This window comes from Trichosurus vulpecula, chromosome 4 (genome assembly GCF_011100635.1).
Source record: "Trichosurus vulpecula isolate mTriVul1 chromosome 4, mTriVul1.pri, whole genome shotgun sequence".
In the NCBI taxonomy this organism is placed as follows: Eukaryota; Metazoa; Chordata; class Mammalia; order Diprotodontia; family Phalangeridae; genus Trichosurus; species Trichosurus vulpecula.
The window spans coordinates 32,416,967-32,557,905 of record NC_050576.1 but is presented as its reverse complement, the minus strand read 5'-3'; the positions used below and the strand labels follow the sequence as shown (position 1 = coordinate 32,557,905).

General features: G+C 44.1%; 2 protein-coding genes across 3 annotated transcripts; both read left to right on the top strand.

Moving 5' to 3' along the window:
* Nucleotides 1-33,816: 33,816 nt before the first annotated feature.
* Nucleotides 33,817-67,459, top strand: LOC118845836 (cytochrome P450 4A6-like). The gene is made up of 12 exons (XM_036753875.1): nucleotides 33,817-34,200; nucleotides 47,390-47,531; nucleotides 47,829-47,873; nucleotides 48,974-49,101; nucleotides 55,468-55,592; nucleotides 56,316-56,470; nucleotides 58,214-58,320; nucleotides 59,941-60,131; nucleotides 60,280-60,413; nucleotides 64,815-64,879; nucleotides 66,644-66,726; nucleotides 67,019-67,459. Exons 1-12 carry the CDS (start codon nucleotides 34,009-34,011, stop codon nucleotides 67,182-67,184), a joined length of 1,533 nt encoding a protein of 510 aa, XP_036609770.1. The 5' UTR covers nucleotides 33,817-34,008; the 3' UTR covers nucleotides 67,185-67,459.
* A 2,257-nt stretch (nucleotides 67,460-69,716) lies between these two features.
* Nucleotides 69,717-107,955, top strand: LOC118847820 (cytochrome P450 4A11-like). 2 transcript variants are annotated; one of them, XM_036756454.1, is made up of 12 exons: nucleotides 69,717-69,933; nucleotides 78,676-78,817; nucleotides 81,174-81,218; nucleotides 81,760-81,887; nucleotides 86,369-86,493; nucleotides 89,076-89,230; nucleotides 91,205-91,311; nucleotides 92,232-92,422; nucleotides 96,820-96,953; nucleotides 99,319-99,385; nucleotides 99,749-99,829; nucleotides 107,654-107,955. In XM_036756454.1, exons 1-12 carry the CDS (start codon nucleotides 69,742-69,744, stop codon nucleotides 107,820-107,822), a joined length of 1,536 nt encoding a protein of 511 aa, XP_036612349.1. In that variant the 5' UTR covers nucleotides 69,717-69,741; the 3' UTR covers nucleotides 107,823-107,955. The 2 variants fall into 2 exon arrangements, with proteins under 2 accessions (XP_036612349.1, XP_036612350.1); XM_036756455.1 differs by lacking the exons at nucleotides 99,319-99,385; nucleotides 99,749-99,829 and having other exon boundaries at nucleotides 107,654-107,776.
* The last annotated feature ends 32,984 nt before the right edge of the window (nucleotides 107,956-140,939 follow it).

Genomic DNA, 140,939 nt, shown 5'->3' with positions numbered 1-140,939 from the left:
TATAAGTCATTCTCCAATTGAGAAATGGTCAAAGAATACAAACAGGCAGTTTTCAGCAGAAGAAATTAAAGATATCTATAGTCATATGAAAAAATGCTCTGGATCACTATTGATTAGAGAAATGCAAATCAAAACAACTCTTAGGTACCACATCTCTCCTGTCAGATTGGCTAACATGACAAAACAGGAAAATGATAAATGCTGGAGATGATGTGGGAAAATTGAAACATTGTTACACTGTTGGTGGAGTTGCGAACTGATCCAGCCATTCTGGAGAGCAATTTGGAACTACGCCCAAAGGGCTATAAAAATGTGCATACCCTTTGACCCAGCAATACCACTTCTAGGGCTGTATCCCAGAGATCATACAAGTGGGAAAAGGATCTGTAAGAACAAAAATATTTATAGCAGCTCTTTTTGTGGTGGCAAAGAATTGGAATTGGAGAATGGCTAAACAAAGTGTGGTATATGAATGTAATGGAATACTATTGTGCTATAAGAAATGAGGAGCAGATGGACTTCATTATAACCTGGAATGACTTATATGAACTGATGCTGAGAGAGGGACCAGAACCAGGAGACCATATTATACACGAATACAGACACACAGTCTCTGTAAGCTCTAACTTTGATAGAATTGACTCCTCTCATCAATGCAAGGTTCAAAGACAGCTCCAAAAGACTCAAGATGGAAAAAGCTATGCATATCTAGAAAAAGAACCGTAAGCTCCTTGAAGGCAGGCGTTATCTTTTGCTTCCTGTATCCCCAGCACTTAGCACAGTGCTAGGCACATCAAAGGTACTTAATAAATGTTTATTGACTGATTTATTGACTGATAAAACTGAGCATGCTTGACTCAAATCCCTTAAATCTAGCTGGTCTATGCCTACTCTTATTTTTGGTTTGAGTCTCTGTAGAGACTCAAATTTAGATTTGAAGATCTTTCCCACCCATTAATAGGCCATGTGACCTGCTTACATCACAGGAAGCCTAAGTCACATGTGGTAGGAGGAGCTTCCTGATAGGAAAAGAAAGTTATGTCACAGGAAATGGAGAGAGAGAACGAGAGAGAGAGAGAGAGAGAGAGAGAGAGAGAGAGAGAGAGAGCGCGCACGAGTGAGAGCATGGGAGAGCAGTCATGGCTGCTCATGGCCGCCATCATGATAGTTAGAACTGAACAGGCTGACTTAGCGGTACTGTGAGTTTGTTTTGGGGAAGACCCCAACAGAGGGTCAGAGAGGTTTTGGGGTGGTGGGGCTCCATGTTGTGATCTTATGTATTGAATATTTTACTGCTCTGATAGATTGGATAAATGGCTTGTGGGATCCGGTTCTCTGGTGTCTTCTACCTTCTATGTGGACACCCTCCTATACTTTGCCGTACAGAACTTACATAGGCATTTTGACAATTATCGTCTACGTTGTTATTATTGCCTTGCTGATACAGACTCTTGGAGAGTAAATGACACACCCTGGAAGAAAGAGGCCTAAGCTGCCCTTCAATGCCGGCCTCCAGGCTCTCAAGCCAGGGCTTTGCCCACTACATCCGAAGCCCCTTCCCAGCACCTCCCTCCTCTCATGTCCCTCACTCAGGCTCAGTGCCATAACCCAGCCGTGGCAGGTCATGCAAGAACCAAGAATGATCCAAGATGATCCAGGAGCTGTTTGTACCTCGTCTTGTCAGGCAGCCTTTGAAAAGCATCCTGCCTTCTTCTCTGCCTCATTTCTATGAATGAATGAATAAAGCTTTGAAGCGATTACTGTGTGCCAATTAATGAAGTAAAAAGCATTTATTAAGTACCTACTATATGCCCAATCCTGATCTGGGGGAGGCAAAGATAAAAGTGAAACAACCTCTGCCCTCAAGGACCTGATTGGGGGCACACAGCCCACACCTACAGAGGGCAGAGTTAGAGCTGAATGTTCTCTGCCCTCGAGGACCTGATTGGGGGCACACAGCCCACACCTACAGAGGGCAGAGTTAGAGCTACATGTTCTCTGCCCTCTGCCACTGCAGAAATCTGGAACCTGGAATTGAGTGAGGAATGCCCTCTTTTGGATGTCAGTTAACAAGGACACACATTTTTGACCCACTCAAATGTAATTCTGACAACACGGTAGCCTCACTCCTGTTGTCCAACATTTACCTAAGAGGCTCTGTGTCTGGTAAGGTAACTCACCAAAAACGGACATATTAATCTGGGGCAATCTCAAACAACACCAGTTGGAGTCTCACCTATGATTATGAGTCATCAGAGAAAAAAATCCAAGTTATTTCTCCAGTGTGAAACCTACCATGTAGGTATTTAATCAAGACTTTTGAGATGAAATGGGGGTGGGGGAGTGAAGAAGAGGAGGAATTAAAGGAAGAAGAGACGCTCCAGGCCATTGTTATTGTCCAGCTGTTTTAGCCTCCTCTGACTCTTCATGACCTCGTTCGGGGTTTTCTCGGCAAAGACGCTGGAATGGTTTGGTATTTCTTTCTCCAGCTCATTTTACAGATCAGGAAACTGAGACAGACATGGTTAAATGACTTGCTCAGGGTCACACAGCTAATAAGCGTCTGAGGCCACATTTGAACTCAGGACAATGAGGTTTCCTGACTCCATGCCAAGATCCATCCACTGCACCACTAGGAGGATGAGTCAAAGGAGGAAGAGAAGGAGGGGTTGATGCAAGAGGAATTGGACAAAGAAGGGAAAAGAGAAAACTTTACGGCCTCACCTTGAGCTGGCTTCATTCTTGAACACCCTCAGTGCGATAGATAGAGAAGGAAACTTATTCCTTAAAAAGAAAAGAGACTTTATTTTCCTCACTAGAACTTGGGGATGGAGGCCAGAGTCAACCAAAGGGATTCTGGTGGGTCATGCTTTCAGAAGGTATTTGACTGTTAGTTGTACACTGGACCTAGAGACTGGAAAGAAAAACAAACCAAAGACTAGCTCACCTTTGGGGGGGGGCGGGGGACGAGAGGAGTGGCTGGGCCACATTTTAGCCTGAGGGCACTAGGACCCGTGGGGCCTGGGTTAATGCTGGGGCTGGCTAACTAGCCTTGGAGTAGCAAGAGGCAGAGAGACTGAGCAGCGGCTTAGCCTTTCCTAGTCTTAGAGGATCTCAGCCGCCAAACACAAACTCCATCCTGCACACCCAGGAGGCTGCAGAAGTTTACTCTATCAAAGTAGAGAACTCCCAGGCAGAGATCTGCAGGTCCCCAGGATGAGAGACAAAAAGACAACCTCCCGACCCAGAGAACATCATTCTTTATAATGTTATAAGCCCAAAGTCACCCGACTCACTGAAATCATGGGATGTCTGACTAAAATGGGTCCCAGAACTGACCAAGTTCAGTGTCCTTACTTTTTGGATAACAAAATGGACACCCGGTGCGGTCAGCCGGCTTTCTGAGCACCGCACAGCTTGTTATTACTAAGGCAGAGGCGTTCGTCTGTCTGTCCGTTCTCTTGTTGCTTCGGTGGGTCAGTAGGCAGCAAGAGCCGGGATGGCAGCGGCGCCTACAGTTACTCTGAACTGACTCAGAAGCTGCAGAGAAATTCTAGAAAGCTTCGGAGCCATAACCAGAGTGGGGAGAGGGTGGGTTTCCAGGTTACTTTCCCTTCCCGCCTGTTCTACCTATTTTTGTAAAGAATCCGGGTCCTGAAGGCGGCATGGCCTGAATCCCAAGCAAGAGCCCGGAATTTGTCCCAGACTGCGGCCAGGGGTAGGATGGGGGGCGGCCAGGGCACGGAACTCTGTGGCCGCCTGCTCTACTAGAGAGAACTGGAGATGTTTCTGGGAAGAAAGCAAAAGTTAAATTGGTCCTTTGATCCTCAGGCCAGAAGACCCAAGCTCTGGAGGCAGGAGTTGATTCCTGGAGCCTTCAAGTGGGGAAGGGACCCAAGTCCAACCTGAGCCCCAGGCCCTGCGTGGCTTCGGTTCTGGACTATGTCCTCTGGCCCCCACTGCCCTCCAGCCTACGGATTTTAAACTTGACCAGCCACTGGGCGAATCAGGCTCTGAGCTCAGCGGATCACAGCGAGGGCGGGGCGCTCCTACCAGAAATGGGGAGGGGGGCCGGGAAGGGCTGCCTGGTGTGGGCTCCAGGGTTCGAGAGCAGAGTTGGGGCCTCAAAGAGCCAGGCTAGGGGGCTGGACGATGCGGGAGGGCGAGCGCGCTGGGCACTTTCCCGGAGCCAGGAGATGTGCACAGCGGCCGAAATGGGTATTTCTGACAGGAGCAAAGAGGGATGGAAGAAGAGGTTCAGAAGTGGGGTCTGACTGAGCCTGGAGGTGGTGAGTGAAGCCATTCCTGGAAGCGCTCACCCCGCTAAACTCAGGATGGGGGGAAGAAGGATGAGTGCGGGGTGCTTGGTCCCGACTGGGTATTAGTTTCTAGGGAAGAGGCTCCCAAGCCATTTCACTTTTGTTCTACTTGGAAATGTTGGAACTACTGGAAGGACAGGTTGGGGTAAGAGTGAAGAGAAACTACGTCTGGGGAGGAATCCCACATGCTCAGGGGAAACTGGGTCTTCAGTAACTGTGTCCTGGGTAAGGCAGATCTTACAATGTAGTGGGGGGAGTGGTGGTGGTGGGGAGGATCTGTCAGAGAATCATCAGTCATCCCACTGACTGCTTTCCTGGACACCTGTGAGGTGACAGACAGCTCTGGGGGCAAATGGGGGAAATTCCCTAGTCTAGGGGTATGTAAGTAAGGTGGATTTTAGAGTGTGTAAAGTGAATTTTTGTTATTCTTTCTTAGAGTTCAGTTTCCCAGAATCCATAGCCATAACAACCTCTTGTTCCCAGGTATTAGATATGAGTTCTCACAATTATGATTCAAAACATTTCCACCATGTTCTTTGCACAGAGTTATATAATGGTAAATAATATAAATAATATAAACATTTGCGCTTAAATTGTAAACATCCACTGAGGCTGTGCAGTGAGACACAAGGATGAGGTGCTGTAAACTTGTGAGGCTATTGCTGGCAATATGCCTCCTTTGTCTGTTGGCTTATCAAGCAGGTGGGCCTGGGTCAGTGAATGGGGAACCCCTAGGAATCGAATGCTGTGTGTGCCTTGATTGGCCCCCCATCAAGGCTTGGAGGGAATCTGTGTTTGCCTCAATCAGCCCCTACTGAGGCTTGAGGGAATTTAAGCTGTCTTCAGACCTGACCAGCTCAAGAGTGAACCTGTGCTAGCAGCCCTCTTCTGTGCTGTGTTTATCTGTCTTACAGGGTGCTTGGGGGCTGGGGGACTTTGTCCTTGGATCCAGGACCTGGGGAAGATGAGCAGGAAGAAGCAGGGTGGCTGCCAGCAGTCTGCGGTCACTGCCACCATTCAAGGGCTGAGGGAGGGGCAGCCTTGGGGCTCACCCAGGACCCAGAGGGTGGAGCTCCTCCTAATGCCTAGGAGTTCTCTTCATGGTCAGTGTAATCCAAAAGATCCCCCACCCTATGGAGAGGATGGGTGGTGGCACAAGTAAGCAAGTAAGCACAGCCTGGGCCCTGCCCCCAGGAGCTTCCTATCTAGTTAGAGTCAATCACTCTAACATACAAATAGCTGTAATACAGCAAACAGAAGTATCCACAAAGCCCTTTGAGGCCTATGGATAGAATAGTCATTTCCAAATGAAGTGGTGTGGCAAACCATCTTGGAAGAGGTTTCATTTGTTGAGCAGAGTCTAATAGAATGAACAGGATTTTTACTGATTTAGTGATGGAAGGGCATTCTGGGCCTGGGGAATGGTGTGGACAAGGGTATAGAGGCAGGAAAGTATAGGATATGGACACAGAGGATGGAGATAGACTTTTTTATGGGACTGGGAAATATTCCCCATTTACTAACAATTTGGATGGAGGGAAGCTATGCAGGCTTGGGGACTTGTCTAAAGGGGAATTAAGACACTTTCCTGCCTCTGGGGGCAATTGTTTTCCTCAATGAAATGATCTCTGCCCCTTGCCCTCACTTAGTATGAGGGAGGGGTTAGCCCTTTTAGAAGAAAAGTCTTCCCATTCCTCTACCCATGATGCCCTGGAGATCATACTGGAAAGGATATTTTTTTTTATTACATCCCTCAGTGGCTAAAGCTAACAGATTAGTCCTGCTATCACCGTCTTCTTCCTGATGATAACCCCTAAATGCTTGCTGAACTACAGGACCCTGGCTGATACCTACGAATCTCATACAATCCACCCCACCTACTGATATTCCACTGGCCCCTTGATCACTAAGTCTTACCATCCAAGATATTAATGATTCTCCCATTCTTTGGGTGAATCTACTCAAAACATCTGATTTCTTGCTGTGAAAAATCTTCCAAAACTTCCCCATCATCATCTTGGGTTTCCATCCTCCTTCGACGTATGGGACGAACTTCTGTCTGAGTATTTAACAATCTCTCATTCTCTATGCGAGGGATATCCTGAACCCTAGTAGCATTTAGTGCCTCAGCCCCTGATGTTGTCCCATTTTCTCTCAACTCCCTTCCCCTGTCACCACGGTCAGACTCAACCTAGGCTGAGTTGAAATGCACTCTTGGCCTATTTGGCCTCCTGTTGCTCCTAGCCACATTAACAGAAAAATTCTCATCTGAGTCAGGAGACTCTTGAGTACCAACTTGTTCTCCTGCTCTGAGATTCCCCATCTTGCTGTGGTATAGGAGCACCCCCATTTCCTTCACAATCTCCTATTAGAATGTACGCTCCTTGAGGGCGAGCACTGTTTCTGCTTTTTCTTTGTGTCCTCAGGTTTGCTTGATCAACCTACTTATTGACCAAAGAACCAACAAACCAACAAGAAGGGGCAAAAGAAAGACGTTCTTTGGGTCAGTGACAAGAACGCTGGATTTGGCTCCAGAGAACCTGTTCTCCGGACAGAGACAAATCCTGTCTCTGACATTTGGTAACTGCATGACTTTGGGCATGGCATTTAACCTGTCAGGTTCTCAGTTTTCTCATCTGTAAAATGGGGGCATTGGACTAAATGTCCCGTGAGGCTAGCTAGATGATTTCTGAGGTCCGTTCCTGCCCAAATCCCATGACTCTCCATTAAGACCTCCCAAAGTGAGTGTTTGGTTTGTGATGTACATTTCCCCTTTGTAGAATTCTCCCTGTTCTCTTCATTTCTGGAATGTTACCTTACTTTGGTTAATGATACCCCATTCCTTAAAAAAACAAAACAAAAAAAAACAAAACCAAAAACATTAAGTTGTTAGGTTGTTGCCACATCACGGATTGGGACACTAGGTGGTGCCATAGAATGTGAGGCCTGGAGTCAGGAAGACTCATCTTCCTGAGTTCAAATCTGGCCCCAGACACTTAGAAACTGTGTCATCCTGGGCAAGTCACTGAACCCTGTTTGCCTCCGTTTCCTCATCTATAATATGAGCTGGAGAAGGAAATGGAAAACCACTCCAGTAGGATCATGAAGAGTAAGACACAATTGAAAATAACTTAACACATCACAGATGCATAAAAGTGATGCTGATGACTGCTTTCATGTATCTGTTTATCGTCCTGGGCCTTGGCTCTTGGTATGGACCATTGGTGTATTTAGAGTCTTGTGTTGGTTCTCCTTGGCATGCTACCAGTGAAATACTTGGACTTAGTAACCAGGTGGTGCAGTGGGTAGAGTGCTGGACTTGGAATCAGGAAGACCATAGTTTGACTCCTGCTTCAGACAGTTACTAGCTGTATGATGACCCTGGGCAAGTCCCTTAATCTTCCTCAACCTCAGTGTTCTCACCTATAAAATGGGGATAATAATAGTACCTACTTTACAGAACTGTTGTGATTATCAAAAGAGAATAATATCTATACAGCTAGCTGTATGACCCTGGGCAAGTCACATCTGTTAGAAACACGCTTGGCACAGAGAGTTAGGTATCAAGGGCAATTTATTAACATTGAGGAATCCAAAGGAGTTGGGCTTATGTCCCTGGCTATGGGTGGCCTTCACTCTTCTTTGGGAAGAGGACGCAGAGAATACAAGAGCGAGACCAGCTTTATTCTGTTAGACTGACACAGCATCAGCACAGTACCTCCCTGCAGAGGATGGTTTTGTCCATTCCCCTTCTGGGTTACAATCTTCCTTACACTCCCCTTACATGCCGCTCCTTGGTATGTTCCCCCCCCCTCCAACATATGTCCCATGTTCAAAAATGGCAGAAAACTCGTCCCTGTGAGTGTGTAAGGTAATATTGAGTTAGCCAATTAAGCATGCATGGTAACCATTTGACCCAGTTCTCTCTTTAACCCTGTTATCTGGCTGGTTTAGGCCAGTATTGCCTATATCCTGAATTTGTGGTCTTCAGAAAACCAACTGTTCTCTGATTGGCTGGGTCCACCTGCCTCAGTTTTTACTCCTTCTTGGTTCAAGCTGACACTTCATTAATTATTCTGTGGAAACTTAATTTTCACTGATCTCTCGCACATCATAGTTGATACAAATGTCCCGAAAGATTGTCTATGCTCATCACTGCTTTAAAATTACTGCAGTCATTGTACCAGATCCCACTTGATCACCATCTTCTTGTCTACAAATGCTATTTCAATATAATTGGTTTCTTTTATAATCTTATTTGATACATTTTAAAACACAGTTCTAAGATGTTCATAGGCTTTATTAGACATTTTCAAAGGAGTCTATGATGCCAAAAATAGCTAAGAACTCTGGCTTTAAAGGAATATTAGCTAGGGCTGAAAATAGTCATTTTACTTCCCAGTCATTATATGCACACAATAGAAAATAGGGAAATAGAAATCTTACAGTTGAAACTTTCTTGTTCTTGTTCCTCAGTTCGGGTTCATGTCAATGAACAGTATGATCTATATATGTTTTATAACTAAAAAAGGCAGCCTGGAGATTCAGGATGACTTAGGTACAACTCTTACCTCTGACATATATACTGCCTGGGTAACTCTGGGCAAGTCTAAACAGCTTAGTACCAAAAACAACTCTCTGAGATAATAAACTGCATCATGAAGGGTGATCTGCAATAGTCGGGGGAGTTTGCTCTTTGGGAGTCCCTTGGAGCAATGAAATCATGGGTATGATCCTACTCCCATCTCCAGCCAGAGAACTATTATTCTTTAATCTAGTTATTCTTTTAAAAATGGGTCAGTAGTGCTTGATAGACTGCCTGACTGTGATTTAATCAGTGGCTCATTTACCCAATTGCTTTGGCTCTTGGGTGGAAGCCAGGGCTGTGTTTAGAAACCATAGATAGGGCAGTTAAAATTTGCTCCCTCCCATGATCCTAGCCAGCTGTCTTTCAAATGCATGCTGTAGGCCACAAAGGGGAAATGGGTGACCATATCAATAGATCAGCACAAATTAGCTCTCTTCTGCTGGAAAGATTATTCAAAACTGGCCCAAATGAAAGCAGGCCAGTTGTATCCTAATCATGTATAAGGGAGAAAATGTTGTCATATGTACAGAATTTTTATTGAAATTAATGGGCCCTGCATGTATATGCATGCACATATGCAGGGCCAAAGGAGTCTCCACTCACTTGAATTTTATCTGTTTTCTGTGTATGTACAGAGCCATACCTAAGGCAGGGCAATCAGGCCTTTGTCCCAGGAGCCTGAAATTTAATGGGCACTGATGGTACTTACAGTTTGATGGAATCAGAGGATCAGGGAGCACATCTCAACTCTGCGATTTTGTACCTGTGGGAATCTGGATAAAGACGTTTCTTTAGCCTTAAGTCCCTCCTTGATAGGATGAAGGAAAAGGAAAGGAGCAATTGAAAAATCTTGGGGGGCAGCAGGGCGGGGGAGGGCTGTGGCCCAAGGGAGAAAGAGAAGACAAATGAAAGGAAGAAGAATTCAATGAAACCAAATGGTCTGGGTTCCCTGGCTGATTTCTATCAAGGACTAAATGAGGATAAGAGGATGGACCCTGGAGACAGCCTGAGTGGACAGTCATGATGGAATAAATGAACACAGTAAAGAAGAGGGTTGGGAATGACAAGAGGGAGAGGAAAAAAGCAGGCATGAAAGAGGACCTGAAGTCCCTTCATCCTGGCTGCCCTGCTTGCTTCCATCCAGGCATCCACAAATGCTTTCCTTTGGCATACCAATCCTTAAAAGCTCAGTGACCATCCCAGGGTCTGGCCTGCTCTTAGGAAGAGGGAAAACAACCATTGGGGATTCACAGTTCCATGTCCAGCCATTTTCTAGAAGGCATCCTTTACAACTGGCATGTGCATTGGTTTCCTGGGGACCAGAAGGCAGGGCCTCAGTTTACTCACCTCTGCAGTTCAGAAAGAGTCAGGGCGAGTGCCTGGATGACAGAGATGAGGAAGCCTAGCTTCCTGTGTCCCTCCAGAAGAGCTCTCCCCTGAAAACAGGAAACTTTGGTCCTTGACTATTGAAACAAAATCTCTAGGGCACGCAGAATGAAACTAACAGGGCCAAGAGAATGTGGGTGGGGATGAAAACTCCCTAACCTACAATCCAAGAGACTGAGGCAGAACTCTGAGCCATTGGCAGTTGCTTAAAGGGTCCATTGTACCCACTAAGGAAGTACACCTCAGATCTTCCTCAGGATCTGAGATGCCCCCTTCCTCCTCAGGCCCTACTGATAGAAGGCTTGACACCTGATTTGACAAGCTGAAGATCGATTCCTTGGATATTCCCAAGGCGCTGTATAAAATACAGAATTCCATCATCGACATATGAGGCATAAGCTCAAAGAAGCAAAAATAAGATGTCAGCAGGGTCATGGGTTGGTTGAAGCAAGGAAAATTTCCAAGATGGGGTAGTCACAAGATCAATTAGAACCCAGATCCCTATGTGACCTAGACAAAGATGGATTAACACATTAAGTCTTCTACCTATTATTAGGTGATTGACTAGATACGGATTACTAAATGATTGGATCCAAATCATTACTGACAATCAACACCCTTTTTGAAATCATAATGAAGTAATACAGAGAGGGGGCAGGGAAGGCGAGGAGGAGGCCTTGTCCCTCTCAGCTCCAGCAAGGGGTGGATTGTTAGGAAGGGCTAGCAGGGGTGTGTGTGGATTGTGTTTTCCAGACGGCTGTTGATTCCAAGGCACCTGCAAACCTTACCGTGGCATTGGGGGTCGTTCTTGTTCTGTAGCAGCTCCAGATGAAATGGTTCCAAACTAGGTGCTGGCGCCCTAAAGTAAGTAGGTGAAGTGTTAGAGGACAGCAGGGCAGCCAAGCCCCTCTGCAGCTCCTGCCACAGTCCCACGGCCAGGTAGCAGTGAGGGTGCGCTAGGAGGGCCTGACCTCACTTAGCTGGGCCTGCTTTGGAGCTGAGGAGCCAGGGCTGCCAAGTCTGGTTTAGGTTCTGTGGGCGTGGGTCCTCAGGGATGAGGGGAGGGGGTCCAGGGATCCTGTTCCTCGCTGAGAGCTGGAAGGGCTTGCCCCTCCACAGGCCTCTGCCTCTCGGAATACCCTGATGCCTGACCTGGGTTTGAGGTCGGGTAGAGGGGGTGAAGACTTGAGGAGTACATAGAAGTGGAGAGCCAAAATCTACTTGGCTCAGGAAAAGCCAAGGAGGGGGACGGGAGATGGGGGTTGAATTTGTTAGTCAGCTGTGGGGCCGGCTCAACCACCTCCAAAACAAGGGATTCCTTGTGGACTCCAGACGGGAGGTCCCGGACTGAAGAAGAAAAACCCGGGAGGGGCACCCTCCTAAGCCCCCCACTGCCCGCTTGCCTACCCGCCCTAAGAGTCAGGGACCTTCCCTTAGGAAGATCAGCTAGGAGATCAGCTCACCTTTCTTCCAGTCAGGGCAGCAAGCGGCTGACAATCCTACAACCCTTCAGGCTGTAGGGAATTAAGATCAATTAAATAGGGGGCAGGGGCAGGGCCCCGGAGGTGAGGCCCCAGGTGGTGTGCCCCCCCTACTCCTGAGACACGTGACCCCTCCCCACCACTCATCGCCTTCAGGTCACTTTCTGCCCTGAAGCCCCATTCCCCACCAGTCCCCTGCCCTGGTGCCACAGAGTTGCGGGTGGGCGATTGAGCTGAGAGTGGGGAAAGGGTCAGAAAAGAAGTGGTCTAGCCAAGGTCGTGGGCCAGCTTTGCCCTAAAACAATAAAGACCCTGAGGGAGAAACTTTCCTAGAAAATCTCTCAAGTGGATTGTAATTGGGTTGGAATACCGTTGTGGTGAAGCACATGATGAGCTGGTTCATTTAGAGAAGCGTGGAGAGACCTGGACAGATGAAAGCTGTTTTCCATCTTCAGAGAAACAGAAGTAGCAAAGAGCAGTCTCATAGAGATGTGCTCGAATGTACCGCTGTACATATGTGTAGGTTTAGAGACACCTACTTATGCTGAGGTGAGGGTGTGTATACATCTGAGCTCCGTTCTGGGCATTGGTGCTGTGGGAAGGGGGTGGGGGAGAAATAAAATCAAAAGCACACAGCAGTGAAAAAAAGAAAAGCTACAAGGTAGGAAAGAAAAGCCTGACAACTTAAATCATGTGTGCTATTTAATATCTAGTTTTGGCTGAAATGGAAATTTCGTGCTTTAAATTGAACACCGATTATGTTGTGCTGTGTACATGCTCAGATTGTCTTCTCTTACTTTATAATAAAGTTGAAAATAAATACAAAAAACCTAAAGAAAAAAAAGAGCCAACAAACAAAACCCAGTACCTTTTGTGTGGGGCGGGCACAGCACGACAACCAGAGACCGCAGGGCTGCTGGGGACCCCCAGACCCAGCGCCCTCTGTGGGGGGCACACACAGTACCCCACCCAAAGACCTGGGGGCTGCCGTGGACCCTCCCACTTGGCGCCAATATGTGGGGGGCCTGCACAGCACCCCACCCAGAGGCCCAGGGGCTGGATCTAGGAAAACTGCCTCAGCAGCTAGGTGCTGAATAACCTTCACTAGCAGAGACTTGAGGCAGGGTGACCGATCAGCAGGTTATTACAATAGTCCAGGTGGGAGGTGGCAGGTTCAGAAGAGAAAAGAGAATGTATATGAGAAATGGCATGGTGGCAAAGAATTGGAAATTAAGGGGATGCCCATCAACTGGGGAATGGCCGAGCAAGTTGTGGAATATAAATGTGATGGAATACTATAGCTCTGTAAGAAATGATGAGCAGGAGGATTTCAGAAAAACCTGGAAGGACTTACATGAACTGATGCTGAGTGAGGTGAGCAGAACCAGGAGAACATTGTACACAGGAACAGCAAAATCGTATGATGATTAACCATGTTAGACTTAGCTCTTCTTAGCAATATGATGGCCCAAGACAATTTGAAAAGACTCATTATGGAAAATGCTAGCCACATCCAAAGAAAGAACTATGGAGTCTGAAGGCAGATCAATGCCAGCAGCAGCACACGGATTAGGATGAAGTAATTGACCCAAAAGACACAGACATGGGGCTAGGCGAGTCGTATAGTCTGGCTATAGACTGATTCTAATGGGGACATCGACAATCTTTTATACAGGTTTATTGCTGAGTCATTTTGACTTCTCAGAAAACTACAATGATGTAATGGTTTAACATTGTAAAGTTTTTTATCTCCTTGTTCTTGGGAATGAGACACTAGTTTCCCTCAACGCTAACCATATTGAAACATTTCTGTTCTTTCCCGTGCCGGAAGCAGCTGTGAAGGCAGGTGTTCTCTGCCACATCTTCTTATCCCTAGATAGCTTTTGCCTTGCATAGACCTATCCTCAAATGACCTTGCCTTGCAGAGGTCTAAGAGGCCTAACCACTAACCAGGATATAGCTGGCTCTCCACAGATCAAAGCATACTGTTTTTACTTTTTGTTTTTTCTTTCTTGTGATTTCCCCCTCCCTTTTTTTATTTTGACTAATGTGGAAATATGTTTAACATGATTGTACATGTGTAACCTGTATCAGATTGCTAGCTGTCTGGGGAGGGGGGAGGAGAGGAAGTGATGGGGAAAATTTGGAACTCAAAATTTTATAAAAATGAATGTTGAAAACTATCTTTACATGTAATTGGAAAAAATAAACTACTACTAAGGGGAAAAAAGAAATGATGAGCAGGACGCTTTCAGATAAACTTGGAAAGGCTTACATGAACTGATGCGAAGTGAAGTGAACAGAACCAAGAGAAGAGTGTACACAGTAGCAACAATATTATAGGATGATCTACTGTGAATGATTTAGCTATTCTCAGTGATACAAAGATCCAAGACAATTTCAAAGGACCCATGGTGGAAAATGCTGTCCACCACCAGAGAAAGGACTGATGGAATCTGGATGCAGATCGAATCATACTATTTTCACTTTATTTTTTGTAGCTTTTTCTTTTTGTTCCATTTCTTATACAAAATGACTAATATGGAAATGTTTTACATCATCGCACACATATAACCTGTATCAAATTGCTTACTGTTTTAGGGAGGAGAAAGGAAGAAAATCTGGAACTCAAAATATTATGAAAAAATGTTAAAAATTATCTTGACATGTAATTGGAAAAAATAAAATACTATTTAAAAGAAAGAAAACAGGGATGGAGAAAGGAGGGAAAGAAATGGCATGAGTATGTAATATTAATTAAGTTGGGACTTTTTTTTTTTACTGTTTTAGAATGCTAAACCTATTAAGTGTCTTTGATTGAGTCTCACTAGGTGCAAAGTCCCAGGCCCAAAGCCCTAATTACTAGGTGCTAAGCAGATGTGGGCATGAAGCCCCCAGGGCTGTAAGGGGAGTTGCTAAGACCAGAGCCAATAGTATGCATCTAAGTTCTGGTTCCTCTGGATGATGACATGATGATGTCCAAAGATTGTATAAAAAGACAGAACTGAGCTATTTGCTTGAGGCTCTTACTCCTGGAGGAATGTTGGCATAGGACTCTGGGCAGCTGCTCTAAGAGGCTCCTGACTTGTCAACCCAGATATTGATGGTTTCTTGGTAACTATGAATTGTGATCTGGTCTGTTTATATTGTGCATATTTATAATTTGTTTGTATTTGCTCTGAAGTTCAAGCTGCTGGCTTTTCCTCCTGAACTAAGTGAGTTTATATGTATATGTTGGATTAAAGTAAGATTGTTAACCCCTTAATGTTACTTTCCTTAGTAAAGCAGATCAAAAGAACCTGTGCTGGCAGCGTTCTTCTTGTTGGACTTGTGTTGGGCTTTCACCCCCCGCAACAGCTGCTAGCTGAATTGCTGCAACAGAGGGTAGAAAGGACAAGGTTTGGCAGCAGATTGGATATTGGGGCTGGGTGTAAGAGAGGAGTAGAGACTGACATTTAAGGTTCAATCCACTCAAATCTTTAGGTTTTCTCTAGATGCAATGCTGTCTAGTAAAATCTCCATATTTGGGGTGTGAAGTTGGCTTGACTGTTTTGAACCCCTCTGATCTCTGTGGAAAATCAAGATAGGGGAGTGACTTGAGAGTCATTGCTCTTGAGAAAGCATGGAGTGGTAGAAGTGTAATCAGAAGACCTGAGTTCTAATCTAGTCTCTTTCCCTCTCAGAGCTGCAGTTTCTTTATCCGTAAAATGGAGGGTAGCAGTAATTCCTCTGAATATTTCCTAGAGTTAGTGTAAGGAGTGTTCCCTGTGTCCCTTGAGATGCCATCAGAAAGGCAAACTTTGGAGATGATCGTGATGTCCGGGCTCCTGGCCAGGCTGAACTTTTTCAGCCTCAGGGACCCTCAGAAGCCATCTTTATGGGGAGGCTTGTGGAGGCACTGACCACACAGGAGAATCTCAAAGTGCTGACCCAGTATGGAGTTATGACTATAGTTACTTCTGTATTAATTCAAAAGCAGAGCTTATCACCATTCATAGCCCTCTGCTGCCCCCTGCTGCCCATTTGGCAAACAGGGAGGTTTTTACCAGCTGCTGTCCAGGGCAGATCAGAGAATCAGAATAACAGGATAATTACAGCTGGAAAGCATGCTAATGATCACCTGGCATAAGGCAGAGAAGGAAATGGAGGCTCACTGAGGGCAAGCCAAGACCCACAGTAAGGAAACAGCTGTGCTTGTCCCTTTGCACCGTACTCTGCTGTGCTTGCTGCCCCTGGTCAGGGACCTCAGCTTCAGACACTCAGAGGACTCTGCCCTGAGGTCTAGAGCCCCAGAGAGGGCACTATAGGGGATGTTGACAAAAAAATAGGAACAGGCCTGCCACGGGGAGCTTCTGGTCTGAGGGGAGACACAGGTCTGTCCCTAGGGAGCCCCCAGTCTGACTAGACATGTTCTTGTCCTGGTGAACCTTTGGTCTGAGGGGAGACACAAGCCTGTCCTGGATAGTCCATGGTCTGAAGGGAAAACACAGGGATACTTGTTCTCAGGGAGCTTCTTATTGCCCTCAGACTCTATGGGGCAGACACCAGGAGACAGGAAGGGTGAAATGTAGACCTAGGAGCCCCTGACTTGAGGTGAGCTCAGGGGCCACTGGGATCCAACCTCCAAATCTCAGTTATCCTCTCAGCCCTACCCACTTTGAACCATTGCCTGAAAGGGAAAGAGAAAGATCTCAGTTCTGGAGGGAGGGAGGGTAGGAGAGGAGAGCCTAGCTTTAGAAGCAGCTCTCTCTGAAGTTGCACACAAGACTACATCCTTCCCTGCCCATCTCTGCCTAGCCACAACCCTGGAGTTTACCCAGGGTGAGGCAGCCAATGCTTTTCTCCAGGGTGCTAAATTTAGATGGTGTCAAGAGGACTTAGGATCATAGGAGCATAGACCTAGACCTGTAATAAAACAGACACCATAGAGTCCAACTCCCCCATTTTACAGATTGGGGAGCTGAGAACACAGAGAATTGGCTTGCTCAGGTTCACACAGCTAATAAGTGCTGGAGGAAGGATTTGAATCCAGGTCTTTCTAACTCTAAATCTAGTGTCTTATTCATTATGCTGGCCTTCAGTGGAGAGGAACGAAAGAACTTAGCCACTAGTGAGCAAAAACAAGTAGTTGAAAAAGGCAAGCAGTGGGGAGAGGTCCTCCCGCCACCCTTGCTCTCAAGCATGGCTTGTGGAGTTTATCCTGGGGGTGATGGCTCTGCCTGAGCCAATCCATTCTTCACACCCCAACCCCAAAGTCCACTTCCTTCAGGAAGCCTTCTGTGTCCTCTTCCTGCCAGTCACATATATTGTTTCCTCTCTTGCCTTTGAATTCCTAAAGTACTCCTCATCCAGATTTCTCCTAGAACCCAGTAGTACAGTTGTCTGTGCTGAGCTCTAGGTCCATCTGGCTTGAAGGGTCCAGGTTTTGGGGCTGGGCCAGGCTGTAGGAGCTGGTATGGAACAGCCAGCAGGAAGAAAGGCACAAGCTGAGACTCAGTATAGACTAGGCCAGAGGGAAAGAGCCAGGCATGGAGGCCTCATAGATGTTGTGAAGGTTCAACATCTTAACCTTTGGCCTACTTGACTCTGGGCTAGCCTCCTAGGGCACCCTTTCTTGGAAGAACTGTCAACTATTCTTCTCATCTTTCATCACTTTCTAAGCTTCTCTGGTCCTACAGATCTCTAGCCTCAGACAGGCACTCTTGAGCTGATGAAAATTGGTTGAAGGAGCTGGGGATGTATAACCTGGGGAAGAGAAGACTTGGGGAACATAGGCTTTTGTTCAAGCATTTGAAATATCGTCATGTGGAGGAGAGATCAGCCTTGCTCTGCTTGGAAAAGGAGGGCTGAATCAGGTGTCACGACAACTTTAAGTCCCACTTCTATCCATCAATCAGCCAACAAGTATTTATTTAATTTTTATTTCAGAGATTTCAAAATATTTATTTGTAACATTCATTGAAAATTTTTTGAGGTCCAAATTCTCTCCCTCCCTCCAGCCCCTCTCCCACCTATTAAGACAAGACTTATGATATCAATTATACACATGAAGTCATGTGAAACATATTTGCATATTAGCCATTCAACAGGTCTTTATTAAGCACCTGCTATGTTCTAAGCATTGTGGTAAGTGCTGGGATACAGACAGGTCAAAAAAGGTCCCTCCTCCCAAGGAGCTTGCATCTAGTGGAGAAGAGAGGACAGGCTAGCAGCTCTATGCAAACAGGTACAGATGGGGTGAATGGCAGAGAGCTCCTCATCCTATCCTCTGGGACTAAGCAGAGCAAAACTCACAGCTTTGTGCGGTTAGAAGGTCTCGTTCAGTTCAGATCCCAATTAAGCCTTACCTGTGTGTCCTTAGGTTAGCTGATTTTCTCTGGGCCTCAGTTTCCCACTATGTAAAATGTGATGCTTCAGATTTGGAGTCTCAGGACTTGGGGTGGGGGGCTCCCTCTTGTGGTAGGTCAATCTCATGGTAGGCCAAAGCCTGGGAAGGGGACACTTGTCCAGGGTCCTTGCTCAGGGTCGGACTGATCTATGCTTTATGAGACTGTGCAGTTCTTTGAAGACGGATGGAAAGGGTGGAAGAAAGGGACAGAGGAGAGGAGAGAAGGAGTCAGTCTGGGAGTCAGGGGCAGCACCTTGAAGTTACAGGCAATCACTACACAGGGGGCCCTCCAGCTGCAGGAGATACAGCTCTGCCACTCAAGTGGACCTATCAGGCAGCCATGGGAAGGACATACCTTGGAGGAGAAGCTTGACGGAGGAGACACGGTACGGTTTCTGGGCAGAAAGGAGACAGGAACCTGCCCTGGGGAGCTCTGATCTGAAAGGAGGAGACCCAAGGAAGGAAGAGCCTTCAGAGTTTCCCATTATTTAGTGTTAATCTTACCTTGAACAGACCCAGGCCTACCCTCCCTCTCCATGCTCCTTATTCAGAACTAACATTCCTGGAAAGGAGACGGCAATTATCCATTCCATGACTCTCCTCACCAGCCCTGTGACTTCTCTGTGAAAACCTCCTTCTCCACTGCTTTCCTATTGTCCCCCTCAGTTAGAATGTAAGCTCCTTGAGAGGAGGAGCTGTCTTTGCATTTGTATTTCTGTCCCTAGAACTTAGTACAGTGCTTGTCACATGGACAGAGTTTAATAAATACCTCCCCTGCCTCTTCTTTAGTAAATTTGTAACAACCCTCTCAAAAGGGGAGATAGATTCTACCTGAGACTATGGGTTGACACAAATGGTCTGAATCTGCATGAACTTCCAGGATTTTGGGTTTTGGCCATCTCTTCAGCTAAGACAATATCGCACATTGTTAGGATGGACTTGGGAGGCCTATGGAAAAGAGTAACGACATCAAGAGGGGGGAGGTGGTTTCTATTCTAGCAGCAGCTGAAGAGCAGACACAAAAAGCAGTTTTGTAACAGCAGCAACACCAAGGATAGAGGAGTCTCTCCTCCCAGGCCCACTGGGAGTTCTGACCACCGAGGGGCCAAGGACCTTTGGTCATGGCTGCTCCCCACTATAACTGGAGCACTGGTAAAAGCAGACACTTTTCAGGGAGTAAGAAGGACCTGACTGTCTTCATTCCTATCTCTTACTTTACTCTGATCCACATGACTGGTTCCCACTTCCCAACTCATTCATTTACTAGGTTCCAAGGAGTCTTTTTTGATTGATTTGGGTTTTCCTTTTCATAAACATTGGATTGGGGTTGTCTCAGGTCTGAGCAGTTCCTTGGGTCCCTTTGTTCTGAGAGTGCAGTGGGACATCTCTGGTAGTTTTAGTCACACAGAAAGCCTGGAGAATTTTTCCTTCTCTTTTCCAGACTTGGGACTCTAATACCTGGTTCATTTTTAGAGTATTTTTAACTTGGAGCCATTTAACTGGTATTTTCCCTAATGATGAACTTCCCAAAAGAGAAGCTCCAAGAGGGCCTTCAGGGCTTTTCAATTCTGGGGAGACTCAACCCTGGCCTGGAGAGTCCCTGGTCACTCCCTGGTCACAGGGGGACCCATAGCTTTGACTTCGTGAAGCTCCTGGCCTCCTTATGGCCAATCTGGATTCTTTCTGGTCTCCCATAGCACAATCTTTGAAGGAAGGGTGAGCACTTCTGGTCTTTGGTCTTGACAGGGAAATCTCAGGACTCCCTCCCCTCTTCCTCATGAGTCTGGGGGACATACATAGAAAGTCTGTGAATAGGCCTGGCAACTCCAAGATAACCTGGGAAGGAAGGGAACACAGAATCTAGTAGAGGACTTTAGAGCTGAGGGCAACTTTGCATTTTCTGTGGCAGACAGGGCAGAGGGTTGAAGCACGTGCTCTGTTTATAAACAACTAATGAATTTTTTCCTTTTTTTCCCTCTGACTTTGGGTCAGGACACTTGGATATCCCCCAGTGGGCTGTCCGCTGCTTTGCACAGTGCTTGGTGCATAGTAGATGCTTAATAAATTTTTATTAACTAATTGACTAGGCCATTGGACATTATGGAATTATGGGATATTGGACAAGTTCGTTCTCTGGTATCAGGTTGCCCACATAGGATGTATCCCTTGAGAGCAGGAATTTCATTTTTTTGTGTTTTTTATGTTTGTAACCCCAGTGTTTAGAACAGTGTGCCTGACATAGGAGATAATAAATACTGTAGTTGATTGATTGGCCACAAGCTCAGTAGGAGGCAACAATGTGCTAAAAGGGAGCCCTTCCTGTCTCTGGAATCCTGTTTTAAATCCCCTCCCATTTCTGACATTCCAGGTTCCATGCTTTAGGTCCCTTAATGCTCTCACATGTTCTGAGACCCCACTGTCTACAAAAGTGCTTTCAAGGCCCAATGTTCATGTTCTGTGTTCTCAGGCCCCCTTCGGCTGGGACATTCCCTCTTCTAAGACCCCTCTGGCTCTGAAATTCTCTATTCCAAGGTCCCTCCTAGCTCTGACATTTGGTGTTCTCTGTTCTAATGGCCCTCCCAGCTCTGATATTCTAGTTAAAATCCCACCTTCTACAAGAAACTTTTCCTGATGCCCATTCCTACGATTCAATGTCTCTCAGACATTGCCTCCGATTTATCCTGTGTATGTTTGTCTGTAGTTGTTTTTCTGCTGTCTCCTCCATTAGACTGGGAGCTCTTTAAGAGCAGAGACTGTCTTTTGCCTTTCTTTGTATCCCCAGAGCTTAGTATAATACTTGGTACATAGTATGTTCTTAAAAAATACTTATTGACTGACTTCTAAGGTCACATTCTGTGGCTGGGATTCTGATGTGGGAACATTTAATGAGTATCTGATGTTGGGCAGCAAAGAATCTAGATGGCACTGGTTCTCTTCTCCTCCATCAGGACAAACTGACCAATGTGAAGATAAGCTTTCCTTTTCAAGATTCAGCCTCCCTTTTAAGGTGTTTACCCTGGGCTAGGTTAGATGCTTTTGATATCTATTGGGTTTGGGGGGGGTCACTCATGGATGGGGAGCTACCCCTCTGAATGTGAGTTTTTGGTTTCTGTGTGTCTCTGGGCTAATTTGGTCCGTTCCTTTAATATTGATTGGCAAAATGAGGACCTTATGATTTTTCAAACCCTACATACCAGTTGGTACTGGCTTGGGGTTACTGGGTAGGCAGATGCAGAGGTCACAGAGCTGAGGTGTCACAGATTTCATCTGTTTCTCTGGAGTTGTTCATGGCTGAATTGCTTGGGCTGGGAGACAAAGAGGGAGGAAGATAACAATGCTTGGCAGGATAATGGCCTTTCTGTCACTGTTTTCTTCTGGCTGAGGTCAGAGGAATATTCAGCTCTACAGATTTCAGAAGAGAAATGACCCTCCCATGCTGGTAAATGAACCCTTCTGATTATTATGTTGAGCATAGATTAAGACTCTGGACCTGGCCAAGGTTTTCCAAAGGGAGATGGCTGGGTTGAGGGTGCCCTGCTTCATCTCACTTGTTTCCTAGGACTGGGCTATACATGAGCAAATTTGAATTCTTTACAGGTTCCTTTAACTAACATTTGCTGATGTCCCATTCTGAGTGCGGGAGTGGACTTTGCATGTAGAATTGATTGCTTTTAACACATTTGGAAATAAAACATAAATGGGTCTGAAGTTTTTTCATTGGCCTTACTCCATCTTTCTGGTGTGTGTGTGTGTGTGTGTGTGTGTGTGTGTGTGTGTGTGTGTATGTGTGTTGTGGGGTAGGAAGAGAAATAAACACAATACGACTGGAACCTATAACACATAGATGGCTGAATGAAGGTAGAGGAAATCACACAAATTTTGACTGAGTTCACTACAAATTTATGTTATACAGCCTCAAATGGGCCCTTGCCAATGCCTGGAAATCCTACTATACATCTCTCATCAACTCCTGGTCTTCACAGTGGCTCTTCCAAACTTTGTCATCCCCACTCAAATCTCCCATGGCTCTTCCTCCCTCCACTCTCTCAGATGAGAACTTTGCCTCATATTTTAAAGAAAATAGGCCATTCTCCATGAACTCCCCTCCTCTTCCTCGTCTTCCATCACTTAGATGCCTTCTGCCACTCTCTCCTCCTTCACTCCTGTCTCACATGATGAAGTGGCCTCACTCCTTAACCAGGTCAATCCTTCTCCCTGTTTAAATATCCGTTTCCATTCTGTCTCCTCCAACAGATTGCCCCCCTCTGTCATCCCCACTCTTTCACTTGTTTTCAATCTCCCTTGCTCCACTGGCTCATTTCCTACTACCTATAAACATGCCTATGTCTCCCCAGTACTGAAAAAACTCACTTGATCCTTCCATCCATGCTAATTATTATCCTATGTCTCTTCTGCCCATTGACTTGTTTTTCATGGTTTTCTCACATCACTCTCATTTCTCTTCCCAATTTTTCCTCTACTTCTCTAACTTGCTTTTCCAAATTCTTTTCAAGCTCTTCCATGGCCTGAGACCAGTTCATGTTTTTCTTGGAGGCTTTTGATGTAGGCTCTTTGACTTTGTTGACTTCTTCTGGCTGTATGTTTTGGTCTTCTTTGTCACCAAAGAAAGATTCCAAAGTCTGAATCTGAATCTGAGACCATTTTTGCTGCCTGTTCATGTTCCTAGCCAACTACTTGACCCTTGAGCTTTTTGTCAGGGTATGACTGCTTGTAGAGTAGAGAGTACTTTGTCCCAAGCTTGAGGGGCTGCGCTGTTGTTTTCAGATTTATTTCTACACAGCAAGCTCTGCCACACCAATGCTACTCCTCCCCCAAGAACTGCCAACCTGGACTGTGACTCAGATCTAAACAGGCTCTGCACTCCTGCTCTGATCTGCCACTCAATTCCTCCCACCAGGTGGGCCTGGGTCTGGAAGCAACTGCAGCTGTAGCTCTGGAAGCAGCCTCAGAGCTGCACCATCTCCACCACTCCCGGGGCAGTGGCTGACCTTGAACTCCTTTCACTCAGTCCCCGAAGTATTTCCCACTAACCTTCTCTGTTGTCTTTGGTGTTTGTGGGTTGAGAAGTCTGGTAACTGCCATAGCTCACTGATTCAGGGTGCTAGGGCTGGTTCCACCCGGCTCCCTGTCTGGTTGGTCCAAGCATGGTCCACACTGGGCTCTGCTCCACTCCACTCCCCGCACGGTGCAATAGACCTTACCTAGCGACCATCCAGGCTGTCCTGGGCTACAGCCCTGCTTCCCTCTGATATTTAGTGGGTTCTGTAGTTCTAGAATTTGTTCAGAGCCATTTTTATAGGTGTTTGGAGGGTACTGGGGGAGACCTTTAGGCAAGTCCCTGCTTTCCAGCCACCATCTTGGCTCCACCCAGTCCAATCTAATTTTTAAGGTAGTATTTTCTTCAGTGGTCTTTTGGACCTGCTTTTCCATTTGGCTAATTCTGCCTTTCAAGGCATTCTTCTCCTCATTGGCTTTTTGGAGCTCTTTTGCCATTTGAGTTAGTCTATTTTTTAAGGTGTTATTTTCTTCAGTATTTTTTTTTGGGTCTCCTTTAGCAAGTCATTGACTTGTTTTTCATGGTTTTCTCGCATCACTCTCATTTCTCTTCCCAATTTTTCCTCTACTTCTCTAACTTGCTTTTCCAAATCCTTTTGAGGTCTTCCACGGCCTGAGACCAATTCATATTTTTCTTGGAGGCTTTTGTTGTAGGCTCCTTGACTTTGTTGACTTCTTCTGGCTGTATGTTTTAGTCTTCTTTGTCACCAAAGAAAGATTCCAAAGTCCAAGAGTGAATCTGAGTGCTGTTTTGCTGCCTGGCCATGTTCCCAGCCAACTTACTTGACCCTTGAGCTTTTTCAGCAGGGTATGACTGCTTGTAGAGTAAAGAGTACTATGTTCCAAGCTTGGGGGGGGGGGGGCGATGTGCTGTTGATTTCAGAGCTATTACAGCCAGCTCTGCCACACCAGCACTTCTCCTTCCCCAAGGACTTAGATCTTCAGCAGGCTCTGCACTCCTGCTCTGATCCGCCCCCATGCCTGGAAGACTCTACCTCTTCCGACTCCAACTGTTGATGTCTCTGGCTTCCCACCTTCTATAGGAAGCCTTATTCAACCCCTCTTCATTCCAGTGCCTTCCCTCTGTTAATTATTTCCTAATAATCCTGTATCTTGATTGCTTCATATATATTTGTTTGCCTGTTGTTTCTCCTTTAGATACTGTAAGCTCCTTGAGGGCAGGGACTGTCTTTTGCCTCTTTTTTATCCCCAGCATTTAGCACAGTCCCTGGCACATAGTAGGCATTTAATAAATGTTTACTGGTTGATGGATGGATGGACTCTGTGATTCCCCTCTCACCTGATGGAAGACAGTGACATGCCTGGAGAGGGATGCAATTCTCTGTCTTATTTTAGGGATGTGGATGGGGGGGGGGGGGTTGGGGACAGTCAGGGCAAAAGCATGGTGATGGGAGAGGAAGAAGGCTGGTTTGACTGGATGGCAGAATGTGGGAGGGGGAAAGATAGATTGGGGCCAGGCAGTTTAGGGCTTGTAGAGCTAAGCAGAGGCATTTATATTTGAGTCTAGAGGCCATAGGAAGTCATTGGAGGTGACTGAGTGGGGCTGTGACATGGTCAGATCTGGACTTAAGGAGAATTACTCTGGTGGTTACAAGGGGGTTGACCATAGTGGGAAGAGACCGGAATCAGGGAGACCAATGGAAGAGGCTGTTGCAGTGATCCAGGCCAGAGGTGATGAGCCTGATCTAAGGCAGCTGCTATGTGAGTGGAGAGGTGACAGGTGTTGTGGAGGTAGAAACAGCAACATTTGTCAACTGACTGGATAAACAGGGTTAGAGAAGATGAGGAGGACGACACCCAGGTGTGAGCTTGGGGGACTGGAAGGATGGTGGTGTCCTTTATATTAAGGGAAGCAATTGGGTGAGGATAGATATGGAGTTCAGTGCTGGATGTGTTAAATGTGCAATGTCTCTGAAATATCCAAGCTGAAGTGTGGAATAGGCAGTTGGTGATATGGGATGTAAGCTTAGGAAGAGGATGGGCTGGCTATATAGATTTGGAAGTCAGCATAGAGGTGATTTTTAACCTCATGAGCACCGATGAAGTTATTGAGGGAAGAGGGAGAAAGACAGATGGATGGACACAGACAGGGCCAGACAGAGACACAACCAGAGACAGAGACAGATGGAGGGAATAAGAGAGAGAGAGAGGGAGGAAGGGAGGGGGAGAGGGAGAGAGAGAGAGAGAGAGAGAGAGAGGTATTAATGATTAAGGAGATCACTTGAAGAAAGTATGAAAGTATCTTCCCAGGAACAGGGACTAAATTGAATGGGATCAGGGTGATATACAAACCTTAAGCTACGTTCTGTTACAAGCAGTCTTATAAAACAAAAACTAAAGACTGTAAGTCATTTCAGAAAAATTACATGATTTCAGAGAACTCGAAAATTAACCAAGATCTATTGGGGTGAAGTGGGGGGAGTCTTTTATTCTTAGTCTATTCTAATATTTCAAAATATCCTGAAGCCTGATTTAGCCTCCGCAGCTGCAAGGGAGCCAGAGGTGGTAGCATAGGTAGTTGAATGGCCCCAGAGGAGCAAATATATTCTAGTTTGAGGACACTCTTTTTCTCCAGGCTCACCAGAGCACTAGATGCCCTGACCTAAAGGGTCTCAAGGAGCCTGACTTTGGGCAAACCAACTCATTTCTTTGGCCTTCTGATTGCTTATCCTGAAAAGGGGGGGGTACAGGGAAAGGAAACTTGACCTCTGAACTAGGTTCTTCCTAGCTTCAAAGTGTCAAACCTTTCAGATTATTTGAACCCCAATAATCCAAACTGCTTTTGCTCTATTCTAAAAATTCCCTTTTCCTGCCTCAACAACTTCAAAGACCAAGAGTATTTTTATTGTCTGTGGTGACAGAAAGTCTGCAGCCAGAGGTGTGGGCTAGAAAATTTGCATCTCTAAGTGACCTTACATTGTCAATTATCTTGTACCTAAAAACTACCTTTCTTTGATATGGAGATCGTTAACCTCAGCTCTGAATTGTTACTTAAACCTTCTCTCTCTCTTGTTCAAGTGAGTCAGAAGCTGACTCCATGATCATGTACAAGTTAGCTTCAAGGGAATAAATCTATCCGAATTTTATTTCACCTAGTCTGTTTGCCTCCTTTAACCAAACTCTCAGGTTGACAGTTATGGTGCCATGACTTGGATGGAAATGGTGGACCTGGACAAAGAACTGCAGCCCAACCTTCTCAATGCTTCAGGGGCAACAGGATTAATTTTTCCTGGAATTTTGGCCTTGACAAGGTGGAGGGGTGGTAAGTTCTCCCTATTCCCAGCTTCCAAAAAGGACTCCCATGGGTTTGGTCGAAGTCGGAAATTCCCTTTAAGCTAGCTCTGGGGGCGGGGACCAATTCACGTTAAATTGCTCTGGATTAATTCGGTCCCCTCTGTAGAGTGATCTTTGAAAACAAGTTGAGAATGTTTTTCACTTTGGGTTTGCTGAGGTGGCTGAGCAAGAACAAAAAGCAAAAGCCTTTTCCCTTAAGGCTCACAAAGTTGCTAATTCCCTTGACCTCGCCCTCCCTCTTTTCCAACAGCTTCAGCTCTAGCTGTCCTCTACTCTTTCCGCCCTATTCCTCGCCTCCTTCCTGCCTCCTGTTCCCTTAAAGGCTCTGATTTGGGGGAGGATAAATGTACCTTGTCCTCACTTCTAGCCTTTTCCTTACCTGCCCTAGCCTAATGAGGATAACTTTGTACCACTGCTGCCATTCCCTCCTTTCTCTCTCCTGTTTCCCCGCCCCACTCCCAAGGGCTTTGTTTTTGAGGAGGACAGCTACACTCTGGATGTAGGTTATGGAGAGCCAGAAACATCAGGGACGTCAAGGTTTCCCCCGAAGACCATAGGTGTGCTAATAGCCAATTCATGAAAGCCTCCAATTCCCTCTCTTTGTCGTTAAATTGTGAACTCAGTATGTATTTGTTCTGTTAAATTGTCAATTTGTCTGTCAGTATGTGTGTTAGTGTGTGTGTGCTGTGAAATGAGTTGACCTTGTGAAGTTTGAAATGCAGGCAGCCAGAGATTTTGGGGGGCTGCAACTAAGGAAACAAAAACTCTTTTCCTTGTAATTTTTGGTCTGGCCAACCGGAATTACAACTGAAATAGGGCTAAAACTTTTTAGCAGATTCTGGGATTTAATCATTAAAAAGTTTGGAAACTGATTAGTTGGAATTTTGGGAGAGAGAACTCCTGAGACTACAGATCACTCCAAGAACTCTCACTAGTGTGAAAACACCCCCATTTCTAATCCTGATCACTTAGCATTCTCTGCTCCCTCCCTAGAGTTAAGAGGATGTCTCAGTGTGGGAATTTTTAACATCCGTAAGGATTTTTGTAATTCCTCTCATCCCCAGGTAAAATTGTAGGGAAAATTTAAATCACCCTTCCCCCCCTGGCAAAAGGAGGGGAAGCTCAGAAATTCACAGACTGGCAGTGGCTTTGTGCCCCTTGGGTACTTTGTAGCTCATCCTTTTTGGCAAAGCTTGAAAATGTCACCCAGGTCCTATATATTTCACCCACTCTGTCCCTAGCAGCTGCAGACCTCCCTAGGCTCAGTAAATTCTAGAGTTGTGGGGGGAAGGGAAAGGATGGATTGGGCCTGTGGTTAGCATTTCCTAAAGCTCTGCCTCCAAAAATTGTCTTCACTGCAAAACCAGCCCCTGCTGTCTGCTCTAGGTAACCTCCATACTTTTCTGTCCCAGTTATTTCTGTTTGACCTGTTTCTTGATTTGTAAAGGGAAAATAATAATGATGGTTGTTATAGGATCAAAATGATAATGATTGTAAAATGCTTAATGTAATGTGTAGCATGTTAGATACAACATTATTATTACCTCTCTATAATTTACTGTAATTGTTAACTTTTGAAGTGGTTTTTGAATACTGAAAGTAATAAGTTGAAAAGTTTTCTATATGTGATAATCTGGAAATGTAACTGATGTCATCTGAAATTTATTGTTTTTGTATTTCCAAAATTATATTGTATTGCTAAAATTCTCTTAGATTTTGAAAATTGAGAAGACCATTATGTGATAGAAATGATATCATAACAATTTTAATCTGATTTTGATATATGTGAATTGGGTTCTTTTAAAGGATGTGATGAAAATTTGATGATTTTAAACTGTCATATTTGGTTTAGAAATGCATTTACCTAAACTGATAATAGCTAGTTTCAAATATTACATACACAATAATGTTTAGGGCTTTGTTACATTTCTATAGTCTAAGTATGAATGGGTTAAGAAGCTGATAGCTTAAGAAATTGTGACTTCCAAGTTTTGTCTTTATTTAAATGGAAGTTCAGTTAAAATTGTTTTGCTATTGTGGTACTGGAGAAATCAAGGAGAACCCTGCCCCCAGCCCCTAACTAAAACCCCAGCTTGCATAATAAAGAATGGACTCAGACCTTTTGGCATTTAGCAAATGTCCCTGGGGCTCCGGTGACTCCTCCAAGGAATGTCAATAGATAAGATTATCCCACTTAATGATAACCTGTCAGAATCTTTGATCTGTCAGGACCTTTGTTCCTGTACCCCAGGACTACCCTGTGACCTGGCATGTAAATTTCAAGAGATAATTAACCACTGCACCCTGTATTTTCTATAAATACTACGTCATCACCCCAATTTGGGGTCATTCTGATTTGAGTTGAACCCCGAATGGACGCTGGCTAATAAATTCTCCATTTAAAACTTATACTCTGGGGGGCAGCTAGGTGGCGCAGTGAGTAGAGCACCGGCCCTGGAGTCAGGAGGACCTGAGTTCAAATCTGGCCTCAGACACTTGACACATGTACTAGCTGTGTGACCTTGGGCAAGTCACTTAACCCCAACTGCCCTGCCAAAAAGCAAAAAAAAAAAAACAAAAAAAAACAAAAAACTTATACTCTGTGGTGTGTCTCACTCGCTCTTGGTATAACACTATGAAATCAAGTAAGAAATTGAGGTTGTTAACTGAACCAAGGACTTTGGCACCATCTAGCAATCTTGTGTATTTATACAAAGGCCTTGTTGGTCCTCTTGTAATTTAAAGTTTTCAGTGTAGAGGAATTCCTATGGAAAAAGTTTTTAAAGTCCTGGTAAACCTTGTTATTGTGATAAGGCTAATTTAATTGAGTATGTAATTTATAGTAACTAAGTGTCCTCCCCATTACAACACCTTTTTGACTAAGGAAAGGTTTTTGCTTTAAGGAAGAGGAGAGAGACACATATCATTTTAAAACTTTCCAAATAATTTTCTTTACAAAAGTTTAGTGGCTATTCCTCTTAACATCAGGATAAATTTTAAACTGTTTTTAAGGAAGGGAAAATACTTTAAAAAAGAGCTTAGCTGTTCCACCCTGGGAAAGTTATCTAACCTCTTTTAATTGCAGGTTCTTTAATTGTAAAATGAGGGATTAGACTCAGTAGCCTTTAAGATACCTTCCATCTCTAAAAATTGGTGAAATCTGTGCTAGGCTGGCTCCCATGGACCAACATGCCTCAGAGGAAAGATGTCAGCTCCGGAGGGATGGGAGGTGCTCAAGAATGCAGTTAGTAAGACACAAAACAGAACAAGTCCAGTGAGGAGGAAAAATGGGATTTGATTGAAGAAATCATGTGGTTGCACAGGGAAACTCTCCAACCAGCAGATTTTAAAAAGAAATGCAGAGAAGGTGGAAGAAAGATGAGGTAATGGAATGAATGTACAAGTCTGGCAAAGTCAGGGAAAAAGAGTGTGAGGGATGCTTCAACTCAGTGGGAGCTGAGGCTGGTGACAGAAGCTCCAAGAATAAGAATGAGAGTTTCAAAAGAAACTGCTGCTGGGAGAAAGAGGCGGCTCAATGAAGGCTGAGGACTGTGGTTTGGGGGAGCATGAGACAATGATCACAGACAACACAGAGAAGGGATTGCTGCTCAATATATATTATGCTTCTGTTTTCTCTGCCAGGGAGAAGAATCTTTGCACTGGAAATAGTAGAACAAAGATGCTTGACAGGGAATTTATATCTAAAGATAAGTAAAGAGATGGTGAGAGAATCCTTTTCTGCCCTTGGTGAATTCAAGCTCAGATGAACTAAATCCCAGAGTCCTGCAAGAACAGGCATAGGGAACTGCAGAGATACCACCAGTGAAGTTTGAAAGAGCATGGAAAATGGAAGAAGTGTCATGAGACTGAGACCGGAGAAAGACAAATATGGTCCTGATCAAAACAGAAAGAGGATAGCCTGCGAACTCTGGGCCTTTAGCTTGTCTTCCATTTCTAGGAAAATTCGAGGGAAAGCACCATTAAAGCTATGCTTGGTAAATATTTACAAAGGGAAGCAGTAGTTAGCAAGAGCCAGTGTGTCTTCATCCAAGGCAACAGGTCAAGCCAAACTCACCTGATTTCCTTTTATCATGGAATCACCAAGCTCATTGATGAGGCAATACTGGGGATGTGGTTTACCTGGATTTTAGCTAAGCCTTTGATAAAGTATTTTATGCTGTACTTGTGGAGAAGAAAGAGAGACATGGAGACAATAGCTGGATTCATTACTGGTTCCATGTCAATATGGCAGAAAGTCTCCAATGGAGCACCCCCGGGATCTATGCTTGGCTCTGTTCAGTTTAGCATTTTTTATCTGTAACTTGGATTAACTTATATGGTAAGTCCATCAGATTTTATGATGACACCAAGCTGGAAGAGAGAGCTAAATGAGAGGCAGGATCCCAAAGGGTCTTGACAGGTTAGTGTATTGGGCTGAATCTAGAAGGATAAAATTTTATCTATTCCTAAAGTCTGGACACATAGACAAAAATGCATATTTTCAATAAATGAAATGAATGAAATTTTTATTTAATTGTAATATTAACAAAAAACATCTTAAATATGATTTCCACCATTTGTGATGCAAAGGTTGATGCGCTTTGCAAGATTCATGTGAACTTGAAGTAATAACTCCATATTGCTGTCAATCACCTATGTGTCCAGACTTTAGGAACACCCTGTATATTTATCTAAAAAGATAAAATTCACTAGGGGTCAATGGAAAGTCTTACACTTGGGTACAAGTAATCAACATCACAAGGTGTAAGATGGTAGAAGCATGGTTCAGAAGCAGGTGTTCTGAAACAGACAGTGGTATGCTGGATATGTTTAACAACTGACTCTGAAATGTTTTGTCTACTTTTAAGTTAAATATGCACTAATAACATTTTCTCCATCACTTTCTTAAATCTAGACAATCAACAAAACAATAAATCAAACCCAGATTTGTAGTATTTGCTGGCCTCTGAGGCATAAATGCTCATCTGGAAAACTTAACAATTTGTTCTTGACAGTAGGTTAAAGCTGGCTCCAGCACACCCCAAGAGTGATCTGGGGGGGTTTAGGAGACTACATGCTCAATGTAAACTGCATCATGATGAGGCAGCCCGAAATGCTAATGCCGTATGATAGTGTACATTGACCTTCTGGGAAGAGTGAGGCAATAGTCTAGGTTTCACAGAACTGACCACAATCGTCCAAATGAGGTCAGTCAAGTAGTATAGCAATGGGACTATCTGAGAAACTTATGAGCATCCAAAGGACAACAAAGGCAGTGAAGGACCTTGAAGACTATAACATATGAGGGTCAGTTGAAAGAACTGGGGATATTTAGCTTGGTGAGGGAATTACAACAGCAAGGGGTGGTGGGAATTGAATGAACCACACTGATTCCATCTTGTGACTCAGTTCTGGAGCCAGCGCAATTCTCTTTCAAGTCAATTATGGGTTGAATCCAATTTCTGTCTTGTGAGAAAACTTTATTCAATTAGGAGAAGTGTGAGAAAACATTATTGCGTTGTTTGAAACGAGCCCTACATGGCTGGGAAGCTGGATCACTCAACCTGCTGCTTAAAGATTCTTAAACTAAGGACTGAGGTTTTGCTGACCAGGAACCCAGTCAGATCTGAAGGTTGGTGCAAGGAGTTTTCTCACAATTACACATCTTTAGCAATCCATATGTCTTATCTGAAAACTGGTCCTGAAGTGGTTAATTGGTTATTGTTTCTATGTTCCTAGGATTGAATACAGATACTTGAGGGGAGTGGGACACCTCTTTTTTTTTCTGATTTCAGGACACTTTCCCTTCCCAGCTTAAAAAGTTTCTAGTTGTTCATCCAATTAGAAACCAGATTACTTAATTTTAAATCCTGGTTAATTGTTACCTTTTAATTAATTGGTCATATTTGATTGTTTTTAATGCATGAAAACCTATCATCTCCTGTATTCTGGGTCCAGTGCCAAAGCTGAGGGGCCTGGTCCCAGTTTGTTAGGCAATTGGCATACATTGCTTAATGAATGGATATTCTTGGAAACTTGAACCTTTTTTTCCTCAGTCATTCAGACACACTGGAGGAGAGTAAGGAGGGACATGCTGTCCCTTAATCTACACAGCAGTATAGGGCAGGGGCAGGATGAGATTCATCTTTAATACTAGTCAGAGAAGGGTTCTATGTCTCTCTGAGGCAACTGCTCCTAATTTATACAATTTTCTGCTTCTTATGATGTCGTCCCAATGAACCTCCTCTTGTGGACCGGGTCATGTGGATGTAGGTAGAGGCTAAAGAGAGAGGGAAACAGGAATTGGGTCTGGGTAATGGAATTCAGGCAGATTTACCAGGGTGGCCACCAAGGGCTGGGACAAGTGGTTAGAAGAAGGTGAGAGGTAGTTGCTCCTCTTCCAGAGGAGGTGGAGTTCCAGGAAGTTGCCACCATTCACAGAGACCAGAGGCTTTGGATCAGAGGACTCATCCCCTTGACCAGATCAGAACTCAACCCTTTTCCCTGTCCATGAGCGTGCAGAAGAGGCCTACTCTAGACAAGGCTGGCCTGTGCAAACACTAGTTAAAGAAATTGGGATTGTTCAGCCTGGGAAAGAGAACACTTGGGGGTCTTGTGATTAGTACTTTCCTTCTCTTGAAGAGATTTTCACTTTGTGGACACCTTCCATTTCTTTAGCTCCGTACAAGTTTCCTCTCCCCTCCCCTCTCCCAACTCCTCTAAGCTTCTTGGAGTCGGCCATTGCTTTTTTTCTTTTGTAGGCCCAATACCCACAGGCTCTAAATAAATGCATGTTAAATTGAGACTTTGATCGCTGGCTTTGCAGTTAGACATTTTTGACTGGATGCCAGCGTGCTAGAAGAACCTGGAGCATTGGTGAGTAGGTGGGTGGGTGGGTGCAGCCACAGAGACAGATTTGAGCTCAATTCCTCCCAGGCAGAGCTGCTCCCAGGCAGCCTTGAGAGGTAGAGGGCTCCCTGTCATGGGAGGTCTCCAAACAGAAGCTGGGCTCTTTCCTCTACCTCATGCTGCCAACTGCCCCACTGAGAGGGACTCACATTACTCCTGGCAAAACAGGTTCTGGAGGGCTGGCCCATGCCTGGGGCTGTAGCTCCAGGGGGCTGGTTTTCAGGCCCTCCATGTACCCTCCTCTCCCAGTGTCCTGAGCCCTGGCTCCTGGCCCACACCTCCTAGGCCTCTTATTGGCTAGTCCTGAAGGTGGGTCCTCTCTCTCTACATTGATCTCCAAAAGGACTTTCAGCCTCTCCTCTCCCTTGGTCCAGAGCAGAGCCAGCAGGTGGCTTGCTATGAACTGACCCTAGAGGGAAAGCTAACAAAGAATTTATCACTGACCCATGGTAAGATCTTGTGGCCTGATATAAAAGATAAAAGTTGCATCCTGTTCTTGAATCTCCTAGCTCTGCACTCTCCTGGGAAGGATCTTCATTCAGCACTATGAGCACTGGCCTGGGATCAGCCTGGCTCTTGGGAGACCTCTCCAGCCTCCTCCAGACCTCACTCTTGCTTGGTTTGGTCCTACTGCTGCTAAAGGGGGCCCAGTTGTACTGGCGCAGGCAGTGGCTACATAGAACCTTCCAGAGCTTCCCAAGTCCTCCTGCCCACTGGTTCTATGGGCATCACCTGGAGGTAAGCAGAGCTCAGAAAGAAGTACAGGGAGGGGGGAGGCACTGGGGGGATATGTGAGAGGTCAGCCAGTCCATATGGCCACCGACACAATATCTACCCCCGTATGAGGTCCTGGCCTCAGCAATGCCTTCATTGCATGGAATCCCAGAATCCCAGGCACTCCCAAGGCCAGTTCATTGATCCATTTAGCATTTGTGTTCTCCAGCACCATAGGATCAGAGGGGCTTACATCTAGAACTCCAGGTTTATTGAGTCCAACCCCCTCTTTGGCCAGGTGAATACACTAAAGCCTATGAAGGTGAAATGACTCAGCATTGTAGATCTAGAGCTGGAAGGGGCTTCAGAGTCTTCTCGAACTTAGTCTTCTCTTTTTACGGATGAAGAGTCTGAGGCCAAGGAAGCAGTAACTGGCCTAAATCAATCAATCAATGAAGCAAGCATTTATTAAGGACCTGTTGCATAATTAAGCACTGTGCACCGGTACACATGTATATGAGGAAATACAAATGCATACTGAGTAATGTGGTGTTTCAACAATCTGGCTAGCAGCTGTTGTGGGGGTGTACGACCAACACAGCCCTGACAACAAGCACGCTACCAGCAGGCTGCAAAAGCACAGGTTCTTTTGATCTGCTTAACTAAGGAAAGCTACGAGACGGGGTTGACAAGCTTACTTTAATTCAGCATACAAATATCATTCACTTAGTTCAGGGGAAAAAGCCAGCACCCTGAACCTCGGAACAAATACAAACAAATTACAAACATCAGCAGACAGACTTTGTCTGATTCAAATCCCAATACATAGTTACCAGAGTTCAACAAAGTCTCAGCATCCAGGTTTATGAGCTGGAGGTCTCCTTAGCTACAGCTGCCCGGAGTCTCTGCATCAGCCCACCAGCACAAGTGAGAGCCCTTAAACAAACTACAAACAGACAGACCCAATACGATTCATAGTTACCAACATCTAGGTTCAGCCTGGGAGCTCAGAACAAGGGCTGGCCCAGAGTCACGTGAGCCACCACTGCTGTGGGAAAGCGCTCCAAATGTGAGAAAGCCAACCCCTGGTTTTATATCTTTTTCAGCGTCAGGGGTGAGTCACACATGCGACTTACCCACATGACCTAAAATCCTCACAAAGAAGCGACTTAAACCCACCTGGTCTAAGAGCCTCTGATGTCCCAAACCTATCACTCGAACTCATTTGTAAACTAGGCCCTCCCCTGAGTTAGCCCCACCTTGGGCCCCACCTTAGTTACCAATCCACACCCACATAGGTTTTACACCTAATAGGGGTTGGGGCCTTCGGCTTAGCACCTATTAAGGCTCAATGAAATACACTGAATTACTCAAAGGAAACAAACCAAACTCTTCAAGGGCACTTGTTGAACCAAGTGCTAAGAGCCCATTTTGCTTACCAACACACATGGTATGGAAAAAGGCACCAAATCTGGATGGGAACAAAAAAGGGCTCATGTGATTCACAAATCAGAGAAACACCATGTGGTCAGTGAGCCTGAATTTCAGCAAAGCATTGGTCCCGGCCTCCAAATCCACCTTGTGGATAAGACGGGAGCACGTGGGCTGGATAACAGGAGAATTAGGTGAATTTGGAATTGATCGAATGATTAGCCCTAATGGAGATTGGTTTCAGAGGAGAGTCTCTATGGGGTGCTGAAGGACTTCGTCCTTAGCTATAATGAGTTAAATATTTAATTGATGCCTTGCATGAAGACAGGTATTAGACTTATCAGATTTGCAGATGATGCAGAGCTGGACACTGAGAACAAAGGAATAATGCATTTCTTCCCCTTCCCCCCTTGCCCCGCCTCTCCATGGCCCCGCCCCACGCCTCCCTTTCTTTCATCTGGTGCAAACCATACCTAATTCCTCACAACATCATTCACTAGTGGTCGTCCATCCTCTACTTGAAGACCTTCAGTGATGGGGAATTCTCTTCCTTGTGAGGCAGCTCATGTTCATGTTGTTTAATGGATGAAAAAACTGAGGCTTGAGGGGGCTAAAGTAATTTGCTCACGGTCACATCGTTGGTAAGTGGCAGGAACAGGGGCTCAAGGCTGGGACTACTTGACTTGGGCAAGTATTATATTGAGGATGCTCCTGAGCCCTCTGGCTTTGGGACCTGAGTTTCAGAGACCTGTTGCCAAGAATGGGGGCAGGGGGCTGCACTGAGCTGGGCAGAACAAATAAGTCTTGTAGTTGGATGCTGAAGACCAAAACTACAGGTACACCGGAGTCAGTGTCCAAGGTGCTCCAACCTCCTTCCCACCCCCAACCACCAGCAAGTTCTGTTGATCTTGGCTGTTCTCCAGGAACTGAATTAGCCCTATGACCCGTTGCTTGGGTGCTTAGGGGTCAGGGGCAAAACACGGCCAAAGTCAGTTGGTCAGTCAATAAGCATTTATTAAGTGCTTGCTATATGCCAGGTATTCTGTTAAGTTCTGGGAAGATAGATACAAAAAAGAAAGTCAAGCTCTGCCCTCAAGGAGCTTACAATCTAATGAGGGGAAGATAATACACAAAAGGAGACTAAAAAGGGGATGGGGAGAGGTACAAAGGAGTGTCACTGGTTTGGAAATGAAGAAATGACTGTTCTGGACTGTCCTTAAATGGAGGCTTCGGGAGAAGCTCTACCATCCAATATCCACTCAGTGGGGTCCCAGGAAGAAAGGGTATGGGGAGGTGTGAGCACCAGGTCTGATGGCATCTCGAAGCATGAGTTTCTTGGAGCCATGATGAAGACCATGGGGAAAGCAGTTTGCCAGATACAATTACTACCCATATCACAGAGTGGCTGTGAAGGGAGCCCTGTATAAACCTGAATCAATCTGACTGGTGTGATTATTCCACTCTCCCTCTCCCACTTACTCTCTGCATACTCTGGACAAAACAGACCATTCTCTATCCCCTAGCATTATGAAAATTCCACCCAAGGGTCAAGGCCTAGCTCTAACCCTAAATGCCTCCAGGAAGCCTTCCCTGATTTTCCAAGCTAGAAGTGACCCCTCTCTCTCTTCTGAATTTCCATTAGGCTGAGCTTGTGACTCTCTTTGGGTCCTAATCACACAAGATTATAAGATTTGGAGCTGTAAGTGACCTTAGAGATCATTTACGTCATCATTATGTTAGAGATGAGGAAACAGCTCCACAGAGAGGAGCTGGAAGACCAGCCCAAGATCATATGGCTAACAAGTGGCAGAGCCATGACCAAGAGACCTGAATTTGTTTTTTTTTAAATCTCTCTCTGTCTCTCTGTCTCTGTCTCTCTCTCTCTCTCTCTCTCTCTCTCTCCTTCTGTCCTACCCTTACTGGGAAAAAAACACCATAACCTAAAAGTAAAAACCTCATCATAAACATGCCTAGTCGAGCAAAACAAACTCCTACATTGGCCCTGTCCCAGAATGTATGTGTCTCAGCACTCTGGCATGAGGTGAGTGGTATGCTTCACCTTCAGTCTTCCAGATTCAGTGGTTTGTCATTGCACTGATGGGAGTCCTGGAGTCTTTCAAAGTTGTTTTAAGAGACCTGTCTTTGACACGCAGGAGAAGTTTACTTTGGCCCAAATCATTTAGACTTTCTGAGTCTCAGTTACCTTATCTGTAACATAGAGATCATAGCATTCATATTACCTGAGGAAAAACTCTCTGTGAGTTTCAGTAGCATAGAAATGGGAACTGTTGGTTGCCATTATTTTCTTTTTAAAAAATGAATTTTAATTATTTTGTTAAATATTTCCCAATTACATGTAAATTTTTTTAGCAATCATTTTGCAAACTTTTGAGTTCCAAATTATCTCCCTCCCTCCCTCCCATCCCTCCCCGCTCCTTGAGAAGGGAAACACTGATTTTGGTTATACGAGTGAGGTCATGCAAAACATTTCCATATTAGCCATGTTGCAAAAGAAAGCAGAAACAAAATAAAATAATAAAAATGCAGAAAGTAACAAAAGTCTGCCTCAATCTGCATTCAGAGTTCATCAGCTCTCTGGAGGTGGATGGTATTTTTCATCATGGGTCCTTTGGAACTTTTTATATCATTGTCTCAATCAGAGTAGCTAACTTGTTCACAGTTGATCATCTTTATAATATTCTGGTTACTGGTACAACGTTCTGGTTCTGCACACTTCACTTTGCATCATTTCATATGTCTCCCCAGGTTTTTCTGAAACCGTCCTGCTCATTATTTCTTATAGCCCAATAGTATCCCATCACAATCATATGCCACAACTTTTTCAGTCATTTCCCAATTGATGGGTATTCTTTCCAATGTCCAATTCTTTGCCACCATGAAAAAAGCTACTATAAACATTTCTCTACATATAAGTACTTTTCCCTTTTCTTTGATCTCTTTGGGACACAGACCTGGTAGTGGCATTTCTGGATCAAAAGGCATGCACAAAGTCTGAGTCTGAATCTGAGTCTGTTTTCACTGCCTGGCCATGTTCCCAGCCAACTACTTGACCCTTGAGTTTTTCGTCCAGGTATGACTGCTTGTAGAGTATAGAGTACTTTGTTCCAAGCTTAAGGGGATGTGCTGTCATTTTCAAAGCTATTTCTATACAGCCAGCTCTGCCACACTAGCACTCCTCCTTCCCCAAGAACTGCCAACCCGGACCTGATGAAAATCTTCAGCAGGCTCTGCACTCCTGCTCTGATCTGCCACTTAATTCCTCCCACCAGGTGGGCCTGGGGCCAGAAGCAATTGCAGCTGTAGTTCTGTAGCTACATCATCTCCGCTGCCCCTGGGGCAGTGGCCAAACAGCAAACTCCTTCCACTCTGTCCCTGCAGCTGTTCCCACTAACCTTCCCTGTTGTATTTGGTGTTTGTGGGTTGAGAAGTCTGGTAACTGCCACAGCTCACTGATTTAGGGCACTAGGGTTTGTTCCGCCCAGTTCCTGGTCTGGTTGGTCCTGCCACCGCCCACGCTGAGCTCCGCTCCCCTCCACTTTTTTTTTGGTTTGTGTTTTGACCGCAGGGTGGGATCCCTGCCTGCCATGGTAATCAGGCCAGGGTTGGGTAAGCAGACAATTTTTAGGGCACCTTTTTTTAGCCCCTTCCTCTCCCCAGGAGGTGAGCAATTCAATCCTTAAAAGGCTACTCAGACACCCAGAACACTGCTGTATCCCACTACTGCTTCCAGTGAGAACACAACCCTACTGCTTGGGCTGCTTGTGTGTAGTGTTGTGACTACAGCTCCCAGTGTATCCACACCTGCTGCTTTGTCACTTGCCTGTCACCACGGGACTTTGAGATAGGTAAAAATGGTAAAATGCTATGGGAGATGTCTTTTGATTCTTGCACAAATTGGATTTAAGTGAGGCAGAGTTGCATGAAGTCATTAGCCTCAGTCTCTTCCAGAGTCATCACAGAGTAGTGGTAGGACAGAGTCAAGATGACTGGTGATGGCTCTAGGTGCAGTGTATGACCTTGGTGTCTTTGATGTCTAACCTCTCTAAGTGCTCCGTAGTATTTGCTTCATCTGGCTTCATGGCTGTTGGAACAAATTGTTCTCAGCCACCCCTTCCACCACGTGAAGTCTTCTTATGCTTGGGGTAGACAGCCCCCCCTAACTCACCCATGGGTTTGAGACCCCTTGGTTACCCTCAACCTGGTTTGGCCCATCTGCCAAAATGGTTTACGGGGGTGTGGCTGCTGTGCATGCTACAGCTTCCGGGAGCCACAGGTGAGAGTTAGGTGGATCAGGTAGACACCAAAGATGGAAAGCAGCTCTCAATATGTAATTAGGCACATACAAGAAATATATAGAGTAGATAGGATGTAATTACAAAGCAGGTGAGATTTGAGCTGAGTCTTGAAAGAAGTCAGAAAAGCTAAGAGGTGAAGGTGAAAAGGGAGAGCATTCCAGGCAGGGGGCATAGCTAACACAAAGGCACAGAGTCAGGAAATAGAATGTCATGCATGAGGGATGGCCAATAGGTTTAGTTGGATCACAAAATGCACAAAAAGGAGTACAGTGGAGGAAGACTGGGAAGTCAGGAAGGGGTGCCAGGGTTTTAAATGCCAAAAGCAATGAATGACTCTTTCTAAACTGTAATTATTTTCCCTTTGGTCTTTTTATTTTAATACGTGTGATTAACATTGCAATACATTCTGATCAAATATTCCATTAAATGGTATTCTTGCAGACTTTGCGTGCTCAGTGAAGCCCACTTTGCCAACTCCTTTCCTTGTCTCTCCAAGGGGTATCCATGAGCCATCCTTGTATCTGGCTGCAACATCCTTCTTCCTTTTGGTTTTTCTTGTAACAAGAATATCAAAATTAATGGATTCAATTCCTGTGGCAATACAGCCAATCATTGGCCATGGGGCAAGGTTCTCAAATTTGAAGTATCATCAGCCTACTAAAGTGTGCGGATGCTCTAAAAATGGCAATTCTTACCTTACCCTGCCTCTCTTCCTGCCAACCCAATCATTATCACCACTGCAGAAATGGAGGGGGCCTACCCAGGACCGACAGCCATTTCGCAATTTTTTGTTTCATGCATTGTCATGATCAATCAAAATTTCATTACCTTGTGGCCACTTATGTACCTCTTTTATTAGGTCCTTGGAAAATAGATTCAAAGTCATTCTACAGGTATCAGGCTAGGACTTTGTGGAGGAGAGAGTAAAAATAAAAGAAAGGAGGGAAAAAAAGAAAATCAGGGGAAGGTAAAGATAGGAGGGGCAAAGTGCCAAAAAGAGATGGGAAAGGATGAGATAAGGAGCACAGTAGAAGAGATAGAACTGGCAAGGAGAAGGGCTATCTTCCTCTCAGACTGGAGAAAAGGAGAGTATGAGGGATGATGTTGGGATTTGTAGTGTGGAGTGGGGTAGACGAAGAAGATTGAGACACATGACCTTGACTTTTTTTTCCAATGAAGTATGGGGTCTTCAAGGGCAGCTAGGTGGCACAATGAGTACAGCACTGGGCTTGGAATCAGGAAAGACTCCTCTTCATAGTTCAAATCTGACCTCAGACACTTAACTGGCTGTGTGAGCCCAGATGAGTCACTTAACTCTGTTTGCCTCAGTTTCCTCATCTGTTAAATGAGCTGGAGAAGGAAATAGCAACAGTTTCCTCATCTGTTAAATGAGCTGGAGAAGGAAATAGCAAACCACTACAGTATCTTTACCAAGAAAACCTCTAATGGAGTCACCAAGAGTTGGACATGACTGAAATGTCTCAACAACAATAGGGTCCTTTGCTTAGATGGAGTAAGAACGTAATGCTCACATCCTGGTTGGAAAGTGAAGATACAGACACCTGGAAAACAATAAGATAGGAGATCAGTAGCAGTTCTGGACAATGAATGGTGGCTCTAACACTTTGTAGCTGGTAGGACTCCCATCCACCCAGTTATCATCCATCTACCTATCCATATGTTCATCCATTCATCCAACCGCCCTTCCATGTTTTAGCCACCATTCTGCATTTCTGCTCTTCCTCTCTACATCACTTTCATTCATTGGTTAAGTGGCTATAGTGTGAAAGGCACTGCCATTGGTGCCACTAGAGATACAAAGACAAAAAATGAAATTGTCCCTGCCTTCAAGTAGCTTATATTCTCTGCTAGTACTACAAAAGTACAAAGCATTTTCTGATTTTCTTTGAGAGATGGGAAGAATGCCCAATGGCACATCAGGGAAAAAATCATGCCAGCTAGTGGCAGGTTTACACTTGATGTCAAAAAAACCAAACCTTTGTAATCCTGAAAGGCATCCAGGAATAGGATGTCTGAGAAGGCAGACTTCCCTTCACTGCGAGTCTTCAAGTAGAGCCTGGATGAATATTATCTTACCTTTCTTTGTATTCTTTGTGCTTAGCATGATGCCTGGCACTTAGTAAGTGATTCATAAATGCTTATTGACTATTGACTGTTATTTGTTGGGGATGTTGTAGATAGGACTCTTTTTTATGTCTGGCTTGGATGAGGTGATCTCTGAGATCTCCCCTGCCAACTCCAAGGGTCTGTGATTCTGAAGTTGGGGTCATCCCCTTTCTAAAGAAAGAATGGCAACTTTTATTTTTTTGAATGTGAAAAGGCTTAGGAAATAGTCCTTCTTGGTCAGATTCTTAGAGGAGCAGAAGACCAGAGGGAACACAGCGGTGGCCATTGTTTGTCCTGGGACTCAGGCAAATGTCAGAGCCACAGGATCTCCAAGCTGGAAGGGACACCCAAGAGCCACTAGACCAATCCCCAAACCTAGGTGGGATTCCTCCAGCTTATACTTGAAGAACGAGGGACATAGAGGAAAGAGGGCTGTGTTTGGGGTCAGAGGCCATGGGCTGCCATGCTGCCTTGGCCACTCGCTATAGAGGCAGCCTTGGGAAAGGTCCTTTCCACTCCCCACTCTCAAGTTACTCCACTATAAAATAAGAGGGTTAGACTAGGTTCCCTTGAGTTGTAAATTTCAGGAATCTTTAGTGGCTGGGGATGCAAGCATCTATTAAGCTCCTGCTGTGTTGTATGGAGGGACAGGGGACACAAAATCTCAGAGACTGTAGTCTCTGCCCTCATGGGCATGCAGATCTAGTAGAGAGATAGGACACAAATATAGGTAACTGGCTTAAAATAATTCATGATAAGTGGATTACGTAGCTAGCATTTATATAGCACCTTCTGTATGTTAATAATAACAATAGCTGGCACTGTTATGTATCAGGCACTGTGCCAAGTGCTTGATCAATATTTGAGCCTCACAGCTGTCTTGGACTGGAGATACTACTATCATTGCCATTTTACAGAGGAGGGAAGTGAGTCAGAGAGAGGTTTAAGTGACTTGCCCAGAGTCACACAGATGTAAGCGTCTGAGGTAGGATTCGAACTGAAGTCTTCCTGACTCCAAGCCCAGAGTGCTATCCACTGTGCCACCAAGATGCCCATGAGAGGTATAAAGAAAGATCTGGGTGAGGTTTATGGGAGGAAGTTTTTACTGATCAGAGGGAGAGGGATCATGAGGAGGTGTGTGCACTGCCTACCCCTGGCCAGAGCCCTCCATTATGAGTCAGCTTAGTTCTTTATCAGGTCTAGTACCCCACCCCCACCCCTCCAGCTGTCTCTAACCCTGCTCCTGTGGCTCCTGTGACCCAGGGAGGCTTGGGCAGGTCTGCTGAAGGTCATCTTCGGCTCTTCTTTGCTCCCAGAACCCTGTGCCTTCTCGGCTTCTCTGATTGATCTGGCCTGGGGCCTCTGTCTCCTTTGCACAGAGTCGGCTCCCTGGGCACTGACCCCTCCTCTTGGCATCCAGCTTGAGCACCTTTGATTTTGGCTCCAGGGCCCTCCCCTTGCATAGATTTCTGGATGAGCTTTGATCTCTGAACTTCAGCAGGAAGCACAGACCTTAATTTCTTTCTATTCTGTGAATTCTAAGAATGAAGGTTCCCAGTCTTACCTAAACTTTCTATCTCCCCCAGGGAGAGTCACGAGGCTCTCTGCACAGCAAACTCATGATCAGTGTTGTTGAACTACATCAGATTTTTTTTAAATTTAAATTTTCAGTTTCAAATTCCCTCTTTCCCTCCACCTCTCTTCTACCCGCTGAGAACGCAAAAAAATACAATACCTTTATGCATATGAAGTAAATTAGACTTTAAGTATAGCTAAAAATATAACAAGCTGGACATGGGATGCATTTCAGTCTTAGGGAATGGTGTGAGCAAAGGTGATGAGAAAAGACAGTAAGATTAGCTCCAGATGTGGAGTGTCCTGAGTGTCAAATTTCTATCTTTATAGGCAATAGAGCTTAAGGGTTTTGAGCGAAGAACTGATATGACCGTATTTCTGTGAATGGAAAATGATTCTGGAGGCTGGCGCTGGCTGGGTTGAGAAGAGAGACAGGCATATTATCAGGAGGCCACTGCTAGCGAGAGGGCATCCTAGGGTGGTGGCCATGGCAGTAGCGAGGAGAGGATGGAGGAGGGAGGGGACGATGGGTGAGGGAAGGGCTGCCCTTCACCCTTTTTCACAGATCTCTTTTTTTTCTCAGCCTACGCTCTTCTATATTCAGCCTTAAGAGTCCAAGGCTCTGGGATGACACGTTCCGTCTGGACAGCTCTAGAAGATTGATATATCATGCCTTGTTAGGCCTCTGTCCAGAGTTCACTCATTCACTCACCCAATGATCATCTATTACCTACTATGTGCCAGACACTGTGCTTGGCACTAGATATATGAAACAAAAACCAAAACTTATCTCTGAATGAGTTTCCATTCTAACATGGGGACAACATCTATATCTATGTATATGTCTATCTATCTATACACGAGAAACTGAGCAGTGAAGTGGTAGGGAGAAGGGGGACCAAGAAAGTGATCATATAGAAGGTGGAGTTTGCACTGACTCTTGAAGGAACTTACAGATCAGGGGTGGGGAACCTGTGGCCTCAAGGCTGCATGTAGTCTTCTAGGTGCTCAAGTGTGGGAAGGAACGCATAGATGGGGGGGCATGTGGTCTCGAGGCCACATATTCCCCACTCTTGGCATAGATCTTAAGGGAACCCAAGAAAAAACATGTAAAGGAAACACACTTAAGCTTTGCCAGACAAACAAAGACCTGTGTTGTCTCAATAGCTCATTGTAATAAAAGTGAGGGACAAAGTTTTACTTAATTCCTTGCTTCCCCATTTCTTGGCTTTAGTCCTTAGCTACTGCTTCTCTCAGCAGCCACATGAATGATCCTCTTCTCTCTCTAAGAGATGCTGCTCATCAGACTCCCCTTTTCTGGATAGAGGACCACATCCCTAAACTCTCAAACTTAGGGCAATTTATGAGACAGCCCCTTCTCTGACTAGGGTAGGTTCTGGTATGCTGCTGTTAAGGAAATCCTTCTCCTCTCTCTAACTAGAGGCCAGGGGCTCAGGAATGGCATTGTCCATGAATCACCCCCTTGGTCACCTAAGGAAACCTGAAATTCTGATCAGGTTAAACAAGCAAGTAAATGAAGCTGCAAAATTTTTCTCCCTGCCCAAAGGTGCTATGCTCTTGCTAATTATCTAGAAGAAAGAAGGGTAAAGGTGACAAAGGAGTGAAAAAATGCAAGGCAGGTCTGCTGGTCCACCTTCATAATTTAGCACAAGGGGTAATCACTCCACTCCCAACAAAGTCTGTCTTCCTGAATCTGGTGTTGTTCAGTCATTGTCACATCCAACTCTTTGTGACTTTGGGGACCACAGCATGTCAATACCGGCCATGGTTTTTTTTTTTTTGCAAAGGTACTGGAGTGGTTTGCCATTTCCTACTCCAGCGGATGAAGGCAAACAGAGGTTAAGTGACTTGTGTCACTGGTGAAAAGATGCTCCAAATCACTACTGATTAGAGAAATGAAAATTAAAACAACTCCAAGATGCCACATCATACATATCAGATTGGTTAACATGAAAAATAGGAAAATGATAAATGCTGGAGAAGATGTGGGAAAACTGGAACACTAATGCATTGTTGATGGAGTTGTGAAATGACCCAATAATTCTAGAGAGCAATTTGGACACACACCCAAAGGTCGATCAAACTGTGTATTCCCTTTGATCCAGCAACACCACGCTAGATCTGTATCCCAAAGAGACCATAAAAAGGGAAAACATCCACATGTACAAGAATATTTATAGCAGCTCTTTTTGTGGTGACAAAGAATTGGAAATTAAGGGGATGCCCATCAGTTGGAGAGTGGCTGAACAAGTTGTGATGTATGAATATAATGGAATACTATCATTCCGTATGAAACGGTGAACAGGTAGATTTCAGAAAAACCTGAAAAGACTTACATGTTACTAGTCATAGCTAGTAAATATCTGAGGCCAGATTTGAACTCAAGTCTTCCGTCTGGGCCCAAGGTTCCATCCACTGAGCCATTCAGTTACCTTTCCCTTAGTCTAAGCTAAACCATTAAACTACAGAGCAGATCCAGTCACTGCAACCTGTCTCTGTGGAAGATCCAAGGGACAGCTCTAAAACAATTAATTCATCTTGGGATGGCCCAGGCACTGAGATTTCATTAGGAGCTGAATCTTGTCCTATTGCCAAGCTTCTATTAGGCATGCCTTGGTGAAAAGAGACAATTTAAAGGCTCCCCCAAAAGACCCATTAAGCTGATCACTGAACTTCCCTAATTAATGTCCTTTAAACTCTTCCCCCGCCCCAAATTCGTAGTTGCAGCAAATCTTACTGGGTATGTCTTTGGGCACATTATCCTCACTTCCAGAAAGCTCTCTGAGGGACCTAGGAAAGCTCCAGCATCAGGAAATTTACCTGCTGCCAAGATGCTTTCTTCTTCACCCTCCCTAGGGTCCCTTATTTCCAAAATCAACCCATTAGCCTTTCGTGAGGGTGCTGAGCTCCCTTGGGTAGGCAGGTGTTGAGCCCCCACAGATCCCCTAACATATAACTCCACAAAGTCAACAAACGAACACAGTTTTGTAAAATCTCTCTAGCCTCGCATTTGCCTAGATGTTTGCAGAGGCCTGTTTCGACCCACAACCAATAATTAGGAAATAAATGTAAAAATAAGTAAGAGTGGAATGGTCAACTAATAAGAAAGGAAAAACAGACAAGATAAGAGGGGCAAAAACCCCATGCTTTCTTTCCAAGATGAAAAGGGGTCAGTCAATAAACATCTACCTATTAAGCACCTACTATGTGCTTGGCACTGTGCTAGGTACTAGGGATGCAGAAAGAGTCAAAAGACAGTCTCTGCCCTCAAGGAGTTTCCAGACATCACACAAACAGCTATGTACAAACCATTGACAGGATAAGTAGGAAATAATCAACCTCTCAGCCTCAGTTTCCTCATCTGCAAAATGGGGTAATAATAAGCACCTGCTTCCACAGGGTTATAAGAATCAATTGAAATAATGTATGTAGAGTACTTTGCACACCTAAAAGCACCCTATAAATGCTAGCTATTTTGATTATTATCATTCAGTCCCTAATTTGGTTGGTCAGTCCAGGAGGTTCTGAGCTTCTACTTTGTGCAAGACTCAGTGCTAGGGGCTGAGCCAGGGGCAAGGGGCACAGAAAACGAGGCAGACTGACATCTGCCCTGGCTGCCCTCACAGTGACTGAAGGCTGGAATCTGGTGAGATCAAAATGACAAATCCCACAGATTCATTGCCCTGCTCAGTCCTTAGACACACTGGAGCCTCTCCCTTCACTTGTGGGTGGTTCTGTTGCAGTTTCAGAAGGAAGAAGAATTAAAGGTGACAGTATCTTGGGCGCAGAAATTTCCTTGTGCCTTTCCCCGGTGGTTCTCCGGGTTCGTGGCGTTTCTCCAAGTCTATGACCCTGACTACATGAAAGTTCTGCTGGGCAGATCAGGTGAGAGGAGCTCCCCTACATGTCCTTTGCTCCTTGGGGGGGTCCTCTAATTTCCCTCCCCTCTCAGGACCCTCCTCAAAAATTCCATCCCAGTTCCCTGACAGGTGCCCTTTCCTCATCCACTCCCCATATTTTCTACTTAATGTTCACCACTCCAACCCCTCCCATTTTCTTCTGCTGCAGTATCCTCTGCCCCAAGGTCTGGCCCCATCTGCCCTTGGGGAGTTTCTCTAGAGGACACGGGGTTTGGACTGGGCTGCCTTTTGGATTACGTGTGCCCCTTTTTCTGTGTTTCAGATCCAAAAGCTAACTTAATCTATGGATTCTTGGTCCCCTGGATCGGTATGTTCAATCCCCCAAGATTTGGGGGGGCCCTACTTGCTACCTGTGCCCTGTCAAGTCCTTATCTTTCCCCTTATATCACTCTCTACCTACCCCCTGCTACCACCTTGTCCTGGCCTCTCATTCCCTCTTGCTGGACTGTTGTTCCTTTCTAACCAGCCTCCCCACCTGCTGCCTTTCCTCTCTCCAATCCTGCCACCCCTTGCTCAGAAGGACTTCATGGGCTCTCCACTGAGGACTGAGGAAGAGCCAATGGGATAATATTCGTAAAGCACTTAGTACAGCATGTGACACTTGAGAAATGCTTGTTTCCTTCTCCCTGTCCTTACTCCAGGGTAAAGTCCACACTCTCCAGACCTCCTGAGGAATCCAGCCTCCACATCCTTTCCAGACTCATATGGTCCCTTGCTCCCCCAGCCAAATGACTCCTTTCATCATCCCTTAGACACACCCTGGGCTTTCTCATCAAAGCACTTTTATCCATCTGTTTGCCTGAAATACCATTGCTCCCAAACTCCTCCCTGCCCCCAAAATCCCATATCTCTGGTTGTAAAAATGCACAGGGCACAATTCTTTTATTTAATCATTCATTTATTCCACAAACACTGACTGAGCTCCCATGATGTTCAAGTTTGGGCAGGGGGGCGTGTGTGTGCATGCGCACGCATGCGGGAGGGTAGTATGGAAATACTCGTAGTCTCTGTCATTACAGAGAAATCAGTCTCTTAGAAAATATATGGGATGTCCCTGTGATGCACGTCAGGCAGGATGTAAGGAGGGCTGAAGGAGTGTGTTGGGTGGGTACAGAGGAGAAAGAAACACCTGTCAGGTAAGAGGAATCTGGAACGTAGCCTTGGGCAGGAAGGAGGTAACATGACACTTGGCCCTTGAAGGGTGGTAGGATTTTAACAGAGATGGGAAGAAGGCATTCCAGGTGAACAAAATAATGCCAGTAAAGGGTCAGTGGTAGGAATGTGTTCAAGTTTCTCCTTGGAGAGTCCTTTCATGCATTCCCTCTCCTCAGGCCATAAGCCACCTAGACCCTTGAGGGCCTCTCTATGCCTCATCTTTGATCCTTTGTCTGTATCTCCTGGACTCAGGCAAAGGGCTCCTGACCCTGGATGGGCCAGTCTGGTTCCAGCACCGGCGGCTTCTGACACCTGCCTTCCATTATGACATCCTGAAGCCTTATGTGGCACTAATGGCTGACTGTGCCCGAGTGATGCTGGTGAGTCTCCCCCAAAGGTGCCCCTGTGCCCAGGTGGACATATAGACCCTCATGTGCCTATGCACATTGACACAGACACAAACATACACATATGCATGTACAACCCATGCCTCATGATACTTCATAAAATCCCAGAGCTAGAAGAGACCTGAGAGTCCCACTTGCTCACCCCCTGGACATGAAGCCCCACTACATCATCTAACAAGAGGTCACCCAGCCTCTGCTTGCTGACTTCCAGGGAGGGAGGGTTTGTTAACTTCCTCTCTCTGGAGTAGTTGTTGTTAGCAAGTCAGTCCCCATGTAACGAACATCTGTGGTGGGGGAGCAGGGCTTTTGGTGTGGTCACACCCTGTCCTGTCTTCCCCAAATGATGCTTCTCATGTTTTCTTGAGCTTCTCTGGGTCTGAGGGTACTGTTTATGGACTGCCCCTGGTCCAGGGAGTAGGAAGATGATGGGAGATATGAAGACAAAGGGGGGCTAGTATCTGTGCTTTTCTTTAGTCCCAAGAGACTCAGTCAGAAGTGTTGACTCAGTGGTAGGCACTCTGTCTGAGCCCTTAGTTGAAGAAGGGTAATGGAATTCAGTCATGGTAACTGGGAAAGAGTAGAAACGGTTGCTTGAGGCAAGTAGGAAGGTCCTCACCATTGCCTGAAGGGACATTTTATGTATGAGGAAAGGCTGTGGGAGCTGAGACAGACAGAAGGAAGCAAGGAGCAGCAATGGGGCAGTGGAAGTGGGAATGGAGAGAAGCAGCGGGCAGTGTCAATTGTGACCACTCTGAGATGAGATCAGCGCATTTAGGCATGCAAGCTGAACAGGGACCGGAGCTGACCAATGTATCAGCATCCATGCAGGCTCAAGGCCAGACACAAACCAGGATAGCTGGGGGTAGCCATGCAGGAGGGAGTCATTTCATAGCCCCTCCTCCCTGCCCCCCACCCCCATTCCAAGGAAGAAGTTAGTATTGAATCAAGGAGGACCTATCTTATCAGCAGGAAGCTGCTTCTGCAATATAATTACATGGCTTTGGGGGCCTGATTTTCTCAAGACCTGTTGTTCTGGCTCTTCTGTAAAGGAGTGGTCCTTGGTAAGGGTAGGACCCTGCTCAGGTTACTACCTCAACCTGCATTTGTATTAGTAGGCTGCTTATTCCTTCTCCTCAGGGTTCTACAAGGGTTAGATTTCTAGTACTGTTGCTCATGAGCCCCCACTGGTGAGCTACCCACTAACAATCAGGCAGACTTATTTAGCTTTTAGCAAAGGCATTTACCAAGATGGTATAACAAGAACAGTAGTCACAAAAAACCCCTTTCTTCTCCCTAGTGTGGGGTACACTCTCCTGTGAGTACACACAGCACCTATGGAGAGGGTGGGCACAATCTTAAAGAACAAAAGTAATGAGGCATACATGTAAAGAACACATGGGACAAACTCTTGGTTACAGTTAGTCCTTTGCTCCCTTCATTGAGTCCCCATGAAATTCCCCTTAGGCCTGGCTTTTGTTTGGGCTCTGAGGGTCAGTGCCTTATAGAATCTACAGCCAGCACTTCTATCCATCATGAGGGGTCACATTACCTGATGTTGTCTTTCCTCAGTGACTATTGCTCCTGGTTAGAGGTGTTATTTTCTACTACTTTAGTCTCTTTGATCCCAGCTACATGCACTTACTGTCTGCTTCTGGTTCAATCTCTCCAGTGACATGGTCAGGGGGTAGAGTGAGAAAAAAAGAAACTCTCAACTCTTCCCCACCACCATTATCACCAAAGGTCAATACCCTATAAGGGCTGTGGTTCCAACTCTCTTACAGAGATTATCCAAAATAGAATTCTTCTATTTTTGACTGGCTCTACTTGACTTACCGACGCTGAACTGCTTTGTTATTTTTATAGGTAGCCCCAAAGGTGTGACTTGACCTTCTCAACCAATCATAAGATGCTTCTTGTAAGGTTTCACCTGCATTTTATCCAATGATCAAAACCCCACAATCTTCTCAAATAAATTATGGATTTATTCATACAGTGTTTACATTTTGATGGGTTGGTTGATTCTATTGAGGTATCTGGGCTTTTTGTGATTACATCAATGGAGGTAGAACCTTGTCCTCAACACGAGGAAAAGGGCCAAATATGTCTTCAAGACTTGAGGGAAGTGGTGAAGCGAGTTCTCATCCCCTCCCCTCCCCCAGAGCCCCCTCTTCCACTATCCCAAACAGTCGGAAGGCAATTGAATGTCAGCAATGATTATGATACTGCCAAAAATTAATTGTTACATAGGCAGTAATAATACTTACACCTGAACCAGTCAGTCAACAGTCACTTATGAATTTCCTAGTATGTTTTAGGCATGGGGGAACAAAGACAAAAACAAAAATGGCGCCTGTTCTCAAGGAGCTTATGTTCTATTGAGATGATAGAATACATGAACCGAGAAGGAAATATACACTAAGTTCAAAATAATTAGAGTGATTTAGGGGACACTAACAACTGGAGGGATCATGAAAGACCTCCTGAAGGAGGTGGCACCAAAGATAATCCTTTGAGGGACCTAGGGGTTCCAGGAACTTGGTATAGAGAGAGAGGATTCCATGCATGTGGGACAGTATGTTCAAAGGTACAGGGGCAAGAGACAGAATATCATGTTCCAAGAAGAGTAAGTTTGGCTAGATTGAGGAATGCATGAGAAGAAATTATGTGTAATTTGTTGGAAAGATAAGCTAAGGCTAGATTGTGAAAGATTTTAAATGCCAGATAGAGGAGTCTTTATTTTATCCTAAAGAGAACTGGGGAGCCACTGGATCTTTTTTTTAATTCTTTTTTTGAGGTTGGGTCTCCCTATCTTTCCCAAACTGATGCCAGACTTTTGCTGTATCCATCAATTGGGTTTAGCCCTACTACAACCCAGAATACCTGGGCATAAGTGATTCATCAGCCTCAGTTTTCCCAGCAGCAGGAACTATAGGTGTGTACCATCTCACCCAGCCCCACTGGAACTTTGTGAACAGAGGAGTAATATGGTTAGCCCTGTGATTTTGGAAAATCATTTTGGTAGTTGGGTGGAGGATGGATTTTAGAGTCAAGACCAGTTAGGAAGCTATTGCAATAACCCAGGTATTGAGGGCCTGAACTAAGGTGGTTATGTTATGAGTAGAGGGAAAGGGAGAGATGCAAGACACGTTTCAGCAATGGGATGGAAAAAACTTAGAAATTGATTAAATATAGGGGTGAGTGAAAGTGGAAAGTTGGGAATGACTCCTAGGTTACAAACCTGGGTGACTGAAAGAATGGTAGTACCCCTAACAATAATAGGCAAGTTAAGAGCAGAGGTGGGTTTTGGGGGGAAAAGATGATGAGTTCAAGTTTAGACATGTTGAGTTTGAGACACCTGTAGGACATCCAGATGGAAATGTCCAATGGGTAGCTGGTGATGTGAGACTGGGATTCAGGAGAGAAGAGGGTATCTGTTTGAGGGTGATTGAGAGTGTCAAATGTTGCAGATAGGTCAAGAGGGATGGGGATTGAGAAAAGGCCATTGGATTTGGCAATTTTCTATTTTCCCTACTCCTGTTAAGGGTGCTACTATCTTCCCAGTCATCACAGGATCACAACCTAGGTATCCTCCTTGACTCCTCAATCTGTCTAGCCCCCCTATATGGAATCATTTGCCAAGTCCTGCCTTTTCTATCTCTGGTAACAGCTGTATGCCACCCCCTCTCTTCTGACACTGCCACTCCCCTGGTGTTGACCCTAATCACCTCATGCTTGGACTATTGCAATAGCGTGCTGGTTGGTCTGCTTGCCTCAAGTCTTACTCCACTTCAGTACATCTATCACTCAGTTGTTATATTGATCTTCCTAAAGTATAGGTCTGACCATGTTACTCCCCCATCCCCATTCAATCAACTCCAGTGGCTCACTGTTACCTCCAGGATCAGATATAAAACCCTCTGTTAAGGGACAGCTAGGTGGCGCAGTGAGTAGAGAACTGGCCCTGGAGTCAGGAGTTACCTGAGTACAAATCCGGCCTCAGACACTTGACACATTTACTAGCTGTGTGACTTTGGGCAAGTCACTTAACCCCAATTGCCCTGCCTTCCCCCCTGCCAAAAACAAAAAAAAAACCCTCTGTTAGCCTTTTAAAGTGCTCTATAACCTGGCCCCTTCCTACCTTTCCAGTCTTCTTATACCGTACACCCCACTATCTACTCTAGAACCCACTGACCATGGCTTTTTTTTGTTGTTCATCAGAAGACAATCCATCTCCAGTTCCTTGCTCTTTCATTGGCTGTCTCCCATGCCTGGAATGCCCTCCCTCCTTGTCTCTGACTTCCTTTTAGTTTCAGCTAAAGTCCCACCTTCTTCAGGAAGCTTTTCTCAATCCCCCTTAATGCTAGTGCCTTTCCTGTGTTGATTATCTCCAGTTTATCACATCTATAGCTTGTTTGTACATAGTTGTCTGCATGTGAGCTCCATGAGAGCACAGACCGTTTTTTTTCTTTCCAGGCACTGGAACACAACAGGTGCTTAATAAATGTTAGTCTGAGGAACTCAAGTCACAAAGGATGAGGACTGAGAAAAGACAATTCAATTTAATGTTAAAGAGAGTACCGGTAACTTTGGAGAGAACAATTTCATTTGAGTGGCAGGCATTATAGCCTTATTATAAGGGGTTTGAGAAGAGAGTAGGAGATGAGAAAGTGTAGGCACTAACTGGAGGCAGTTTTTCCTGAGAGTTTGACTCTGAAAGGAAGGAGAGAAATAGGATGTAGCCAGGAGGGAAGGGTAAGGCCAAGAGAAGGGTTGTTGTTGTTTTAAAGTTTGTATGTGGCAGGAAAGGAGGGGTTAAAAATTAGGGAGAGCAGGAAGGAATGAGGGGCAAACTGATGTAGGAAACAGGAGGGGATGGAATGAGATTAAGGGTTGATTTGGACAGGGAGAAAGGCTACCTTCTCCCCCCAAGACTGGAGCAGAGTAAGAGAGAGAATAAGGGAGAATGCTAAGGTGATTCAAGGTGTGGAGTTAGGTAGGAGAAAGTGCAAGACTGTTAGTGAAGCACGAGGAGAGATCCTCTGCTGAGAGGAGGAAGGAGGTGCTGTTGTAGGAGGTTGGTGGAGAGAAGAGAAGGTTTGGGACAGCTGCTGGGGGGAACACTTCAGAAAATGAACAGGAAAGAGATCGACGTGCAGCAGGGAGGGCCCAGGTGACAGGAGAGAACCTTGTCATGTAGTGTACCCATCTATCTGCATGGTGTCCTGTACAGAAAGCTCTAGCTCTTCAAGACTGATAGTGACTGGGCACTGACAGATACATGTGCGAGTGTGTGTGTGTGTGTGTGTGTGTGCGCGCGCGTGCGTGTGCGCATGCGTGCCTGCGTATGCATGCGAGTGAGTGTGACTTCAGGTCACTTCTCCCACTTCATGTAGATTATGAACTGATAGAATCAATAAATTACTGCATAAAATCACTGGGAGGAAAGTTTCCCCTGAAAATTCACCATTCACTACCCTTCCTAAGTACATCCTGCATATAGTATGTGAGCACTTCTTTCCATATTCTTAAAGACCTCATTGGTTTTCAGACAGGCCTGAAAAAGATAACTTGATTAAAAAATATTCATTAAATGAAGAATCTATACAAGGCCCAAAGATGGCTCATGTGGAGACAAGGAAAGGCGGGACACTGACATTTCTCTCAAAGAATTTATAAGCTAGTATGGGGAGGCCAAATTGACAAATGTCTCTGATACAAAGGCTATCAAGGAACAGTGCTAACTATGATAGGGATTGTTCTCAGGGTGGGGTGAGTTGCCTAAGGAGATAGTGTTCTTTCTCAGAAATCCTTCTGGGATGTCTAAAGTAGAGGCTGAATGACCAGATAAAGGTATCCTTGGTCAGGTGTGGCTTGAACCACATGTTTCTGAGGGGTCTCTCAGCTCTGACATTCTCTGCTCTAAGGGCCCTCCAAGCCCTGACATTCCCTGTTCTCAGGCTCCTCCCAGCTCTGATATTCTCTGTTCTATGGCTCTGAGGGTCTGGGACTTTGTCTCTGAGCAAAGGCAAGGGGCAGACAGAAAAAATCTAAAGGCTCATGAGGAACTTGAGGAGGGGCTGATCACTTTCCACTGTGGGGATGGAGGGCTCTTTGGAGGAAGCTGTGGCAATTGAGCTGGGATTAGAAGGAAGCAGGGGGTTTGGGAAGATGGGGAGAGTGGAGTACATTCCAGGCCTGATGGATGGTACCAGCAAAATACAGAGACAGGAGAGAGTGGGTGAAGGTGAAGCAGGGAATATGAACATGGGAAAGGGTGGATTTGCCTGCAGCGGGGGAGCCATGCATACTGAGGGCCTGTGCTGCCTTCTTCTGCTCCAGAATAAATGGGAGAAGCTCATCACCCAGAGCTCCAGCCTAGAGGTCTTTGAGCACGTCGGCCTGATGACCCTGGACACCCTCATGAAATGTGCCTTTAGCCATGAGAGCAACTGTCAGACCGAGAGGTGAGTGATGGCTGGATTGTCCACATTCCCCAGGCAGCCCTGGTACTGCCTTCTCTTCCTTTAAAGCTCATCTCCACCACCGCCTCCTGCAGGAAGCCCAGCCTGCTGCATCTCACCCTTCTTCCGGTGACCAGTGCTGTCCCTCCCCATAAGGTGCCCCCCATTCCCCCCAAGGAAATTAATTTGTCTAGGTTGAATTTTCTTTGTTTTAGGCTACTTCCCCCTAGTTACCCCCTACTCCTTGAAGGCAAAGATTGGTTCATTTTTGTTATCTTCACATATATCCCTAGTACCTGGTATGTCATAGGCACTCAATAAATGCCCTTTGACTTGAATTTCATCCCTGTACAGTCACAAGGCACTATGGGACAATGGTTAGAGCTGATCTTACAACCAGTAAGATCTTGGATCAAGCCTGGCCTCGGACATGAAATGGCTGTGTGATCCTGGCAAATCACCTCACCTCTCAATGGCCACTAAGTTTTAGTCAAGGTGCTGACCTGCATTGGTTGAGGGAATTTACACACCAGGGAGTTCCCAATAATACCACTAATGACCAGCATTCATATGGCACTTTCAGGTTTGCAAAGGGCTTTATACGTTACTTCATTTTATCATCACAGATCCAGGCCCTATCCTTGCTCTCCCTCCCAGACAAAAGTCTCTCTCCCAGCTCTGGCTGGTTTGGGCCCTTCACCCATCCTGTGCCCTTCTTCCCTGCAGGAATGCCAACTCCTACATCCAGGCCGTGTGGGAACAGGGAGCCCTGTTATTCTCTCGGGTTCGGTATGCCCCCTATCACAATGACCTCATCTACTGGTTCAGTCCCCAGGGATACAGGGCTCGCCGGTCTGCTCGCCAGGCCCATGAACACACAGGTACTGCTTGCTCCTGCCTACTGTCTGCCAGTCCAAAGTAATTTGTTCTTTCAACAGGGCATTGAGGGATCTCAGAAGGGGTAAGATACCACCCAGTGAAAGAAGCCCCTTCTTTAATAACCCTGGGATGTCTTTCTCAAATTTCTGCCTGATGGAGGTGTCCCAGACTCCCAGGCTGGCCTATTGCTTATCATGAGCTGACTTTGGAACCCATCTGACTTCTAGCCATTGTTCCCAGCTCTACATTCTAGGGTCAAGTGGAATCCACATCACAGCCCTTCAGATAGTTGGAGACAGTGATCCTCATGCCCCCCAAGCCTTCTTTTCTCCAGGATAAGCATCTAAAAGCAACTGATCCTCTCATGACCCTCTCAGCTTTGAATCCCCAGTGGGAGGGTCTCAGTCTTCTGGGCACACAGTAGACTCAGAAAAGGATTTATGGAAGGATGAGTCACAGAAATGAGGCTTGGTTCATCTGGGCATGAAAAATCTCCCAAAGAATGATCTTTGTAAGTCTCGGAGAGAAGGACATTATTCAAATTGTCACATCTACTTTGAGGTTTATTTTGGATGAACAGCAAGAAATGCCTGCTGATAACTAAAGCTGTTGCAATGTGTCAAGTCTATGAGTGTGTGTATTTGTGTATTTGATTGATCCTGGCCTGGTTCAAGGAGGAGAGGCCAAGGTCCATGCAGCTCTGAAATTCTATCATTCAAAGACAACTATTCTCACTTGTAACACAATACCTAGTGGCACATAGTCAGTGCTTAATTAATGCTTTTCTCATTGATTCACTGATGGACACATACAGCCTCACATAGTTGTGTAACCAGCAGATCAAGCCCAGTGGCATATGACTCTCCTCATTGGTGGGGACTGATAGGTTGGTGGTCTGTTCCTGAGGGTGAGAGGTTTGGAGAACACAGAACCTTGGTTCCAAACCCTAGCTCCCAACTTAAAGAGAGAAGATGTTTGATTCCAGATTCTCTTTGGGGACCTCTCCACCAATGAGCAGAATCTCATACAACTGAATTTGAGACCCTGGTTACACTCGTACCCTCTCATGCACATACATTCATGAACACGTACACACATGCTCATATACTCAGATGCACTCAACTCGCAATCATTAATAAAACTGAGTAAACAAGCACCTACTATGTGCCAAGCACAGTGCTAAGCCTTTGGAATACAAAGAAAAGCAAACACTGTTCTCACTCTCAAGGAGCTCTCATTCTAATGGGGGGAAGGAATATGTATGCAATTATACACATATATGATATATACAGGAAGTAATTTTCAGAAGGAAAACACCTAGAATCCTAATTTCAAACATAATCTTTCTTGAAAAAGCACACACACACACACACACAGACACACACACACACACAGCCTAACTCCTGGCACTCCTCAGTGGAGGGGAGATAGAAGTGTGAGTTCACAGGATCATAGCTAGAGAAGTGTAAGGGACTTTGGAAGTCATTGAATCCAACCCTCTCATTTTACAGATGAGAAAACTGAGGGAGGGAGGGGTGAAGTGACCTGCCCAGGGTCACACAGCTAGAAAGTGCCCAAGGCAGGATTGGAACCTAATTCTTCTTGACTTCAAGTCCAGTGCTCTCTTCACCATGGAAGAAGCCCAGGGAGAGTAGTCTGTGAGTAACCCATGGGCATTGAGAGCTCATGGATTCCCAAGGGGGCTTGGTCTCTATGGTCTGTGACCATGAACCCCTTTCCTGCAGACATGGTGATTAGGAAGAGGAAGCAGTACCTCCAGGAGGAAGGAAGCTTGGAGACTGTCTTGAAGAAACGACACTTGGATTTCCTGGACATCCTCCTCTGTGCCAAGGTGAGAGTTGGCTAAGCCTGGTGGTTGCCCCTAGGTGGGAGGAAAGCAGATTCCCATCCCTTCCCTTTTTTGGTGCTTTCCCCTCTTCCCTGTGTTGATGTCCTGAGAGGCCCTGGGACCAGAGTGAGCCTGAGTGACCCTGCAGGAGCAGTCATCCTGATTTGAGAGGTTATGCAGGTGGTGGGGCTGGAGTGTCCAGGTAGGGTCTCTGTGGCCCATAGGACTATTCTCAAATCTGATCTTTTCACAGTTGTCATCTGCTCTGTTCAGAGCTGCCACTCATCATCATGAGGAGCTCCTCGTACCATATTTAGTCACAGAGGGAAATCCTCTGAGCTGATTTTGATACCCCCATGCTTTAATAGAGGAATATCCCACCTTGGGGTACTCCTAGTGGTACTGATTGCAGCCCACCTATCCCCTCTCACCCTTTGAAACCCTGGACCATATCTTCCCATGAGTCCTCCTTAGTGAGTTCATCCAAGAGGTTAGGGCCTTCTATAGATTTCTTGAAATTTCATGGATATCAATGGAACATTTAGGCCAGTCATTAATTATTCTCACTCTCCATCTGTTTTTTAGCTTTTTTATTTGAATTTTTATCTTATTTAGCTCTAGCTTCTCCCCTTTTGGGCATCTTGAACTGGATTTTCTGTAGCAATTTCAAATTCAATATCTCAAATAGAACTCATAATCTGTATTTCTCAAACAACTCCTTTCCTACTTCAGTTCAGTAAGTGACCTTTCTCTCTTTTCTCTAGGATAAGCATCTGAAAGCAACTGATCTTCTCATGACCCACTCAGCTTTGAATCCCCAGTGGGAGGGTCTCAGTCTTCTGGGCACACAGTAGACTCAGGAAAGGATTTATGGAAGGATGAGTCACAGAAATGAGGCTTGGTTCATCTGGGCATGAAAAATCTCCCAAAGAATGATCTTTGTCAGTCTTAGAGAGAAGGACATTATTCAAATTGTCACATCTACTTTGAGGTTTATTTTGGATGAACAGCAAGAAATGCCTGCTGATAACTAAAGCTGTTGCAATGTGTCAAGTCTATGAGTGTGTGTATTTGTGTATTTGATTGATCCTGGCCTGGTTCAAGGAGGAGAGGCCAAGGTCCATGCAGCTCTGAAATTCTATCATTCAAAGACAACTATTCTCACTTGTAACACAATACCTAGTGGCACATAGTCAGTGCTTAGTTAATGCTTTTCTCATTGATTCATTGATGGACACATATAGCCTCACATAGTTGTGTAACCAGCAGATCAAGCCCAGTGGCATATGACTCTCCTCATTGGTGGAGACTGATGGGCATTCAAATTGCAAATTATAAAAATAAATACGTTATCTTTGGACGCCCAAATGGGGGGCCACCTCCTCCCAGAAACCTTCCCTGAAGCCACAGTCCATCTAATCTTTTTTTGCATCTTTTAAGTTTGGAGTTTGGAGTTAGGAGCACTTGTGTCTTATCCCCTGAGTAGGCTGGCTGTAGGCTTCCTGAGGGCAGGGCCTGGGTCTTTTCTAAACTTCATCACTTCCTTGGCATAAGCTCCTGCACACGGCAGACCTTCGATAAGGGGTGGCTGGCCCCTGATGTTAGTGGCTTCTCTTTACCCAGACAGAGAATGGAGACAGCTTGTCAGACAAGGAGCTGAGGGCTGAGGTGGACACTTTCATGTTTGAGGGTCACGACACCACTTCCAGTAGCATCTCCTGGCTTTTCTATTCTCTGGCCACAAATCCTGAGCACCAGCAGAAATGTCGGGAGGAGATCAGGGGCATCCTGGGAGATGGCACATCCATCACTTGGTGAGTGGCTGTGGGATTATGGTCTGCTTTGTTTCTCCCCCTTTGTGCTCTAGAGGAGAAAACTCTTGGTCCCCCAGAAGTCCCATTCTGGGTCTGATCCTTTCCCCCTTGACAGTCTCTCCATCCTTTGATCTCTTTGTGCTTTCAGGGAGCACCTGAGCCAGATGCCATATACCACCATGTGCATCAAGGAGTCCCTCCGCCTCTATACTACAGTACCAAGCATCTCCAGACAGCTCAGCAAGCCCCTTACCTTCCCTGACGGCCGCTCCTTACCTGCAGGTAAGTTACACCCACTTGTTCATTCTACAAGCTTGTGGGGCCCTCTCTGTGTGGCTGGGAGATTGGATTTGGCAACCTCTGAAAAAGCAGGACCCAAAACTCTTCAACAAATTAATTATAAGACTTTGAGATCCCACAAAGTCCCCTCACTGAGTACTCCCCAGGGAAGGCAAGGGTACATGCATTTATTAAGCACCTACTATGTGCCAGGCACTGTGTTAAGTGCTTTAAAAATATTATATGATTCGATCCTTACAACAATCCTGGGGAGTAGGTGATATTATTGTGCTTAGTTTACAGATGAGGAAACTGAGGCACGGGGTCATACAGCTTGTATCTGGAGTCACATTTGAACTCAGGTCTTCTTGACTTCAGGTTCAGTGTTCCACCTGCTGCTTCACTCTAATGCCACTTATGGCTCCAGGAAAGGGTCCCTTTCAAGGGAAGAGTGTGGAGAAAGGGTGATCAATGATCAGGATCAGGGACCAAAATGAGGCCAGAGAGCCATTGACTGGAATGGGGCTGGGAATGGTTACCCTGTGTGTCAGATGAAAGATGAAATGATCGAGGAAATGAAGGTTAGAGTTTCCAAGAATATCGATTTATTAAGTAATGCATGCCAATTGCCCAAAAAACTGGGACCAGGCCAAACGAGACTCTGGGTAGCAGTTAAAGAGTCCCCCCGGGCTTTGAAAACCCAGATGTTGGTGCCTGTCTCTCTGGTAACTATGTATGTATTGCTAAGGTCAGACAGAAACCTTTCTGTTGATTTGTGTTATTTTCTCTGTTTATGATTTCTGCTTGTAATTTCTGTTTGTAGTCTCTCTGAAGTTCAGGGTGCTAGCTTTCCCCCCCTGAACTAAGTGAATGATATATGTATGTTTAATTAAAGTGAGATTATAAACCCCTTAAAGTTGCTTTCCTTAGAAAAGCAGACCAATAAGTCTGTGCTAGCAGCCCTCCTGTGTGCTGGTGTTGCTCGTTTTGTTGTTGGTCTTACACCTCCACAGCAACTGCTAGCAACATTGTTGTTACAAAATGGTCCCTCAGCTTTAGCACTGGACACAGAATACAGGGTATGACAGATTTTCATGCATTAAAAACAATCAATTAATTAATCAGAAACAATTAACCAGGATTTAAAATTGATTAATCTGATTTCTAATTGGATGAATGATTAGGAACTTTTCAAGTTGGGAAGGGAAAGTGCCCTGAAATCAGAAAAAAAGAGGTGTTCAATCCAAGGAACATAGAAACAATGACTGATTTACCACTAGAGGGCCAGTTTTCAGATAAGACATGTGGCTTGCTAGAGATGTGTAATTGTGAGAAAACTCCTTGCATTGGTCTTCAGATCTGACTGGGTTTTTGATCAGCATAAACTTGGTCCTTAGTTTAAGGGTCTCTAAGCAGCAGGTCAGGTGGTCCAGCTTCTCTCCATGTAGGACTCGGTTCAAACAAGGCAATACAATTTTCTTACAATTCCCATAATTGAATAAAGTTTTCTCACAAGACAGAAATTGGACCAGACCCATAATTGAATAGAAAGGGAACTGAGCTGGCTCCAGAATTGAGTTACAAGATGGAGTCAGTGTGGTCCATTCAATTTCCAACATCCCTTGCTGTTTTAATCCTCGCACCTGGAAGAGAGAAGGGAGAAGGAATATGATCTCTGTCTTCAAGTGTTTGGAAAGCTGTTCCATGGTAGATTGGACTTTTTTTGGGGGGAGTGGGGCAGAGTTTTAGATATGTAGGTTTAGATTTGATATCAGGATAAACTTCCTCCATATCAGAGAGGTCCAAAAGAGGGTTGGACATCCTCCAGGTGTATTGATGGTTCTGTCCTAGATTCAGAGCTGGTAGGAATCTCAGAGGCAACAGAGCCCAAGCTGGTTTCTTGCCTCTGCTTCTCACAGAGTGTGAGGGAAGTTGGTCCCTTCTCAGGGCTATTGGTCATTGCTGAGCCCAGTCTCAGTGACAGTAGTAAAAGCCAGTGCCCCTCTGGCCCTCGTGGACCTTGGCCTCTGAAGTTTGCTGATCTTCTGCCCAGATAGAGACAGCGTTTGAGATCTGAGGAGAGGTGATCCTAATATCTAATCATAGAAAATCTTTGTCCTGAGGGTGTGCTTTGTTTCACCCTATTTTTGCTCTTCCTAGTCCTGGTCTAGGTTGGTACTTTCCACCCTAAGCCCTGAGGGTCTCAGCTTTCTCAAGATCAGAAAAATATATGTTGATGATTAGGCAAATTCCCTATTCTATATGTGTTTGTGTGTTGGAAGGTTGCAGAAATCCTTGCATGAGGCCAAGGAAGAGGAAGCAGGCTGAATTGAGAGGAAAACCAGCATTAATTGAGAAGCCCCACTGGGTTAGTGTCAGGGTGTCTGTGGACCATGGAGGTCCAAAGGGTGGAGGTGAGCAGTGGTCCAGATCTGGGGAGTCCATTGTAGATCAGGAATCCAACCTAGTGGAGTGGAAGGGAAGGAGCTTAGATGGGCAGCTAGAAACTTGGGTTCTAATGATGCTTCTGCCCCTTACCACTGAGGGGGTCAGGTGATGTCACTGGTGTCATTGCCAGTTGAGAGTCTTCATTTCTTTTTTTTTTTGTAGTAAGAACTATAGGAATTTTATTTAATATATTTAGTTTTCAGCATTGATTTTCATAAGAGTTTGAATTACAAATTTTCTCCCCATTTCTACCCTCCGCCCACTCCAAGATGGCATATATTCTGGTTGCCCTGTTCCCCAGTCAGCCCTCCCTTCTGTCACCCCACTCCCCTCTCATCCCCTTTTCCCTTCCTTTCTTGTAGGGCAAGATAAATTTCTATGCCCCATTGCCTGTGTATCTTATTTCCTAGTTGCATGCAAAAACGTTTTTTTTTTTGTTTTTGAACATCTGTTTTTAAAACTTTGAGTTCCAAATTCTCTCCCCTCTTCCCTTCCCACCCACCCTCCCTAAGAAGTCAAGCAATTCAGAATAGGCCACATGTGTATCATTATGTATAACCCTTCCACAATACTCATGTTGTGAAAGACCAACTATATTTTGCTCCTTCCTAACCTATCCCCCTTTATCCAATTTTCTCCCTTGACCCTGTCCCCTTTCGGAAGTGTTTGTTTTTGATTACCTCCACCCCCATCTGCCCTCCCCTCCATCATCCCCCCCCCCTTTTTTATCTTCTTCCCTCTTCTTTCCTGTGGGGTAAGATACCCAATTGAGTATGTATGGTATTCCCTCCTCAGGTCAAATCCGATGAGAGCAAGATTCACTCATCCCCCCCTCACCTGCCTTCTCTTCTCTTCCTACAGAACTGCTCTTTCTTGCCACTTTTATGTGAGATAATTTACCCCATTCTATCTCTCCCTATCTCCCTCTCTTAATATATTCCTCTCTCATCCCTTAGTTTGATTTTATTTCTTTTAGATATCTTCCCTTCATCTTCAACTCACCCTGTGCCCGCTCTCTCTCTCTCTATATATATACACATACATATATACATATATACACACTCACATATACTTATATATATATATATACACATAAACATATATATATATATATATCTATATATATATATCTGCATAGTCCCTTCAGCTACCCTAATACTGAGGTCTCATGAATCATACACATCATCTTTCCATGTAGGAATGTAAACAAAACAGTTCAACTTTAGTAAGTCCCTTGCAATTTCTTTTTCTTGTTCTTTTTCTTGATTACCTTTTCGAGAGTCTTCATTTCTATATCTGTGGGGAACTCAATGAAGCTTTCTTCCAGCTCTAGGTCCTATGGTCCCATGGTCTTCTGAGCCTGAGTAGGGATCTCTAAGGGCTCGGTCACTTTCCTGATCTAACCTGACCCCACAAAACTTTTTACCCTGATGCCCTGGTGGCTTGTATCCTCCCCTGCAAACTCACAACCATGGCTGGAGATGGTGAGGTGCCAGTGGGATCTGGTTAGGTCCTAGAAGCTTCTGTGACTCAGGTACTATAAGGACTTTAGTCCTTCTACTGACCAAATAGCCAGGCCCATGGACTGCCTGGCTACTGCCATGAAGCTAGGCCTTAGGTCTCCCCAGCTCTCAGGCTGGAGGACTGAGGGCCCAGCACCTATGGCCTACCAGGTAGAACAGTGGCTAAAGTTTTGGATGTGGAGTCAGGAAGACCTGAGTTTGAATTCTGCTGCAGCCACTTTGCTAGCTGCATGACCCTGAGCAAGTCACATGACTTTCACCTCTTCAGTTTCCTCATCTGTAAAATGGGAATGATCATCGGGTTGTTGCAATAATGCAGAACGTGCTTTATTAACCTTAATTTACCATATGGGTGCTGGCTCTTATTGCTGCTCTGGTTGGGGGAGGGCACAGGTCAGCATTTCTCTCCAGCTGCTTCTTTTCACCTCTCCAGGAGCCAATGTCACTATCAACATATATGCCCTTCACCACAATCCCAACGTGTGGCCGGAACCAGAGGTGCGTCTGCCCCCTAAAGGGGATGGGCTTGAGGGAGGCAGGTAGAAGACGCTGCTCGGGGATGACCAACAGAGGATACTCCAGCCCATTTGGGGGATGATGCAAAAGACAATGAAATTGGTGTTGGTGGGGACGACCGTGTCTGGAGGGAGTACCGTGCTTAGCTCTGGGCAACACAGTTCAAGACGGCCGGTGCTGGGCTGCTAGGTGGTGCAGTGGATAGAACATCTGTTCTGGAGTCTGGAGGACCTGAGTTCAAATCCAGCCTCAGACACTAGCTGTGTCTAGGGAGGTCACTTAACCCCAATTGTCTCAAAAAAAGTCATTGCTAAGTTGGAGAATGTCCAGAGGAAGGCAGCCAGGACAGGGAAGGGCCTGGAGGACATGTCATAGGAAGATCATTAAAGGAATTAGGCTTTTTTAGGCTGGAGAAGGGGGATGGGGCACATGACAGTTATCTGTCCTCAAATACCTGAAGGGCTGTCCTGTACAGGAGCAGTCAGACTTGTTCTGTTTGGCTCTGGGAGGCAGAATCAGGGTCTAAGGGCAAAGCTCCAAAGAGGTTCCTAACAGTCCAAAGGTGGGAACTGTCTGCCTCAGGAGGCCTTCAAGTGAAGGCTGGATGACCACTCATGGGGGAGTGTTGTAGGCGGGATTCTTTCCTGGCCATGAGCTTGATTGGACATTTGCTGAGGCCCCCTTCCAAATGTGGGGGAAGTTTGAGAAATGGAGAAATACTAGGCTGAGGAGGATCAGGGTGGGAGTTAGTTAAGAAGTGGGTCAGGCCATCTGCCATAAGTATGAGGTTGAGGCTGGGCTTGGTGGCAGAAGGAGTGGAGAAGTCATGACTGGTAACCAAGGGGAATGAAAGAAAGAATTAATATGGATAGAAGAGAAAGCTTGTCAGGCAACAGGGAGGGTCACAGAGTCCTTAATCTGGAGCCACAAAGGTCAATCCCTTCAATTTTGCAGTTGAGGAAACTGAGGCTTAGATAAGTGTCTTGACCACTGAGCATCAGAGGCAGGAGTGCCACGAATCTGTAGCTGCTGAAATCAGTTCCATTTCATGCTTTTCTCCAGTAGCCCTGGAGTAGGAGCAAAGAAGGTGGGTGGTGGGGGGTGACCCAGTGATGAGACCCACAGGTTAGGAGGGAAGGAATTCTAACCAAGTGGGCAAGAGCATCTAGTGTAGTAGTTTGTGAGACATTGAAAAGGCAAACCATGGGGTCCAAGCTGGATATGGAGAAAAGCCAACCTGGAAGTGAGGGGAGATGTACTATAGGACCAGGGATGGGCTAGGTGGCTTAAAATCACCATGAGAGTCAAGAGTAGCCTTAGTATGGAGGTGAGAGAGGCAGGTTATGGTTGGGAAGAGGAATTTCAGACTTCGCAATTTTGGTCATGGTGTACTTCAGAGAGATGCAAGATCTGAGGTTAACAGGAATATTGGAACACAGGAGGATGAGAGTAGGGGGTGAGGTAAGGAGCCCAGGAACCTAGTACTAAGCTCTTTGAACAAGTTGCTAGACCAGTTCAGTGGTTGGCAGAGAATGGCACAAAAATCAAAGAGAGGGTGGCCCAAGTATAGTATGGGTCTCAGAAGACCAAAGGATCCCAAAAGTTGGTGGTAGAAGATAGGCCTGGAGTTGGCAGGGGGGTGGGGAAGGGGAGGAGAATCATCCTGGGTCTGTGAGCCAAGGAAAGTAGGACCCTTCCCACCCCCACCCAGTCCCACCTCCCACTGATGCTGGCATTGATTGGCAGGTGTTTGATCCTCTGCGATTCTCCCCAGAGAACTCTGCCTCCCGGCACAGCCATGCCTTCCTTCCCTTTTCTGCTGGTTCCAGGTGGGTTTTTCTTAGTAATGATCTGTGTGTGTCCGTACATATGTGTAGATAGAGAGAAAAATGGCCGAAGTAAAGACATGGAGTCCAGAGAGAGCTTGGTATGTGTGTGTGTGTGTGTGTGTGTGTGTGTGTGTGTGTGTGTGTGTGTCAGTGGTGAAGGAAAAGGAGCCAGAGGAGATAAAGGGCTGGGGGCGTGGGTCAGGGTTGCAGGCAGGCTTTACAAGCCCCTGAAGGCCTGACCTTCTGCTGAGCCCTCCCTGTTTCTGTTCTCATTGGCCCGTGGCATCCTTAGGAACTGCATCGGGCAGCAGTTTGCCATGATTGAGATGAAGGTTGTTGTGGCTCTGACCTTGCTCCGCTTCCACCTGGCACCTGATGACACTCGGCCTCCAGAATTTATGTCCAGGCTGGTCCTCAGGTCCAAGAATGGGATCCACCTGAAGCTGAAAAAGCTCTGAGGATGATGCCTTGAAGGAGGAAGATGGCAGTCCTTTGCCCCCCATGCATTCCCACTCCTACCCCCTCCCCCTTCCCACCCAACCCCTTCCCATGCCCTACCCCTTTCCCCACTCCCATCCTACCTCCTTCCCCACCCTTGACCCAGCCAGCCAGCCCTGCCTAGGCTCAACTGGGGGGTGGGGAGGGCCTTTGTCTACCTGTCCTCCATCCCCATCTTCCTCTGTTTACCCACAAATACTTTTATCTGCAATAAAAATTCAATCATGGGATCACAGTTCTAAGGCTTTTTGTGGGGAGTGATGGCTGTGGGCAAAGCGAAGAAGAGGAGAGATTGATTAGGAAAAGAGAGGTGAGAGGATGGGGACACTGGCAGGGGAGACCCCTGAGCAGGGGCAGCAGGGAATGGAGAGCTCTTGGGGGACCCCTGGGCAACTGTAACAACCCTACAGGGATGGGGGGTTCATTTTCTGGTGTTGTTCAGTGACAGCCACTTGGAACCTAGCAGAGGAGCTGTCCTATCTATCTCCTGCTCCCTTCCTTGACATCTATAACAAGGTAGAATCATGGTCATGTGGGAAAGAGTGGGGTGTTTTAGTGCTGGCACAGTCAGTGTAAGTCAGCCATGTGAGGCTAAGATCCCGCCTCCTCCATGAAGCCTTTGCCGATTACCCCTTAATGCTAGCTCACTATTATTACTATTTTTAATGTTGATCATTTCCAATTTATCCTCCCCATAGCTTGTTTGTACATGGTTATTTACATGCTGTCTCCCCTGTTAGACTGTGAGTTCTTTGAGGGTAGAGACTGTCTTTTACTTTGTATATCCAGTGTCAGGAACATAGTAGGTGCTTTAAAATGTTAGTTGACTGAGTGGTACATGGGGGAGAGCACTGGATTTGGAGTGAGAAGAGGAAGATTTGAATCCTGCCTCTGATACAACCTGGGTGTTCTTGGTCCTTTTGAAGTCTCAGTTCCCACAGCAGTAAAAGGAGGGGTTATATGGTCTTGGTGGTCCATTGCAGCTCTGGACCCTACGAATGGCTCTCAGAAAACTGAGGTGAGGGCATCTATAGATGCAAGGGACTCAACTAGCCTGAAGTTGAAGGAGATGTGTTGGGCAAAGAACATGCTCAAAGTTGGGGTTCAAATAGCAAAAAAAGAATGGGCTTGGTTGAGGACAGGTAATCAGTGCATCGGTGCCAGATGTAGTGTGTGCGTATGTGTGTGTGTGTGTGTGTTCCTAATCAGACCCAGATGTGGTGGAGATGTTCTTAGGGTCATCGATACCAACCTTGGGTGAGGCTCAGGTAGGTAGAATTTCTTCATTGGGTCCCCAGACTGGGAGAGGATCTAAGTTAGCTCTCTAAGGCAGAAGAAAAATTACTCAGAGACCACTGCAGGGAGGTCAAGAGTTTTATCCAGTGGGAAGCTTCCAGCATCATCTGCCTGTCTTTGCACAGCCCTCCCTCACTTAAATCCAATTAACTTGCATGTAGTGGCATCACCTTCCCTGATGTCATGGTTCTCTTTAAGAATGAAGGACAAGCAGCAGCCTGCCACAGGATCGACATGGGTCAGAGCAGTGGAGAAGTACAATCCTGCCTGTCTTTGCTTATATGCTTTTATGGGCATTAGCATGTTTACTGAAGTGATTCCAGATTGGAGAGCTCGCATTACAGGATAACATCAAACAATGGAGAGTTTACAATGATTGCTACCAGTAAGTATTAACTGTTTGGTTCAACCTAGAAAGTTTTATTCAAGTTCAGTTCAGCAAAGGTCCAGGAGGGTGCACACATTCCATGATGCTGCTGTTGGCCCAGGCAAATGTCTTTGGAGGGCACCACTGTGGTCAATGAGAGCCCATAGAAAGGAGTCGTATCCTGACAGGAAAGCCTAACCATTCCTGTTACTGGCCCAAAGGCTCAATGGAAAGATCACTGGCCTGTATTCAAATCCTATCTCTGACAGGTAGATGACAAGAACAGTGTTCAAACTCTACTTCCTCCTTACAGTCTTTCTGACCTTGGGCAAGTCACTTGTATATATGCCTCAGTTTCCTCATCTGCAAAATAAAGGAGTTGGACTAGTTGGCCTCTCATGCTCTTTACAGCTCTGGATCTGTGCCTCTATGCTCCCCAATTCCTAGGCTCTGGGATATTGCACATATGTTTCTGAGTCTCTCCAGTGAGGGGCCAGATCTTCTCCCCTTCTGAGTGAAATCTCCACATACTCTCCCTCTCTCCATGTGGACCATTTAATTGTTCTGTGAAGCTTCTGTAAGTCTTAGCACTGTCCTCTCTCCCCTCAGCAATGCCCCCTCCCACACCCCCAGCAAATCACCCAGGTGCTCCCTCTGACTCCAAATCCCACATGATTTTTTCTGTTTTCCTGATTTTCCCAGTGTTCAAAATGTACATGGAGGCAGTGAGCTCTGGTCTGGGATTAGGGCCAAATCTGCTGACTGCAGTTACAAAGATCCTGGTATAAAGGTCAGGGGGAGGAGGAGAGAAGGATGTGTTAGTTCTGTCAGAAAGTGACTGGGGAAGCAGCATCATGAGCTCTCTGCTCTCCTTTGCCTGGTTCCAGGGCAATATATTTGGGCTTTTCCAGATCTCATTCCTGCTGAGTCTGAGCCTGCTGGTGTTGAAGGCAGTCCAGTTGTATATACGCAGACAGAGGCTGCTTCGAGATTTCCAGAGTTTCCCAGGCCCTCCTGCCCACTGGCTCTATGGGAATGTCTTGGAGGTAGGTGATGTCCTGCGAGGAGGGAGTGAGGCTATGATTGCGTGTGAAGTGGCTATCTGTCTGCTCATCTATGGAGGGGCCAGGGGAGGCATGGTTGCTTGGACTGGTCCTCTAGAAAGCTCCCTTGAAGTCTCAGCCACAGAGTCGGAGGTGGGAAGCCCTTCAGAGGCACCAAGTCCAGACAAGGCTTCAGCAGGGATGTCCTCTACAACACCCCTGACCATGGCCATCAAGCCTCCATCAGGAAAAGAATAGATAAGGCTAAAATACTATACTTGGGAGCCTGGCAAGGGAGGGGACAGGACTCCACAGACTTCTAGACCACTTTAAGCTCCAAATTTGTGATTTTAGTATCTAATGTGGGGAACCTGTGGCCTTGAGGTCACATGTGGCCTTCTAGGTCCTTGGGTGTGGGCATTTGACAGAGTCCAAGTTTTATAGGGCAAATCCTTTTATTACGGGGATTTGTTCCGTGAAGTTTGGATTCAGTCAAAGGGCCACACTTGAGGGCCTAGGGGGCCACATGTGGCCTTGAGGCTGCAAGTTCCCCACCTCTGATAATCCAACTTCTCCATTTGCCAGATGAGGACGACAAGGGCCATGTCTGCCAGTCAGTCAGTCAAAGAGCATTTCTCAAGCAAGTACTGTGCTAGGCATTGGAACTCAGGCTGACTTCCCCCAATCATATAACCTCTACAGACTGAACTAGGATTAGTTTCTGATCTGATTCGCAGCGAAGTGTTCTTTCCTTTACACTATAGCTGCTCTGTCCTTAAATACTTCTAGTGATGGGGAGCTCACCACCTTTCAAGTAGTACATTACATTGTCAGCTCTCATAGAAGGTTTGACTAGACATTGAGCTAGAAAAGGGCACTTTGTAATTAAAGGTCCTGGTTGTCGCTCTGGGGCCACACAGTCCATCTCCTATATGATAGCCCTCCAAGTATTGGAAGAGGCCAGTCACGTGTCCCCTGAATCTTGTCTTCTTAGTAAGATGTCATCTTTCCTTCCTCCAAATTCTTAGGGTTCATTATCTGTACCTGCCCTGTGGTCCTGACCTCATCATCGTTTGGACTATAATTTGTCTTATCTCCACCATTGGTACATTGAGATCCACAAGGGAACTGGCTGTAATTCAGACTTCAACTGTGCTTTCTACCCTCTTCTTCCCCCACCAGTTCCAAACACTAAGCTCTCACTAGGATCATAAGTTCCCAAGGTGGGTGATACCACCCCCTGGGGGGTGCTGGACCAATCCAGGGGGGCAGTAGTAGCCTGAGTTGCAATTAGGAGGCATTGAATAAAAATAAGGGGGTGGTAGAAGCATAAGGAAAGAAGAGAAGATAAGAAAAATCTGAAAAACCATTTGTACTGTTTCACCTGTTGTGTAACAGAGTTAAAGTCATAGTAATTACATTTTTTTTCCAAATAAACACACAAAGTGCAAGTTACAACTAATCAGTGGTGAAATCTGTTGCCAAGTCTCAACAAGCAAGTGTTGGCAGGCGACCATCTCATACATTGTTGGGAAATCCAGCATGCATCTACAGGAATATGTGCAAGTAATGACTTATTTATAATACAATACTATATGGTTACATGATGCAGTATCATGTCATCAAAATTTCAGTGCAGGAAAAAAATCCACAAATTCACAATAAATCATTAAATTTAAGATTTATCATTTCAAACATACATTTTTTTTGAAATGACACAGGTAAAAAAAACTGTTAAAGGGTTAAAGAAAGTAGACTTCCAGGGGGGTGCTGAATAATTTTTTAAAAGGGGCAGTAGGCCAAATAAGTTTGGGAACCACTGCACTAGGTGCTTAGAAAATGTTTATTGAATGAATGTTGGGGGCTCACTTTGCTTCCCCTTCCAGGGGATGGGAGTAATCTTTTCAAAGAGAAGCTTATAGAAGCTAATGTTGATCCAAAAGAAACAAACCATGAATGATGAAGTTTCACAGCTAAGGGGGAGGATTTTTCAGCTTGAGGGCTATCCAAATACCTATCAGATCTCACAAACCACTCCAAAATCCTGGAAGGAGAGGCTCCCCGTACTGCTGCCAGGTTGTTCTTACCTAACTGGGTTGGTCCCACTCTGTTGCCATAAACCTTAACAACCCACTATGGACAAGAAGGATCCCAGACTGGCAGCTCTGTTTCCTGAGCCAATGAGAGAAGCTCTGCAAAAGATAAAACACAAGAACTATCAGACTGTCTGGTGCCAAAGGGATTTTGGTACATGTTCAGTAGATAGATATTAATAGCCAAATGGTCACTTCTGGTATCTGGAAACAAGGTGCCAGGGAGCTTTAGCCTCAGAATAGAGGCATGAGATCAATGGGATATTTTTTTGCTTTCGCTAGACCTACAATTTCACCAGTGCAAAGAGCTCTCAGTAAGAACCTCTCTCTACCAAAAGAAATCAGTGCTTTCTCCATAACTCCTAGATTTAGAAAATTGCCTGGGAAATGGTAAAAGGCACAAAAAGTCAACGAGGAGAAGAATGCCTTAAAAAGCAGAATTGGCCAAATGGAAAAAGAGGCACAAAAATTCACTGAAGAAAAGAAGCTCCTTAAAAAGTATAATTGGCCAAATGGAAAAGGAGATCCAAAAGCTCACTGAAGAAAATAATTCCTTAAAAGTTAGAATTGAACAAATGGAAGCTAATGACTTCATGAGCAATCAAGAAACAAAACCAAAAGAATGAAAAATAAAAGACAATGTGAAACATTTCATTGGAAAAATAACTGATCTGGAAAATAGATCCAGGAGAGATAATTGTGTTTGTCCTTTGTTCTCAAAGAGGACCATGACATCAAGGAAATGATGATATAATTTGTAGTTGACTTTGATTTGAGTGATGGAGGGCTGTGCAAGGTCACCAGCCTCCCTTTTTTCTCCAGAGCCATCTGGATCCAATGACCAGATATTCATCAGGATGACTGGGGATGGCCCAGGATGCATTGTGAAACCCTGGCCCTTACAGGCTAAGGTCTTTTCAGGTTCTCACTTTGAGCGAGGTAATGCCCATTCAGTGAATAGGCTTCTTTAAGAAGTTAATCAAGGGATGGCCCCTTTAATCAAAACTCCTCCTCCCCTGCAAAAAAATCAAACTGGGAGAGGAAGACCCTCAGGGTTCCTAGCCAAAAGAGAAACAGTTACTATTTGGCATTTACATTCACTCTGTGCTAGGAGGGCAAAGACCTATTGTCCAATCTATGAGCTCCAGAGTGAATGGGTTTAAGGCTTGGTTTTTGAGAAAGAAATCTAGCCAGTAAACCTGAAGTTAAGGAGGCAGCCTTCAGCCATTGAAATGGAGAATGGAGAGGAGGCAGAGGTAGAGGCAGAGGCAGAGGCAGAGGCAAACTGTCCTGATATTCTAGAACAGAGGGCAAAATAGAAATTGAGAGAATCCACCCATCACCTCCTGAAAGAGATCCCAAAATAAAAACTCCCAGGAATATTATAGCCAGATTCCAGAGCTCCCAGGTCAAGGAGAAAATATTGCAAGCAATCAGAAAGAAATAATTTAAGTATTGTGGAGCCACAATTAGGATAACACAAGATTTAGCAGCTTCTATATTAAAAGATCAGAGAGCTTAAAATATTATATGCCAGTGGGCAAAGGAGCTGGGACTACAACCAAGAATCACCTGCTCAGCAAAACTGAGTATAATCCTTCAAGGGAAAAATGGATATTTAATGAAATAGTGAACTTTAAAGCATTCTTGATGAAAGACCAGAGCTGAATAGAAAATTTGATTTTCAAATGCAAGACTCAAGAGAAGTACAAAAAAGGTAAACAAGACAAAGACATTATAAGGGACTTAATAAGGAAGTTGACATTCCTACATGGGAAGATGATAATTTTAACTCATAAGAACTTTCTCATTATTAGGGCAGTTAGAAGGATATATAGATAGAGGGCACAAGTGTGAGTTGAATAGGAAGGTATAATACCTAAAAAAATAAAATTAAGAGGTGAGAGAGGAATGTACTGGGAGAAAGGAAAAGGGAGAGGTAGAATGGGATAAATTATCTCACATAAAAGAGGCAAGAAAAAGCTTTTATAGTGGAGGGGAAGAGGAAGGGGGTGAGGGAGAGTGAATGAACCTTATTCTCATCAGAATTGGCTCAAAGAGGGAATAACATACACACTTAATTGTGTATAGAAACTTATCTCACCCTACAAGAAAGTAGGAGGGGAAGAAGACAAAAGAAGGGGGTGGGGAAATGGAAGGGAGGGCAGATTCGGGGAGGAGGTAGTTAGAAGTGAAACACTTTTGAGGAGGGACAGGGTGAAAGGAGAGAGAGAATAGAATAAATAGGGCGGAGAAAATAGGGTGGAGGGAAGTACAGTTAGCAATAGTAACTGTGAAAAAAAATTTGAGCTAAGTTTCTCTGATAAAGGCCTCATTTCTAAAACATACAGAGAATTGAATCAAATTTATAAAAATAAGCACTATTCCCCAACTGATAAATGATCAAAAGATATGAACAGTTTTCAGATGAAGTAATCAAAGCTATATTAAAAATGCTCTAAATCACTATTAATTGGGGAAATGCAAATTAAAACAATTCTGAGGTACTACCTCATACCTATTGGGTTAGCTAATAGGAAAGAAAAGGAAAATGACAAATGTTGGAGGGGATGTGGGAAAAATGAGACATTAATGCATTGTTAGTGGAATTGTGAACCGATTCAAACATTCTGTAGAGCAATTTGGAACTATGCCCAAAGGGCCATAAAACCCTTTGACCTAGCAATAGTACTACTAGGTCTGTATCCCAAAAGAGGTAAAAAACAAAAAGGAAAAGGACCCATATGTATGAAAATATTTACAGCAGCTCTTTTCTTGTGACAAAGAATTGGAAATTGAGGGGATGCCCATCAATTGGGGAATGGCTGAATAAATTGTGGTATGTGATTGTGATGGAATAATATTGCGCTATAAGAAATGATGAGCAGGATGCTCTCAGAAAGACCTGGAAAGACTTACATGAGCTGATGTGAAGTGAAATGTACTGTGTACAAAGTGACAGTGATATTACAGCTGTGAAAGACTTAGCTATTCTCAACAATACAATGATCCAATACAATTCTGAAGGACTTACGATGAAAAATGCTATTTCCAGAAAAAGAACTAATGGTGTCTGAATATGGATTGAAGCATACTTTTTAAAAACTTTATTTTTCTTGAGTTTTTTGCCTATGTTTTCTTTCACAATATGACTAATATGGAAATGTTTTGCATGTCTACACATGTATAACCTGTATTGAATTGCTTGCCTTCTCACCGAGTGGGAGTGGAGAGGGAGGAGGGAAGAGAATTTGTAACTCAAAGCTTTAAAAAACAAACGTTAAAAATTGTTTTTACTTGTAACTGGGGAAAATAAAATATTAAATACATTAAAAAAAATAAAAAATATTGCCTGGGAGCCTTGAGAGATGAAGGGAGTTCTCCAGGGTCAGTCAACCTGGATGTGGTAGAAGGACTGAAACCCAGGTATTCCTATCTCTAAGACCAGCTCTCTAACTATAAAGTCACACTGGCTGTCAGAGGTGTTTTAAGAGACTAATTGCCCAGTCTCTGAATTGTATCCAAAGAAGATCCTAATTCAAGTGACTCAAACTTATACCATACTTAAACTTCTTGGTTTACAAAGCCCTGTTGCAGATGGCAAGGTAGCTAGGTGGCACAGTGGTTAGAGTGCCTGGCCTGGAGTTGGAGAAGACTCATCTTCATGGGTTCAAATCCAGCCTCAGACACATAATAGCTGTTTGACCTTGGGCAAGTCACTCAACCCTGTTTGCCTCAGTTTCTTCATCTGTAAAATGAGCTAGAGGAGTAAATGGAAAACCACTCCAGTATCTTTGCCAAGAAAACACCAAATGGGGTGACAAAGAGTCAGAAAGGACTAAAACTGAACAACAACTTGCAGATGGCGTCTTGTTTGATGATCATAAGGATGCCCATGCCATTGTCAGGGCAGGAATAATTATTTCCACTTTACAAATGAGACAGTTGAGGTTTACAGATGAGACAATTGAGAGATGAGTTACTTACCCAACCCCTTAAAATCATAGAATTTCAGAGCTGGGAGTCACCATTTTCTAAAATTAATTTTTTTCAAACAAAGATCTGTCTTCTCTCCCCTCCACCTTTCTCTCCTTCTCCCTTTTCTTGAGAAAGAAAGAAAAACAAAATCTCTGTACTAAACATGAGTAGTCAAGAAAACCAAATTCCTGTATTGACCACGTGCCAAAAAAAGTTTTAATTTCTACCCTGAGTCTATCACTTCTCCATCAGGAGATGAGTAGGATATCTCATCATGGCTCTTCTGGAATTGTGCTTGGTCATTGTGCTGACAAGAGTTCATCAGACTTTCAAAGTTAATTGTGTTTACAGAGTTGTTGCTATTGCATCCATCATTTTCCCATTTCTGCTCACTTTGCTTTGTATCAGTTCATACAAATCTTTCCAGGTTTTTCTGAGACAATCTCCTTCATATTTCTTGTAATCCAATAGTATTGTTGAATGTCGTCTAATCCACCCTCTATATGCAACATGAATGACTTGTGTAAATTGCACCTGTGCCCAGTAACGAATCAGCCTCTGCTTAAATTCTTCCAGGGATGGGGAACTTACTAGACAATTTTCAGAGAGCGCTAATTTCTGCAACTCCTTCTCCTCGATTCCCTAGGACTTCTCTACATAGCCACACAGAACAAACCCAATCCTTCTTTGACATGACATGTATCAATTCTCTAAAGTATCTCTAATTTCACCAGCAGGACTCTAACAATGCCAGCTCAGAATGATGGGGGAGCCACAAGATGGCTTGAACTTTGGTGTTTCATGGTCCTAAAGTGGGGCCTGAGTTAGGCTTGACAATGTCCAAGGAAGCCAGCGTACTTGAGTCCTCAGCGGTCTGGTTCCACAGGTAACACATCGCCCAGAGAAGACTGGAAAGAAACTAGGTTAGGGCAATGGCACCTCTCTCTCCTCCCATCTCTGAAGTGCGCTTTTGCACAAATGCACATAGAATACAAGGGAGATGGAGTTAGTCAACAAATATTATTTATCTCCAAAGAGTCCATGACCTCAAGGAGCTCACAGTCTAATGAGGGAGACAAAATATAAATAGAGCAGATGGGAGTCATCTCAGAGGGAAAGGTACCAGCATCTGGAGGATGATAGAAGGCATGATGTGAGCTGAGTCTTGAAAGAAGAGAGGGAATCTAGAGCAAAGATGAAGAGGGAGAATATTCCATAACAGGTATGGAGAACAGCCATGGCAAAGACATTGAACCAGGAGAGGGAGTTTTGGCTATGAGAAATAGCAAGTAATTGAATATGGCTGCATCTTGGAATTTGTGGAGAGAAATAAAGTCAAAGAAGTCTGGAGAGGTGGTAGAGGCCAGGACAGAGGGGAAGGAAGTTGGAACAGGCCTAGGACAAAACCCTGAGGGACATTTATGGTTAGAGGGTGTGATATGGATGAAGATCCAGTCAAGGAGACAGAGAAGGAGTGGTCAGAGAGGTAGAAGGAGAACCAGGAGAGAAAGAGAGGAAGGGGGATTTCTTGAAAACTAAAGAGAAGAGAGTATCAAGGAGGAGATCAACACACAGATCAACATCTATCTATCTTTCTTTCTATTTATCTATCTATCTTTCTATCTATCTATCTATATGTATGTCAACAGTGTTGAAGTCTTCAGAGAGGTCAAGAAGGATGAGAACTGAGAAAAGGCCATCTAACAACTAAGAGATCGTTGGTAATTTTAGAGAGAGCAGTTTTGGTGGAATGATGAGTCAGATTGAGGAGGTTTAAGAGTACATCGAGAGAAAAGGAACTAGAGCTGGTGACAATACTTCAGATGGGGTCTGACAAGGGAATAGGATGGCAGGACCATCACCTCCTTATTTCTGGAAGTTATGTCCTTCCTAATGGAACTGAAAATCAAATTAGCACTTTTGGCTGCCAAACCGTACTGATGACTCATGTTGGGTTGGCTTCCATGTGAAATTACTATAGTCAGTGTTGATGTCATTTTTGTTGTCCATTTCCCATTTTTAGATTGACAGTTTTGATTTTTAATTACTTGTTTCAATAGTTCAGGTTTAAGTTGAAGGAAGGGAAGATACTAAAAGGTATAGAAAAAATCATGTACCTTATTAATACCAAAAAATGGCTCATGGGAGAACATCAGTGAGCAAGACCCCCAGCATATTTGGTAGACCCCTTAATGAGGAACTTTTGGAGTATCCATGAGTTACACAAGATAGGCAGTGGTGTGTATTGTTGAAGACACTCCTGAGTAGTAGATGAGATCCTTTTGAAAATTTGAGAGTATCTCTCCCTTCCTCTCCCTCTCCCTCTCCCTCTCCCTCTCCCTAGATGATGTCCGAAGTCAAATTTTGCATAAATGCTCTGTGTCTCTATGAGCTGATGGTTTGGACACTTCCCTTCTTGAGGAGTTTCATGTTTCTTTCAGGGCCAGGGACAAATATTAAGAATCCTTAATTAAGAAACATTTTTGTTGTTGCAGCAGAACGTTGCGGCTAGATGCAAGCCTAGGCCAAGGGCTCCCTCCCTGGTCAGTGGCTGTTCCAAAGGAGTCCTGAGCCTGGAGCCGACCCCCCACCTCACACAAACCCCTCTGCTCTTCGCACTCCTTCAGGCTTGACCTTCTCTCTCTCCATTGGCTTGTTTGCTTCTTGATTTCAGTTTCCAGTGGAAAAGGAGCTACGCAAAATGATTTCTTTGGCAGAGAAATTCCCATGTGCCTTTCCCCGGTGGTTCTCAGGCTCCTGGAATCTTCTCCAAGTCTATGACCCTGAATACATGAAGGTGATATTGAGCAAGAGAGGTAAGAACAACTCTCTGTGGCTTTGGGGCTGGAAGGTGGTCCTTTCCTCTATCGAGTTCCTCCCTTTCAGTCAATGAACTAGCCCTCCGAATTTAACTAATGATTAGCAAGCTATTCAGCCAAAGATGTAGCCAGTGGGGTAGAGGATGGGTCAGCCAGTAGCCAGACCAATCAGTGTGTCAATGATGCCACAAAAGTCTACGAGCCAGACAACTGGTTAGTCCAAGGTATGCCCAAGGTGTCCAAAGGAGAGGCCAGGGAGCAATTGGGCCTGTCCTTCTAAAACTTGCCATCTCAGTCGGGAACTGAGATGATGGCTGTGCCCATTGGTTCAGCGCCCCTGGTGTTGTGGAGATGAGGAATCAGGGCATCTAGGGAGATGACTGGATTTGGTGCTGGAGGGGCTGGTGCTGGCACATGGCTGCTTACTGGCCTGGCTTCCTTTCGGGGCCTCCCATGCAACTGGCTCCCAGGGAAGGAGGCAAGAGAAGGGAGTCTTTCAGCAATGTTGGCCTTTGACCTGATGTTCCTGATAGCCCAGAGCAGGTGTTTAGGGAGCTAGAGAAGAGAAGATGCTGCTGGTGAAGTAGAGAATGGGGAGGAGGCATGCTAGTGGTCTTCCAGTATTTGGATAGCTATCATGGGGATGAGTGATTGGCCTTGCTCTGCTTGGCTCAGGAGTAAAGAGAAAAAGTTTCAAGGAGGCAGATTAAGTCTCACTGGCAGGAAGAACATCCCCCAAATCAATACTACCCAGAGAGGAGAGGGCTGCCTCAGGGGCTGATGGGATCCCCCCACCCCATACACACACTGGAGGTCTCCAGGCAGAGACTGGACCATACCTATCAGAGATATGGGAAGGGAAGCTCCCTCTGGAGTCCTCCCCATGGTCTGGACCAAACAACTTGGGGATCCCTCCCGGCTCAGACTAGGACTTGACCTGAAGAACACCACTGTACTCACCCACCTTGCATCTAATGGAATGAGACTCATTGACATTTCTGGGGCTCTTACAGGTTAATGCTTCACCCGAAGGGTCTTATTTGATTCTCACAATAATCTTGTGGGGTAGGAGCCACTGGGATTATTATCCCCTTTTTAAGGAGGTGGAAATGGGGTCTGAGAGAATATAAAGGACTTGCCAGGGTTATAAAGTCAATAGATGTCAGTACATTATTGTGAGATTCTTTTTGTCTATGGGTTGGACTAGAAGGTCACTGACATTCTTTCCAGTTCTGCTAGTGGGTGATTCGGGGCCTGAGTGGCTTGATCTGTAAAATGGGCATAGTCAACGTCTTTCCTTCCTGAAAGCAGGAGGCTGGATGAGATAATCAGACAAGATCCCTGCCAGCCCAAAGATCAATGACCTTGAGCTGTCTTATGTTAGTCTCCCTAGAGCTGGCCAAGGGGCGCAGGGGCCCAGGTCTTCTCTAGATCACAGGGATGGGCCCCCCAGCAGACTTTCCTCCTGCCCCCCCCACTCCCTTGTCATCTTCACCAGGCTTCCCATGGGCTTCCCTGAGGAAATGGCAGAGAAGAGTGGCAAGGAGCTTGGCTCTGGCATCTCAGAACCTCTTAGTCCCACAGACACACACAAGGCAATGTCTTCCCCATGGGTAGGCCAAGATTGATGCTGAAGGAGGGATGATGGAACATCACCAGACTCTGCCCTGATGGGCTTTGTCTAGGAGGGGCTGGGCTATAGACGGGGAGAGCTCTTTATCTCTTGGTTCAATCAATTCATCAGGGAGATGCAGGTCCAGAGCTAAGGGAGGTGGGGGGGGATGATCATTCCAAATGGGGTTGCATCCTCACTCTGCTCCCCCCCTATTTGGCTAATCTGGGCCAAGTCCCCTCCTCTCTTTGGGCCTCAATTTTCTTCTCTGTCAAATGAGGGGGTTGCACTAGATGGCCTCGAAAGTGCCTCCCAGCTCTGACAACCTTTGTGTTCCTTCAGGCCTTCCCATTAGATATATCTTTCTCCTCCTGACGAAACCATGTCTGTCCCCAGGGGACCTCTCATGTGTGTGAGTGTGATGTGTGTGTGGAAGTTTGCGTGTGTATCGTATGTATATGTGTGTTGTATGTGCATGTGTATGTGTGAATGTGGTGTGTATATGTGATGTGTGTATGTGTATGTGTGAGTGTGTGCATGTGTAAGTGGTGTGTGCATGTGTATGTGGTGTGTCAGTGTGTGTTGTATGTATATGTGTATTTGTGTGTGTGTGTGTGTGTGTGTGTGTGTGTGTGTGTGTGTGTAGGGTGCAGGGTGTGTGTGTGTGTGTAGGGTGCAGGTGAGGATGGGAAATCTCTCTGCTCCCTTTGCTAATTGGCTCTTCCCTGGCTCTCATTTCAGATCCAAAGTCTCATGACGTCTACAAATTTCTCATTCCCTGGATTGGTATGTCTTTCTCACCTTAGCTTAGGCCCCTAGAAACTCAGAAAATGCCAGCTGAATGAAGGAATGCAGGATGCCTGACACACTGGGGTGGCTCACAGCCCCCCACATGAAGGCTGATGGGTAGATGTGCCATCTTGCCAGGAAAGGAGGCTGACACTCCCAGATCAGCTAGCCAAGGCTCATCTCTGAGCTCCTATAGGGGTATAGGCTTAGAGGCACCCCGTGCATTCTCTTACTCAGTTCTTCTGTAACCCAGAGCCCCTATTTACCCAAGGATATAGAACTCCCTGTGGGCACAGACAGGCTCCCTCTTTAGTGTAGTCAGGGGGCACAAAACCACCTCAGGCAACTTTCCCTTGGCTTCACATGTCCAAGGCTAAGGTAGGTAATAGCTGCTGTCTAACTGTACAACCACCTCCCTGAAGCTTGGCCTAGCAAAGGACCCAGCAGACAGGCTTTTTATCCCACCGACCCAGGTCTGGGGCCCTCTGGGCCCTTTTCTCCACTCCTGGCCCTGACTGTCTTATCTCCTGGGGCTCAGGAAAAGGGTTGCTGGTCCTTAACGGGTCAGTGTGGTTCCAGCACCGGCGACTGCTGACACCTGCCTTCCACAGTGACATCCTGAAGCCTTATGTGGCGCTGATGGCAGACTCCGCCCGAGTGATGCTGGTAAGTCTCATCCACGGGTGCACATACATGGACATTACTTTCTCTCCCACATTTGATGATCCAGCCAAATTAGCTGTCTCTATGTACCACAAATGCTGTTCTCCACCTCCCATTTCTGTGCCTTGTCATTTCTCCTCTACCCCCATGCCTGGAATGTACTCCCTCTTCACATCTACCTCACAGAATCCCTTTCTTCTCTTAAGACACAGACCAAGTACCACCTTCTACCACCTGAAGCCCTGCCCAATTGCCTCATCTTTAAGTGCCCTTCCTAGTTAACCACTTTGTATTATGTAATGATGGTTTTGGACTCACTCTTCCCCAGCCAGGCAAGACACATCTCCCCTTAGGGCTCTAGGGATGGGCATTGGTGGGGTAGGGCTATTTTCTCTTATATGATTGGTCCCATTCTGATGTGTTTCCTCCCCTGTTAGCTACCACTGATTAGCATCAGTTCTATCTAACCATTAACATCAATTAGCATGCACGAAGGGATATTTACTTTGTAGATATAGCAAGTATAGGAGCACAAACATTTTCCACCCCTGTCCCCAGGGGGCACAGTTTCCTGTATACCACCTCAGTCCCCAGAGAGAGTGGGCTCAGAAAAAAATTCTGCAGAGTGTTTGTCCCATCAATTCACTTCCAAATGGAGCACAGCCAATGGATGGACAATTTGGCATCTCTATGACTGTTGGTCTGGGCAGGGCAGGTTGTTCTGAACTTTGTTCTTCATCATCTAGCTTTTGTCAAGTCCTGCCATGGACTCTGCTCCCAGACTTCTGGTGGTCCCCTCTCCTGACCTTTCACAGCTCACAAGGTGGTAATGACCCCCAACTGCCTTCACCTAAAAAATCAAGAAAGAAAAGATGACAGGGACAGAAGCAAAATGAAGGCCATGTACATGGTCCTGGGGCCAAGACTTAGTCTTCGTCTCCTCAGTTGAATACATCAACCAGGAAAAAAGCCAGAGGCAAGAGCCTGGCCCTGGATGACTAGTGCCTTGGGAATGAACCCGTTCTGCTCCTGAACCAGCTCCAGAACTTCCTCCCGTCCATCATGCCTCCTCACACCTAGCCAGAAGCAGTCTCCCCAGCTTCTTCCAATTGGGGCACTGAACCAGGCTCCTTCCCTTGTTAAATTCACCTACATTTATTTGACAATTATATATGGCTATCTTTGGTGTCTTTCCCATTAGAATGGAGCTTTTGTTTCACTCTCTGCATTTCTAACTCCAAAGCCTAGCATTGTGCCTGGCATGTTGTATGGGCTTAATAACTGCTTATTGATTTCGTTAGAGAAGATGGAGATGGTCCATCAATGCCAACCGGTAGGAAGACCTCTGATGGACTGCCAGGGGGTGTCTATTGTGGATTTTGTGCGGTTTAAGGGATGGAGGCCTAGATGATGCAAAATTGGGAGGGATGGCTCCCTATCACCTCCAGGATCAATCATAAAACCCTGTTTGGCATTCAAAGCCCTTCATAACCTGCCCCTCCCTCTCTCTTTTTCTGTCTTCTTCTTATACCCTATGCTCCCCATTTTCTGATCCAGTGCCACTGACCTCTTTTCTCTTCCTTGAACAAGACACTCCCTCTCCTGACTGGGCATTTCCCCTGGCTATGCCCCACGCCAGGAACTCTTTCCTTCCCCATCTCCACCTCCTGGCTTCCTTCAATTCCTAGTTATAATCCCACCTCCCATAGGGATCCTTTCCAAATCTCTGCCAGTGTCTTCTCTCTGAGATTATCGCCCATTTTTTGTGTCTACATCTTATTGGTACATAGTTGTTTGCATGGTGTCTTCCCCATTAGATGATGAGCTCCTCAAGGGCAGAGATTTTTGTCTTTCTTCATGTCTCCAGCACAGTTCCAGTAGACAATAAATGTTTGTTGACTAATTGGCTGACTGATCTATTGGAAGACAGTCAGAATGCAAAAAGATCTTGAAATGTATGTCTGTGTCTTCTGTATCTATCTCTGTGTTTCTGGACCAAATCAATGGATAAGTAAATATAAGATCTATACAAAATGAATACAGAATGATTTTGGTGGTGGTGGTGGGGACTAAAAACTGGTGGAATCTTGAAAGAAGTAGCATTTGAGCTGAGCTTTGAAGGGAACAAGAGATACCAAGAGATGGCATTGAGGGGTAGGGCATTCCAAGGGTGGGGGATGGGGGTTGTCTTATTCAGAGGTAGGAGATGGAACATCACATACGAGGAGGGTCAAGTAGTTGGCCAGAGTGTAGAGACCAGGAAGGGGAGTAATGCACAATCAACTTGGAGAGATGATGGAGCTCTAGACTGGGAAGGGTTTAAATGCTAAACAGAGGAGTTCGCATTTTCTCCTAAAAGAAGGGCGTAGATTTACAAGGCAGAGGATCATACAAAAGCTGACTGACATTTTCTGGCTTATGTGGCAAGAAGAGATTATCCCCAGAAGTTCAAGGATGCCACCATCGTCCATCCTGCCAAAATCTTCCTTAATAGGCTGATCCTTCACCTGGAAGATGATCTACCTGAGAGTCAATATGGCTTCAGAAAGGGCTGAGGAATGTTGATACAGAGCCCAACAACTCCAGGAGAAATGCCAGAAACAGTACAGATTGTACATTGTAGACAATGTTCGTTGATCTGACCAAGGCATTTGATGCTGTCAGTCACAAGGGCTTGTGGAAAATTATAGCAGAATTTGGTCACCCAGAGAAGTTCACCAGTATTGTACATCAGTTTCATGATGGCATGCATTCACAGGTTCTGGATTATGGATGATGCTCTCATGCTTTCCCAGTCACCAGTGGAGTGAAGCAGGGCTGTGTGCTTGCTTCCATGCTTTTTAAAGTGATATTTTCAGCAATGTTGTCAGATGCCTTCAGTGAAGATGAAAACAGCATTAAGGTCATCTACTGCACTGATGGTAAATGATTTAACTTGAAAAGGATAGAAGCCAAGAGCAAAGTGGAGGGAGAGTTGGTGCATGAATTTTTGTTTCTCACATGATAGTGCACTCAGCGTAGCCTCTGAGGCCAAGGTGCAGCAAGGAATGGATCAATTCTCTGCTGCTTGTGCTAATTTTGGCCCAACAAATAACACCAAGCAAACGGAGGCTCTCCAACAGCCAGTCCCACACCATCCATACACAGAACCATCAGTTACAGCAAAGGGAGAAATAGTGAATGTTACGGATAAGTTCATTTATCTTGTCGATATACTTACCAGGGATGTACATACACGTAAATGATGATGTCAACACACGAATTGCCAGAGCTATCTCAGTGTTTTGGAGGCTCTGAAGAAAATTGTGAGAGAGGAGGTATCAGGCTGCCTACCAAACTGAAGGTCTATAGAGCCATTGTGCTGACCTCATTGTTGTATGCCTGTGAAACCTGTACAGTCTACCAGCACCAAGAAATGGAATTGCTTCCATTTGAATTGTCTTATGAAGATTCTGAAGATCACCTGGCAAGATAAGGTACCAGACACTTGAGATCCTCTCTCAAGCTGAACTGCCAAGCATTGAAACTCTTTTACAGAGAGTGCAGCTCCAATGGGCTGGCCACATTGTCTGAATGCCAAACATATATTTACCTAAAAGACTAGTTTATGGAGAACTCACACAAAGCAAGCACTCATACAGAGATCAGAACTGATACAAACACATTCTCAAAGTCTCTCTGAAGAACTTTGGAATCGATTGTAAGACATGGGAGTCACTGGCACAGGACCACCCGGCATGGCTTGCCTGCATCAAAGAAGGTGCTGTGCTCTATGACTGAGAGTTGCAGTAGCTCAAAAAATGTAAGATGTGCAAATTTAGACATCTTCACTGCAAATGTTCAAGTGAACTATTTGTGCCTAACCTGTGGTGGGGCATTCCAAGCTCATGTTGATATGATCATCCATAGTCAAACAAACTGTACCTTGACCCCAACATAGTAATGTCATTTTGATTCTTTTTAAGAATGAAGAACAACAACCACTATGTGCCAGGCATTGTGATAGGAGCTTTTACAAATATTATCTCCATGCATAGAAGGTACAATATAATCAATAGGACATAACCTTGCCATCATCTGTGTCAGAACATGTCAGCAACCTAGTGTTCAGTTTTAGACCTCACATTCTGAAGAGCTGAAGAGTGTCCAAGAGGACAGCAGCCAGGGTGGTGAGGAAACTGGAAACCATGTCAGAAGGATCAATTGAAGGATCTTGATGTTGATCCCAGAGAAAGAAGACTCAGGGTGGGGGGGGGCAGGAGAACTGCCTTCAAGTATCCAGAGGGTTGTTATGTGGAAGGATTAGCCTTGTTCTGCTTGGCTCCAGAGAGAAGAATCAGGGTCAATGAAGGGAATCTGCAAAGAAGCAGATTTAGTCTGGATGTCAGGAAGAACTTTCTAATAATCAAAACTACCCCAAAGTGGAGAAGATTGTCACAGGGACTCATGGAGTCCTCCTTATTATCATTCTTTTTCTATTTTAGGACAAATGGAAGAATCTCAGTCACCAGGGTTCGAGTCTGGAGATCTTTGAGCATGTCAGTCTAATGACTTTAGACTCCCTCATGAAATGCGCCTTCAGCCAAAAGAGTAATTGCCAAATGGATAGGTTAGTAGAGACACCTTTGAGGGACTGTCAATACTGAGGGGTTAGCAAATTGTGCTAGTAATAATGCTAGGTATTCTGACTCTTAACCCCAGTCCCAGACTGAGCCCTCACCATGACCCCAGACTGAGGCCTGACCCTAGGTCCAGACTGAACCCTCACCATGACCCCAGACTGAGAACTTACCCTAGTCATAGACTGAGCCCAGTCACAGCCTTGGTCCTAACCTTGGTCACATTCTGAATCTTGACCCTGGTCCCAGACTGAGGCCTGATTCCTAGCAGAAACTATGAAACCTGACCCAAAACTTGTCCCTGTCCTTGAACAGTCTTACCCTTATTCCTGTCCCATGGCCACGCAAAAGCAGGTGAAGTTGAGACCAAATAAGAGTGTGTTGATAGAGCAGAGCAGCTCATTTCTTCTCCTGGGAATATAGCTTGGAGCCCAAGTCTGGTCTTCCCAGGGATAGAAATCTTGATATGCAGGATGTCCCAAAAGTCTTAGTGTAGGCATAAGCTTTAATAGCTTGTCATAGCCTAGCATAATCCCCATTCATTCATTCAACAAGCAAACCTGTTTGGAAGGAACTCACAAACTAGCAGGCAGGCAAGAAATAAACTCAAATAACTGTCCTCAAACAGCAGAATAGAACGTCCTTGTTGACTGGGTAGATATGAGGGTGAAAAAAGTACTGATGCTGTCTGATCGTATGCTATCAAGGGACAAGAGCTGGGGGCATAACACTCTCAAGCACTCAAGGGTTCCCTCAGTCCTTGCGTATTCCCCAACTTTATCACAGGGAGAACAGTGTTTGTCTCTGAATTTTAACTTAGTTTCTCTTTAGAAATGGGTTGGGTCTTTGACAAGGAGGACGTGGGATTTAGTGTGGACTGAATAGTTAGGGATTAGAACAAGTGTGGTCCTGATATTGTTTTGTAATATGTAGCCTAAAGAAGGAAAGTTTGGGGCGTTACCAAGAGGGCAAGAGGTAAATTGCCTAAGTGAATGAGCTAGCCAAGGGAGAGCATGGGGAGGAAAGAGAAAGGCCAAGAAAAACACATCAAGGGATCAGGAAGAAGACAGAGAAATAGTAGAATATTGACTACAAACTCTTTGAGGGCAAGGGGTCATGTCATTTGTGTCTTTCTATCGCCAGCACCAGCACAGTACATGGAATGCAGGGAGCACTTACCAATGCTTACTGAAAGGGAAGGAGAACCAGGAGAGGGTGGTGTCTCTGAAACCAAGGCAGGAGAGTGGGGATGAGATCAGACACTGCTCAAAGGTCCAAGAAAATGAGGACTTAAGAAGAAAGTAGAATGAATTCTCTAGTCATCTTTGAGAGTGAGTTTTCAGTGGAGTTTGAGACAGAAGCCAGATCTACAGGTTGTGGGTGGAGGGGAAGAAAGGATGGAGAGTGTAGATGGTTTTTTAAATTTGGAAGTGAAGGTGTGGAAGGTGATGGGAATATTGAAGAGATGACAGGGCTGAGGGAAAGCTTTTTTATGATGGGATCTTAGAATGCTTTTAAGTATAGGGGGAAGAGTCAATGGAGAGGGAAAGAAGAGAGACACACGGAGAGGTAAAGAAACAGAAAGAAGCAGAGAGAGAGACAAAAAGAGAGAGAGATACAGACGGGGAGGAAGGAGAGAGACATAGAGAGATGGTGAGAGATAAAGAAAGAGAGACAGGGAGAGAGAGAGAGACAAAGAGATGGCGAGAGATAGAGAGGGAGAGAGACAAAGAAAAAGAGACAGAGAAAGAAGGACGAGAGGGAAATAAGGGAGGGAAGAAGGGATACTGGAGGATAAAGAGGTGTAAGAGAGAATGAGTGACAGAGAGAAAGGAGAGATGGGAGATAGGAGAGAGAGGAAGGGAGAGACAGGAAAGGAGGAAAGGAGAGAGAGGAAGAGGGAAGAGATAATGCCAGTACTGGAGGTGCCATGAGAGCAGAGATCTCAGATGGGAAGGTACCTTACAGGTTATCTAGCCCAAGCTTTTCATTTTGATAGATGAGGAAACTGAGGCACAGAGAAGTTCACTGACTTGTTAAGTCACACAGTTAGTGGGTGTCAGAGCCAGAACTTGGGGTGAGCTCCTCAGATTCCCAAGCCTGGTCGTTCTATTCCCTAGTTGGGTGCCTTGAAGACCAATTGAGTAGCAGGTTCCTAGGAGATGGTGATGAGTCATTTAGCCATCCATGTATTAAATGCTTCTGTTAACTTTGTCTTTCCTTTCTCACACTATCCAGAGTCAGTCACCAGGTTCTGCTGACTCCCCTTCAGTAATAGGTCTGTAGTCACTAGGCTTTTTTTTTCTATGAAATTGTGATACCCACCTCTGAGAAGTCTGTGGTAGGATGCTTTAGGGATCTGCCCTTGGCCTTGTTCAGTTCAGGTTGGGACCTATGGCTCCAGTGCTGATGGAGTGAGGCCCGAAGAAGAGGACAGTCAGGAGGAAAGGAGGAAATGGAAGTTGGAATGCAGGGGATTCCAGGTGTGGAGTGAGCTCACTTCAGAGACACCGCATCTTCTGTGTGAAGGTGGAGGCCAAGTCCTTTCTCCTCTGTCTCTCTTTTCCTTCAGGCACTCAAACGTCTACATCCAAGCTGTTCATGATCTAACCTACTTGCTGACTACTCGAATACGGAATGCCTTCCATCACAATGATGCCATCTACTGGCTCAGCTCTTCGGGCCGCAAAACCCGTCAGGCTGCACAAAGGGCCCATCAGTACACGGGTATTGCCTACCTGGATAGGTCTGTCTTGGTGATCTCAGCACATTGTCAACACTCCAGGAGTCCATAGACTCCCAGAAGGAACCTTTGACAGACTTAGAATAATAGAACAGGTCTTAGACATCACAGTCCATCTGAGACCAGGTCATTTAGGTGGTGGGTGGTAGAGTCAGGAGTCAAGACCAGATCTGATTCCAAATCCAGGGCTCTGTCCCAGTATACTGTGACACACTCACACATTTCTATTCTTTTTTTTTTTTTTTTTTGCTTTTTGGTAGGGCAATTGGGGTTAAGTGACTTGCCCAAGGTCACACAGCTAGTACATGTGTGAAGTGTCTGAGTCCGGATTTGAACTCAGGTCCTCCTGACTCCAGGGCTGGTGCTCTACTCACTGCGCCACCTAGCTGCCCCCACATTTCTATTTCTATCACTTTTCCTTCCCATCCCTTTTATTTTCCCACATCATGCTCTTCATTCCCTTTATCCCCTTTTTCTGTATATTCCAACCACTCCCTTCACATTCTCCACTCCATTCTTTGATCTCTTCCTCTTCCCCCAAATTCCTCTTTCCTAACTCTCCACCCCTTCCTCATTCTCCCATCCCTCCCCTCTTCACTCTCTCCATCCCCTTTAGCCTCCTTCCTCCCACCCCACCCCCATGGGTCACCAGAGTCTTGCAAAAGATATGAAGCTAACTCAACACAAGGAACCCACCCCCAGCCTCACTCCTCTCACCTAAACACACACATTCTGAAATACCCAGAGATAACGCTGGAGACGGGGTGTTGAGGAGGGCCCAGAATTTTATAGAATCTCCCTTATACCAAAGCACATGGAAATGTATATCTCCATACAAGTCCAAGTAGGCACACGCATGTGGTCAGTCTTTCCCATGTATTCATAAACATGTGTGTGCAGCTCAGGGGATGGAACAGGAGGCAGCAGACATTTAAGATCTCTGGTACCAATACACAAGGAAGCCCTTGCCCACCAAGGAGTAAGACAGAACCTCCTGAAAATAAATACATTCCCATGGCTTCCACCAAGGATTCTCCCCATATTCTCCCCAGGCAGCTCCCCTTCCTGCTACTGAGGTCAGAGCCCTGGCACACCATTCTCACTCCCAGGCAATATAAAAGCTCACAGGAAGAAAAGAAGGGAGGCAGGAAGGAAGGAAGGAAAGAAGGGAGGAAGAAAACAAAAAAATTAAGCGTGTGCTATGTGCCAAGGATTATACTAAGTGCTGGGGATATACATACAAGCAAAAAAAAAAAGCTAGTTCCTGAACTTGAGAAATTTACTTTTTAATGGGGAAAGACAACACAGAAAAGGTAGCTGAACAGCTGGGGAAAGGGGAGGAGGGGGTGATGAAGGTACTTGGCATGGGGGTATGATTTTAAAGTCTGCTAAGTGAGGAACAGGAGGGGAATGAAGGCTAGGCAACTTGTGCCCTTCCACAGAATGAAGGCTTTAGAAGAAACTAACCACTGGGAGAGGAGGGCAAGCTTGAGGAGGGATATTCCACAGTGAGAAGGCCATGGGGGGCGGGGCGGGGTGGGGGTGGGTTAGATGTTCTAGGATGAGGAGGTCCTCAGTGCTAAGGGAAGTTCCAGGAGAATATAGCAGCAGAGGCATGGGTTTGAAGGCTGAAGAGCTAAGAGCTGTGAAGGACTTTCGAAGGCTTCTGAAAGTCAATCTACCCATTTTACGTAGCAATCTTTGTTTCTTCAGAGAGGGTAATCCAGGCTCTGCTCAAACAGGTCTAGGAACAGGGGTTTTGCTCCAGCTTAGCAACCTGCTCTCTAGGAATTTCTCCTGTTGATCCTAGTTTTAGTTCTCTGAAGCTCCAACGAGCAATTGCCCAAATTCTTTGGTCGGGTAGCTTGGGGCAGGGCAAAGATCCCTAGACATGTGTGGCCATCTCCCAGGGGTTTGAGGATTCCTGCTAATGACCACAATCTCCTTTCCTGGAGCAGACCAGGTGATTCAGAGGAGAAGGCTGCAACTGGAGCAGGAAGGAGGGCTGGAGGCCATCTCCAGAAAGAGACATTTGGATTTCTTGGACATTCTCCTCTGTGCCAAGGTGAGCATTATGGGGCCTTAGGGCTCATCCCATGGGAGGGGGATTGGTGCAGAACTTGTCCCTGCCCTATTAACTTAATTATGAATGTCTTTAGTTTTTGTAGCATCTCAGAGCTGGAAGGAGCGTGAGAGAGCACCTGCCCTACCCTCACTCCCAATGTACAAACTTCCTCTACAGCATGACTTCTTGACCTGGGGCCTTAACTTGTTTGGGGCGAAAGTACATCTTTATTTTCATTCCTGTTTGGCTTCCTTTAGGACCTTTGTATTTTATTTTGCACATTCTGAGAAGGGGTCCATAGGCTTCACCAGACTGCCAAAGGGATCATGACACAAAGACAGATTAAAGACCTTTGCTCTCCAGTCTCCCTGACAGTTCCATTTCACCCTCTGTCCTAAAACCTCTTAATGGGGAGGCGGCTCCTTCCTCAGGCAGCCTGTTCCATTGCTGGACAGCTTCCATTGTTAGGAGCTTTATCCTTCCTCCAAGTCAAAATGTTTCTCTGCGACACTCCCCCTCCCCCAGCCACTGGTCCTTGTTCTGGGCTCTGAAGCCAAACAGAGTGATATGTATTCTCCTACATGATAACCTTTCAAATATTAGAAGAAGGTAACCATCTTCCACCCTCCTAGTCTTCTCCAGGGTGAACATTCCTAGCTCCTTTAAACAGTCCTGATAGGGTATCCTGGTTATTCTTCTTTGGACTTTCTCCAGGAAACTTGTGATGCCCATAACTGAACACAATACTTTCGATGGAGTTTTACCAGGGCAGAAGCAATAAGACAATGGCATCTGTTGCTCTACATGTTAGACTTCCAGAGATGTCCATAGGCTGTACATAACCATTTAATTCAGTTGGTTAGGAAGTCACCCTAAGGGCCCTCGAAGGTGTCTGACAAGAAGGGCTTTTCTTCACTCAGACAGAGAGTGGGCACGGCTTGTCAGATGAGGAGCTGAGGGCCGAGGTGGACACATTCATGTTTGAGGGCCATGATACCACTGCCAGTGGCATTTGCTGGATCCTGTATGCCTTGGCCACACATCCTGAGCATCAGCAGAAATGCCGGGAGGAAATCAGGGGAGTCCTGGGGGATGGGGCCTCCATCACCTGGTAAGTACTCAGGAGAAAGAAGGAAAGGGGTTCTTTCTTACAGTCTCCCCTGTTCCCCCATTGACTCCATACCAAAAGAGCTTGGCTTTTGTGACTGTTGTGGGACAAGACAAAAGCCTGGTATGTTGGGTTCAGCTGACTTTTGAGATGGTTGGAATACTTCCTGCTCCTGTCTGCATTTCCTTGATTCTTCCTTGGGATGTATCAGTCAGTTAACATGCATTTATTACCCACCTCCTATGTGCCAGGCACACTGTTCTAGGTGCTATGAATACAAAAGCAAAAATTAGAACAGTCCATGACCTCAAGGAGCTTACATTGTAAGTAATAAATAAGAGTAGGTCAAAATACAGTCTCTCCTCTCTGTTCTGGACTACTGCAATGGCTTTCTAATTGATCCCACTTATGGATATGACTGTGTTACCCCCTCCGCCTGCTCAATAAATTCTAGTAGTACCCTATTAGCTTCATGATCAATTATAAAATTTTCTGGTATTTCAAGCCTTTTACAACTTCAGCCTTCTTACCTTTCTAGGTTTTTTAATGCCTTAATCTTCTCCATGTACTCTATGATCCAACTACATTGTGTGGAATGATAATAATTGAGGAGACAGATTCTGAGCTATGCAATTTGTTAGCAGATAAACATAAATTGGGCTGAAGGACCCTCAGCAGGAACAAAGACCTTGAATATAGATTTTTCACAGATTTTTTACATTAAAAAATAATACACAGGATACAAAACATGATATAGAATTACATATTCTTATTGGAGAAAAAATCTGAGACTTTCCAAGTTGGGAGGAGTAGAGTGAGTGAGTGGAATTTCCCCAAATCAGGTGATTTTCAGGACAACAGCAAAATGGAGGCTGTTTGCAAAGTGGAGTAAGTGTTGGTTCCCGCAATTCTTCCCTTCAATCCTCAGGCCAAATTTATAAAGTTTTTTATATGTTCATTATCAGCATTATACACCAAGAAATGAAGACTGGGGAGGGCCCTTTCAAATAGTTTAGAATAATAGCTAACATAGAGTCTGAGAACAGTAATGATGCATAAAACAAAGACCGTCTATTTTCCTATGGTGAATAATACACAATTCCCCTACAACCAAGTGAACCATGAGGAAGGATTTCACCAGGGGTCACTTGGCTTAGGCAAGTGCATTTCTGCTATAACCTTTTGGATTTTATGAAGGCTTGCCATGATTTCTTCTGATGGGTTAATGTAGGAATAAGAAGATGGATTGATCATAGCACAGGCTCCTCCCTGTAAGACCATACAATTTTGTAAGACCATTTGTGCTCATGAATTGATTTTGATTAGGAGGGTGGAGATGGACTCACTTGTAGCCTGAGTTTCTCAGTTTCAAATGAGAGGTTTCTAGCAGCGTGCTCTAGGGCTGCAACCCCTTTAAATGGAAATAGGGACCAGGGGATCTTCATCCCTAGCCCAAATTCCTTCACAGGTTTTGGATTGTATTCACATCTCTATTATCCCGGGTCTCTTATCTTTTTTGACATTTAAACCACTATGCTCCCAATTTTCTTGTAGTTTTCCTTCTCACTAGTCCTATGGTATGATTTAAGACTGATAAGACTACTAGCTGGGTCAAATAGACAATTCCACACATCCCAAATAAACATCGCTGCCACAAACAAAGAATTGTCCAAGGGCTACTAGGTCCCAAGGAACTTGAGAAAGGGGGGAATATTTAATTCCTCCAAGGTTTCAATCATTCTTATAGTATACATTTGTACTGAAGGTTGCATCATTCTTGATCCAGCTAGAGCCATTATAAGTAACATTGGCCAAAGAAATACACTGAGGTTTCTTGTCTTTAATTCCACCAAAGAGGCAGCTTTTAGCATGAATAAAAGGGTCTCCTTTGGTAATATCAGGAAAAGCAAAAGTCAGTCTTCGAATCTCCTAAATCTACCTGATTTCTTGGTGACACAGAAATGAAAACTCAGAAGGGGAATAAGTAATACAGTTCTGAATTTTATGGATCCCATCAAATTTGAAAAAAAAGCTTGTTTGTTATGAAGTTGGGTCAATGATCCTGATCCTTATTCGTTACCTTCTATTTTCCTTCAGGAGGCATAAATACTACATGTGGCTAAAGCAAAGGGTAGAAAACATACTTTCAAAGATGGTGTTTTAAGATATCCAGAGTCAATTGGTATGGGAGAATTTGATTTTCAGTAATAGGGAATACAATCCATTCATCAAGGTTGCTCTGACGGCTATGATGACAAACCCAGCACCCATAGGGCCCAATTGCTCTAAAATGATGCAAAACATGTTCTACATCACCATGAAGTTTACTAATAATATTAAGTCTTTTCCAATCCTGGGAGGAATGGATTTGGAAAGAGCAGCCAGTAAGAACATCAGCATTAAACAGCAACAAGGAAACGAGGAAGATTGAAAACATACCATGCGTATGGCGGTGAGGCCTAAAGCAACCGGTATTGTAAAAAGTATCCATTTTTCCCACAGTTGACAATTTTTCGTTCTCTAGATTAACTGTTACTATTAAGATAAAGCAAAGCAAAAAGATTTTTGGATACATTGCTCTCACTTGAAGCAGCAAGGGGCAGGTTTTATGTGGGCACAGTGTATCCAAGTGTCTTTTTCTCTGCTCTTTATCAGCAGTACTTTGAATGGGCCTTCCCAGGAGTGTTGAGTTCCATTACCCACTGGAAATTCTTGCTGTAGATCTTACCTCCAGTGTGAAAAGCATGTAATAAATGGTCCAAGGGCCCAGTCTGTACCGAAGCCCCCGTGTTGTGAAGTTCCCTCAGTTCTTTTTGTAATTCCTGTATGTAAGAAGCAAAAGAAGCATCTTTTCCCGGTAAGGGTGTTTACGTCAGGGAGAAAGGGTTGGCCTTTATAGGAGGATGACCAGAAAGAATTTCAAAAGGAGAAAGATGTAATGCCAACATCGGTCTGCTTCACAGATGACAAAAAGCAAGGGGGAGCGCTGTTGTTTAGTTGTATGGCCCCATTTGGGGTGTTTTTGGGAAAGATACTAGAGTAGTTTGCCATTTCCTTCTCCAGCCCATTTAATGGATGAGAAAACTGAGGTGAACAGGGTTAAGCAGTGGGTAGCAGGGCTGGACACTGAGTGCCTGGATAAAATATAATAATGAATAGTGCATAAGTCTTGTACAAATGATAAACTGATTGACCATTAGGCCCTGACTTGGCCTTCTTATCAGGGAGGATTGCAGTGTTACAAGGGAATTTATATAAAACAATAATACTTTGACCCACCAGAGACTCAATAGTGTAATGAGTGTAAAACCTTCAGTAGCCTCCCTGGACAGAGGGTACTGAGGAATGGATGGTGGAGGTGGAGGAGGCTCCCTTAGTCTGGATGGTGGCAGGGACAGTGGATGTTAACAAACTTACATCTAAGGATGAAATTGTCCAACAGTCCAACAGGGATGTCAGATGGAATCCCTAGACTAACATCAGGGAGTTCTGAACCAACACAGGGAAGAGAGAGAGAGAGAGAGAGAGAGAGAGAGAGAGAGAGAGAGAGAGAGGGATGGAGGGAGGGAGAGAGAGAGGAGAGAGAAGAGAGAAGAGAGAAAGAGAGAGAGAGTTAGTTGCAGGGAGTTGCAAGGAAAGAGATCCATTGGGGGAGCAAGGAATAGTGAATCTAATTTTACAAAGATCATAGCCTAACAGATTGACAGGAGAATTGGGCATGAGAAGAAAAGAATACTATATTGAGAAAAGACCAATAGTTACCAAGCAGGGAGACAATTTGGGGATCCAAAGCTTTGAGGCTTTCCTGAGATCCAATAGAGATCCCATAGAGATTCAGTAGAAGTACACTTAGAATCTGGGTTGGTTGTCAAAAATGAATTAGAAGCTCCAGTATCTAACAAGCAATCACAAATCACGTCATCACCTTTAAGGGAGACATATGGGGTTCACTGGTGTGGAGAGAGTTAGAGACTGGGATAGTTGGGGCAAGGACATCATTATCAGGAAAAATGAAAAGATCTTCATCAGAATCTATGGTCCCTGTGCCCTGATGCCAAAGACTCTCCATGAGTTCTTCTAGAGCCCCCACTATTTTTTATAACACCAGTATTGGGGGACAATGCTATCACAGTTTGTTGGTGCAGCGGATAGAGCAATGGGCCTGGAATCAGAAAGACCTGAGTTCAAATCCAACTTCAGACATTTACTTGCTGTGTGACCTTGGGCAAGTCACCTACCTTCTGTTTGCCTCCGTTTCCTCAACTGTAAAATGGGAATAACCTCACAGGGCTGTTGAGGATCAAATGAGATAATATTTGTAAAGTACTAGCACAGTACCTGGCACATAGTAGGAACCGTAGAAATGCTTGTCTCCTTCTCTGCCTTCTGTTTGACTTCAGGGACCACCTGGGCCAGCTTCCATATACTACCATGTGCATCAAGGAAGCCCTGCGTCTCTATCCTCCTGTTCCATCCATTGGCAGGGATATCACAGAGAACATCACCTTTCCAGATGGACGCTTCTTAAGAGCAGGTACCGTGCCTCCTACTTTTACTCCTGCTACATATTTGTGGGGCACCAGGTGGAAGGGTGGGAGGTTGGAGTAAATGACCCCACCCACTTCTGAGACAAGATCATTCGAGGTTTAAGATTATAAAGTTAGCTGGTTTTCTGCCCAATCTTGAGGTCCATGCTCCACTCTAGTTTCAAATGAGAATATATTTTATGGCAGACTTTATTTTTAAGTCCCGCCAGGCAGGCTCGCTTCCCTCTTGCCCCTGAGAAGGGACCATTCATGTCTCTTGTTTTCTGCTGACACCTATCACGCTTGGGTCAGTAATGTTCTGACCTGTTTAATCTTTGCTTCAAAGGGGATCTCAACCCAAAGGAATTTCCCGGACAGGTCAATGTACTGCACAGTGCTTAAACTCCTCCCCCTCCTTACTGACTCACTAAGGTTAGTCAGCAACACCAGGTTCCTCTCCCTCCAGATAAAGTAAGCCGAAATAGCAATGTGGTATTCAATGCTAAAAGTTACAATGGGAAAAGTCAAAGCGAGAACTCAGAAAGACCTTAGCTTAAAAAGGCCAAGGTCTCCACTGCATCAGGGGCCATCTTCAGTTGTCCTGATCTGTATCTGGCCACTGGACCCATATGGCTCTGGAGGACAAAGTGAAGCTGGGGACTTTACACATCCTGTGCCCCTCCCCACCCGCCCGCCCCACTCAAATCCATGACATCATCTTCTTGATGTCATGGTCCTCTTCGAGAATGAAGGACAAATCACACAACCACAACAGTCAAAATGACTCTCAAAGCTGAAGTCTCAGAGCTGGAAGTGACTATAAAAATTATCTTGTTGGATCTCCCCATTTTTTAGATAGGGAAACCAAGACCCAGGGAGAGGAAGGGAATTGTCCAAGGATCCATCCGTGTCACAAACATGTCCCACAGTTATCCCTTCAGTCCCTCTTAGCCCTTTATACTTTTTCCTTTCTAATCCAGAGATTACATGTCATGGCAGAGAAAACAGAAGTGAAATAAGAGTTGAAATCCATCATTGCCAGACTGTATACCCTGAACACTTTTTTCTTTTCCTAAAGAAAAACCTTTTAGGGTGGGGGAAGGACTTGGATCTCTCCCTCCCCTTGCCAACTTCCCCCACCAACCACTGCTTCGGGCTCCTTCTGAAAGCCCCAGTGCCACCACACCCAGTGAGACAGTGGAAAGGAGGCTGGACTTGGGGTCCAGAGACCCGGGCTCTAATCTCGCTTCAGGCACTTACTAGCAGTTTGTTAATCTGCAAACCCTTCTTTTCTTGTCTGAGATGGAGACGATACTGTAGCACTTGCTTCACAGGGTTGTTACCGTCAAATAATAAAGTATGTGCAATAACATTTGAAAAACTCAAAGCCTGGCACTAATAGCAATGATTATCGCTTCCCTCTGCCATTCTGGGGCCCTCAGTGAGGAAGCTAAGGGAGCTGGTCATAGCCCTGAAAGCAGGAAGACCCGAGTCCAAATTTGGCCTCTAACATTTACTAGTTGTGTGAACTTGGCCAAATAACAAGGTCTGCCTCAGTTTCATCAACTTCAAAATGGGGAATAATAATAGAACCTATCTAAAAAAGTTATTGTGAGGATCTAATAGTTAATATTTGTAAAACAAGCAAATAAACAAAAGCATTTAGCGCAGTGCTGGCAAACAGTAGGCACTACATAAATGTTTATTCCCTTCCCTTCTCCTAACTCCCACAAAACTGAACTTGGTCCATCTATTTGTAGCATGAGTCCCACTAGATTCTACAAGCCCTTGCCACCCCAGGTTCAGTGGGGTGTTTGGGGGTAAATAGAATTACACAAATACTAATTGAGCCCCTGTCTGGTGCATTCTTTGAACTAAACTGGGCAGGAACAATCTGCTTGAGCTGTACTCTGTATTCCTTCGTCTTGTGGAGGAGGAGGAGGAGGAAGAGGAGGAGGAGGAGGAGGAGGAGAAGGAGGAGAAGGAGGAGAAGGAGGAGGAAGAGGAGGTATTGATACTCTCACTCTTTTTTGGGCCTGCCTGGTCACTCATGATTTGGAGGCTAATAGGTGTCTTTTAGCTCTTTTGTTAGTGAGTTGGAGAAGCGAATGGCAAGGTACTCCAGCATCTCTGCCAAGAAAACACCCAGATGGGGTCATGGAGAGTGGGACATGACTGAAATGACTGAACATCAAAAGTTCTGGGTCAGGTCAATTGCCTTGAACCTTTAATAAACCTCACAGAGGCACCTGATAGCCCTGCAAAGGCAAGGGCAGAGCTGGCAACCTTTGCCTTCTACTCCTGCCCACTGCTGCCATTCCTGAGAAGGTCACTGTTTACCCTACATAGTTTTTTTTCTTTTTCTTTCTTTAGGAAACTCAGTTTCATTGCACATATATACTCTTCACCACAACCCCAGGGTGTGGCCAGATCCAGAAGTATGTTGGCCCCATAACGGGGATGGGACTCAGGGGAGGTGGTATGGATGTGTGTGCACTTTTTAGGGAGTTGGAGGAGCACCCTCCAAAGCTTGAGAGATGGACCCTCTCTGGCACTGTTAGCTCCTGAATCCTGTCTCTATTGGCTGCTATCTTAAGAGTTGGCCAGTTCAAGATAGAATGAATCAGCATGGGATGTGTGTGTGTGTGTGTGTGTGTGGTGACGGGGTGAATGGCCCCCAGCCTAACTCCACTGACCTGGGTTGCACATGTGAACAGCCCCCAGCCCAACTCCACTGATGGCAGGGAGAAGGGTGGGGTGTGTGTGAACAGCCCCCAAACCAGCTCCACTGACCCAAGGGCTCGTTCAGTCCTCTCCGCTTCTCCCCTGAGAACTTGACCCTCCAGCATTCCCATGCCTACCTGCCCTTCTCTGCAGGACCCAGGTGAGTCAGTGTGACCACACGAGTTCCTTTAGAGTAAATAGGTGTTGAATGAATAAATGAGCAATGAATGAATGAATGAAGCGAATGAATGAATGAAATACTGAATAAGTGACCTTTAGAGTCAGACACAGAAGGTGGGGGTGAGTGTAGGTTACCTTCCAGATCCTGAATGGAAGAGAAACCAGCAAGGGAAGCTACACCAAGCCTGCAAAAGCTGAGGTTGTACAGTAGATAGAGTGCTGAGCCTGGAGTCAGGAAGATCTGAGTTCAAGTGTGACCTCAGACACTTAATATCTGTGTGACTTCTGTCTACCTCAGTTTTCTCAACTGTAAGATGGGGATACTGGTACCTATCTCACAGGGTTGTTGTGAAGATCAAATGAGATACTCTTTTTAAAACACTTAGCATAGTGCCCAGCATATAGTAGGTGCTTAATAAAGGCTTGTTCCCTTCACACCAGTTTGTTTCTGTCAGAGCTCTTCTGAGCAGGAGTCCTGGATAGGTGGTAGGCTTCATCTAGCCTTTGTTAGTCAAGAGATGTCCTGGCCGTGAGTGTTGGCACCCCTCTATCCTTTGGGACTCAAAAGCCCAAAGCAGTAGGCTGGTGTTCTCCCCATCTCTAAAGTTAGCATTTCTTTGAGTGGCTTGTTCCCAAGGTCTGCTATGGTTACACCAGATCCTGGTGGGGAATCCATTCTCTGAGTAACACCTCTCATACAACACATTAGCTTCTCTTCAACACAGATACTTCTCATCCCTGGTTGGATTTGCCTGCACGTCTCTGGTGAAAAGATCTGTTGCTAGTAATGTGTATGACTGATGTTTTCACTGTCTCTTTCCAGAGTTCAGCTCTAAAGGCTGGCTAAGGCTTAAAGCATTTCTTTGAATACACCGAGCCTCAAGCTTCTCACTTCCTAGTGGCCTCTTGAACCAGGAAAATTGGTTCCTTAGTAACTCTAGGGACCTTTCTCGACCTATCCATTGAAAGTATTCATGCAGTACTATTGGAGCCATAGAATAATATGCATTCAGTAGCATCACCAGCTTCTGGGCACCATATGTGTGATCAGTCACATTCAGGTAGAGTGTTCTACCGAGTGGCTCCAACGCCTGCTATTGTCTCAATGGGAGGGTGCCTGCTTGGGACTGAAACTTGAGTCCTTTGGTATCACGGCTTTATTTCTTGGATCACTTCTCATAGTCTTTGACCCCAGCCATTTGTCATCTACAGACAACCAGGGCAGTGAAGGCCCCTTCAGTGAAACAAAGTTCACACTCACTGATGACATATTCTCTGGTGGAAATCTTCCTATCTCAGTCACACTTCCATTTGTCTGTGGCCCACATAGAACTTCATCTTTTCTTTCAGTATCACCATCACATGGCCTCTGAGACAGAGCAATTACAGCCACATTGTTCTTCCTTGGTTAGTGATATCTGCTGAATTCACAGAGGGCTAGCCATCTGTGGCAAGTCCCTTCTAACTCAGTGTGGTCAAAATTCAGATCAGAGGTTTGTTGTAAGTTCACACTCAGAAGGTTAATTCTAGACATATGGGCTTTGAACTTTTCAGTGACTACCTGCTTCTAAGCCAAGAACTTCAGTTGTGGTGTGGCACTGTGGGGACTAAAATTATTCAGCCTACAATAAGGAAGACTGAGGCAGAGCTCTGAGCCAATGGCACTTTATTAAAGGGTCCATGGTGACCTCTAATGAAGTGAACCTCATATCTTTCTCACAATCTGAGATGCCACCTCCTTCCAGGATCCTGTTTTTATAGGGTTAGATATCTAAACATTCAAGAACAGCAATACAAAAATCTGAATAATTCCATTTGTTGACATACGATACATAGGCTAAGAAAAGCAAAAAATAGTCTGTCAGCTGGGTGATGAGGTGGGTAAAGCAAGAAATATCTGCCAAGGTGGTCACAAGATGGATGGGCTCCTCTTTAGGTTAGGTGGGAGCTATACACATACCACACCACCACCCATGCTTGGTTTGGTCATGGAATTTGAGCAAAACAGGATGGAGATACCTCTGTCAGCATCCTTATGGTTGTGAAAATGAGCTCCACAGCTGGTAACAAGTGATGCACATTAAAGTTTGAGGACTGTTATAGGGTCCTTCTGTTAGGGCCTTATATTCCTACTTGTCTTGTACAAAGTATGGATTAATACATTGCTTATTCTTACCCAAATATGCAAAAAGAGGCATGGCAAAATACAGTATATCATTAGCTGATAGACCTTACTCTTCAGGGCCCAAAAATGGAGGGGGGTCACAGATTGAGTGAAGTATGGGGTGTCTCCACTGACTGAATGATCATAAGATAGTCACTTGCTCCTGTTGGACAAGAGAGAATGGTCCGGAGACACAAAAATAAATTTGGGGGACTTTCCATGTAGTTGAGTCACCTCTGCCACACTGGGCTTGGTCACCATAAGAAGGAAAAACAAGGATGGAGGGCCTCTAGTTAACTTCCTATGATTAAGCAAGTGAATTTATGATCTGCAGTTCACAGCTCTGGGGCCTAATATACAGAACTTATCATCACTACCCCCATGGAATCCAATCAGATTAAATAATACTGATTGTAATAGAGTAGAGATCCTCAATGAATCAACTTTCTCAGGGCCCTGTGTCTCACTGAGTTCTCTTTTAGCAAAAGCAACTAATTTCTGGCAATCCTTTGGGAGACAGCTGTTGCCAAATCCAACAGACTGGCATCCATATGCAGGATGAAAGGCTTGCTTAGATCTACACAGGCTAACACCAATGCGTGAGTGAGGCAGTTGACCAAGTCTTTGAAAGAATGTTCACGTTTATCTATCCATTGGTCTCCAAATGGTTTTATAGGTTTTAAAATGATTCGGCCTTTCTGCTGCTAATTTTCTTCAATCATGTATGGGGAAGTGTGGTTTGGAAGTGGAAACATAGCTCTTAATACATTTGTAGCACTGACCGCCACATCCTAGAAAGTTCTTAGACTTTGGAGGCTCTGGGGACATGGACAATTCAGAAGTTTTTCCATCTCCTCTGGGTCAGTGCTCATATGATGCTATGTGACCCATATACCTGATAGAGGGTTATGAAGTGGTCACTTGTCAACTGATAGCTTCCAACCAGCTTTTTTTTTGGTAAGACAGTACAACATTTTAATCCAACTTTTATGTTCTTTCAGTGTCTTAGATAGATAGATAGGTAAGTAGATGGAGAGGAAGATGACAGAACATTTAGTAAGCACTTACTGTGTGCCAGGCACTGTGCTAAGCACTGGGAATACAAATATGAGCAAAAAGAAACAGTTCATGTCCTCAAGGAGCTTACATTCGAATGGGGATAGACAGCACGTGAAAGAGAGATGAAAAGCAGACTTGGGGTGGGGGAGGGGTCACCCATGGAGTGATAGGCTGGTCTTTCCAATGACAATGAGGTCTCTAGATACACCAGCAGTTTGGGGGTAATTCATGTTTGACTACCTTTCCTAGCACTAGGTGGAAAGCGGCAGTTGCCACTTCGGGGCACACTCTCAAACAGGTGAGATCCAACTGGACAGATGAAAGCAATTTCTTTGAATTCTCTTTGCTGTAGGAATTGGACAGTGCCTATTGCCTCCTGGTGGCCATTATTGGGATTGCAAGCAGTGCCCAGGAAATTCTGATTCAGATCCTACAAACATTTATCTATCAGTCAAACGCTGTGCCAGGTGTTTAGGAACATAAAGACATACTGCCACTGGGAATGATTTAGAAGAGAAAGTAAGCATTTGAGAGTCTAATGTGTGTGGCCTCGAGGTCACATGTGGCCCTCTAGGTCCTCAAGTGCAGTCCTTTGACTGAATCCCAACTTCACAGAATAAATCCCCTTAATAAAAGGATTTGTCCCATAAAACTTGGACTTCATCAAAAGGCCACACCTGAGGACCTAGAAGGCCACATGTGGCCTCAAGGCCACAGGTTCCCCATCCCTAGTCTAATGCTTCTTGAATTCAGAGGGAAACAGAGAATCTAAAATGAGTGAATAAGGCAGGGGTAGATCCAGATCTTTCTGTGGAATGAGGGAGGGCTAGGGAAAGAGCTGAGTTTTCCCCAGGATCACCCCTGGGGGATGGAGGAGGTGTCAGTGGCTCTTTCCTGGCCTGTCCTCCATTAGCAGTTCAGGTTTCACCTGGGACATCTCTGGGGCTTGACTTGTGCTGTTCATTCCAGTTCTAGAATCATCACAGTCAAGCCAGGAAGTTGTTTCTCCAGGGCTTTACATTCATCTCTATCTTTTTTTTGTTTGTAATTTAAAAAACACTTAAATAAAAAATAAGAAGAGAGAAAAGAAACAAACTTAAATATTAAAACTAAAATAATACAAAATAAGAAAAGAAAAAAAAGCATTGCCATGTGCACAGTAGAACATGAGAAAGGATTCAAAATATACAGCAATAAATTTCCATTTCAAGAAAGCTTATATAATAAATACCATACATTATGTTGAGAACTGTCCATCTTTTCTTTGCTTCTTTGTTCTTTTTTGTTCTCTGCTGTGCACTTTTTACTTTGTTCTTTTCCCCCTTCCCCCTTCCCCCCAGATACAATTAAGGGCAGACATATACACACACATACACACACATATAGACATATACACACAAAGAAATACACATATACCCGTATATCCTTAGATATTATAATTATAATCACATATAGACATATACATTCATATACATCTATGTAAGACTGTACTGTACTTATTCTCTGTTTCTCTGAGGGTAGCTAACCTCTTCCTTAATAAGTCTCAGTCTTTCCATATTTTTCCAAGTCCACCAACTCATCGTCTCCTACACCACAGCACTATTCCAACCTTATCCTATCTACTTGTTTTAAATCGTCCAAAGCAATATCTATAAATAGTCCAAAGCAATATCTATGGTGGACACAGTGTAATTTCCCTAGTTTTCTCTTTTGATTAAATCTATTTTAGCCTTAACTTTGTCTGAGATCATGATCACCACCCCTGATACTTTCTCCCTAACAAATTCTCCTGATCTTTATTTTATGTTTGTGTGTCTCTTATTTCCTATCCCTCCTGACTCCTCTATTTTACTTCTACCCACTACCTTGCTCTCCTATCACCCTCCTAGGATCCCTCCCATTCCCATTAATCTAAATCCTCTTCCCATTAATCTAAATACCCTTCTATACCTCCCCTTTAACCTATTCCCTCACCCTCCCCTGTAAAGATCCTTCCCTTATTTTTTCCCCTTTCTCTATCCCCTTAGTGTTTTATTTCTTTCTGAATTTAGAAGACTTTTATACCCTTCTAGATACATATGTATTGTTCCCTCTTGAACGCATTCCTGATGAAAACGGGTTTTCAGAACTACCAGCCTTCCTCCCCCATCTAATTCCTCTGTGTCAGTTCTTCCTCTGGCACCTCATTTGTATAAGATAATTGCTCTTTTTAGCTGTTCCTAAATGATTTAAAATCCTATCATACTAAGGTCTACCCCAATCTTCCTTATGAACTACCCAATTACTAATAACAATCTTAGACGTATGTTTTACAATTTACATATTTGAAAGGTAAACAGTCTGTCCTTATTGATTCCCTTGTAATTAGTTTTTCATATGCACTTTATATTTTTCTCTTGGCTCTTGTATGTCAAGTCTTCTATTAAGTTCAGGTTTTTAAAAAAAAAATCCTGAAAGTCTGACAATTCATTAAATGTCCACTTTTTTCATTCAGGATTAAACTTAGCTTTGCAGGGTATGATATTTTCAGCTGGAACCCCAGTTTTTTTGCTTTTTGATGTATAGTATTTCTGCGGTCTTTGAGTATTATGGCTGCTAGGTCTTGTGTGATTCTAATTGTGGCACTGCCATATTTAAACTGTTTTTTTTTCTTGTTGCTCATAATGTTTTTTTTTCCTTGAGCAGGGGTTTTGGAACTAACTACAACATTCCTGTGGGTTTTCTCCATAGGATCTTCTTCAGGTGCTGATTGGTGGATTCTATTTCTATTTTCCCCTCTTGTTCTAATGCTTCAGGACAATTTTCTTTAATTCCTTCTTGTATTATTGTATCAAGATTCTTTTTTTAATCATAGCTTTCAGGTAGTCCAATTATTATGTTTTCTCTTCTTGTTCTGTTGTCCAGATCAGGTGTTTTTCTTATGAAATGTTTTACATTCTATTCTATTTTTTCATTCCTTATATTTTGTTTTATTACTTCTTGATCTCTTATAACTTTGCTATGAAAATCAAATGAACCATCACTATGATCCAGTTTTTCCTTAAATTTACACTCAGCAATGTGGTTGGGATGAATCTGGCTCAGAACTATGAAATTCTAAACTTGGACAAAAAGCTTGAAGATGCAAAAAAAAGTTGGAAACTCTTAACCCTTAATATCAACTCTAGCAATGTCTTATGGATGTTTTGATCATGACCTTGAGAGGATATATTTTATTTGAACTAAAAAAGAAAGACAGTCCTTGTCCTTGTTAAGCTTACATTTTACTGAGGGAAGGCAACATATAAACGGGAGCCGAAAAGCAGTCTTTTCTTAACCCTTATTCTCATCTCTAGGACTGGGTGATTTTCTTTACCCTGAGATACACTGAGCTGCTCTTAAATTAAAATGCATCCATCACATTAAAACTACCTTTGGTTACCACGCCCCCCCGCCCCCACCTCAACTCCTCTGGCCCTTCTACCTGCTTTGGAGAATGTGAGACTTGAATCAAGGAAACATTAGTTCTGATTTCTAGTTTCTCCTCTTCCCTCAGAATTCTAATTCTAGAATTATAAACTAGAAATACAGAATTAAAGAGGTAAGAGGAGGGGCCAATTATCAAAAGTAGTATTTCCTAGTCAAGTCCCATGATTCAAGTCTCAGACTCTCCCTGGTGGATGCATTTTAGCTTAAAACATGTAAATAGCATATACTTTACAATGTTCTCTCCCCTATTAATGTACAAGTTCCTTGAGAGTAGGGACTCCCTTTTGCCTTTTCTCATATTCCTAACATTTAGCATAGTGCATGGCATGGAGGAAATGTTTAACAAATGCTTGCCTTTGACTGACTATTTAAATGTCAGCAATTATTTGGTTTTCTGGGAGCACAGAGTATATAAAGTTGTAGTGGTGGGAGCTCAGTGTTTCTACCATAAGAAATGTAGCTCAGTGCAGCTGTGAGAGTGAGAAGAAAGAATCTACTACTGAAAGTCCCAAGGACAAGCCTCCAGTCTCTTTTTAATGTTGAACCTGCCCAAACTGATCTCATGAAAATAGAAGGCCAAGGTTTTTTTTTTTTTTTTTTTTTTTTTTGCTGGTTTTGTTATGCTGGTTCATTTTACTGCTGCTACTTTTTTAGGAAGGAGGAAAATATATAGAGCTAATCAAAAGTCCATCTGTGATAAAGTAATATAGCTGTAGGGTGGAGTACCCCTGGGTGACTTTTCTAATTTGTCTGTGTTGTGTTTTGCTGTGTTGTGTGTGTCACTGGGGACATCTTGGATGTTGGGCCACGTCAAGAGTTGCCTGAGGTCTTGTGCAAAGAGAATATGGAAATGTTTGGTGGTGACAAGCCTTGGACACAAGGTTAATGTCAGATGTATAACCGATAACATTTGTTGGTCTCTTCCCCTTAATCTTGGACATCCCTGCCCAGGGCCAAGGGCCCTGGTAGTCAATCTAGAAATGTGGCTGAGACCAGGCTGTGGGAAGTCTTGAATGCTAGAATGGGTGATTGAGATTGGATGAATCTCTGCTAGATTTTGTGCTAAGGGAACTTGGAACCTCTTCTCTCTCCTTGTCTCCTCCATCTTTCTAGGAACTGCATTGGACAGAAGTTTGCCATGAATGAAATGAAGGTGGTTGTTGCGCTGACCCTGCTCTTATTTGAGCTGAAGCCAGACACCATGAAGCCTCCCCTGCCTATTTCAAAGCTGGTTCTCAGGTCCCTAAATGGGATCCTCCTCTGGATTAAAAGACTCCCCTAACACTGCCCCAGAGAACAGAGGATGAGGATTCTTCCTTTTCTGTCGGTCATCGGTCTAACTGCCCAGCTAGGGTCTTCTGTTGTTTCCCTCTTTCACTCTTGGCTTTATTAAAGATCCCACAGACTAGAATCCAGATCATTGGGGGGTCATCCCTTCTCCTGGAAATGTGGAGAGGAAAAATAATAAGGGTGGTGAGGGAATGATGGGAGAGAAGAAGAGCAAGAGAGAAAGGATGGAAGGAAGAAGGAGGGAGGAAGGGGAAGTCAAAAGCCACCTGGATGTTTGGGTTCCATTTTAGGGATAAACTTCGTGACAGATGTTGAACATTCAATGGAGGGTAACAGGTATGGGAAGGGCACTTGAGACCATGGCTTGAATGAACTGGATGTGTTCAGCTTGAAGAAGAGAAGATGTAGTGGGAGACATGGGGAACATTTTCAAGAACTTGAAGGGCTGTCATGTAGAAGAGGGATTTGATTTGGTCTCCTTGGCCCTAGAGGACAGAACTAGGAACAGTGTGTGTGTGTGTGTGTGTGTGTGTGTGTGTAAGGGGAGTAGGGGTGAAGTTGGTGTAACAACAATGTTGCTAGCAGCTGCTGTGGGGGCTATAAGACCAACAACACCAGCACACAGAAGAGTTGCCAGCACAGGTTCTTTGATCTGCTTTTCTAAGGAAAGCAACTTTAAGGGGTTAACAATCTCACTTTAATCATGTGTATATATATATATATATATATATATATATATATATATATATATATATATATATATTTATATAAAATTCACTTAGTTCGGGAGGAAAAGCCAGCACCCTGAACTTCAGAGCAAATACAAACAGAAATTACAGACAGGAAATATCAACAGATCAAATAACACAAACCAATAGACAGGCTTCTAGCTTTCTGTCCAACATCTCAGTACATAGTTACCAGGGAAGTGCCAACATCTGGATTTTCAAGCCGGGGGGCTCTTAACAATGGCTGCCCAGAGTCTCTTCTAGTCAAATCACATGACACTCTTCCAGTGAGTGAGAGCCCCAAACAAAACACTAGCCTGCTGAGTTTATCTACCCTATTCAGGGTCAAAGGATATCACACAACCATGTGACTCAAACCTATGTGAACTAAACTTTCTCATTTCTTAAGCAGGTCATCAAATCCTGGATTTAATCAAAGAAACAAAGGCCAGACTCATAAAGGCACTTGATTACCTAAGTGCTCCAAAAGAGAAAACAGTAAAAAAAGTCCCACCTTAATTACCAATACAATTGGGCATTTAAAGCCTGTCACAGTCTGGATCTTCTTTCTAGGCAAATATCACATTATACTACTTTAGATATTCCATATGCCAGTCTAACTGAGCCGTTGCTGCTTTTCACACGTGACTCACTTCCCACCTCCATTCCTTTGTATAGGCTATCCCCAATGCCTAAATGTACTCTGTCTTCAGTTCAGTCTTTGGAATCCTTAGCTTCCTCCACAAGGCTCAGCTGAGGGACCCCTTCCTCCACGAAGCCTTTCCCAATCCCCCAACTGCTTTGCCTTCCCCCTCCCCCTTTACTTTGGGTACACATTGTAACCCCTGAGGGAAGGGAGTGTCTTGCCTTTGTCTTGGTATCCCCAGCACTGGGTGCAGAGGCTGGCACAGAATAGGTGCTTAATAAAGGTTTGTTGGATTGTATTTTAAATCTCCTGGGGACTATCTGCAATCCCAAGAGTGGCCACCAGATGACAGTAGTGCCTTAGTCAATTGACAAGCTTTTTTTTTTTTTTTTTTTTTAGCACTTACGTGCCAGTCAATCCCTAGGCTAAGCACTGGGTATGCAAAGAAAAGTAAAAAGTCTCTGCCCTCAAGGATCTTTCATCCTAATTGGGGTGGATGAAAGCCTAGACACTAGCTACACTCCAGAAACATACAGAGTGGATGGAAGGGAATCTTGGAGGGGATGAGTCCAGAAGCTGCCACCCTCTAACAAAGGCCCCCTGTAGCACTTAGCATTTGCATTGAGTTTTGAAGGAAGCCAAAGGTTTTAAGAGGCAGGTGTGAGAAGGGAGAACATTTTGGAGTGCTTAAGGAACTTGATCCATTCTTTTCTCCATATGCTTCAAACACCCATGAAGTACTATGTGCATACCCTGGGCTGGCACTGGAGGAGACCCCAATTTTAAATTAGATCCAATGGCTGCCCTTGGGGAACTCACAGTTGTGGAGGGATATGATAGCAGTGCAAAGTTATAAGGCAGTGCAATAATATTTTGTGAGAATATAGTAAGAAGAGCTATAGTAAATCTAACCCTTGAATCCTACTACCTCCTCCCCCCATTCCAACCTCAGCCTCTACCTTCATAATGCCTTTTCTTACACATGAACTTCAAGTGCCCATCACATCTTCTGAGCCTGTGAGAACACTTGGCTTGTACCTGTCTGATGGTCCTTACGATGCCCTGATCTGATTGTTGGTGGGAGTTTTTTTAATCTCTTCACATGATTTTATTGATGTACAGATCTCCTGGTAGGGAAACTTCCTCTGTTGTTACAGATGCACAAGGAGTCTTTGTAACTTTCAGTCTTAGTTTCTTGGGCCACTGGTTGATGCTGGTTGATGGAATGACTTGCTCTGAGTCACAGGGTCGGGATGTCAGAGGGAGAACTGAGCCATCCACTATACCACTGTCCTTTTGGATACTTCATAATTTTCTCCACTCCAAGCCTCAGCTTATTAATCTGTAAAATGAGAATACTACTACTACCACTACTACTACTACTACTATCCTTACTTCACAGGGTAGATGTTGCAAAATTTGCGGATTAATCAACAAAACTTTTTTTTAACACCCCTTGGACTTCTTATACTGGAAATGCCCTCCAGCCCTGGGACCCATTCCTCTGATTGCTTGGTTCTTTACAGAACCTCCTTTTTGAGGAAAGTGCTCAGGGCAGCCACACTTTCATCCTTTCCAGGCCCCCCTACGAACCCTCCAGACTTTCTCTATCATGTCCTTGCTCAGGTACCATATTCCTCATATGCATTCCCTGCTTGCTAGCTTCCTTTTTTGTATTGACTTTGTTCATTAGAATGTAAGCTCTTTGAAGGGGGGAGATGGTATTCCTCCATCCAAGTTCAGTTCATGGCACCTTCCCTGTAGGTAAGTTGTGAGTAATCTTCATCTTCTGGAAGCAGCAGGAAACAGTAATCCTCTGCTGTTTTAAAATGCAGCCTGTTCTGGCTCTGCAGCCAGTTAAAGGAGGCTCTCTTCCCCATGTGAAAGGGAGTGCAGGAGGTCTCCATGTTAGGCATACTCCATTACACAAACATAGTCAAACAAAACACATTGCCACATTGGCCATATTCAAGAACCATATGCCTCACTCTGCATCCTGAGTCCATCACCTCTCACTCAGGAGGTAGATAGAATGCTTCGTCATCCAGGAATCATGGTTGGCCATTGCATTGAATCAGTGTTCCTAAGTCTTTCAAAGTTGTGCTTTTACAGCCTTGCTATTATTACATGAATTTTCCTCCTGGTTCTCCTCACTTTCCCGCATCAGTTCACACAAAAGGAGTGGAAATTAGAAAGAGAGGGGAGTATCACCAGAACGGGGGGGATGGCCTGGGAAAGTACTAAGGTTCAGAGGGATTGACATTCATGGGAAAAAGAATTGGTTTAGGAGGAGAAAGGCTTAGGAAGAGATAGGAGAATAGGAGATTGTGATCAGATCAAGAAGCTTCAATGTTCTTGATCATGAAAGTGGAACATTTGCCAGCGATATCAAGATCAAAAGGATGCCCATCCTGGGATATAGCTGAGGCAGAGTGGAGGAGCAGGTCATGAAAGTTTGGTAGCTCAAGAAAGTGGGAAGTTAGGCTGTTTGAGAGAGCAACAACATCTGTGCTGAAGTCTCTTCAGATGAGGGCAGGGTTAGGGTAGAGAGGGAGACTTCTGGATAGCTGCTATGGTAGTAGGCATTTTTTCTTTTCTGCAAGTCTGAATTCTGCCTCCAGGTTCTTTCTAGGAATTCTGGGTCTCAACTTTGAGAGAAGGAGGCAGCTTCTCATGTTCTATGGAAGGGTAAAAGAAGCTCTAAACATGCTACTGTGGCCAATGAGAAGAAGGGCCAGATGGTGGTGAGTTGGGTAACTGCTTGCTGAAAGGGATGCTCTGACAGGAAAAAAGAAGAAACACACAGGAAGTATGCTGTCTCTGGGGACCTCTGTTCAGAATAGGACAGAGGGCATCCCAAGAGTCATCAAAGCTGAGGCTGCTATTCACCCAAGGTAATTTGAGGAAAATTAAGATTACTACTAGGAGGAAACCAGCAAGACTCATGGGATTGTGAAGTCTTTGTCAGGGAAGTGAAGGTCAGAGGAGCAGAGGTAATGTTTGTCTCCTTCTGCTTAGTGAAGACAGAGGAGGAAGGATATGAGAAGTAAATATGACAATAAATAGAAGGGTATGAATGGGCTAGAAAGTGGCATGAGAGGTTTTTGGCTTTCTGGTAGTATGGATGGGTTGGACTGGATGGTCTCTGAAATTCTCTCCAATTCTCAAATCTTGAGATTCTGTGTCCATGTCTGTGATGCATCCTGCAAAGGCTGGGGAGGGGTGGATCTCTAGGTTTTGAGTGAGATGGTCTTCAGGTCACAGCAGGAAGAAGGGATGAATGATCTTTTAAAAGGCACTTTCCAGATTTGGCATTCAGGTTAAGCAAGGTTTTCGTCATTTGGTCTAGTTTGTGGAGATCACCTAAGTCCCAACCAATACCACAGGGATGAGTGACAGCTATGAATTTTATAGAAAGGGTACCATCTCAAGCAGGTACATCTGATTGGTTCCTGACTTCTGATGCTGTGTCAGGGGTATAAGATTCACCCACAGCCAACACCCAGAAAGCTGCCAACAGCACAGGTTCTTTTGATCTGCTTAATTAAGGAAAGCAAGGTGAAGGGGTTGACAAGCTTACTTTTAATTCAAATATCATTCAGTTAGTTCAGGGGAAAAAAAAACCAGCACCCTGAACTTCAAAACAAAATGCAAATTACAGACATAGACTTTGTCTGATTCAAGTCCCAACAGATAGTTACCACAGTTCAACAAAGTTTCAACATCCGGGTTTACAAGCTGGAGGGCTCCTTAGCTACAGCTGCCCAGAGTCTCCTCATCAACACCACCTCCAGAGCCCCGCACCAATAGCTCTGTCCTCCCTTCTTATAGGGCTTTAGACATCATCAGACATCATCTGAATCCCAGAGCTCAGGCTCTGGTGATTGGTTCTTGAGTTGGCCCCTCCCTTTAGGACCCTGGGATGTTTACATCCACATGGATTACATTAACACCTAATGGGGTTTGGGCCTGGGGCTTAGCACCTAGTAAAGCTCACTGAGATAAATTGAGTCACTCAAAGAAAACAAAGACAATTCTGGTTACAGATGCCACAGACAGGGAACCCATGATTAGTGAGGGAGCTTGAAGCATGGACATTTCTGCCATGAGACGTTCCAGACATAGAAGCTCCTGGAAAAATGAAGGCATGTTTTTACATCAGAGATAACCCATGCCAAGAAAGGTTAGGTCCAGAAAGTGGAGAAATTTTTTTTGGAGTACCACACTCCCTCCTCAGCTGGCTGGCTATTTTCAGGACAATATGCCAGAACATATAGGCTTTCCAGTAGCAAGAAGTCCAGCTCAGGAATCTCACAAGGTCATAGAGCAGAGAGGAAGGCTCCCAGTCAGGACACACCCTGGTAAATGATTTCAGCAGATGGGCTAAACCAGGGGTAACTGATAGGCCTTAACCTTATCAGTGAGTTAGAGGGGTATGTACCCAAAGCACATGAAGACTTTCCCTGGGGAATGGGTAGATGAGAACAATTTGTTCCAATGGAACTGGCATTGTGGAGCTTGGTTTGATATCAAAGACACCAAGGTCATCCACTGCATCCCAGGCCATCACCAGTCACCTTGTCTTTTATCTTGCCACAGGATTATGATGACTATGGAAGAGAGAATGAGTCCAATGACTTTGCACAGCTCTTCCTCACTTAAACCCAATTTATGCATGAGTCAAAAGATTACCATTTTGCCTACCTCAAAGCCCATGGCATTGGGCAAGTGACAAAGTAGGTATAGATACACTGGGAGCTGTAGTCTCAACTCTGCATACAGATGGCCCAGGCCATAGGGTCATCTTCTCACTGAACTAAAGCAGCAGTGGGATTGGGCAGTCTACAGAGTGTCTGAGTAACCTTTTTAAAGGACTGCTCTATTCACTTCCTGGCATGAGGAAGGGGCTAAAAAAGTGCCCTAAAATTAATCAGTAGTGAGCATTTCTTTATATAGCAATTTAAGGTTTGCAAAAGGATTTACAAATATCTTATTTTATCCTCAGAACTGCCCTGAAAGAGATTTACAAATACTATCTTATTTTATCCTCACAATAGCCCTGCTATTATTATCCCATTTTACAGATGAGGAAACTGAGGCAGACAGCTATTTAAGTGACTTTTTCAGGATGAACCTGTATTTGAAATCAGGTCTTCCTGACTCTAAATCCCACAGTGTGCCAGCTAGCTGCGTCTTAGCTAATAGCAATACTTTGACATTAATAGAGATTCCAGGCCAATAGAACATACTCCATACACTGTTCAGACATCCAGGTTATTAGAACATCAGATGGAAAAGTTGCCAGGGTATACAGGGCATTTGTCTTTTTTCCTTAAATGATCTGTCCAAGGCTATTTGAAGTCCTGCCCAGTCCCCAGTTTTTGCTCTGTGGGCACCTAAAGCTCAGCTGGTTGAAGCCCATTTGCACACACATAGCTCCTAACCAAGTGGATGGTGAGAAGTCAGTGACATCTCTCTTCCCAGTCTTGTACTTGGCTTCACTCCAGGGCCAGGAGATTTGGATCTCCCATACCCTGGCTTCCATTACCACTAAGGTGTGATAAAAGCTGTGCTGGGAGCTTGGCCAGGTATGTTCTCAGTAGGGAGGAGCAGGTGGGGAATTGGTTTATTCCTTACCTACCTGGAAAAAAGGAGAAACAAAATAATACTCCTTCCAGCTGGTCAAATGCCAAAATCCCAGGTTATTTACTGACAGTTGAAGGGGTCAGGGGAGAACCTCTCAAAATAGCACCAGGGAGTTCAGTGAAAACTTCTGGGAGCATCACACACTGCTAGCTGGAGGGTTTGAGGTTTCTAGCCTCATACAAAGGACTCCTACTTTGGTTTTTTTCTATTAATTGGTAAAGTGCCACATAGTATGGGGAAGGAGGAAGGAGAGGAGAGAGGAGGAGGAGGGGAAAGAGGAGAAGGAGAAGAAGGAGGAGAAGAAGAAGAAGAAAAAGAAGAAGAAGAAGAAGGAGGAGGAGGAGGAGGAGGAGGAGAAGGAGAAGAAAGAGAGACAGAGGAAGATGATGAGAGAGGGAGAGAGAGGAGGGCAAGGGAGAGGAGAGGAGACAAGAGGAAAAGAGAGGGAGAGGAAGAAGCTAAGAGATGGAGAAAGGGAGATGAAGATAGGGATGAATAGGGAGTGAAAGGAGAGGAGAGACCAGTACAGGAGTCTCTAGATTAGCTGTTTGGGAGGAACTGAAAGCAACAGCACTTAATCCCATGCTCAGCACAGTGTGTGGCACATAATAGATGCTTCCTAAATGTTTATTGATACCCTTACCACCCATCTGCACCTCCTGGTTGCTAGCCAGAATGTCAAGTCTTGCCTGAATCATCATTACTGATCCTAAAATCAAAACTTGCCCCAGGTTACTTATTAAGCAAAGACTTTGAGAAGGAAGGGAAGAGGAGGGAATAAGCATTTATATAAGGTTGGGAAGACCCTAAGTGTAGTGAGGCCTGTGTGGCAAGGCCTCGTGGTTGCAAGGGCTGTCTTTTGTAGCTGGAAGAGGGGTAAAATAGACATCTCTATTCTCTTCTTTCCCCACCCTTCTCCAAGGGAGATTGATTCTTGCCAGGAGGAGAAGCAGGAAGCTTCTGATCTGAGGCCACTCTGTTCTTAGAGGGGGCACTGGGCTAGGATTATATCTATCTGCTCCCTTAAATATTAGTAGTGTAGGGGTTATGGTAAACTGCAATCTAACTTCTGATCACTGTGTCATTAGTGGGGAGAAGGAGGGGCTCTTTATACAAGTTTTGACCCCTTCCCCCCACACAGTGAATAGCAAAAAACCTCATTTATCCAAATTATAGCAGAGCAGAAGTCAGAGATGATCCATATAAGAGAATCTATACCTGACAATACAGAGTGAAAGAGCTTGCCCATTGGGAGTAAGATAACTCAGCTCAAGACAGAGAGACAGAGAGAGAGAGAAAGAGAGAGAGAGAGAGAGAGAGAGAGAGAGAGAGAGAGAGAGACAGAGAAATACACAGAGAGATACACAGAGAGAGACAGAGAGATACACAGAGACGGTGAGACAGAGAGAGAATGAGAGAGAGTGAGAGAGACAGACAGAGACAGAGACAGAGAGAGACAGAGAGACACACAGAGACAGAGAGACACACAGAGAGAGTGAGACAGAGAGAGAATGAGAGAGAACAGAAGCCATTCTATGATACCACTAATAATAGGCCAATCTCCAATAAGAGGGAACTCACTGTATCCTGAGGAAAATCCCTTCCATGTATAGCTTTCTCTTGGTGTGTGTGTGTGTGTGTGTGTGTGTGTGTGTGTGTGTGCGCGAGCGTGACAGAGAGAGAGAGAGAGAGAGAGAGAGAGAGAGAGAGAGAGAGAGAGAGAGAGAGAGAGAGAGATAGGAGGGGAGAGACAGAGAGTCTCCTAGATCTCACCCATGGGGAAACTCCCTTCTTGCAGAAAGTGGGATTTTTTAGTTGAGACTTGAAGGAAGCCAGGAGGCAGAGGTTAGGAGATAGAGAATTCCAGGCATGGGGGACACCAGTGAATATGTACAGAGGCAGGAACTTAGAGTGTATTGTTTGAGGAATAGCAAGGAAGTCACTGGATCATAGAGTACATGAAGGTGGGGGTGAGATGTAAGGTATAAGAAGACTAGAAAAGTAAGGGGCGAAGCTATGAAGGGCTTTGAATGACAGATGGGGTCATGAAGAGTTAGACATGACTAAACGACACCAACAAGAACAACAACGAAAATGTATGGCGAGTGGGATAGTTACCTAGGGAAGTTTGAAAAGATTGTGTTGCCACAGTGAGGACACATTTGAGATTAAGTAACATAGATTTGTAGTGGACTCAATCAGTACTCTTCAGATAGTAAGAGTTCTGATAGAACCAGGCATTGCCCAGTAGATAGTGCTGGGTAGGGAATGTGAGAGATTCAGGGCAAAAGGGGAAAAAGAGGAAGGGTTCTGGCCAGGATAGGGGTGTGTGTGTGTGTGTGTGTGTGTGTGTGTGTGTGTGTGTGTGTTCACATATTTGGGCGTAGTAGTTTGCCCTCTCCCCAGTGTTGGTTCACAGACTGCTACTTGACTCCCACACAAAAGAAATATTGCTCTTAGCGTATCATTCCTTGATCAGAAGCCTTCTATGACACCGCTAATAATAGGCCAATCTCCAGTAAGAGGGAACTTACTGTATCCTGAGGAAAATCCCTTCCATGTATAGCTTTCTCTTGTTGTTAGGCCTTTTTTCTCCCAATATCAAGCCTAAATCTGCCTCGTTGCAATTTGTCCTCATTATTGTTGCCAAGTGCCAAGCCCTTTGGAATATAGGTCAGAGGCACTCCTAGTTACCTATCACCTGGAACAAAGCATATTCTGATAGCAATAAAAAGCCTGTTCCAGATGAGACTATGAGGCGAAGGGCGAAAAACTGAGGAGGTTTTTCTTTTTTTTTTTCCTGGGAAAGGATTTCTGTCTGTATGATGACTTAGTGTAGCCACTTGATCAAAAGAGATATGGAAAACCTTGGATCTTTTGCCCAAAAGAGCATGGCAGAGACCACTCTTCTCAGTAGGAGGCACTCTATCTAAGCAAGGACTCCAGTTGGAGCCAAAAGCCGGAAGCAGAGAGATGTTCCACAATATATACCCAACAGCAACAGAGCAATGGCCAATGCAGGCTACATGTTTCACAGGGACCACATATCCAGCAGATGCTGTGCATCCACAGAAACATCAGTGGCCCAACAGGATCAGCATTATGAACTCCTTACCTCACACCTGTATATGCCTTGACCACACATATCTCCCATATGTACATAGCTCTAAATGTGCTAGCCACACATTTTCACTGTATTTATCCCCCTTCATGAAATTGCACTGGCCCCGTGTATTCCTTACATGTGTATACTTTCCCCACTGATAGTGTGTATATTTGTGGGAGAGTGGACTTCAGGAGTATTGGAGAAAGGTTTTATTGTTACCTATCTTTGTATTCTATTTCTTTGAATGTCTTTGCTTTGACCTAGTTGCATCATTTGGCTGACTAATAAAGGCAAACACACTGGTGTGGGTCCATGAACTGTGATTTCTAAGTGGATGTTATTCTATAGAGTACTGGAGCAGCCTTGTCTGGGAGACCCTCGTATGAAGTAGGAGACAACTCCAGGCAGCAAGGAATTGTGCAAATCATTGGCCATAATGGCAACATCATTCCTTAGCACAGAAATGGGATACACACACACACACACACATATAATTTTATTTATATTTGTTATTTTATTTATTTATATAACTATTAGTATTAACCTGGGAATTATCAAATAGCATGTCTTCATATGCAGATGTGACAAGGATTGGAACACTGTGATAACGGATACAGAGAGAAAGAAGAAAATAAACAAGGCAACTAACATTTACGACATACCTACTATGTGTCGGGCACCATGCTAAATTCTGGGGATACAAAGAATGGCAAAAGACAGCCCCTCCTCTCCAGGAGCTCATATCCAAGGGGGAAGCGCTCAAATGAGCTAGAGGCAGGACAAATGGGAGGCAATACCAGAGGGAAGACACTGAGATTAAGAAGGACTGGGAAAGTGTTCTTGCAGAGGGTGGGATTTTAGCAGGGATTTGTAGGAAGCCAGGGAAGCCTGGAGGGAAGGATGAGGAGAGAGAACATTCCAGGCATGGGGGCCAACTGGTGAATGAAACCAAAACAGCTCCAAAATATTTGAGATCTGAGGACAGAAACAACACCCAAAAATAAGAGAAATATTCAACTGCTAACCTCAGTGAGAAAGAAGAAAAATAGAGGGCATGAAAAGAAAACCAGTGTGCTTCAAAATAAACAAATTACATGTTTATAAATAATCAGAAAACCTAATAAACTGTTTAAATTTTTAAAAATTCAATAAACAGAAATTCTTCCCCAAAGATCAGAAATGGTGTATTGTTTGTAGCTTTAAACTCAAAACTATAGGGGAAAAATGCTTTAAACCAAAGTTATTTGATTTCAAAATCCAAGTTTCCATTTAGCTGAACAGCACTTTTGGTGACCAGGTCACAAACCCTGAACCTTTCTGAACTGCTCCCTAATAAAACCCAAACTCTGTTTGCCCCGAACCTGTTTGAACTGCTCCCTAATAAAACCCAAACTCTGCTTGCCCTGAACCTTTCTTTTTTTCCTTAGAAATGTAAATAGTTTAACTTTATTTATTTCCTTATGATTTTGCTTTTCTGTTTGCCATTTTATACTTCTTTTTAAAATAAGTTTATTTATTTTTAGTTTTCAACATTCTCTTCCATAAGTTTTAAATTTTCTACCCCTCCCCCCTTCCTGCTCCCCAAGACATGCAATCTGATATAGGCTCTACATATACATTCCTATTAAACATATTTTCACATTAGTCATGTTGCATAGAAGAATTAGAATGAATTGCCCCAATTTCTGAATTGACTTCCTAATAAAACTCAGACTCTGCTCCTGCTGCACCTTCTCAGTTCACAATTAAGGCAGTCTCCAGATCAATAGTCGTTAGGGCAATCCGATTTATTTAGCCAGCTCAATAAATGTAAAGACACAGAAAATGGAAAAGGAACTTTACGGGGCTGAATGAACTTGGGAATGACTGTCTGCCCTACTCAGACAAAGAGAAAGTGGGGAAGGAAGGGGATGTTATGCCTCACAGTTTGGTACTTATTCTCTGAAATATAAATTCATCAGCCATTGGTCCCATCCTGGCTTCTGAGAGTGGAGGCAGATGTAGCACCCAGGACTCAGCTAGTGACTCCAAAAGGTCAGGATGCAAGAGCGAAGGCAGGAAATGGATTGCCATGGTTAAGGAATAATAGTAGGCCATTTTGACTGGAATGAAGACTGCATTGAAATATGGTTCTAAAGTTATGATCCCATAAATGGAGGAGGGAATGAGGGGCTGTGAGGGACTACTTCTCAGCGTAGGGGCCCTGAGCAAGCATTGAATGAAGAGAGGGATTCTGAACAGTACAGCAGAAGGCATGTTGCTGCTTTGTGGTGTTGAGGAGGGTAGGCTGAGGGATGCTGGAGCAGAAAAGACCAACAGAGGGCAGCAGCATGGGGGCCCCAGATTATAGGACAAAAGCAAAAAAAAGGGAAGGAGGAAAGGTGAAGCAAAATTTTTTTTTAACGATCTTCTTGTCTTTGTTTCTTTGGCCCAGGTCCACCACATGTTGTTTACTGAGCTAAACATTCTGAACACAAATACTTTCAGTTCAAACAAGGCCATTTGGAACACGTTGGCACCTGGGAGACCAAGAGGATGCTGACTCAGAGTCGGTGGCACAGAGCCAATAGGAGGGCCTGTCACTGTCAGACCCATTAACTCAGGGTGGAGGGACAGGATTTCAATAGCCATCCTCATACCACTCCATTTCACAGCCTTAGACCCAGCATGAAGGTCTGAGAAGGCCAAATAGTCCTGCTCTCAGATGGTCCCAGTATCAGGGTCAGATAGACATGGCCTGCCCTAAGAGAATCCTGCCCCCTCCATCTGTAGGGGAGATGCAGGGAGTAACTAATGTGATTAATCTTTTTCTCTTCCTCCCTCCCTCCCTCCCTTCCTTCCTTCCTTCCTTCCTTCCTTCCTTCCTTCCTTCCTCCCTCCCTCCCTCCCTCCCCCCTCCTTTCTTTCTTTCTTTCTTTCTTTCTTTCTTTCTTTCTTTCTTTCTTTCTTTCTTTCTTTCTTTCTTTCTTTCTTTCCTTCCTTCCTTCCTTCCTTCCTTCCTTCCTTCCTTCCTTCCTTCCTTCCTTCCTTCCTTCCTTCCTTCCTTCCTTCCTCTCTCTCTCTCTCTCTCTCTCTCTCTTTCTTTCTTTTTTTTCTCACAGCATGACCTTCCTGCTTACCATCTCTGGGAATTCCTCTTCCATTAGAACTCCATGGCAGGAAACAGTGGAGAGAGACTCCATTGGTGAGAATACCTCTCCTGGCTTTGTGGATTCATAATCAAAGGGTAACTGGACTAAGGGAATTTTCTTGATGAATTATCCAAGGCATCTTGCATGATTTAAAAACATGCAAGGGAAGATGCAGGGCTGGAGGAGAGCCTTCCATGCAGCAGGTGATTGGAATAAATTAAGTGCTTTTTTGTCACCAATTGAGCCTGAGCCCCAAGGGATCTGGGATTCTCTGTAACTTGACATTAGCGGTGTGACTGTTTACAGGCTAGATTTCTTTTAAGGACTATGTCTTAAACCCAAATCATTCCAGCTGTCATTCATTGACCAACCATAGGTCCCAGCCCAGCCCAAGTTGGTCTTGTTTGTTTGGTTTCTGATGGCTCAGAGTGAGCATAAATACCAATTATTTCTATTTTGGCCAGAAACCCTGAGGGTTTTCGCCTTCCAGATTGATTTTTTTTGTCTAGGTAAAAGAGGTCATTCTTTGCCTCATTTTTACCTAGCCTTAATCACTGAATGGGTGTTGCCTCTGTGAATCTGTGACCTGGGAAAGACCTTAGCTTAAAAAGGCCAAGGTCTCCCACTGCATCTGGGGCTGTCGCCAGTCCATTCATCCTGATCTGTATCTTGTCACTGGTCCCAGATGGCTCTGGAGGAGAAAGAGAGGCTGGTGACTTTGCACAGCCCTGCTTTGCTTAGATCCAATTTGCTTGCAAGTCATGGCATCACCTTCCTGATGTCATTGGTCTTCTTTGAGAATGACAAACAACAAACAAATGACAGTGTAGACTGGTGACTGGCCAAGGAGTGTTTGTGGAAGTCCTGCCTGTGAACTTCTCCTGGTTTCATTGAATATACCCTCAATATGTGTAAATAAATCTCAAGAAGATTCTGTAGAGAGGGGAAAGTAGGCTCCTGGCTTGAAGTTATCAGTCTGCAATTATCTTTGTTCTACAGTAACAATTAATAATGATGCTTTTGATTTTTTCTCCCAAAACATCTGGTAGCTAGGCAGCTAGGCAGTACAGTGGATAGTGTGTGAGTCTTCGAGTCAGGAAGACATGAACTCAAATCCAGCCTCAGACCTTTACTAGTTGTGTGACCCTGGGCAAGTCACTTGATTTGCACCTACCTCCCAGGCAGGGTTATTGAGAGGACAATACGAGATAATTTTGATCAAGCACTTTGCAAGCCTTAATGCAACATATAAATGCTAGATATTATTACTGCCACTACTATTATCATCTGCCTTTCTTTCAGACTTTTTTTTAAAAAATATTTTGTTGATGCTTTTTGTCTTTATATCAATTACACCAATAGCCTTCCTTCCAAGCTTGACCCTCCCTTATGACAAAGCAAAACAATTAAGCAACGCCATGCAATACAGTGAACAAAGCTAACATTGTATATTACTACTGTGTTCCAATAGTCTGCCACTTTGTTATGAGGTGGGGGGGGGGGTGTGATTTATTATCTGTTTCCCAGGACAGGCAGTGGTATTTCAGGGACTCAGACTTTCTTTTTGGTCATCTTTTTGTTCACATAGTTATAGTCATGTGGATGGACAGACAGATTTAGCTAGATGGAAAGATAAATTGATTGATACACAGATTGATTGACAGAGAGTCAAATAGATGATAGAAAGCATTTATTGAGTGCTTACTGTGGACTAAGTCCTGTGCCTGATATTGTTCTTTTGGATCTGCTTACTTGATTCTGCATCAGTTCATATGAATCTTCCCATGCATCTCTGAATTCACAACATTTAACATTTCCTATTGTACTGTAACCCCTGTCCCAAAGTCCATGGCATGGGATACTGTGTTGGTAAGCAAAATGGGCTCCTTAGCACTTAGTTCAACAAGTGCCCTTGAAGAGTGTGGCTTTTGTTTGCTTTGAGTAATTCAGTGTATTTCATTGAGTCTTACTAAGTGCTAAGCCCCAGGCCCAAACCCCTATTAGGTGCAAAACCTAATGTGGGTGTGGATTGGCAACTAAGGTGGGGCTAACTCCAGGGAGGGCCTAGTTTACATGTCTGGGACAGCAGAGGCTCTTAGACCATGTGGGTTTAAGTCGCCTTTTTGTGACGATTTTAGGTCACGTGGGTGAGTTGCATGTGTGACTCACCCCTGATGCTGAAAAAGATATAAAACCAGGGGTTGGCCTTCCCTTTCTTGGACCTCATACCTGCAGCAGTGGTGGCACACGTGACTCTGGGCCAGTCCTTGTTCTGAGGTCCCGGGCTGAACCTAGATGTTGGTAACTATGAATCTGTATTGGGTTTGTCTGTTGATGTTTGTACTTTGTTTGTATTTTACTCTGAAGTTCAGGGTGCTGGCTTTTCCCCCTGAACTAAGTGAATGATATTTGTGTGCTGAATTAAAGTAAGCTTGTCAAACCTCTTCACCTTGCTTTCCTTAGTTAAGCAGATCAAAAGAACCTGTGCTGTTGGCAGCTTTCTGGGTGCTGGCTGTGGGTGGATCTTACACCTCCACAGAAGCGGCTAGTTGGATTGTTGAAACAGATACTCTTTATTGGTGGAGACAAATACTCTGCCCTGTATGAGGGGCATGTAGAAGTTAACAAGAGCTTCAATTCTTGTTCAGGCTTCTTTAGGACTCTTCAAGCTTCAAGTGACTTCACGTGCTTCTGGCTTCTGGCTTCAAGAAGGAGGATGGAAGAGGACTTCAGTTTGCTGAAGGAAAAGACTCAGGGAGGACATGAGAGGAGCAAGCAGTCTTTACCATGTTCCCATCTTTAGTTTGCTGCACTGGAGACTTCAGGGAGTTTCCCCTTGAGTGGAACCTTGAACTGAGTTATCTTGCTCCCAATGGAAGCTCTCCTTCAATCTATATTGTCTGATATATATTTTCCTCTGTACACCTTCTCTGATTTCTCTTTTGCTACAATCTAGGTAAATCTGTTTCTTTGCTATTCACTAAGTGTGTTTTCATTGTGGAAATGGTATTACATAGGATAGGATCAAGCCTTGGATATAGAACTTGGGGTCCTGCTTCCCTACCAATAATGCAAAACAGCAATCAGAAGTTAGATTGTACCAGATCATACCCTCTAGAATAACAATAAGGGAGCAGATATGTGTATATATATATATATATGTATATACACATATACATATATATATATAAATATGTGTGTGTATACATATATATATATATATATATATATATACATACATATATATATATTTCTTGCCTGGTACTCCATCTCTCTCTTTTTTCCTTTAAAGTTTTAAAAAATTTTCATTTCCAAATTCTATCTTTCCTTCCAGTCCCTCCCCCACCCAGTAAGAAGGCAAGAAACATACCCATTGTGCAGATCAAGTCATGTACCACATATTTCTATACCAGCTGTGTGTGTTGCAGGAAAAAACAAGAAAAATAAAGAAAGTAAAAGAAAATATGTTTCAATCTACATTCAGAATTCATTGGTTCTCTCTCTGGAGGTAGACAGCACTTTTTGTTCTGAGTCCTTTGGAATTGTTGTGGATCATTTCACTGATCATAGTAGCCAAGTCTTTCACAGCTGTTCATCATTACAACACTGTGGTTACTATGCACAAAATTCTACTAGTTCTGCTCACTTTATTTTGTGTTAACTCATAGAAGTCTTCCCAGGTTTTTCTATAACCATCTTACTTTGCTTTTTTTGAAAAAAAACTATAGCATTTTTCTTTTTAAATTGAGTTCCAAATTCTCTCCTTCTCTTTCACCTTCCCTCACCTACTGAGAAGGCAAGCAAAATGATAGAAATTATACATGTGAAATCATGCAAAACATATTTCCATATTAACCATATCATTAAATAAAGCAAAAAAAATGAAGAAAAAATTATACCTCAGTTTGCACTAAGAGTTCATTAATTCCCTCCTCTGGATTTGTCTTGGATCCTTGTATTGAACAGAGTAGGTCAAGTCTTTCACAGTTGATCATCATTACAACGTTGCTATTGCAGTGCACAATGATCTCCCAGTTATTCTCCCTTCATTTTGTATCAGTTCATATAGGTCTTGCCATGTTTTTTTTTCTAAAAAGCCCTCACCCTATAATTTCTTACAGTACAATAATACTCCATCACAATCATATGCCACAACTTGTTTGGCCACTCCCCAATTGATGAGCAGCCCCTCAATTTTTACACCACAAAAGTTTCTATTTTTTTACATATAGGACCTTTTCCTTTTTCTTTGATCTCTTTGAGTTACAGACCTAGTAGTTGTATTGTTGGGTCACAGGGTATGCACAGTTTTATAGCCCTTTAACATAGTTACAAATTGTTATCCAGAATGGTTGGACCATTTAACAACTCCACCAACAGTTTACTGGTATACCTATTTTCCCTCATCCCTTCCATCATTTATCATTTCTGATAGATGTAAGGTGGTACTTCAGAATTGTTTTAATTTGCCTTTTTCTAATTTTCATATGATCATGGATAGCTTTGATTTATTATTTTGAAAACTCATTCATACCCTTTGGCCATTTATGAATTGGGGAATGGCTCTTATTTTTATAAATTTGGCTCAGTTTCCTATATATTTGAGAAATGAGGCCTTTATCAGACAAGCTTACTGTAAAATTTTTTGATATTCATTATCTATGGTACCTCTTAGCAAAATGTAGTTTCCCTGCTTATCTCTTTTAATTAAGTCTATTTTTGCTTTTCAGGCAGCTAGATGGCACAGTGGATAAATGCCAGGCCTGGAGTCAGGAAAGAGTCATCTTCCTAAGTTCAAATCTGGCTTCAGATACTTACTTAGCTGTGTGATCCTGGGCAGGTCACTTAACCTTGCTTGCCTCAGTTTCTCATCTGCAAAAATGAGCTGAAGAAGGAAATGGCAAACCACTCCAGTATCTTTGCCAAGGAAACCCCAAATGGGTTCATGAAGAGTCAGACACAACTGAAATGACTGAATCACCATGAAAAAACCCCAAAACTTTTTACTTTTACTTTGTCTGAGATCATGATCCCTACCTCTGCCTTTTTATGTCTTTTTGTTTCAAATGTGTCTTCTATATGCAATATATTCTTAGATTCTGGTTTCTAATCCATTCTATCTGCTTCCATTTTATAGGTGATCCCATTCCACTCACATTCACAGTTATGATTAATAACTGTGTATTTTCCTCCATCCTATTTTCTTCTGTTTATCCTTCTCTCTCTCTTTTTATCCTGTTATTCCTTAAAAGTCTGTTTTGCTTCTGACTACAGTGTTCCTTAATCTGCCTTCCTTTTTATCACCCCCTTACATATCTCTTATCCCCTCCCCACTTCCCTCACCCCAGACCTATTTCTCTATTTGGTGAGATAGATTTCTATACCCAACTGAGTATGTATATAAATTATTCCTTCTTTGAACCAATTCTGATGAGAGTGAGATTCAAGCATTGCTGCTCCATTTTCTCCTCCACTATAAAAGCTCTCCCTTGCATGCCCCTTTCATGTGAGAAAATTTTCTCTATTCTACCTCTCCTGGTGCATCCTTCTTTCTTACACTTACATTATTTTTTTGAAATAATCCTAACACAATTGATTTAGGAAAACCAGGCTTTGATAAACGTTATTGGGGTTCAGATTGGGATATGTGACTATGCCTTAAACCCAAATCACTGGCCAATTACTGATTGGCTGGCAGGAAAGCAGGGACTTGCTTAAGCTCCCCCCCCCAATCCCTCCAAACACCTGTAAAAATGGCTCTGAACAAATTCTAGAGCTGCAGAACCCACAAAATAGCAGAGGGAAACAGATCTCTAGCCCAGGAGAGCCTGGATGGTCACCAGGAAGGGTCTATCACATAGTGCTGAGAGTGGAGGGCAGCCCAGCGTGGGCCATGCCAGGACAGACCAGACCTGGAGTCAGCCATCCAGAAGAAGCCTTGGGGCCATGAAACAGTGAGCTGCGGCAGTTATCAGACTTCTCAACCCACGCCAAAAGGGAGGTTAGGGGCAAACTGCGGTATCAAGTTCAGAACGGTCCGGCTGCCAGCTCTGGGGGTGGAGGAGGTCATGCAGTGGTGGCGGTAGCAGCAGCAGGAAGCTCCTGAGGCTGCCTCCAGAGAGCCAGTGGCTTCCTGAGTCCCTGGCTCACACAGGGGAGGAATCTAGCAGCAGATCAGAGCAGGAATGCAAGGAGCACTTTGTGGGCACAAAGGCTGACTCTCTTGCTGTGCCCTGCTTGGATCTGAATTGTGGTCCTGGTTGGCGATTCTTGGGGGAGGAGGAGCACTGCTGGGACAGAGCCTGGGGTGATGGTGGAGTAGAAGTAGCTCTGAAAACAGTAGTGCTTGGACCCTGAAGCTTGGGACAAAGTACTCTCTACTCTACAAGCAGTCATACCCCAATGAAAAACTCAAGGGTCAAGTAGTTGGCTGGGAACATGGCCAGGCAGTGAAAATGAACTCAGACTCCAATTCAGACTCAAACTCAAACTCTAGATTCCTTTTTTGGTGACAAAGAAGGTCAAAACATATAGCCAGAAGTCAACAAAGTCAAAGAGCCTACATCAAAAGCCTCCAAGAAAGATGTGAATTGGGCTCAGGCCATGGAAGAGCTCAAAAAGCATTTGGAAAAGCAAGTAAGAGAAGTAGAGGAACTGGGAAGAGAAATGAGAGTGATGCAATAAAACCATGAAAAACAAGTTAATGACTTGCTAAAGAAGACCCAAAAAATGCTGAAGAAAATAACACCTTAAAGAATGAACTAATCCAAATGGCAAAAGAGTTTCAAAAAGCCAATGAGGAGAAGAATGCCTTGAAGAGCAGAATTAGCCAAATGAAAAATGATTTCCAAAAGACCACTGAAGAAAATACTACCTTAAAAATTAGATTGCAGCAAGTGGAAACTAGTGACTTTATGAGAAACCAAGATATTATAAAACAGAATGAAAGGAATGAAAAAATGGAAGACAGTGTGAAATATCTCATTGGAAAAACCACTGACCTGGAGAATAGATCCAGGAAAGATAATTTAAAAATTATTGGACTGTCTGAAAGCCACGATCAAAAAAAAGAGCCTAGACATCATCTTTCATGAAGTTATCAAGGAAAACTGCCCTGATATTCTAGAACCAGAGGGTAAAATAGAAATGGAAAGAATCCACTGATTGCCTCTTGAAAAAGATCCCAAAATGAAAACTCCTAGGAATATTGTCACCAAATTCCAGAGTTTCCAGATCAAGGAGAAAATACTGCAAGCAGCCAGAAAGAAACAATGTGAATATTGTGGAAAGACAATCAGAATAACACAAGAGCTAGCAGCTTCTACATTAAGGGATCGAAGGGCTTGGAATATGATATTCTGGAGGTCAAAAGAGCTAGGATTAAAACCAAGAATCACCTACCCAGAAAAACTGAGTATAATGCTCCAAGGCAAAATATGGAATTTCAATAAAATAGAGGACTTTCAAGCTTTCTCAGTGAAAAGACCAGAGCTGAATAGAAAATTTGACTTTCAAATACAAGAATCAAGAGAAGCATGAAAAGGTAAACAAGAAAGAGAATTCATGCAGGACTTACTGTTATGAACTGTTATGTTTACATTCATACATGGAAAGATGATATGTGTAATTCAGGAGACCTTTCTCAGTATTAGGGGAGTTGAAGGGAATATAGATAGAGGGCACAGGATGAGTTGAATATGAAGGGATGATATCTAAAAAAAAGAAATAAATTTAAGGGTTGAGAGAGGAATATATTGAGAGAGGGAGAAAGGGGGAGATAGAATAGGGTAAATTATCTCACATAAAAAGTGGCAAGGAAAAGCAGTTCTGTTGGAAGGGAAGAGGGGGCAGGTGAGGGGGAATGAGCGAATCTTGCTCTCATTGGATTTGAGTTGAGGAGGAAATAACATACACATTCAATTGGGTATCTTACTACTCAGGAAAGTAAGGGGAAGGGGATAAAATAGGGGGAATGATAGAAGGGAAGGAAGATAGGGGGAGGAGGTAATCAAAAGCAAACATATTTGAAAAGGGACAGGGTCAAGGGAAAAAATTGAACAAAAGGGGACAGGATAGGATGGAAAGAAGTATAGTTAGCCTTTCACAACATGAGCATTGTGGAAGTGTTTTACATAATGACACATGTGTGATCTATGTTGAATTGCTTGCCTTCCTAGGGAGGGTAGGTGGGAAAGGAAGAGGAGAGAGAATTTGGAACTCAAAGTTTTAAAAGCAGATGCTTAAAAAACTATTTTTTTTTACATGCAGCTGGGAAACAAGATATATAGGGAAAGAGGCATAGAAATCTATCCTGCCCTGCCAGAAAGTAAGGGGAAAAGGGATGGGGGGGAATGGGGTGAAAGAGGGGAGGGCTGACTGGGGAACGAGGCAATCAGAATATATGCCATCTTGGAATGGGGGGGAGGGTAGAAATGGGGAGAAATTTGTAACTCAGAATCTTGTGGAAATCAATATTGAAAACTAAAATATTAAATAAAATATATACACAGTTACTGATTGGCCAATAATAAGTCCCAGCCCAAGCCTTACTTGGTCATTGTTTGGGTTTTGATGCATCAGAGTTGAGGGTAAATAGCAATTGTTTCTGTTCTGGCCAGAAACCCTGAGGGTCTTCCTCTTTCACACTAATTTTTTTTTTTTTGAGTAGGCAAACCAGGCCATCTTTTCCCTCATTTCTTACCTAGCCTTAAATTATTGAATGGGTTTTGGCTCAGACACACTGAGACCTGGGATGACCTTAGCTCAAAAAAGCAAAGGTCTCTCACTGTATCTGAGGCCATCTCCAGTTGTCCTGACCTATGTCACTGAACTCAAGATGACTCTAGAGCAGAGAGTAAGACTGATGACCTTGCACAGCCCTGCTTCACTTAAATTCAATTCACTTGCTAGTCAAGATATCACCCTTCTGATGTCATTGATTCTCTTGGATAATGAGGAGGAACAACAAACAACATAATCGACTAATACCCATGCCCTCTGTCTATGTAGACTCCTTTTAACTGCCATAATAATGAGAAGTTCTTAGGACAAGGTTCTTACACATATCATCCCCCCATAAAAGAATGTAAACAGATTAACTTTACTGAGTCTCTTACAATTACTCTTTCATGTTTACCTTTTTATGCTCCTCATGAGTCTTGTGTTTGAATGTCAGATTTTCTATTCAGCTCTGGTTTTTTTTTATCAGGAATGTTTGAAAGTCCTCTATTTCATTAAACATTCATTTCCCCCCCGAAGAATTATGCTCAGTTTTGCTTCATAGGTTATTCTTTGTAGGTTGTAATTTCTTTGTAGGATTGTAATCCTACCTCCTTTGCCTTCCAGACTATCATATTCCAAGCCCTCCCTCTGCTTCTTTAAAGTGGAAGTTGCAAAGTCTTATGTAATCCTGACTGTGGCTCCATAATATTTGAATTGTTTCTTTCTAGACACTTGCAATATTTTCTCCTTGGAGCTCTGGAATTTGACTATAATATTGCTGGAAATTTTCATTTTTGGATCTCTTTCAGGAGGTGATCCATGGATTCTTTCAATTTCCTCTGATTCTAGAATATCAGGGCAGCTTTCCTTGATAATTTCTTCAAATGTGATGTCTGCACTCTTTTTTAAAATTATGGCTTTTGGGTAGTGCAGTAATTCTTAAATTACTCTCCTTTACCTATTTTCCAAGACAGTTGTTTTTCCAATGAAATATTTCACATTTTCTTCTATTTTTTCATTCTTTTCACTTTGTTTTACTGTTTCTTGAAGTCTCCTGCAGTCATTAGCTTCCACTTGCCCAATTCTGATTTTTAAGGAATTCTTTTCTTCAGTGAATTTGTGTACTACCTTTTCTATCTCACCTCTTACATCCTCCCCCCTCAATTATGCTTTTTAAGGAGTTCTTTTCTTCAGTCAATTTTTGTGCCTCTTTTATCACTAGACTAATTCCACTTTTAAGGTGTTTTTCCTTCAGTATTTTTTGGTATCTCTTTTATCATGCTATTAATTCTCTCACAATAATTAATTTTCTTACATTACTCTCATTTCTTTTCACAATTTTTCCTTTTGTTATACTGGCAGCGAGCAAGACACGTCACAGAATATAGGTTTTAATTGGAGAATTTATTAGCCGGTGACTGTCCAGGGCACAAGCAACCCAAATTAGAGTGGCCCCGAACAAAGCTCAGGGAGAGATTTTCATACTGTTTATTAATGGTTGAGCAAGAAGAAGGGTACAGAAGCAGAGGCTCAGCGGTTAGATATTTTCTTAACTGTATGGGTTGTTGCTCAAGGGTTGGGCACAAGGAACAGGGATGTTAGCAAATGTCCATCTTTGAACAACCTTATCCTTTTTAGCTGACAGGAACAGGCCTTGAGGGGCCCCTTGAGGCCTACCTGCATTCATGTTGCCTTATCATTTTACTGTTTGGGGAACCCATAACAGGACTTGTTTGTTCACTTTGGGTGTGGGTCAGCTCCTTATTCCTAAAGCCTTAGTCTTGAGACAGGGTCTTGTGCTAATTCAGGTTGAAGCAAGAGGGTGGGGGTCCCTTGAGGAATTACAGGAATGTGTGGCAAGGCATTTTCTTCTTGGTACATGGATGTGTGCTGTAATGCAGGGAGGGGTCAACAACTTGTCCTAAAACAGGGTTCTTTATTATAGATCTAAATTGCAATCTTAATTCCAAGTATCACACTTTACCACTCATCTCTTTCTTTAACTCTTCTAGGAATTCTTGCTGGACTTGGGTCCACTTAGCATTTTTCTTTGAGGTTTTGATTCTAGCTGTTCTGACATTGTTGCCTTCTTCTAAGTTTATGTCTTGGTCTTCCCTGCTACCTTCATAGCTTTTTATGGTCAAATTCTTTTTTTTTTTGTTCTTTACCCATTTTTCCTGCCTATTTCTTGACTTTGAATTTTATGTTAAAGTTGGGCTGTGCTCACCTTACCAGTTGTCTGACCCCTTTACTGTCTCTGGACTGAGAAATCCTGAAGCTGCTGCTGCCACCACCCTCTGTCATGGCCTCTTCCAAGGACCACTGCTGCTGTTATTGTAGTCTGGGCTAAATCCTAGCCCAGTATCACAGACCTCTCTTGTTGACCTCCTGTCGACATTACAACATTGCTATGTTTCACTCTGACCTTTTGTTGGCTCTGTGGATCTAACATTTGATTTGAAGAGTTATTTGGAGGAGAATGTTGGGAAAGTTCAGCTGGGTCCTGGCTGTACTCTGCCATCACAATAGTATTCTGTAACAATCATATTCCACAACTTTTTCAGTCATTCCTGAATTGATGGGCACTGACTCATTTTCAATTCTTTGACACCACAAAAAGAGCTACTATAAATATTTTTGTATAGATAGGTTCTTCTTCCTCCTCCCCCTTAAAAAATCTCTTTGGGGTACAGACCTAGTAGCAGTATTGCTAGATCAAAGGATTATGCACAGTTTTATAGTTCTTTGGGCATAGTTCCAAATTATTCTCCAGAATGGTTGAACCAGTTTACAACTCCATCAACAATGCATTAGTGTTCCCATTTTTCCATATCCCCTCTAGCATTTGTTGCTGTTCTTTCCCATCATGTTAACCAATTTGATGGGTATGTATTAATATGTCAGAGTTGTTCTGATTTGCATTTCTCTAATTATTCATGATTTACAGTATTTTTTTTAACACAGCTATTGATGGCTTTGATTTCTTCTTTTGACAATTACTTGTTCATATCCTCTAACCATTTTTCAATTGGGGAATGGCTTTCATTTTTATAAATTTGACTCAGTCCCCTATGTATTTGAGAAATGAGGCCTTTATCAAAGAAGCTTACTGTAAAATTTCCCCCAATTTCCAGCTTTCCCTCTAATTTTGTCTGCATTTTGCTGGTTTGTACAAAACTTTTATATTTAATCTAAATACTGTATTACCTCCTGTGAACATCTCTGTCTCTTATTTCATCATGAACTCTTCCTTTATCCATAGATCTGACAGGTAATTTTTCCTGTGTTCCCCTATGGTATGACCCTTTATATTTAAATCATGTACCCGTTCTAATCCTATCTTGGTATACAATGTAAAATGTTAGTCTGTGCCTAAACCGCTTTCCAAGTTTCTCAGCAGTTGTTTGGTTGAATAGTGGGTTCTTGCCCCAATAACTTGGATCCTTGTGTTTATCAAACATTATATTACTGTGGTCAATATTGTGTACCAAACCACTGATCCACCAGTCTATTTCTTATCTAGTACCAAATTGCTTTGATGATTACTGCTTTGTAATATAATTTGAGATCAGCTACTGCCAGGCATCCTTCTTTTCCTTTTTTCCATTGAGTCCCTTGATATGATTGACCTTTAGTTCCTTTAGATGAATTGTGCTACTATTTTTCCAGCTTTATAAAATAATTTTTTGGTAGTTTAATTGGTATCCATTGAATACATAAATTAATTTGGGGAGTATTCTCATTTTTATTATATTAGTTTGGCCTACCCATGAGTAATTAATATTTTTCTAATTACTTAAATCAGTCTTTATTTGTGTGAAAGGTATTTTGTAATTTTCATATAGTCCCTGGGTGTGTCTTGGCAGTATTTGATGTTATCTGCAGTTATTTTCAACAGAACTTGTCTTGCTATCTCTTCCTGCTGGGTTTTGTTGGTAGTATATGGAAATACTGATGATTTGTGGGGGCTTATTTTATATCATGCAACTTTGCTAAAGTTTTTAATTGTTTCAGCTAGATTTTTAGTTGATTCTATAGGATTCCCTAAATATATCATCAGATTATCTCCAAAAGTGACAGTATTGTTTCCTTATTGCTTATGCTTATTCCTTCAATTTCTTTTTCTTGACATTACTATAACTAGCATTTCTAGTACAATACTGAATAATAATGGTGATAGTGGACAGTCTTGCTCCCTCCCCCTCCCCTCCCCCGGCAATCTTATTAAATAGACTTCTAATTTGTCCCCATTACAGATAATGCTTGCTTTTGGTTTTAGCTAGGTGCTACATATCATTTTAAGAAAAGATTCATTTATTCCTATGTTTTTAGTGTTTTTAATGGGATACCTCCTCTCTCTGAAGAGAGTAGAGTGAAGTCTGGCCTTGACTTTCTGCTTCCTCTCCTAAAGCTTCCTTTGGAGAAGGTTGGGGAGGGAAGAGGCTAAAGATGTCTATTATGCCTCCCTTTGAACCATAAGACAGCCCCTTGCACGCATGAGCCTTGCCATTCTCTCTGTGGTACAAGAACATTCTATGACTTTCATACACCACAGGTTAGTTTCCTCAATTTTTTCCAGTGTAAGAGGGCACTGGGATAAGAGGGCACTGGGATAAAAAGGGCACTGGGTGTGAGTGTCTGCTGGTGTTTGGAAATATCTAGCTTTTCCTTCCTCCTCCATCCTCTGGGAAGCTGCCTTGTTGCTTTGACTGGCCAATGTCAACTGACTATCAAGTTAGCCACCCTTCCCTCCCTCTCCCCCCCCCCCCCCATTAAGGAAGAGGAAAGGCTCAAGTCATGGAGAAGGGAGTCTGTACGGGACTGAGCACATAGGCAGGAGAGAAGCTCAAGGTGTGAGGGTGGGGAGCAGCCCTACCAAGCAGTAAGAGTAGAAGCCATGGAGAATAGTTGCCATGGAAGCCAGATGGGGCTGCAGTGACGAAGTACATGGATTACAGCTGTGAGATTCATCTAGGAGGAGCCAGTTTCTGCTAAACTGACTCAGTCAAATTTGGGCTCAGGCCCAAGGCTGGTGATTTCTCATCCCCATCCACCCTTTCCTCCCTTCCATCTCCCTGCTTCTCTCTTTTCAGGAGTATGTATTTCTAAAATTTATCTCTGTTTCTTCAAAATGTATTTACCCCCTTGCTCACCTCTTTTTAAAGTCAATTTTTAAGGGATGTGGTTAACAGTTATGTTATAGATCTGTGAGTTTCATTGCTGAAATGTAGCAGAGAAAGACAGTGGGCATGAGCTACTGGGAGAAGAGAGAGGAACATATTTTTTCCAATTGTGATATATCTTTTCCTAGACCAATTTCCTGCTGGGGCCTCAAAGCTGTAAACGGGGAATTGTTGATTTAGTGTCTCTAATATTGTGCCTGTAACTTAATAGTAGGCATTTAATAAACACTTGTGGCTTGGCTGAATCTTGAATTGGCCAGGAAGTACAACAGATACATTTGTCTGATGGCAATCCTTATCACTGAATGTGGTAAAAAATGGGGAATTTCTTCTCATGGAACCAAAGTGAGAAGGAACTCAGGACAGGTATCTGAGGTTCCTGGAAACATGATTTGCTGGCATGTGGTACTGATGAAACCTTATGGAGGGGTGGCCTGAAGGCAGCTCAGGTCTGCTCAGTGATTATCAGTGTGAGCATTTGCATCTTGGAAAGAGGAAACCATGACAAATTTGGGTTTGATTTATTTTTTCATTGATTGACTAGACTTAAGAAAGTGATGGAGAAAATAATGCTGATTAAACTTAAAAATGAGTCATGGTACCACTCCCTCTGCTGAGAGCTGGTTGTAAACATTTACCAATCTACCCCTGCCTGATAGCCAAAGTGAGAGTGGGTTAATATTGATATTTAAGAAATAGATCCATCTGGCTCTTGTTTTTCATTCACTGCATAAACCTCTTTAAGCAGACTTTCAGGAAGAATCCAACAAACTTCAGTGGGAAGAAGGAAATGATGGTCATGTATGTGTGCATGGTCAAGCCTTGGCAACAAATTGGATATAGGAGGTGAGAGAGAAGGAGTTGAGGATGACACCTAGGTTGTGACTGGGTACCTGGGAGAATGGTGGTACCCTCAACAATAATGGGGAAGTTTGGAAGGTGGGGGAAGTGTTTTTTTTGGGAAAGACAATAACTCAGTTTTGGAGGTGTTGAGTTTAAGATGTCTGTGGGATATCCAGTTGAAGATATCCAAAAGGTAGTAGGAGATGAGAGATTGGAGGTCAGCAGAGAAGTTGGGGCAGGATAGGTAGATTTGAGAATCATCAGCATAGTGATGGTAATTAAATCCACAGGAGTTGATGAGATCACCACAAAATAGTGTAGATATAGAGAGAGAAGAGAAGAGGCTCAAGAACAGAACTTTGTTAACACACCCATGATTAGTGGGTGTGATATGGATTAAGACCCAGGAAAGGAGATAGAGAAGCAGTCAGACAAGTAGGAGGAAAACAATGAGGAAGCAGAGAGAAGAGATCACATAGGAGAAAAAAAAGGTGATCCACAGTGTCAAAGGCTGCAGAGATGTCAAGAAGGATGAAGATGAGAAAAGACCATTGGATTTGGCAATTAAGAGATCATTGGTAACTTGGGAGAGAGCAGTTTTGGTGGAATGACGAGGTTGGAAGCTAGATTGCAGAGGGTTAAGAAGAGAGTAAGAGAAAAGGAAATGGAAGTACCTACTGTACATGACCTTCTCAAGAAATATAGCCACAAAGGGTAGGAAAGATATGAGAAAATAGCAGAGATGGATGGATCAAGCTAGGGGGTTTTAAGGATGGGGGAGGCACAAACATGTTTGCAGGCAGTAGAGGAGCAACCAATAGACAGGGAGAGATTCAATAAAAGTAAGAAAGTGGAGATGACAGTGGGGGGTGGGGTGCAACCTGCTGGAGAAGATGGGATGGGAGGGGGTCAATTCTGAATGTAGAACACAAGACCCACTTTAGGTGCCAGATCCAGTGGGAAAACTTTTCCTGATCCCCTTAGTGGTGGGGGCTTTCTCCTCAGACTATCATGTCCATGTATCTTTATATGTTATACCTCCCTACTCCTCTCCCAAAACTGCAGTCCCCTGGAGGGCAGAGGCTAATTCTGTTGTATCCCCAGTGCTTGGAACATAATCAAATACTCAAATGGATTTTTGATCTTATCCCTTTATATAGCCTCTCCTTCATCCTTGCCCATCTTGCATGAGTCTCATTCATAGGCTGCCATAAATTCAACACAGAGGTCCACACAGTGTTCTGGGGCCTTTCTCTCTTTTTCCTAACACCAGAAGTCACTCAGGGTGTCCACTTGTTACCCCATCACCCTTTCATTAAGCAGGTGCTTACTAATTGCCAGTATTCATCAAAGAGCTTTTGGCATACGAAGTACTTTCCACACATCATCTCTTTTGCTCCTGACAAGAACCCTGTGAAGGAGAGGCTTATGATCACCATATTAGAGATGAGGAATCCAAGATTTAGAAGGGTTAAATGATTTTTGCACTGCTAGAAGAGTCTGAGGCAGGAACAAAACTCAAGCTTGCCTCTTTTTGACTCAAAGTCCAGCACTTTCCCCACCAATCTAAAATTCCCTTTGGATCCTGTAATACTCTGTTGCAATAATTAATGTTTAAGTTTAGTCTTAATGATTTAATAATTGGAGAAAGTATAATATGATATTCTCTCAGGTCCACTTGATTCCTTTCTCTGTGGCCTTAGTGAGTTTTAGATGAAAAATTCTGAGTTCAGTCACAATAGCTCTGAGCCCCCAATTAGGAAAATTCCTAACATTGTTGCCTAGCCTTTTTTAAGATATCTATCTCTAGCCTTTTCGTGGTTGAGGCAAAATTCAGTTTATTGGAAACATTTGGGTAGCAAAACAGCAGATTATATTGTAGTGACTGTGGATAGACAAGCATGGTTAGGGGAAGTTGGAAAAAGTACTGATTTTCTTGAAATTCCCTTCAGTCTGGGTCCCCCACTTTCCCACTTTGAGATGTTTGTAGAGTCAATGGCTCCTCTTGATATCTTCCATCTCTGCCACAGCTCAGTCCTTCCACACTTGTTCTAATCTCCTGAATCCAGATATTTGGCATCTTTTCCCCCCCAGATTTTGGGATAACTTCTTGCTTTTGTAAAAGTGTTTGAGGGTGACCCTCTTTTATCCAATGGCTTTGATTTATGCAAGAAATTTTACAGACTGTTCACATTTAGTTCTAATTGTTTGATTAAACAAAAAGTGTTTTATCTTGCCAAGGCACCAGAGCTGAATAGGGATGATATTGACCCCATCCTTACAATCTGATTAGACTGGATTAAGTCCTTAGCTCTTTGTTTGGGGGAGGGTACAGACTCACCCAGAATTTCCCATTATCTTTCATTCTAAGGCAAACCCCAACATCCATGGAGATACCAAGATCCTCTTGAGTGTGTTTTTTTCCCCTGGCTCCTGTGCTATCATTCACCAACCAGTCCATTTATCCATACCCCTCCAGAGTCACATTTTATGTGTGACTGTGTGTTCTTAGTATGTGACACTGTACATATGTATGTGTGTTTTAGAGAGAGTGCATAGGTATCTAAGTTCCCACTAGAGTGAGAAGCCATAAGGTTGAGGGACAAATATTAACTTGGTAATAAATTGCAGTCCTGTAATTGACGATGACTGAGGCTTAATAGCCTCAGGTAGGGAGATTGATGTAGAGAAATTAGTCTGATGGGCAAGCAGTGTTAACTGCTTGTTCACTCCTGGCTAGTAGACTTCACAGGCATTATACATTTATCCCACCTGCCTTCATAGATGGGGACATTGTGATACACCAACCCTTTGGTAAGAAATGAATTCCTTTTCTTATTCTCAGGTCAACATTATGTTTGAAGATGATAGATTAATTACAAGGATACCCCCTTGCACTTGGCTTTTTAAAAATGAGGCTAGAGATAAGAGATGTACAGAAAGGGAGGACCAAACCTGGATGGCAGGACAAAGAGAAACTGTGTCCAAAAAGACTTGGTTCTTTCAGGAAAGCCTGAGAAAGTTGGGAGAGGGGAAGGTTTAGATTAGAACTCGTCTCCATCCTCATGGAATCCAGGAGAACAAAACACCAACAAAGCTGCCTATCATGTACATCTTATGATCAGTGCAATAGAGAAGGACAAACAAAATTCAGTGTGAAGTTTGAAGGCAAAGGCTGCAGGAATCAAGGAAGACTTCCTGGAGGAGGTGGCATTTGAGTCAGACTTCAAAGGATTATTAGAAATTCAAATGGCAAAGAGATAATCTCACTTGAACTTAACCTAGATCCACCTGTTTCCCCGAGTTCAGACAGTCAGACCTCACGTCCTCATATTCCTGATGGAAAGCGTTCACTTAAAACTCCAGTGTTTTCATGACACATACAACTCAATTCAACAAGGTTTGCATCCATTTTGTATACCTCCTCCATGTACTCATGTGTACATGTGGTCATTTCCCACATTAGAACAGAAACTGCTTGAGGACAGGGGCTGTTCCATTTTTGTCTTTGTATGCCCAGTGCTTAGCCTGGTGCCTGGTGCCTGGCACAATACTTATTGATTGAATGATTCTTCTTCTGTGGCCAGTTCTGTCAGCGGCTATTCCAAACCTTCTTTGTCTCCTCAAGCCTCCTATGCCATTTCTTGCCTCCCTCTCTCAGAGGACCTGACTTCTTACGTTCCTGACAAAACAGATACTATTTAGGATGAGACTCCTCTTCTCCCCAGTCCCACTCCTCAAAACCCCACGGCACCATACATTATCTCTACTTTTGCTCTAGTCTCTGAGGAAGAGGTGGTTATTTCCAAGATCAATTTCTCTACTTTTGCTATTGATCCTAGCCCCTTTCAGCTCTTATGGGAGTCAGTCATTCCTTCTCTTTGGCTTTTTATCTGTTATCTAACTGGTACCTTTTTTTTTGCTGACTAGACATATTTCTCCTCTCCTGAAGAAAACTCCTCTGACCCCGGTCTCCTGTTATCATGCTATCTGATTTTCCATTCACAACCAGATCACGCAAGAGGGTCATTTGTACTCGTTGATTCTACTACCTCATCATCCACTGATTTCTCAACCCTTTGTATTCTTTGCATTCTTGTTTCTCACCCCATTACTTAATAGAAATTGATTTTCCCAAAGGTTATTAATGATTTAAACTGCTAACTCTAGAATAAACTGCCAACTCCATTGACCTCCTTCCAGTCCTTAATCTACTAGACCTCTCTACACTTTTGATACTAACACCCCTCTCTCACAGATACTCTCTCTTTCCTTGACTACTTCCTTCGTACTGTTCATTACTAGTTTTCTTCTTACCTGTCAAAAACTCCTTTTGAATCCTTTTTTTCAAAGGATTATTCACCTATCCATTGTGTGGTAACCCCCAAGTATTGGTCCTGGGTCCTCTCCTGTTCTCTTTCTAAACTCTCTATTGGTGATTTTATCAGCTCCCATGGCTTTAGTTATCATCTCTGCTGATGAATCCCAAACCCATACATTAAGCCCTAATCTCTCTTCTGAATTTCAGTCCCAAATTGCTAACCCCCTTGAGAATTTCTTTACATGGACTGATGTCTCAAACTCAATATATCCAAAACTGAACTTAGGTTTTCCCCACACACATCTCTCTCCAAACCTACCTATTTCATTCTCTGAACTAGTTAACCAGGATAAAAAACTAGGTACTTTCTTGATGCTTTTCTCTCTCTCTCAATATCAATTTCTCCCCTCCCACCCCAACCTTTCTCATCACCCTTTTCCCACCATCTACAGACTCTTATTGTAGTTCAGGTCCTATTACTTCTCATTTGGAAGTATCCACCTCTAAGTGGTGTTTGTGTGAGATTATGCCACGGGTTACTTGGGGAAATGTTTGTACATTTGTTCTTGCTATATCTGTAAATACTATTTTGTAAAAGCTACCCAGTATTAAGATGATAAATGGAACTGAGATGCTAATTTCTGGCCCCCTAAAATAGGAAGAGCAGAACTGGATAGCAGAGAAAAGAGATACACACAAAGTCCATAGGGTGTCCTGGAACCCTGAGGGAAGCTGTAGTCTGCCTATGCCAGAGCAACCTTCCTTATACAATGTAAAGTCTGTG

Excerpts from the sequence above, each read along its gene's own strand:
- LOC118847820 (XM_036756454.1), top strand. The coding sequence starts at position 69,742 with ATGAGCTCTCTGCTCTCCTTTGCCTGGTTCCAGGGCAATATATTTGGG. Across the intron at positions 91,312-92,231 it reads ACATTCTCCTCTGTGCCAAG|ACAGAGAGTGGGCACGGCTT; the intron begins GTGAGCATTATG and ends TTCTTCACTCAG. Across the intron at positions 99,830-107,653 it reads CCCTTCTCTGCAGGACCCAG|GAACTGCATTGGACAGAAGT; the intron begins GTGAGTCAGTGT and ends CCATCTTTCTAG.
- LOC118845836 (XM_036753875.1), top strand. The coding sequence starts at position 34,009 with ATGAGCACTGGCCTGGGATCAGCCTGGCTCTTGGGAGACCTCTCCAGC. Across the intron at positions 34,201-47,389 it reads TCTATGGGCATCACCTGGAG|TTTCAGAAGGAAGAAGAATT; the intron begins GTAAGCAGAGCT and ends GTTCTGTTGCAG. Across the intron at positions 55,593-56,315 it reads AGCAACTGTCAGACCGAGAG|GAATGCCAACTCCTACATCC; the intron begins GTGAGTGATGGC and ends TCTTCCCTGCAG.